This window comes from Anomaloglossus baeobatrachus, unplaced genomic scaffold (assembly GCF_048569485.1).
Source record: "Anomaloglossus baeobatrachus isolate aAnoBae1 unplaced genomic scaffold, aAnoBae1.hap1 Scaffold_165, whole genome shotgun sequence".
Lineage (NCBI taxonomy): Eukaryota > Metazoa > Chordata > Amphibia > Anura > Aromobatidae > Anomaloglossus > Anomaloglossus baeobatrachus.
Window position 1 is genome coordinate 188569 of NW_027441935.1, and position 139872 is coordinate 328440.

The 139872-nt window shown below is 50.7% G+C and overlaps 1 long non-coding RNA gene and 3 other non-coding genes across 4 annotated transcripts; all 4 read right to left on the reverse strand.

Annotated features, from left to right (window-relative positions):
* Positions 1–21842: 21842 nt before the first annotated feature.
* LOC142260691 (uncharacterized) lies at positions 21843–91613 on the reverse strand. The gene is made up of 5 exons (XR_012728682.1): positions 91456–91613; positions 54116–54165; positions 46446–46495; positions 30479–30529; positions 21843–23421 (listed from the first exon to the last, which is right to left on the reverse strand). It is a non-coding gene; the product is annotated as an uncharacterized LOC142260691 (long non-coding RNA).
* Positions 36033–36186, reverse strand: LOC142260694 (5.8S ribosomal RNA). Its single transcript, XR_012728685.1, has one exon. It is a non-coding gene; the product is annotated as a 5.8S ribosomal RNA (ribosomal RNA).
* Positions 51987–52140, reverse strand: LOC142260693 (5.8S ribosomal RNA). Its single transcript, XR_012728684.1, has one exon. It is a non-coding gene; the product is annotated as a 5.8S ribosomal RNA (ribosomal RNA).
* Positions 59618–59771, reverse strand: LOC142260695 (5.8S ribosomal RNA). The gene has a single exon (XR_012728686.1). It is a non-coding gene; the product is annotated as a 5.8S ribosomal RNA (ribosomal RNA).
* Positions 91614–139872: the final 48259 nt, after the last annotated feature.

Below are 139872 nucleotides of genomic sequence, written 5' to 3' on the forward strand. Positions count from 1 at the left end.
GCTGCTGTCTTCCCCGGACGGGTGGTGATGGCTGTCTTTCCCTGCACCTTCTGTGTGTTCGGCTCCAATGGCTTCCCACCGGTAGCCCGCTCCCCGGCGTATGAGTGCCGGAGGAGCCCCTTTGCCCGCAGGCTCTGGCCCTAAGAGCTCTAGCTCTGGCGGTAGCTGTATCTCCCTTGTCGGTTCGGACGGTTGCCTTCACTCGGGTCTTAGTTGTTAGGAAACCCCTGGGGTTCCGGTCACTAACGGATTTGACCAGTTTAACGGCGACTCCAAGCCTGGTCGGGGTCCGAAGGCCCTGCCGGTTGGTGCTGGCTTCTCTTCGCTCCCCGGTTCGGTACCGGTGGGCCACCGCCCAGCCCCGGTCCTACGGTTCTGCGTTGATCGGCCTCTCCTGCAGACGGCCACCACCGTCTGCCAATCTTGCTGTATGTGCCCGGGCCACATACCCGGACACGGTCAGTCTGCTCCTCTACTACCACTTTCCTCCTTTCCAAACTAGACTCCAAACTCAACTGAACTCCTTTTCCCGCCTCCAGGACTGTGAACTCCTTGATGGGTGGGGCCAACCGCCTGGCTCCACCCCACCTGGTGTGGACATCAGCCCCTGGAGGGAGGCAACAAGGATTTGTGTGTGACTGGTGTGCCTATCTCGGGGTGTGGGGTGTGTTGTTGTAGTACCTGTGACGACATGGCTTGTCCAGGGCGCCACACTGTTAACCTGCGATTTCTGAGGCTGGTCACTCGGATAAACTTATCCTCCGCAGCAGAGGTGACTCTTGGTCTTCCTTTCCTAAGGCGGTCCTCATGTGAGCTAGTTTCTTTGTAGCGTTTGATGGTTTTTGCCACTGCACTTGGGGACACTTTCAAAGGTTTCCTAATTTTTCTGACTGACCTTCATTTCTTAACCCCTGCAGCCCTGGGGTACTTTCCGTTTTTGTTTTTTGCTCCCCTTCTTCCGAGAGCCATAACTTTTTTATTTTTCCGGCAATCTTGCCATATGAGGGCTTGTTTTTTGCGTGTGTGGGTATGATGCCTCAGGTCGGCGCGAGTTTGTAGACACCAAACAAGTATAGGTTTACTTGTATCTAAGGGGTTAAAAAAAATTCTGAAGTTTGTCCAATAAAAATGGCGTACGTTTTGCGCCATTTTCCGAAACCCGTAGAGTTCTCACTTTTTGGGATCTATGGCTCAGTGATGGCTTATATTTTGCGTCTCGAGCTGACGTTTCTAATGGTACCATTTTTGTGCAGATGCTACGTTTTGATTGCCTGGTATTTCATTTTGCGTAAAACTTGCGCTGACAAAAAAACGTAATTTTGGCGTTTGGAATTTTTTTGCCACTACGCCGTTTACCAATCAGATTAATTGATTTTATATTTTGATAGATCGGGCATTTCTGAACGCGGCGATACCAAATATGTGTATATTTATTTTTTTTTAACCCTTTAATTTTCAATGGGGGGAAAGGAAGGTGATTTTAACTTTTTTTTTTTTAAACTTTTTTTTTACTTTTTTTTTTTATTTTACTAGTCCCCCTACGGGGCTATAGTGATCAGCAATCCGATCGCTCTTATCTATCTGCTGATCACAGCTATACAGCTGTAACCAGCAGATACAGTCACTTTCTGTTTCACCCTGCTCCCGGCCGGGTGAAAACGAAAGTGAAACGTCATAGCTGCAGGCGTCATCACATGACTCTGTGCTACGATGGCAACCACCGAAAGTCACGTGATCACTCACGTGACTTCCGGTGGGGGCGGCGGTAAGTAAAAAACATGGCCGCGCGCATATACATCTCGCTGCCAGACTTTGGCAGCGAGATGTAAGGGGTCAATATTCCGGGTGGAATGCGATTCCACTCGGAACATGCAGGCACACATGTCAGCTGTTGAAAACAGCTGATATGTGCGCTGATCCCCGCCGCCTGCCCGCGGCAGGGGGCGGGGCTTAACGGGACACACTCCATGACGGATATATCCGTCCATGGTCGTGAAGGGGTTAAAGTAATGATGGCCACTCGTTTTTCTTTACTTAGAATTTGTAAAAAGTCTCTAACAGTCTATTCAGTAGGACTATCAGCTGTGTATCCACCAGACTTCTGCACAACACAACTGATGGTCCCAACCCCATTTATAAGGCAAGAAATCCCACTTATTAAACCTGACAGGGCACACCTGTGAAGTGAAAACTAATTCCAGTGACTACCTCTTAAGGATCAAGAGAATGCCAAGAGTGTGCAAAACAGGTGTGTCCAAAACCTTTGGTCTGTACTGTATATTTTGCCGGTCACTCCTCAGGATCGAACTTGTATTTACCTTGATAGGCGAACCTCTTCCTCTTGGTGCCTGTAGGGAAATAGAAGCCGTTAAATTATAATTATCAATTTATTGAGATAATAGAAAATAATGTCGAAAAATGCAGATTTATATCATCTATAACAGGGGCCAATAATAATGCGTGATGTTGGGGAGAGACTATGTACTTACAGCCATTCTGTTCCTTCCTCCCTCAGCCGATCACTATAATCAGAGAATGAAGGACAGGACGGCAATGCTGTCACATGACGGCAGCTCTATTCTGTGCAGCATGATAAGCGCGCATGTTAAAGGGGTGGCCGGGGGCCATGGTATATGCAGCAGAGAATGCTGTTTGGCAGTAGCACGACCCAGTAGAAGTTGTCTGCCCCCGAACGCCGCTTTAGGCCTTGTGCGCACTAGGCGTTTTTGCCGCGTTTTTAGCGGCGTTTTTAGCGGCGTTTTTTACCGCGTTTTTGTGCTGAAAACGCAGTGACATTGCTTCCCCAGCAATGTCAATGGGTTTTCATAAGTGCTGTCCGCACACAGCGTTTTTTTTTAGCTGCGTTTTTGTGGTGACCACAAAAACGCAGCATGTCAATTATTTCTGCGTTTTTCACTGCGTTTTTCACCCATTGAATTCAATGAGATGTTAAAAACGCAATGAAAAATGCATATAGCCGCGTTTCTATGACTAAAAACGCAGCTATAAACGCAAGGGGTGGGTACTACAGTGACGTGTACAGGAAGAGGATTCCTTCTGTTGGTAAACACAGAAGCGTGAATCCTCCCGGTACCGTCACCGCTGCTTCCACCTCCCGTCCTGTGCATGTCAGCTCCGTGCGGCGCCATGTCTGGGCGGGAGGTGGAGGCAGCGGCGAAAATCAAAGTGAACAGTAGAAAAAAAAAAAATGTCATATATACTCACCTGTCCGCAGGGTCCCGGTGCCATGCCCGCTCCCAGCTCCTCCCGGTCCCGCCGCTCTGGCTGTGTGCAGTCTCCCCGGGGCAGGACCTTGCTTGCAGGACCTGGCGGAGGATCACCTGATGCAGTCACCTGACGCATCAGCTGATCGCGGTGACGCGGGCGCCCGGCCGGCTATCAGCTGATCCTGCCGTCAGGGGACTTCATCAGCTGATTACCGGCAGCTCTTGCAGCGATCGTATAGGATCAGACTCCTGTCCAATCGATCGCTCCAGGAGCTGCCGGTCATCAGCACAGCACATAAGTGAGTATTATTTTTTTTTTTTTTTTTCTACTGATGCATCAGCTGATTGTATAATCGGCTTTTATACAATCAGCTGATGTGTGATGTGATTCACATCCTTGAACCTGACAGATCATCTGATCGGTATGCCTTCCAGCAAACCGATCAGATGATATTGGATCCGGATTGGACGGCGCGTGACCCTAACCCAGGATTACTGTGGAGGGGGGTTCTTTATTTCAATAAAGATGGAGTCACTAATTGTGTTGTGTTTTATTTCTAATAAAAATATTTTTCTGTGTGTTGTGGTTTTTTTTTATCTGTACTAGAAATTCATGGTGGCCATGTCTAATATTGGCGTGACACCATGAATTTCGGGCTTAGGGCCAGCTGATAATATACAGCTAGCCCTAACTCCATTATTACCCGGCTAGCCACCCGGCTTCAGGGCAGCTGGAAGAGTTGGATACAGCGCCAGAAGATGGCGCTTCTATGAAAGCGCCATTTTCTGGGGTGGCTGCGGACTGCAATTCGCAGTGGGGGTGCCCAGAAAGCATGGGCACCCTGCACTGTGGATTCCAATCCCCAGCTGCCTAGTTGTACCCGGCTGGACTCAAAAATTAGGCGAAGCCCACGTCATTTTTTTTTTTTTAATTATTTCATGAAATAATTAAAAAAAAGGGCTTCTCTATATTTTTGGTTCCCAGCCGGGTACAAATAGGCAGCTGGGGGTTGGGGGCAGCCCGTACCTGCCTGCTGTACCCGGCTAGCATACAAAAATATGGCGAAGCCCATGTCATTTTTTTTTTCTTTTTGGGCAAAAAACTGCATACAGTCCTGGATGGAGGATGCTGAGCCTTGTAGTTCTGCAGCTTCTGTCTGCTCTCCTGCATACACTAGTGAATGGAGGATGCTGAGACTTGTAGTTCTGCAGCTGCTGTCTGCTCTCCTGCATACACTAGTGAATGGAGGATGCTGAGACTTGTAGTTCTGCAGCTGCTGTCTGCTCTCCTGCATACACTAGTGAATGGAGGATGCTGAGACTTGTAGTTCTGCAGCTGCTGTCTGCTCTCCTGCATACACTAGTGAATGGAGGATGCTGAGACTTGTAGTTCTGCAGCTGCTGTCTGCTCTCCTGCATACACTAGTGAATGGAGGATGCTGAGACTTGTAGTTCTGCAGCTGCTGTCTGCTCTCCTGCATACACTAGTTCTGCAGCTGTCTGCTCTCCTGCATACAATGAACATTTTGAAGAAGGAAATGACATCAGACCTTTTTTTTTTTTTTTTTTTCATCAACAATCTTTAATGGCATTGTTCACTGAATAAAAACGCAGTGAGCAAAAACGCAGCAAAAAACGCACCAAATCGCGGCAAAAACGCATGCGTTTTTGCCGCGGTTTTTTAGCCGCGGGTGCGTTTTTTAGACAAAAACGCACATAAAAACGCAGCGTGAAAAAAACGCCTAGTGCGCACATACCCTTAGGACGCAACTCTAGTCACACCCAGATCTGGTCTGGAGGTGTAGCGCACACTGCGCATGTGCGGTGTGCGTTCCACCTCCTTACTTCCTGCGTTCCACACGCAGGAAGTGATCTGTATAGTCCCACCCACACCTCCTTCAAGAACCCTCGCACGCCGGACATAGTTCACTGCACAGGAGCGCGCTAGTACTGAACGCACGTCCACCAGCGGCGAGGTGAGTAATGGCAATCGACCTTCTGTCTCTCTCTTTGTCACATGGCTTTAACCCTTATCCTCTGTTTGTTATCTACACTCCTCTTTTTTCTCTCACCATATTAGGACCTTGGCCAGAGACCCTTCCGGTGCTACCGGCAGCATTAACACTTGGCCTTCCACTTAGGTAAATACCTTGCTCCCAACCATATTTTAGTGCACTTCGTTAATATGATCATGGGCCTTTTATGACTTTTTTGTACTTCCCTAGAGGTACCTATATCTCATAGCAAGCTTTCCATAAGGCATAATCTGTGGATAACATCCCAGCAATCCTATACAGCTCCTGTGACAGTGCTATACTAGCAAGGCTGACATACAGGTACATAAGGGCGTTATATACACCTTACCTATCAGCAGAGATTTACTTAAAGACGTCTGATGTTCACTTGTCTATCACATGTTTGTTTCATTATAGCTTGATCCGTATTAGACGCTACTACTGTGTCTTCCCCAGCACTCCTAGGCTGAGTAGCTATAGCACCTGACAGGTGCCTCTTGGTACCGTATTTTTCGGACTATAAGACGCACCTGACCATAAGACGCACCCTGGTTTTTGAGGAGGAAAATAGGAAAATAAAATTTCAACCAAAAAATATGGTCATGACACACTGTTATGGGGCGAGGATCTGCTGCTGACACTGTTATGGGGGTAATGTCCCCAAATTCTCTACTAAGGTACCCCATTCTGATAAGGATCCTCCTGCCTTGTATATGATCCTGCTCATATACCCCCCATCCTGCTAATAATATACCCCCCATCCATCCTGCTCATGATATACCCCCATCCATCCTGCTCATGATATACCCCCATCCATCCTGCTCATGATATGCCCCCATCCATCCTGCTTATGATATGCCCCATCCATCCTGCTCATGATATGCCCCCATCCATCCTGCTCATGATATGCCCCCATCCATCCTGCTCATGATATGCCCCCATCCATCCTGCTTATGATATGCCCCATCCATCCTGCTCATGATATGCCCCCATCCATCCTGCTCATGATATGCCCCCATCCATCCTGCTCATGATATGCCCCCATCCATCCTGCTCATGATATGCCCCCCATCCATCCTGCTCATGATATGCCCCCATCCATCCTGCTTATGATATGCCCCATCCATCCTGCTCATGATATGCCCCCCATCCATCCTGCTCATGATATGCCCCCATCCATCCTGCTCATGATATGCCCCCATCCATCCTGCTCATGATATGCCCCCATCCATCCTGCTCATGATATGCCCCCCATCCATCCTGCTCATGATATGCCCCCATCCATCCTGCTCATGATATGCCCCCATCCATCCTGCTCATGATATGCCCCCATCCATCCTGCTCATGATATGCCCCATCCATCCTGCTCATGATATGCCCCATCCATCCTGCTTATGATATGCCCCATCCATCCTGCTTATGATATGCCCCATCCATCCTGCTCATGATATGCCCCCATCCATCCTGCTCATGATATGCCCCATCCATCCTGCTCATGATATGCCCCATCCATCCTGCTCATGATATGCCCCATCCATCCTGCTCATGATATGCCCCCATCCATCCTGCTCATGATATGCCCCCATCCATCCTGCTCATGATATGCCCCCATCCATCATGCTCAAGATCTGCCCCCATCCATCCTGCTCATGAAATGCCCCCATCCATCCTGCTCATGAAATGCCCCCATCCATCCTGCTCATGAAATGCCCCCATCCATCCTGCTCATGATATACCCCCATCCATCCTGCTCATGAAATGCCCCCATCCATCCTGCTCATGATATGCCCCCATCCATCATGCTCAAGATAAGCCCCCATCCATCCTGCTCATGAAATGCCCCCATCCATCCTGCTCATGAAATGCCCCCATCCATCCTGCTCATGAAATGCCCCCATCCATCCTGCTCATGAAATGCCCCCATCCATCCTGCTCATGAAATGCCCCCATCCATCCTGCTCATGAAATGCCCCCATCCATCCTGCTCATGAAATGACCCCATCCATCCTGCTCATGAAATGCCCCCATCCTGGTAAATGGCGTGTATCCTGTGGCACAGGAAAAAAAAAATAAACGTTTATACTTACCCTTCCTCACTCGCTGAAGCACCGATCTCTGTCTCAGCTGCAGCGCCGCTGTGTGGAGCCGTCACCGGTGTCTGCAGCATCGCGTCTTCCTGTCTGTGCCGGCGGTAAGCTGATCGATTCTGGTGGATACTAGCGTCGCGCACGGCGATGACGTCATCGCGGTGCGCGCAGCTAGTGTCCAGATCAGCTGACCGCCGGCACAGACAGGAAGACGCGATGCTGCAGGGGGGCGGCTCCACACACGGTGACGGGTGAGTGTACTGATTCACTGCACCCCGCGCTGATAATGATGCACGGGGGGCAGTGAATACAGCCGCACATGATCACTCCAGGCTGTAGTTGCCAGGGGTGATCACGGCCGGCTGCTAATTATGCACGCATTCCCCCCCCCCGCCCATCACCCCGCCCACCTGTCAGTGCCGGTTTCGCTGAGAGATGATGGGCGGGAGGATGGGCGTGCATATGTAATGAGCGGGCCCACGTGGTCACGGCAGGCTGTTACAGCCTGCTCGTGCCGCCGATGACCCGCTGCACCGCGGCACCCTCATTCCCCGCAGCCTTATAGTCAGACCATAAGACGCACCCCCCACTTTCCCCCAACATTTGGGGGGAAAAAAGTGCGTCTTATGGTCCGAAAAATACGGTATATGTTACCCTATAACGGTTTCTAAGCAACAGGTATTATACATTGTACAACACAATTATTTACTCACCATCATTAATTACCTGTATATTAGTTCCATATGATCCTTACTTTAACGTATATGCCTTTCTTTATAGTGATACACACAACAGTATAAAGTCCCTTACATTGTCCGGTCCTCTTGTTTGACGTAACTGTCACGACTATGTGTGTTCCCGGTGAGTCATGTACTACTTACGCAATTCTCATAGCCGCTTCTCCTTCTTCCTCTCCCCCCCTCTTCCACCCCCTCCTTTTTCTTCTTTTTCTCCACTTTTTCTCCTTCTTCCCTGTTCTCTATGGTCGGTCTCCCATCAGCTCTACCATGCATAGTGCCATTTTCACCTACTACACATGATTTTTATGTATGACAATCTTTCGCACCAGTGTTGTCTAATTTACTCTGACCCCCAATATGAGACATTACTGTAATTTCTTTTTTCTGTATTACAGCATTTTGTGTTCCACTTTGTGCCATTGTTACACCCAGATTGTATCCCTATGTTGCTTAAATTCTGTACTATTGTCCCTCACTCTTGTATGATATTGATTATTGTTATACTTTTACACACAGATAAGTCCAATCTGACGAAGGCTCAGGCCGAAACGTCAAATTAGCTACTTATTTTGGACAGAAGCATATATGCCTTAAAAAAATTCCTCAAAAAACAGACCAATAAAGAGTGTTTTTGCATTACTATTCATTGTGAGTTTCTGACTCAGTGTGGGAGGTTTAGTGTGCCGAGGTTATCCTCTACTATTGTCTATTATTTACCTCTGAGCACCTATATACCAGTGTAGCAGAGCTTCCTCTACAGTCCGGATGTAGAGCTGGAGGAGGCGTATGAGGAAGGCGACCTCAACTAAAGGCAGCGGATCTCCGTTGCGGCAGAACTGTTGTCCCCCATTGGGACCTACTCCATGCTTTTATGTTTTCTTCAGGAAGCGCTGAGCAGTGAAGCGCTGTTTTTGCCCTTTTTGGCACCGATACCCCAAAAGCCCTTTCCACATGAGTAATCATGAACATGGCCGAGAACTTGCAGGCCACCCACAAACTGGTGGGTTTGTAAATAATTCCGGGCTGGAGTTCCGTTAACCGCCTCCGGAGAGGCAGGTTGGAGGAAGGGCCTGCAGCAGAGCAGGCTGGGGTCCGGTCACCACCAGGACCAGTGACCATCCTCCGGGGTCAGGGGTCCCCCTGGGCGTGGGGCCCCCTGAATGACAACCGGGTGCGAGACACCGTACCCGTTCCCGCTTGGGCGACCTGAACCGTGTTCCTGTTTCTGGACTGGGGAAAAGGGGTGCTGCCCGTTTCTTAGGGGCAGCATCAAGGTTTAGGTTGTTTGGGTGGGAAAGCGGAAGAACTGGGACCCGTCCGTTGTTATTAAAAATGTTTTTTATTACCGTTAGCAACGTTTGAAGTGAAGAGCCTCCCGTAAGGGAACAATTAAAGTATGCTTAATGTTATATGTTTTTCCCATGTTAATTTATATTTTTCAGAAAAAAAATAAAAATCAGTGATGGGCGGCCCGCGGACGGTCTGAATTTAACCAAGGGGGAGTGTGACGCCCTGGACCCCCAGGGGTCACAGAATACTAACACCACACACACACCCCCTTCCCTGGGGAGGTGACACCAGTCAATCAAACCCTTGTTGCCACCCTCCAGGCTTGATGTCCACACCAGGTTGGGTGGAGCCAGGCAGTTGACCCCGCCCACCGAGGAGTTCACAGGTCTGGAGGCGGGAAAAGTAAGCAGAACAGTTCTGACAGTGAAAGTGAGAGGAGCAAAACTGTTGGTGTCTGGGTTGGAGCCCAGGCACGTTCAGCAAGGTCGGCAGACGGTGGTGGCCGTCTGCAGGAGTTGGCATAGGTCAGCGGAACCGTAAGACCAGGGTCGGGCGGTGGCCCACCGGTACCGAACCGGGGAGCAGATTGAAGCCAAGCACCAAGGCAGGGTACTCAGACCCCGACTAGGCTAGGAGCCGCCGTAAAGGTCAAATTATCTGATTGCAGTCTGGACCTCAGCGGTTCATCCCCAACCAAGTCCCGTCAGAAGGCAACAGCCCAACCCGTCCGGATAAGAGCCACCGCCATAGGCCAGAGATCCAAGGGCCAGCGCCTGCGGGCAAAACGGGCTCTCCAGACACGTACACGCTGGGGAGTGGACTACCCGTGGGAATCCATAGGAGTCAAATACACTTACACAGGTGCAGGAAAACGACAGCCACCATCAACCCGTCCGGGGAGAGTGAGAACACCGCAGCCGGCTGTGGGCCCCGTCCATCCAGCCGTTTGGTTTACCAGAGACTCTGTCCTTCTGTGTCTGAGTGAGTACAACAGTGCCATCCGGCACCGCACCTCACCGCTGCACCCGCGACCACGCTGCCTCCCTGCCTCTGCACCTGCACCTATACCTCCTCCCTACTCCCAACCGGGCCCCGGGACCAACCGCCCCTACCCACGGAGGGGTCAACACCTTAGCTGCTCTCCGCCATCGCTCCCGGGATCCCCCGTCACCAGCAGCGGTGGTGCCCACCATCACCACAACCTGTGGGTGGCGTCACGACCGACATCCCAAAAACCTCCCCCTTTTCAATCGTGGGCGAGGAGCGCTGCTCGAGTCCCGGGTCCGGCCCCGTGCTTGAGCCACCGAGGAGCAGAAGCACCGGACCCGAACGCCAGCGATCTCACCGAGCGGCCTTCCCACCCCTCTGCCCGCGACATAATCACCACATTCTCTCTCTACATACATCACCACGATTTTCTTTTTTTCCGTTCTTTTTTTTCTCTATCTTTTCTTCTGCCTTCTCCACCTTGATCTCCTCCTCCACCTTAATCCACTCCATCTGAATCTCCTCCGCCTTAATCTCTTCTACCTCTTCCTCTTCCTCACTATTACAGACATAACATAGAACACTTCAAACATAACTATATTTTTCTCTCATTGCCCTATGTGCTATGATCCGGAACCATGGAAGACCACCACAAATCATTGGCAAAAGGTGACAAGAGCATTGGCAACTAATCTGGCCGCCATCCCCTTACTAACCATCACAACTAGAAGTAGCCGAGGGGTGAACTAACATCCTGTGCACCGCGAACCCAGCCAGAGAACTAACTATCCTAAAAGGTAGGAAAGATGAATAACTCTCTGCCTCAGAAAATAGATAAGAATAGCTAGCCCCCCACATTCAAAGACTGCGGTGATATAGGAAGAACACAATACACAGATAGATGACAGGATTAGCAAAAGGTGAGGCCCCCACTGACTAAAATAGGAAAGGACAGGAAAGGGACTGATGGTGGCCAGAGAAAAACCCTGCAAAATACCAACTTCCTGATAGTACAAAAAGGCCCTCAGATCGCACGATCTGAACTCCTTCCTATACCAGGTGCCCTTGTCATACCAATGAACAGAAAACAAGAATCATAACAAAGTCAACAAGCCACAAACACATGGACCCAAAGGAGCTATACTCCACACAGAACTGCAGGGAGTTCCCCAACAATCCACTGAGGGGGAAAATCCCTGCAAGCAAATAAACTGAAACCAACCACAGCAAATGACAAACCCAGATAAACAAAAGAACCAGACAATAAATAAAGAGCAAGCACTTATCTGGGGAAGATGTGGTGTAGAGCAGGATTAAGCAGGCTGGAGATACAAAGAACAACTGATATCCGGCAACAGCCTGCAATCAGACCAGGATTTAAATAAGGAGAGATTTAGCAAAGGAAACACCCACTGCACAACACACCTGGTCCAAGTCCAAACCATTCCTGGCCACCAGAGGGAGCCTCCCAGCAGCCAAAACATAACTAACATTCACAACAGTACCCCCCCCCCCTTGAGGAGGGGTCACCGAACCCTCACCCACGCCACCGGGTCGCTCGGGATGAGCATGATGGAAGGCGCGAACCAACCTGTCCGCATGAATCTGTCATGAATGAATCAGAAGCCACAACCCAAGAGTTATCCTCCTGCCCATAACCCTTCCATTTCACAAGGTACTGAAGCGGACGCCTACTGCGACGGGAATCCAGAATTTTTTTCAACCTCATACTCCAGATCCCCTTGTACCAAAACAGGGTCAGGAGGCGCTGCTGCAGGAACTGCTGGCTCCATATGTTTCTTCAACAAGGACTTATGGAAGACATTGTGAATCTTAAATGACACAGGCAGAGTCAAACAGAAAGATACAGGGTTAATAATCTCCGAAATCTTATAAGGTCCAATAAATCTGGGCTTAAATTTAGGAGATGGAACTCTCATAGGAATATTTTTAGAGGACAACCACACCATGTCCCCTACTTTAAACCGGGGACCAACAGTCTAACGCCGGTTTGCGAACTTTTGGGCAGTTTCTTGGGACTGAAACAATTTATCCACTACCTGCCCCCAAATCTGCTGCATTCTGTTGACCACCGAATCCACCCCCGGACAGTCAGATGCCTCAAGCTGCCCTGAGAGGAACCTGGAGTGATACCCAAAATTGCAGAAAAAGGGGGACACCAACGTGGTAAAGCTAGCTCTATTGTTAAGGGCAAATTCAGCCAAAGGCAAAAACGACACCCAGTCATCCTGATCCGCAGAAACAAAACACCGTAAATAGGTCTCCAGGGTCTGGTTAGCCCTTTCAGTCTGACCGTTGGTCTGAGGATGAAACGCCGAGGAGAAAGACAGCTGAACACCCAATTTGGAGCAAAAAATCCTCCAAAACCTGGATACAAACTGCACCCCTCTGTCAGAAACAATGTTTTCGGGAATACCATGCAAACGAACAACATGTTGGAAAAACAAAGGCACCAACTCTGATGAAGACGGCAACTTAGATAAGGGAAGCAAGTGGACCATCTTGGAGAATCTGTCACAGATCACCCAAATCACAGTCATTTTCTGAGAGACGGGAAGCTCTGAAATAAAATCCATAGAGATGTGCGTCCAAGGTTTCTTAGGTACAAGCAAAGGCAATAATAGCCCACTAGAACGTGAACAACAGGACTTGGACATAGAACAAACTCCACACGACTGCACAAAACGACGGACATCTCGGGACAGGGAAGGCCACCAAAAAGAGCGTCTCACAAGATCCCGAGTACCAAAAATGCCAGGATGACCCGCCAAAACAGAGCAATGAACCTCAGAGACAACTCGGTCTCTCCATTGGTCTGGGACAAACAGTTCCCCTGTAGGACATCTCTCAGGTTTATCCCCCTGTAATTCCGCCAGTGCCAACCGCAGATCAGGCAAAATAGCCGAGAAAACTACACCATCATTCAGGATAGTAGACGGTTCGACAACCTCCAAAGAGTCCGCGCAGAAACTCCTGGAAAGGGCATCGGCCTTAACATTCTTAGTGCCCGGCAAAAAAGAGACCACAAAATTAAACCGGGTAAAAAACAAAGCCCACCTGGCCTGCCGAGGATTCAACCTCTTGGCCGATTCCAGATAGATGAGATTCTTGTGGTCCGTAAGCACCACAACTTGATGCCTAGCCCCCTCCAACCAATGCCTCCACTCTTCAAATGCCCACTTCATAGCCAATAATTCCCGGTTCCCCACATCATAATTCCGTTCAGAAGGAGCAAACTTCCGAGAGAAAATGGCATAGGGCTTAAGTATCTGAAAAACATCCTATACCAGGTGCCCTTGTCATACCAATGAACAGAAAACAAGAATCATAACAAAGTCAACAAGCCACAAACACATGGACCCAAAGGAGGTATACTCCACACAGAACTGCAGGGAGTTCCCCAACAATCCACTGAGGGGGAAAATCCCTGCAAGCAAATAAACAAACCAACCACAGCAAATGACAAACCCAGATAAACAAAAGAACCAGACAATAAATAAAGAGCAAGCACTTATCTGGTGAAGATGTGGTGTAGAGCAGGATTAAGCAGGCTGGAGATACAAAGAACAACTGATATCCGGCAACAGCCTGCAATCAGACCAGGATTTAAATAAGCAGAGAGTTAGCAAAGGAAACACCCACTGCACAACACACCTGGTCCAAGTCCAAACCATTCCTGGCCACCAGAGGGAGCCTCCCAGCAGCCAAAACATAACTAACATTCACAACACCTATGTCCCCCCTTCATTATTTCGGGGTCTTCTGGAGTTGAGAAGAATTGTGTCAGAGGTAGATCTATATTATTTGTGCTAAAACTGGGAAAAGCTAAACACAACGTTCTGTGTAACGTTCTGGATTAACTCATCGCCTTTAAATGTCTCATTACATAAATCACTAGATCAGGGGTGGGTTAATTTTCCTACGGGGCCATGTGAGAAACTGAGTGTTGCGGAAGGCAGTATTCCCAGCTGGAATACTGGGTACAGTTCTGGCCTCCCCAATTTAAGAAAGACCTCGATATATTGGAGCAAGTCCAGTGAAGAGCAACCAAGATGGTAGATGGTCTGCAAATTGTGTGATATGAAGAACGGCTAAAAGAACTAGGAATGTTTAGTTTGAAAAAGAGAAAGCTGAGAGGAGACTTAATAGCGGTCTACAAATATCTGAAAGGAAGTCACAGTGCAGAGGGAACTACCCTATTCTCATTAGCTCAAAGAAGTACAAGAAGTAATGGGATGAAACTTAAAGGAAGAAGATTCAGATTAGACATTAGGAATAACTTTGACAGTGAGGGCAGTCAGGGAGTGGAAGAGGCGACCACGGGAGGTAGTGAGGGCAGTCAGGGAGTGGAATAGGCGACCACGGGAGGTGGTGAGGGCAGTCAGGGAGTGGAACAGGCTACCACGGGAGGTGGTGAGGGCAGTCAGGGAGTGGAACAGGCTACCACGGGAGGTAGTGAGCTCTCCAGCATTAGAAATCTTGAAAGGGAGTCACGGGACCCATAACCAAGAAGGATGTGAATATTGCACGGGAGGGCAGATTGTACAATACCCTGTGACGGTCCAGGTGTGACACACATAGATACAAGTGAATGGGTCTATGGAGGGTCTCCATGTGTATAGATGGCTAATCACTATAGTCTATGGCTGTGTTGAAAAGTGTTAAGTTTGAGTTTGCAGTGTCACTGTCAAAACTCGCCGATTGGTATGGCGGCATCAGACCATGTTCACACTACAGATTCTGACACTCCAACCGTTTCTCTGGGGTTTCTGAGCTACACAGACAGGCTGATAGCTGGGGGGTATTCATAGTGATTTCCGCCACCCTGCCTGTCCGTCCTTCCCCTATCTGTTATTTATGCTAATTCTTTTATAGAATCATTTTACTAACTGACTAGAAGGACCAGTGCTGATGTCAAACCCAGGTGACCAGAAGGGGCGGGGCCTCAGCCAACATAGCTGATACCGGGAAGCAACATTTTTTTCTTTTTGCTGAGGCCCCGCCCCTTCTGGTCACATGGGTATGACATCAGCACAGTACCTTCTAGTCAGTTAGTAAAACGATTCTATAATAGAATTAGGATAAATAACAGGGGGAGGATGGACAGGTAGGGGGAGGGGATATCTCTAAATACCCACCCCTGCTATCAGCTGATCGGCAGCTGCTGCCATTCAAAAATCTGCTGATTTTACAAACTTTATTTGCTTGTATTTCAAAACCTATACATCCGAGCTGACATCCAAAGGTATGTATGTATAGAATCAGCCTGATAGCACTGGCCTTAGGTTATATAGGAAAATCCTGGTGATTGGTGCGTTTTAAGATGGTTAACAATAACTTGTAAAAGACTCCACCAGTACTAAAAAACTATCTGGTTGACATCTGAGCTCACGGCCTATTAATCATAATTAAAAAAAAAAAATGATAATTTAAAGGGCAAAAAATGACTCATCCACACGCGCATGTAATAAAGCTGCGGGAGTTCCTCTTCACATAAATTATTGAATGTGGCTGTTTTAATATATAACAAACAATCAGAACGTAACGTATTATGTCAGAATAAGAGGCTCTTCATCACAAAAAGAAACTTCCAAACTTCCCAGAAAAATGGAGAACAGATATTATTAAACTGGAATGTATTATTAATGATTTACTTCCTACAGGCCGGGTTCTGATCACTGTGTATAACCAAACCTCAAATAAACAGCAAGTGTTTTTTCCTAGAAATGCGTAGGAACAAAGCAGAAAAGCAGAGTTTACCACAAAGTAAAAATAGCTGCACACTGCTGGAGTGGAATCCATAGGAAGACATTTTTTAACAATTTTTCAAGCATTTATTTGAGCGAACAAACTGTAAAAAAAAAAAAAGTCCTTAAAAAACTGTATGCACATACCCTTACTGGCAATGCACTTTAGAAAAAAAATATAGTGCAGGTGAAATCCCAGTGGCGTAACTTGAAACTCGTGGGCCCCAATGTAAAATCTCCAACATGGCTTCCTTGACAATTTCTTCATAGCCAAACTTTTATTTTTGTCATGCGTTATAATAAGGTGTCCGGGGATCGGGGCTCCTAGATTGGCCTTCAGGTTTAGGGGCTCTTGCTTTCCCTTAATCCAGAGATACTTTTGATGGTGAAGACGTCTGGGCTCCCAGCCTAGTCCTGCTCTAATACCCTCTCTCCTCCATCCTTGGAGTGATTAATCCCACACAAAGAGAGAGACTGGGGAAACCAAAACTCTGTCTGTGATTTTTCCTGAAGAAGGAGAATTTTGTCTAAGAAACGCGTAGAAATAAATCACCGTTCAAATCAACACGACTGGTTGGTGCTTTCACGGCAGCGCAGGTTTTAACCATTTCTTCTCCATCCTGAAAACAAACATTTGGCAGAAAAGTAATGTGAATATAGTCTCTGTACACATTAGACTAATGTTGGCTGAACCCGCCGATATTAACTCTTAAGGCTGCTTTACACACAATGATATCGCTAGCGATCTCGTTAGCGATGTGACATGCCCAGATCGTTGTTACGATTTGCCGAGATCGCTCACACGTCGTTTTGTAGAGGGCACACGTACACATCTCACAAACGACACTACATCGTTCAGCGATATATTGTTTCACCAAGGTAGTCGTGTGGATGTTGTTCGTCGTTGGCAAAGTGTCAAACGTAGCAATATGTCTGCTGCGTTCCAAACGACTAACAATATTTTGAAACTGAACGATGTGTCAACGAGTAACGATTTTCACCCTATTTGCGAGTCGCACGTAGGTGTCACACGCAACGACGTCGCTAACGATGACGGAAGTGCGTCACGAAAACCGTGACCCCGACGACATATCGTCAGATACATCGTAGTGTGTAAAGCGGCCTTTAGTCTAATGTGTATAAGGGTTCCGGCCACCTGATGGTCAAGAGAGATGTTGATCGTGTATGCTTGATTTCAGACTGACAATCACATTATTCTCCCAGAGTTAGGCCTCTGGCCGATGTGTCAATCGTCAGCTTTCTCAGAAAGAACACGAGAGCGGTCGGCCAAATGAGCTCTCCTCCTGTGTAAAGGAGAATTGGGTGAAATGAATGTCGGCCAAACAAGCACTCCTGTATATGAGAGAGTTGGGGGAGATGGCTGTCAGCCAAACAAGCACTCCTGTGTATGAGAGAGTTGGGGGAGATGGCTTTTGGTCAAACGAGCACTAATTTGTATGGGAGAGTCAGGTGAGATGGCTATTGGCCAAACGAGAACTCCAGTGTATGGGAGAGTCGGGTGTGATGGGTTGGCCAAACGAGCACTCCTGTGTATGGGAGAGTCGGGTGAGATGCCTGTTGGTCAAATGAACACTCCCATATATGGGAGAGTTGGGCGAGATGGCTGTCGGACAAACAAGTGCTCCTGTGTATGGGAGAGTCGGGTGAGATGGCTGTTGGCCAAATGAACACTCCTGTATATAGGAGAGTTGGGTGAGATGGCTGTCGGTCAAATAAGTGCTCCTGTGTATGGGAGAGTCAGGTAAGATGGCTGTCAGCCAAACAAGCACTCTTGTGTATGAGAGAGTTGGGGGAGATGGCTTTTGGTCAAACGAGCACTCATTTGTATGGGAGAGTCAGGTGAGATAGCTATTGGCCAAACAAGAACTCCAGTGTATGGGAGAGTCAGGTGTTATGGGTTGGCCAAATGAGCATTCCTGTGTATGGGAGAGTCGGGTGAGATGCCTGTTGGTCAAATGAACACTCTTGTATATGGGAGAGTTGGGCGAGATGGCTGTCGGCCAAACAAGTGCTCCTGTGTATGGGAGAGTCGGGTGAGATGGCTGTTGGCCAAATGAACACTCCTGTATAAAGGAGAGTTGGGTGAGATGGCTGTCGGCCAAATAAGTGCTCCTATGTATGAGAGAGACGGGGCAGATGGTTTTCGGCCAAATGAGCACTCTTGTGTATGGGAGAGTCTGGTGAATTGGGTGGGTAAAAGGAGCACTCCTGAGTATGGGAGAGTCGGGGAGATGGTTGTCAGCCAAAGCTTCTTTCTGCCCATAGCCATCTATTGTGAGAGGTCAACATAGGAAAAATTTTGCTAGAAAGCAGCACCAATATGCCCAATCAGAAACACCAATGTGTTCCAAAATTTTGACCAAAAAATCATAGTTTTTAAGTAAACCAACCCAGAAAAGGTGTAATCAAATATTCCATTGGCGTTTTAAATTAATATAAGGTGGGCAGTATGCGATGACTCTTATTTTGATCACCTATTTAGAGGAAATGCTATAAAACTGGGTCCCTGGGCAATGAAAAAGGTAGCATTCCATAAGTAGCCATTTTAGACAGATCTTGTACATTCAGACTGATAACATCCATATAAAGTAAACATAATCTCACCATACAGTGCCCAAATAATATGCAGGAAAAAAAATGTTTCCTTTGAGTGCACTTACACTAGAATCCCCTAGCTTGGTTCAATGTCCACCAATCAAATCTAATAAAAATTTTTATTTAGATAGCGCTAACGTATTCCGCAGCACTTTACAATTGCTAATTATTTCCAACTATAAAACAAATGCATTCATTTTATATATTTTTTTCTTATATTTTAGGTGTTCCATGTCTGTAATACATCAGGAAATTCTCCAAAATACACCCATTATGACCCGTAATGGGCACGTTACACGCTATGATATATCTAACGATATGTCGTCTGGGTCACGTCGATAGTGACGCACATCCGGCATCGTTTGACATATCGTAGCATGTGACAGCTACGAGTGACTGTGATCGTGCAAAAAACTCACCTTATCGTTGCTCGTTGACACGTCGTTCATTTTCATTATCTCGTTGTGGTGGCTGGAGCTGCTTCTCTTTGGTGCAGCTGTGATGTTCGGTGATATTGATCATCTTGTTTCTCACAGCTGCATTTCCAAGTTTGCCTCGTATGGAGATACTGGGGGCATATACATCGCAGGAGACGCTGGGGCACATAAATTGCAGGAGACGTTGGGGCGCATAAATTGCCGGAGACGCTGGGGCGCATATACATCGCAGGAGACGCTGGGGCGCATATACATCGCAGGAGACGCTGGGGCGCATATACATCGCAGGAGACGCTGGGGGCACACATCGCAGGAGACGCTGGGGGCACACATGGCAGGAGACGCTGGGAGCACACATCGCAGGAGACGCTGGGGGCACACATCGCAGGAGACTCTGGGGGCACACATCGCAGGAGACTCTGGGGCCACACATCACAGGAGAAGCTGGGGCCACACATCACAGGAGACGCTGGGGCCACACATCACAGGAGACGCTGGGGCGCATATACATCACAGGAGATGCTGGGAGCACACATCGCAGGAGACGCTGCGGCGCATATACATCGCAGGAGACGCTGGGGCGCATATACATCGCAGGAGACGCTAGGGCGCATATACATCGCAGGAGACGCTGGGGCGCATATACATCGCAGGAGACGCTGGGGGCACACATCGCAGGAGACGCTGGGGGCACACATGGCAGGAGACGCTGGGGGCACACATCGCAGGAGACGCTGGGGGCACACATCGCAGGAGACTCTGGGGGCACACATCGCAGGAGACTCTGGGGCCACACATCACAGGAGAAGCTGGGGCCACACATCACAGGAGACGCTGGGGCCACACATCACAGGAGACGCTGGGGCGCATATACATCACAGGAGATGCTGGGAGCACACATCGCAGGAGACGCTGCGGCGCATATACATCGCAGGAGACGCTGGGAGCACACATCACAGGAGACGCTGGGGGCGTATACATCACTAGGGGGCATGGACAGCCCTGACGGTGGCACAGACATGACTGGGGACAAGGACAACACTCGGAGGCATCACTAGGGAGACACAGACAGCACTGGTGGCAGCATAGCCCTGCACTAGGTGGGCACACACTGCACTGAGCGGGGCACACACTGCACTGAGCGGGTGGGGGGGTGTTCTGCAGCGATGGGTTGAGCACTCACAGTACTGGGGTGGGGGAGGAGTCAGACACACAGCACAGGTCCGGGAGGCCAGTAAATCTGCTGCAGCTCTTCTGTGACTTTATCGCAGCGTGCTGCTTACCCCGCCGACCAGAGCACACGAGCACACGTCGGGGTTAAGCCTAGAATGTATGGGCTGCAGTCAGGTCCTGGAAGTCAGAATCTGGATAGAGACCATACATTCTAGCATCTACAATCAGGTCATCAGCCAGTGGATTTAAAGGGCCAGCAGCCGGGAAAAGCGCGGCTGCCGCCAGAGCACAGCGGTCCCCGGGAATGTGTCTGGGGGACTGTCTATCTGGCTCCACCCCCTCTGCTTAGCCCCGCCTCTCCCATGTTGCTGCACCTTTTGCTGTGACGCTGTATGGGTTTCGGTCTCCGCTGCTCAGCTCTGGTCTCTGCTGCTGACTGTAGGCTGGGGCGAGTGCCAGCTTTAATATTGGATTGGAGCACTTCTTGTGCATAAATGCTATTTTCCTGTCCACTGGCGGGACACAAGGTATGCACACCAGTGACTATGTAAGGGGAATACATGAAATAGCAGAAACTGCTGTGTGAATACTGACTTGAAAAATCCAATAGCTACATGCAAGAGTGAATATGTGAAAAATGGAATCTGCATTACTGCCATGAACATATGAATCAAGAGAAATTTAGCTACTGAATTGATCAATGCAATAGAGCCCCAACACTACGCCAAAGTATTTCTCTACGTTGGGGTCCCTAGCTTGTGTGTGTCCTCTCATGCAGTTAAAAAACCTACCGTGTATGGGAAGCTGAGACCCAGGCTATATGCGTATGATATGGATACTCTTGCATATAGCTATTGGATTTTTCAAGTCAGTATTCACACAGCAGTTTCTGCTATTTCATGTATTCCCCTTACATAGTCACTGGTATGCATACCTTATCTCCTCATAGTGATGTTTTTTTAGGTTTTTGCACCCAGTTCGGACTTAGAATGGTGTTCCAAACGTTATTCCTAATTGTTAGTATTTTTTCGTTTGTGAACCCTCCCCAACCACACCTATTGCCAATCCATATCATACGCATATAGCCTGGGTCTCAGCTTCCCATACACGGTAGGTTTTTTAACTGCATGAGAGGACACACACAAGCTAGGGACCCCAACGTAGAGAAATACTTTGGCGTAGTGTTGGGGCTCTATTGCATTGATCAATTCAGTAGCTAAATTTCTCTTGATTCATATGTTCATGGCAGTAATGCAGATTCCATTTTTCACATATTCACTCTTGCATGTAGCTATTGAATTTTTCAAGTCAGTATTCACACAGCAGTTTCTGCTATTTCATGTATTCCCCTTACATAGTCACTGGTGTTACACACAACCATGAATGTCAATGGACACCCACATATACGAGTGACACGAAAGACAGTAAAAAAAGACACCTTTATTAATATTGATTAAAAAAGTTTAAAACAGACAAAAGGTACCGTGAACAGAGAGGGACACAGTCAGGAAAAGTTACCAAAGATTAATGGTTTTTCAGGTGACCAAAATTATACACCTACACCGGCATACCTGTTAGACTAAATGTTGAAAATTGCGATATCCTGCGCTGCTCATTGGTTATAGTAAATGACTACTAAATTGCTGTGCAGATGGAATTCCACCAACCTGCAGAGCATGTGTGTGAATGTTAATCAACAACCATGTGCAGAACACAGAGTGTAGCAATGAAGTATTCCACCTGCAGTGAAAATCCACTTACTGCCCCTCACCCATCCAGATCCACACATTGTCCGCGCATGGCATATACATGAATCATGCTAATATCAGTCACACCCCTAAGTGGGGCAACCTTCCAAGTTGGAACTATCTATGCGATATAGCGTTCACCAAAACAAGTAAGGTGAACAAAAGTACAGCTTAATGAAGCATAATACATGCCAGGCACATGCAACTGAGTAGATACCAAGAGGGGGAGGGGGAGTGGAAATGCAGGTAGACTTAAACAGGCAAGACGGTAAATGACAGGTACATTAAAAGTGCAAATAACGATTACATCACCTGAAAATATCCTGCCGCGGCCCTCACACTCCGACACGTGTTTCGCAGTTGCTTTCTCAAGGAGCGTGCCAGAGGTGAGGGGCAGGTTGGTTAAAAAGGCTGGAACAGCCAATGGAGATGAGCTTTAAGATCATGTGATCAGCTAAACGTAAATGAAACCACCTAAGGATGTGGCGCATGACAACTGTTACCACCACCGCTAATGGAATACGCTTCCCATATACCGCGATCACGTGCCCCGTGACGTCACGGCCCATGTGATAATGGAACCATGGAAACCACGGGACGCTTTCAGACGCGGTTTTGGAAGCGAGCGAGCAGTTCAGCAGGCATGCGCACTAGGTGGATTCACACACATAGAAACAAACAGGAAGTGTTCTAAATCTAAATGGGCTTTCAACAAACCACCTTATGTTACACGGGGTCCGTATATATTACAACATTATGAATAGCACACAGTCATGGCAAGGAATAAGAGCAAACACTGCATCAGTAAGCATGTTCTAAAAAACATAATGCAATTTTAGGAAGATATAAATTTTATAGGCAGCGTCCAACCATCCTCATCATGTCATAACATCACTATATCCATGGATACCCACGGAGGGCACTCGGCTACCTCCGCCACTTTGTAGTGCATACATAGATATGTAGGTATATAAATTTTATAGGCAGTGTTCAACCATCCTCGCCATGTTATAACATCCTTATCAGAAAATTGACAGAATTTATATCAAAAGACATTTATTGCTATATACAGTACAGATTACAAAGGACTCTCCCCGTTTGCCCACAAAAAGCATTCGACCACCTCCACCACTTTTTGGTGCATACTCAGATATATAGTAACACCATTACGTCCTATGAGACATAAGAGCCCAAATCAGTAGTTATAGTCCATAAAAACAGGATCCTCTTCATTTCTTTAGATGGACGCCATAGCCCATTGAACTCCAAGGCGCTGATGTAGAAGAATATGCTCCAAAAATAGACAGAAGCCAGACATAGGTAACCTAATGAACTAAAAAAACAGACAATTAAAATTACATAAAACACCCACCACATACACCTAACTAAAACCAGGTATAGCCATTGATACGCATCAAAAGGTCATAATGACAAAACCAAAAGCAGACCCAAATGCATTGAAAGGCCACCTAATCACCTTACAGGAACGCTGAGAATCCCATATTCTCGTTCAAACCATTGGGGGCCAGGGTTCCCAATCTATAAATCCATTTGCTTTCGACCTGGGCAAGAAGCCTGCCCAGGTCCCCCCCTCTTGTTCCCATAGAGATCATATCTATACCCTTGACTTTCAACATGGTAGGATTGCAAGAATGAAAGTTCTTAAAATGCCTAGGGATAGTTTTCAAAAGACTTACATCATCAATGCCTTTAGCCTTCTCTATGTCTAGACAATGCTCGCGAACCCTAATCTTTAACTCCCTCGTGGTCAGACCAATGTATACTTTTTTGCAAGGACATTCAGCCCTGTAAATGACCCCCCTTGATGAACACGTGATTCTTTGTCTGATCTCGAACTCACGAGATCCATCAAAGTTATGGAATCTTTTTGCCTTCACAAGGTTGGCACACACCTTGCATAGGCCACAAGGGAAGAAACCAAACAGCGGTTGACCAAGCGTGCTTACCCGAGATGGTTCATAGTGGCTGTGAACCAACATGTCTCTCAGATTTTTAGCACGCTTAGCCACCAAAGACGGCCGCGATGGGAGAATTGATCTTAAACTTGGATCCGTCATAAGGATATTCCAATGTTTATGAACAATCTTTTTCAACTCATCCCATCTACTGTTATAAGTTGTAATGAGACGCACCGTTGGTTCATTCTTGTTGCTGTCCTTTACAACATTAGAAAAGAGAAGGGAGTTTCTGGTCGATTTCATTGCCCTTTTAAACCCATGTCTGATGACTCTCCGACTATAACCTCTAGTCTCAAATCTATGTGCCAGTTCCTCCGAATGAGTCATGAAGCTGGCATCATCCGAACAAATCCTCCTTATTCTAAGGAACTGGCTACTGGGAATCCCCTGGATGGTACTTTTAGGGTGAGCAGAGGATGCCAACAACAATGAATTGGTAGCCGTAGTCTTACGATACACTTGTGTAGACAACAAGCCATTAGACGATGCAACAATCCTTAGATCTAAAAAATTTATGGTGCGCCCATATTCAAAGGTAAGTTTAATGTTCAAATCGTTCTGATTTAAACATTGCATAAATTCCTGGAGACCACTGAGATGACCCTCCCAGATGAACAGAACGTCATCAATATACCTGACCCAATTTTGGACCTGATGTGTACATAAGTTGTTGTCATCCACAAAAATTTGCCGCTCCCATGCCCCCAAGAAAAGATTGGCATAGGAGGGCGCACAGCAAGCCCCCATGGCAGTTCCCTGCGTCTGTAAAAAAATCATACCGTTAAACGTAAAAATATTATGCGTCAAAATAAATTCTAACAAAATGAGTATTAAATCAACCGTTGGTCGCGAGATGTTACTAGCCTTCAGGTACCATGAAACCGCCCTGAGACCATCCTGGTGTCTAATGGAAGTATATAGAGACTCTATATCTGCCGACACCAACAGCATGTTATCTTCAAGGTGAATACCATCTAATCGTCTCAGGGCGGCAGTGGTATCCTGAATATAAGATGGTAATTCACAGACCAACGGTTTCAAATAAAAATCAATAACCTGACAGACCAATTCTATCAGGCTACCATTGCCCGATATAATGGGTCTGCCAGGGGGGTTTGCTGGGTCCTTGTGTATTTTTGGGATCAGGTAAAGTGCTAGGAGTCGTGGATGAAGTCCCTTTATAGTATCCAGGAATTTTTTCGGTATTATGCCCTTATCATATGCTTGCTCCAAAATCAAAATCTCAGACTTCTTAGGGCTCTCAGGTGGGCCCTGTAACATGCAGTGGGGAGGGATGGCAGTCATTTATAGCTTTCTTCGTCCCCTATGTCATTAGTGTGAAAGTTGGAATGCGTACTCCATAACACTTTACAGTACTATTGCCAATGTGGCTATTTGAGTGTTGGCCTGACCCACCCCCTCCACCAACACCACTGGCTCCAGCGGCCCTCTATTCAAATTCTATTAACATTTTTCAGTAATGTCTGTTTTATGGACAAATAAACGCCACGCTGGGACATCGAAGCTGATGTCAATGATGATGATTGCATCTGGCCAAAATCAGGTTGGCAGAAGGAGGCATCATCGCCTGCTTCCTAGACCGCAGTTTGTAAAGCATGCAGCACTGTGGAAGTGACAGTTCTTCACTCTGGAACTCAGGCTTTATTCCACTAGCTAACACCGAGGATTTAAAATAATTCAGTTTCCCCAGGGGGGAAAGGTTCAGACACTATGGAGCACAGCATCAGAAGGTACTCCCAACAGCTATTATTTTTTTTTTTTAAATTGGAAGGATTTGCAACAGTGCATAACATGCCAAGGAGTTAAAAAAAAATTCTGATTCCGCAGGGGGGCTATGTGTAACACACCGTGGAGCACAACATCAATAATAGATAGAAGAAAAAAATATCTGTGGTGGGTGCACGGAAAAAAGCCTTTAGCATATATATTGAAGCAAGAAACTCCAGTACTCCGCTATTATAGCAGTCCAGAAATCAGCACACACCTGATCCTGCACGGAACATCTAATGCAATGGTTTCAATTGTAGAAAGAAGAAAAAAATCCAGCGGATCACAGGCTTTTTTATATAAAATGAACTTACGTCTTTATTGCTTCATTTAAAAAGTTTCCACAACGCAGGTGGGATCCACAGACAAGGTATCTATATCATCAGTTTATCCAACATGTTTCGACCCAGAGAGTGGTCATATAGTCTTATTCATGGATGTTTTAGAGTAGGTACTGATACCTCTATATAGCTTACTAGAACTCCCATCATGCAAGTGGTTTCTAATTAGGATAATTATCCTACACATGTAACAAAGACTTGTGCACAGATAGGAAATTCTAGTGCTATAATTCACAGATACATAAAACACATAAAAAAACAATATTATTCATATTGTCATAAACATTAAAACCATTTTTACATGAATAATTTAATTATAATGGACAATCATGTCCTGCCTTATATTCATACCATGTGGAATGCGAGTATTTAACTTAAATATCCAAAAGGATTCTCTATTTAGAACTTTACGTTGGAAGTCTCCCCCTCTGGCCATTTGTTGAACTTTTTCTATCGCTCTAAATTTAAGACCAGAGGTATTACCGCCATGCCACAAAGTAAAATGCCTAGAGACCGCTGAAGAACCGCATAAGTGTGTTTTACCTATATCTGAGATATGGCGTCTGATGCGGTTCTTCAGCGGTCCGACCGTACAGCCTACATACTGTTTAAGGCATATTGTGCAGTCAATTAAATATATTACACCTTCGGTTGTACAATTTAAATGTCTCTGAATTTTATATTGTATTCCTGTTGAAAAAGAGGTAAATGTATCTCCCCTATCCACAAAATTGCAAACTTTACAAAGAATATGGCCACATTTGTAAAAACCTTTATATAATAGCCATGTGCATTCATTATTTATTGTTTTTCGTGAAAAAAAACTTGGAGATAAAATATTAGCCAAAGTTACTGCTCTTTTAGATACAAACCTAATTGACTGTGTATTTATTAATTTAGAAAAAGTAGAATTCTGATGAAGAATTGGCAAATACTATTTTATTATCTGAGTGATTCTAAAAAATTGCGGACTATATCTAGTTGAGAAGGTCACTGCTACATTATTAAACTGACTGCCTGTATACTTTTGATTCCTTTTATTTTTATTTTTCAATAATTCCTGTAGCTATTTTATCCACTCTGTCTATAGCTCTAATGAGTGTCCAATCTGGATATCCACTTTCATATAGCCATTTCCATACCATATTTTTTTCTTTTTCAAATTTATACAGATTGCTACAGTTACGTTTGGTTCGTATCATCTCTCCTATTGGAATATTATTTTTTATATGGTGAGGATGACATGAGCTTGCATGCAGAATATCATTATTATTGGAAGGTTTTCTATACGGACTTATTTCAATAGACCCATTTTCTATGTGTCCAGTGAAAATAACATCCAAAAAACATATTTCTTTTTTTGTAGATTATATCTAAATTTTAGATTAAATTGATTTTTATTGATGTATTCTATAAACTGGTTACAAGAACAGGAATCTCCATCCCAAATAATAACTATATCATCTATATAGCGTCCATAAAGGATTATATTATTTTTAAAAGGATTATCAATATTAATGATGTTCTGCTCTTCCCAAATAGCAGCCACTATATTTGCTAATGAGGGGGACAATTTCCCCCCCATGCTAACGCCCAGTTTCTGTATACAAAATTTATCATCAAAAAGAAAATAGTTATGCGTTAGTAAATATTTTATAGATAGAAACAAGAACTCGTTAATTTGAATGGTATACGGGTTATATTTTTCAGCGGTCTCTAGGCATTTTACTTTGTGTCATGGCGGTAATACCACTGGTCTTAAATTTAGAGCGATAAAAAAAGTTCAACAAATGGCCAGAGGGGGAGACTTCCAACGTAAAGTTCTAAATAGAGAATCCTTTTGGATATTTAAGTTAAATATTCGCATTCCACATGGTATGAATATAAGGTAGGACATGATTGTCCATTATAATTAAATTATTCATGTAAAAATGGTTTTAATGTTTATGACAATATGAATAATATTGTTTGTGTTTTATGTATCTGTGAATTATAGCACTAGAATTTCCTATCTGTGCACAAGTCTTTGTTAAATGTGTGGGATGATTATCCTAATTAGAAACCACTTGCATGATGGGAGTTCTAGTAAGCTATATAGAGGTATCAGTACCTACTCTAAAACATCCATGAATAAGACTATATGACCACTCTCTGGGTCGAAACATGTTGGATAAACTGATGATATAGATACCTTGTCTGTGGATCCTACCTGCGCTGTGGAAATTTTTTTTAAATGAAGCAATAAAGACGTAAGTTCCTTGTACTAAAAAGCCTGTGATCCGCTGGATTTTTTTTCTTCTTTCTACAATTGAAACCATTGCCTTGGACATTCCGTGCAGGATCAGGTGTGTGCTGATTTCTGGACTGCTGTAATAGCGGAGTGCTGGAGTTTCTTATTTCAATATATTAGTTTGGAAAATTATAAATCTCTTTCTTTAAAGTCATGACTTAAGCTCCAGAGCTGAATTCAAAATTCTGCCAGATCCTGAACAGTTATATATAACACACCTGTCACTTGATGTAAATATGCAACTTCTTTACCTGCTGTTAAAGCCGCCGTTCTCCTGAATCCGGCGATGTTTTTCCCTTGTTCCCAGCCCTCTCCGTTCCGGAGATATGGCCTCTTCATTGCTATATGTACTTCTAGTCTTTTTCATACAAGTGGGTGTGGTGATCGAGGAGACGCCCACAGAAGAGCAGAGGACCACGCCATGAGGATCAAAAGACTAGAAGAGGAGACCATATCTTAGGAACATAGAGGAGCAGGAACTAAAGAAAAATAATGCTGGATTCAGGAGAACAGCGGCATTTACACCATGTAGAAAAAAATTACATATAAATGAAAAGTGACAAGTTCAATTTAAAGTAGTGTTAGTTCTTAGCTTGCAGCGAAGTGAAGATAAACTGAAGTAAAGATGACAAATCATAGTATTTTCACTTTTGGGAAAGTCCTACTAAAAGTGGGGTTTTACCATCACTCTAGGGGTCCTAGCCTTACACTGAAATGCTCATAATCAAATATTTTATCTTGGTATCAAATACGTAATAGACCCTGATGATAAGTGAATGGCTCCACAGTGATGGGTTCACCTCAAAGTTTGATCAGATCCCAGGCTCATGGGCCCGGGTGTCACACTAGGTACGGGAAGTACCAAGCGAATGGTGAAAGGGAAGGGAAACCCTGTGTCTAGGGAGGGAGGAGATGGTGACCCCTGACCAAGCCTACCACTGGTCTCCAAGTTCCCTCACCACCCTAGATAGGATCCGCACCTATGCGCTGAGCAGGATACCTGACTCTAGGCTGACCCTGTATCTGGGCCCTAGGTAGGGAGCGGGTGGGATGAGGTCTTTCAACCCCACTAGGCGCTAAAGAAAACACAGGAATACCAAATAAGGTAAAAACCACAAACTACTTATCTGTAGACGACTCAGTAAGACATTCAGTAAAGAGCAGCAATGATCCTACAGATCACTGCCAGCCGCCTGCTTGCATCCAGAGCTTGTGAAGGAACTGAATATCACCAGCACAAGTCCAGGGAAAATTTGAGTATGTAAATCCAAGGGGAAATACAGATGATTAGCAGCTGAAGGGAAGAGGAGATCCGCAGGGTCCTAAAGGGAAAAGGATAAAAACCCAGCAAAGGGGATGCCTAGTACACTGAATACGGACAGACAGCATAATAGCAAATCGGAGAGCATTTTGCACAGCCAAACGCTCTAACCTTCTATTGACGGACACCACAGGACTGTCTGCCACTCGTGACACTGGGCCATTGCTTTGTTCCTCTGATCGTTCAAGTATGAGATCTCTTTTACTCATGGTGAGTTGTGAGATGAAGTAAGCCAGGATAACCATGACCAAACCTTGACGAGAAGTCCCAGCTCACTGGAGATGCAAACAATCGATGGAAACTCCCAAAAAATCATAAAGACCCCAAATATTTAGTTTTCTCATGAGGCCACGTACACCCACACAACAGATTTTTTTTTTTTTTTTTACTTTCCCTATGACACGAAAATGAAAAAAGAAAAAGTTTACCGTTTTTTTTAACTACAGATCCTAGGCAAAACTGTGTCACCATGGTAACAGACCACAATTAGACCCTGAGCAGTCTGACCCCACAGACTTATTTCTATCATTGACTGTTTATTATCATCACTACAGGATTGGACTATTCAGGGTTTAACAATCCGTTACTATTAAAATGTAAAAAGTCAATGTTTACATATGGGAATACCCAGAAGATTCATACACCCCATACATCATAGTGGGGGACATTACCTTATTAAGCCCCTCACTCTGAAAATTCCGCTTTTGCATACTGATGCTGGTCTGAAAGACACAAAGGAAATCAGATGAGCCGGTTACATCACTCTTGTTGTTATAGAATTTTTATTTGAGATTGCTTGCTCGTCAGTTCAAGGTACACAATTTGAAGGGGGAAGGGGTTGTAAATAAATGTGTTTTTCCTAGTTGGCCTCCATGGACCTTAATGTAATCAGGCTTGAAGTAGGATTCATTGTCTGGGGGGCTTGCGTGTCTATTGTTCCCTTGCAAGGGGCCTCCCTAATACACAATCCTGCAAACTGGCCAGAGACTGTCCTCCTTCATACTTGAAGGTACAGGAAAAACAAATGTCTAAGGGGGCAGGTATGAGCACTTCTGCCCATCAATTGGTCTGAACCCAGGAGAGGGAGGACAATAAGCCACACGTTTGGTCAGTGAGTTGGTGCTGTGAAGTAAAGGGAGAAGATCCGTTTCTGCAGCCGGGTCCTGGTGCCTATGAATGGACTGTAGAGATTGGTGCTGGATACACATGTTACGGTTGTGATATCCATCATCTGGATTTGAGAAACTACCCTACGTTGCATTTTTCATGCTTTTTCCTTGCTTGTTTTAATTAATAAAAGCAAATAAAATCATCCCAGCAAAGTCTATGAGAATCCTGACTTGCTGTGCACATGTTGCTTCTTATTTCCTTGCCGTTTTTGATGCTGAAAAAAGAAGCAGCATGTCAATTGTTTCTGCGTTTTTTCCTACTTTTTATCACCAATTGACTTCAATGGAGTCAGTGAAAAATGTAGGAAAAAACGCATGCTTTTTTGTGCGTTTTTGTGTGCTTTTTTGACGCCACTGCGGTTCCCTACAGCCATTTCCTCTTCTCCCGGTCTTTACTGTAGGACCTTGTTCCAGGGAAGTCCGGTAAAGTCACAAGGTGAATCGAGTTCATGCCAGCGTATCACTGGGATTTCCTGCAAATCCAATGGCATGAACTTGGGTCACCATGTGATGTCACCAGGGTCCCTGCATCTAGTCCACAGAGCCAGTGTTAGCAGACATTTTCTCATCTTGCGGTCTTTACGGCGGGACTTTGCTTCAGGGAACTCCGTTGACATAGGTAGCCTGGTCTGTGAGGCGATCCATACCTCGGTAACCCGGGGTCATCATGGTGACAACCCAGGGTTACCATGGCAGCGATTGGGTTCCTGTGATCGCATTACAGGGACCTGATCGCCAGGGAGAGTTAAGCGATTCCTCTCCCTGCCTCCTGAATGCTGCGATCATACTGCTGTGAGCGGCGCAGGCATTGCTCCTGGCAGCGAGAGTCGGGTCCCAGCTGTAAAATCACTCGGAGACCTGGCGGCGATCGCGAGTGCCTGAACCCCTGCAGTCGCTATGACTAAATAACGCATGGAAAAAAGCATGTGAAAAAACGTGCAAATGCAATAAAAAGAGTGTTTTTTTTCAGCTACTTTTTTCCTGCCAAAACATGTGTTTTTCTGTGCAGATTTTGTGCAGTAATTTGGTGTATAAATTTCAGCACCAAATCTGCATCTCCTGCCAAACTAATGGCAAGCGTTATGTCAGGGACTCTCAGCCATCACCAATGTCACCATATAATTGGAGGTCCTAGGTTTTGCCCAATGTGCGGTCTTCTGCAAATTACCATACTTATTTTGTAATTTGCATCTTTTTTGCATTTTTTGAGAGATTTGTTGACAATTTACTACTTTTGTGGCATTGGTCACATCCAAAATGAGCATCAACTGCCAGAGAAAGCGCACTGGCATCTGAATAGGACCTTGATGGATGGGAGCCATTTTGGCGGCACCTGTGGGTCACCGATATTTCTGTGCCGCTGTATCCCTCACATCAGTAAGGTAATATGTCGGGGACTGTCTCAGTCATCACCGATATCACCACATAACAAGAGGCGGGATGTTTTTGCCCAATTTGGAACACGTTTTTGCAATTTTTGATTTTTTTTCGCCAGTATGGGTGACCCTTAAGAGCTTCTGCTACAGGAGCAAAAGAGGGTTACAAAATGAGTGTGCCCGACTCCAATGGACGGCGGGGTGAGGTGACGACTTCTAGAAGAAGCGATGGCTATGGCAGCTGTGACGGGTCGGAGGCCTGTGTGTGTGACGTTCATAAGATATAAGGTAAACAAGAGAGGGGGTTTGGAGGGGCCCAGCTCCAGCGGGATAGTTCTGAATTTGGGGTGCAGTGGTCTCTGGGGTTGGTCCCGACTCTGTGTGCGCCCTTACGATATCATGGTGGAGCAGGTCTCTCCTCTTTCCATCTATAATAGAGAATATGGAGGAAGGTACCATGGCAACCGATCAGATTTCAACTGCCTTAACTACAGGGCTGGTGAGAAAGTGAAAGCAGTGAGGTGATTGGTCGCTGAGGATAACGTGTTCACTGACCATCTGCGCTGGTTTGTTTACAAGACGACCAATGGACCCTAGATACCACTCAGATTCCCATAGCAACCAGTAAAGCCTGCTTTACACGCTACAATATATCTTACAATGTGTCGGCAGGGTCAGAGTCGTCACCGCCGCCCGCCTGGACCCCCCCGCCCGACTGTGCCTAGCCGGCCGCCCGTCCCCGCTCGACGCCCCACGCGTGGGCCCTCGCAGGCCCAGCACGGAGGACGGGGAGCGGGCGGCTGAGGGCAGGCCGGAGGTCGCGTGGAGGGAGCGGACGGGCCCGACCGGCCCAGCCCTTAGAGCCAATCCTTATCCCGAAGTTACAGATCTGACTTGCCGACTTCCCTTACCTACATTGTTCCAACATGCCAGAGGTTCTTCACCTTGGAGACCTGCTGCGGATATGGGTACGGCCCAGGGCGAGATTTACACCAACTCCCCCGGATTTTCAAGGGCCAGCGAGAGCTCACCAGACGCCGCCGGAACCGCGACGCTTTCCAAGGCTTGGACCCCTCTCTCGGGGCGAACCCGTTCCAGGGCGCCCTGCCTCTCACAAAGGAAAGAGAACTCTTCCCGGGGCTCCCGCCGGCTTCTCCGGGATCGTTTGTGTTGCTGCTCTGGGCGCCCATGCCACCCCCTCCCCCTTTGTTTCGGGGGGAGGGGGAAGGCGGCGGGGCGCCCGTCTCCGCCGCTCTGGGTTGAGGGATCTGAACCAGACTCCCTTTCGATCGGCCGAGGGCGACGGAGGCCATCGCCCGTCCCTTCGGAACGGCGCTCGCCGATCGCTTAGGACCGACTGACCCATGTTCAACTGCAGTTCACATGGAACCCTTCTCCACTTCGGCCTTCAAAGTTCTCATTTGAATATTTGCTACTACCACCAAGATCTGCACCCGCGGCGGCTCCGTCCGGGCCCTCGCCCGGGACTTCAGTGCTCACCGCAACGGCCCTCCTACTCGTCGCAGCCTAGCCTCCTCGGGCGTCGACTGCCGGCGACGGCCGGGTATGGGCCCGACGCTCCAGCGCCATCCATTTTCAGGGCTAGTTGATTCGGCAGGTGAGCTGTTACACACTCCTTAGCGGATTCCGACTTCCATGGCCACCGTCCTACTGTCTATATCAACCAACACCTTTTCTGGAGTCTGATGAGCGTCGGCATCGGGCGCCTTAACCCGGCGTTCGGTTCATCCTGAATCGCCAGTTCTGCTTACCAAAAGTGGCCCACTGGGCGCGCGCATTCCACGCCCGGCTCCAGGCCAGTGAGCCGGGCTTCTTATCCATTTAAAGTTTGAGAATAGGTTGAGATCGTTTCGGCCCCAAGACCTCTAATCATTCGCTTTACCGGATAAAACTGGGTCTCTGGAGTGTGCCAGCTATCCTGAGGGAAACTTCGGAGGGAACCAGCTACTAGATGGTTCGATTAGTCTTTTGCCCCTATACCCAGGTTAGACGACCGATTTGCACGTCAGGACCGCTGCGGAACTCCACCAGAGTTTCCTCTGGCTTCGTCCTGCCCGGGCATAGTTCACCATCTTTCGGGTCCTATCGCGCGCGCTCGTGCTCCACCTCCCCGACGGAGCGGGCGAAGCGGGCTGGTGGTGCGCCCGCCTTAGTAAACCCCCGGAGCGAGCGGCGGGATCCCACCTCGGCCGGGGCGCCCCGGCCTTCACCTTCATTGCGCCACGGGGTTTCGCGTCGAGCCCTCGGACTCGCGAGTGCGTTAGACTCCTTGGTCCGTGTTTCAAGACAGGCCGGGTGGGTCGCCGACATCGCCGCGGACACCTGGCGACCGCCTCCCCCCCTAAGGGGGGGAGTCGGCAAGCCCTCCTGCAGCGACGGCACGGCGCCGGGAGCGGGGGGCCCCCTTCCTCCGTCGCCGAGCCCCGCTTCCCCCCCGCGGAACCACTGCCTCCGACCGACAGCCTCCCCCCAGAGAGGGAGACGCGCCGTCCGGGCGACGGGGGGATGGGGAGGGCAGAGCGGTTCCGGAAGAGGTCGCCGAGGCGGTCGTCTCCCTCAGCCCCGGGCGACTACTTCTGCCGAGAGGGGGATGTAACGCCGGGAGGGCGTGAGCCCCGTGCCCGAGAGCACAAGCGCAACCGCTCGGCCACCTTCCGCCCCTGAGGCCTTCACAGCCGACCCGGAGCCGGTCGCGGTGCACCGTCGCGGAGGAAATGCACTCTGCGGGGACCGGAGCCGCCCGGGCCTAGTCCGCCCCCTTCGCCTGTGGCCGGCGGCACCCACCCCGCCCCCCCGAGAGGGGACGGGTGAAGGTGGCCCGCCAGGCGAGCCGGGGTGGGAAGTAGCGCGGGAACCCGGGACAGCCGACCAGAGCCCGCCTGGCTGAATCCTCCGGGCGGACCGCACGGACCCCACCCGTTTACGTCTTAGTGGTTTCACGCCCTCTTGAACTCTCTCTTCAATGTTCTTTTCAACTTTCCCTCACGGTACTTGTCCGCTATCGGTCTCGCGCCGGTATTTAGCCTTAGATGGAGTTTACCACCCGCTTTGGGCTGCATTCATAACCCGACTCCGGGGAAACCTGGTCCCGCCGTGCCAGGGGCCGCTACCGGCCTACCACCGTCCGCGGGCTAGGGCCAGTATTAGAAGGACTCGGGCTCTTGAGCGACGCCGGCGTGGTCCGGTCTCCCGTACGCCACATTTCCCGCCGGGCAGACGGGGATTCGGCGCTGGGCTCTTCCCTCTTCACTCGCCGTTACTGAGGGAATCCTGGTTAGTTTCTTTTCCTCCGCTTAGTAATATGCTTAAATTCAGCGGGTCGCCACGTCTGATCTGAGGTCTTTAGTCGAGTCAGAGTCCCGGAGATGGCGGAGGCCGGGCGGGAAAGAGAAACGACGCGTCACGTCGGGCGGTCGTTTTCTATCCCTTCAGCCTCTTTTCTCCACGGATCACGCCGTTCCGCCCTCGCCGTCTTACGGGGGGGAGTGACCGGAGGCAGCCCTGTGTTGCCACAGACAGCCTCGCCGCGCTCTCCCGATTCCCGGGGCGGGGGCAGGTCTGGCTTTAGCGGGACGCAAGGAGACGGGGGAGAGGTCTGGGACCCCCCTTCCTCTTCCTTCTGAATCCCAGCAGCGCCGCGGAGGCGATCGACGGAGGGGCGACCCTCATACAGGCGTAGCCCCGGGAGCAACCCGGGGCCGCAAGGTGCGTTCGAAGTGTCGATGATCAATGTGTCCTGCAATTCACACTAATTCTCGCAGCTAGCTGCGTTCTTCATCGACACACGAGCCGAGTGATCCACCGTTAAGAGTCTCGCTTGTTTTTTTTTTCTCTGGATAACGTTGGTCGGCCGCAAAGGCGTAAAAAAACAGACATGGGACGGGGGGTGTTCCGCTCAGGAAGGGGGCTCTGTTGTCCCGGGCGCTCGGCCTCCGCCGTCCCTACCTCTGACGGGGAGGGTAACAGAGAAGGGCTCGAGGCTTCTCGACCTACCGCCCGGTCCCGACCCCGGAGCGGGGTGCGGGCTCACGCGGGCGAGCGGTACCCGGGACGGACTTCAACGCGCAGGTTGTTTCGTTTCCTGCGGCGGGTGGGCGACGGGAGGGAAGGGACCCCCTCCGCGTGCCGTCCCCTGCCGCGCAGGGAGCGCCAGCGGGGCGGAAGTCGGGTTCCCTCCGCTCCCGCATCAGGGGACGAGAGGAGAACCGTGAGCTTCCGGCCCCACACCTCCTTGGAGTGGGGGGTCGCTGGGCGAGACGGTGCGGGCCGCTCCTCGCTCTCTCGTTAATGATCCTTCTGCAGGTTCACCTATGGAAACCTTGTTACGACTTTTACGGAGGACCGTCCCGACGCCACGCCCGGGACCCCGGCTTGGTTTTGGTCTGATAAATGCACGCATCTCTGGCGGTCAGTGCTCGTTTATACGTATTAGCTATAGAATTACCACAGTTGTCCGAGTCAATGGTTTGGAGCGATCAAAGGAACCATAACTGATTTTAATGAGCCATTCGCAGTTTCACTGTACCGTCCGTGTGTACTTTACACATGCTTAATCTTTGAGACAAGCATATGCTACTGGCAGTATCAACCAGGTAGCCCGTCGGCGACCGAGCGATGCTCCAGAGAGGCGAAGAGGTGGACGCGTCGAGGTCGGGGAGACGACAGAGAGAGGGAGACGCGGGGGAGCACCCAGAAAATGCGCGGTGGGTTCGGGGAGGTGGCAAGGAGGACGCGAGGTCGGCGGAAGGCCGACCCGCTCAGCAGAGGGAGGGCACCGCAGAAGGGAGCCCATACGGAAAAGCCGCACGGACGACCAGAAGCCCCCGGGGCGGAACGTGAAGGCGAGGAGACTGTCCTCAGGGGGACGCCACGGGCAACACCCCACCAAAAGCCCGCCGCTCCCGGGGCGACCCGCGAGGGTGCCGCTTGGGGAACGGGCGGGGCTGAGGCAATGACGACCTGGTGCGGCTCCTCCATCTGGCTTAGTCCCACCTCCACACGCGCAAGGGGTCGTCGGTCCACAGGCAGGCCCGGAGCGGAAGGGCATCCGGAAGCCACCCGGCGAGACGCAGAAGCGAGGAGACTGGCCACCGGGGTCGCCTGATGCGGCTCCTCCATCTGGCTTAGTCCCGTCTCCGCCGCGGGGGTCCTCAACCCGACCTGCGTAAGGGCGCGGGGTTGACGGGAGAGGGGGCTGGCTTTCAGGGTCCACCGCGACCAGGCGACTCAGAGGTCTCCCAGATGCTTGGCCTGGCCGTGTCGGCGTCGCCCTACCAGCTGCCGACGGGATGGGGAAGGGGGCGCGGAGCGCGAGGGGGCCTCCCCTTTTTCCTCCGTCATGGGTTTCTCGCGCCATCTCTCCCTTTTATTTTTAAACCAGCTTTCTCTGTCGGACCCTCGGTTCCCTTCTCGTTCCGACTCTCGCTTCTGCCCCTTTTCCGAGCCGCCTCGGGGAGGACGTTCAGGTAGCGTGGAAGGTGTACGTGTCGCGGGCGGGGAGGAGGGTGTCAGCACACCGCGCTCACCCCTTCTGCTCGGGTCCGGCTGCTCAGTGGTGGCTCGAGCCGTGGGCCGGATCCCGGGGGTTTCTCGAGCGGCGCTCCTCGCCCGTGAGTGAAACGGGGGTTTGGGGTGTTGGGATAATGTCCGTGACGCCACCCACGGTTGTGGTGATTGGTAGCACCACCGCTGCTTAATACGGGGATCCCGGGGATGGTGATGTGGAGCAGCCAGGTGTTGTGTTGCCCCTCCGTGGGTAGGGGTTGGTGATCCCGGGGCCCGGTGATGGCTTGTGAGGTGCAGGGCCTGGTGGGCGCAGGGACGCGGGGGCAGCGCTGTGCCTTGCGGCACGGTGGTACTCACTCAGCCTGAGACACGGACACAGTTTGTACGGTAAACCAAACGGCTGGTAGGACGGTCCCACAGACGGCTGCTTTGCTTCCCAGATAGGTGACGGTGATGTCCCTTTTCCTTGCACCTGTATGTACGGTTGGTTGCGATGGGTCCCCACCGGTAACCCGCTCCCCGGCTTCAAGCTGGGCCGGAAGAGCACTACACTTTGCCCGCAGGCGCTGGCCCTCGGAGACTGGTGCCCTGGCGGTGGCGGTGTCTCCGTTGTACGGGTTGGGCTGTTGCCTTCTGTCGGGTCTTGGTTGTTGGGAGAGCTACGTCCCCGTCACTGACGGATTCGGCAAATTTGGCGACTCCTAGCCTTGCCGGGGTCCGAGAGGCCCCTGCCCTGGTGCTGAGTGTCCTTCGGAACACTGCTCCAGACCACCGGGCACACAGCCAACGGGGTCCTTCCAGGAACTTCCGAACTGTCCCTCTCCAGACAGTCACCGCCGTTGCTGACCTTGCTGTTCTGGCCCTACACAAAGCTGGACCTCAGGCTTCTCTCTCTGTCACACACTTGCTTTCCTCCTTTGCCACTTTCCTTTCTTTACTTTCACTTCGTTGTTTACACTTGCCCTCCCTGGGCTAATCTTGTTTGCACAAGCTCGCCCTGAGCTCAACTGCCTGGTACTTCCTGCCTCCAGAGCTGTGATCTCCTTGGTGGGCGGAGCCAACCGCCTGGCCCACCCCCTGGTGTGAATCATCAGCCTCTGGAGGAAGGCAACAAGGATTTGTGGTTCAGCTTAGGTGTGCCTACCTGGGATGTGGGGTGTGGTGGTGCGTGACCTGTGTCCCCTGGCTTGCCCAGGGCGACACATTCCCCCTTAGCAAAACGCAGACCGTCCGTGGGCTGCCGTCCTACACCGGTTTTATTTTTCTGTAAAAGGGGTAACAGGGTTAAACATAACATTTTCAACAATCTTCCCTTACGGGAGGCACATTTTACTTTAACGTTTCAACGGTTTACGGTTACGGTTTCCGCTCTCTCCCACCCAAGTAACCTGGCCCTGATGCTGCCCCTAAAGCCCAGGCAGCACCCCTTGACCCACAGTCCAGCACACGGTACCCGAGCGGGATCTGTCCTTGCCCTCCAGAGGGTAGCCACCGGTTCCTTTGGTGGCTGGGCCCTGGCCTGCTCTGCTCAGGGCCCTCCCTCCAACCTGCCTCTCCGGAGGCGGCCTGCGGAAAACGGTAACGGTAACCAACATATTTACAAGCCACTAACGTCTGTGGTTGCCCTGCAAGTTCACGGGCTTGTCCATGGATAGTCCTCCATGCAAAACAACTTTTTAAACGGTCCCCACGGGGACAACGGTGCCGGCTCCAGCCGGTTGCTAATCACAAAAGCAAATCAGGTTACTGTTCGGTAATCATTTTTCTTCTTATCATTCAACTTTTAAACTTTTCAAACTTTTCCACTCAAACAAGCACTCTTTACATTCCCTGACCCCTTTTTCTTACAGAACGGTCTCCCTGTACCTAAGTGGAGGTCTACCTAGGTTGGAACGGGTGGACCTTCGGGGCCCGGTGTCAGTGGTGCTAGACAGTGGGGTAGAGGGAACAATCGATTCCTCCTCCCGGCTATAGTGTGGAGCAGGCGGGGGCGTAGGAGAGCTGGGTACAGGTTCATCCCTGGGCACTGGCACTGGTTCTGGCTCACGGTTAACCACTTCCACTACTCCTTCATCCACGGGTTGTGGGAACAGTATCACTGGAAGAATCACCGCGCCGTTCTGTGTAGGCCAGTTTGCTGGGAAGTCACCCATTACCGTGTGGATTACCTCTGCTGCCTTCTCCGCTGGTGGAGGAACCGGTACTTCAGCCTCTGCCCTCAACGCTGGAGGGCACCTTTTGAGATGGTCCCGGGAAACTGTGGCCAGGGTGCCCCCTTGGTCACGACTGATCTGGTAGGCCTTCCCATCTTCCCATTCTGTGGGTTGTATGACATAAGGGACTTGCTCCCACTGATCATCCAGCTTGTGTGTTTTCCTCTTCCGTTTCAGCACTACATCCCCTGGCTGGAAAGGATCCGCGGACGCCTTCTGATTGAACCGGTGCTCCTGCTGTTCTCGACTTCGACTGAGGTTTTTCTCCACATACTCCTGGATTTGCCGGTATTGTGCTCTCCTCCGGCTTTCCCACTCCACCGTCGAAGGGAGTGCTTCGGGGGCCTCCAATCCCATCTCCAGATCCACCGGCAGGCGGCCGGGCCGAGCCCTCATCAGATACGCTGGGGTGCACTTCGTCGAGCTAGAGGGGATATTATTGTACATATCGACCAGGTTGGGTAGCTTTTCCGGCCACAGGTTCCGTTCTTCCAGTGGTAGCGTCTTGAGAAGCCCCAGGACCAGGTGGTTCATTTTCTCGCACATGCCGTTGGTCTGGGCGTGGTAAGGAGTGGTCCGGATCTTCTTGCAGCCATACAACTGGCAGAATTCGTGGAACACCTCTGCTTCAAAGGCCGGGCCTTGGTCAGTCAGCACCTTTTCTGGGTATCCATGGGGCCGGCAGAAATAAGCCTGGAACGCCCGAGCAGCAGTTCGACCAGTTAGGTCCTTAACGGGGACTACCACCATAAATCTTGAGTAGTGGTCTACCATGGTCAATGCATAGGTGTACCCACTTCGGCTAGGGGTGAGCTTGACATGGTCTACGGCGACCAATTCCAGCGGCTGATGGGTGACTATTGGATGTAAGGGTGCCCTCTGGCTAGTCTCGTCCTTTCTCCTTAGCGTACAAGGACCGCACTCCCGGCACCAGGCTTCCACCGATTCACGCATCCCACTCCAATAGAACCGCTCCCTCAACAGCATCTCCAGCTTCTTCCACCCGAAGTGGCCAGCACCATCATGGTATGCCCGCAGGACAGTGGCAACGTCAGCTTGAGGAATGACCAACTGGCATATTTTCTCATGGGTCTTCGGGTTGATCAGCTCACGGTACAGCTTCCCCTGGTGTAGGTAAAGCCGTTTACGTTCCTTCCACAAGCGTTGGGCTTCGGCTGGGGCGGCAGGGTCTATTCCCGTAGCACCTTGTTCCACCAGAGTCTTGACAAGGCGAACAGCCGGCGCTTGATCCTGAGCTTCTTGCCACTCTTGATTGGGCCGTGGGTCCAGATCCACTCGTTGCTGATGTACTTGTACCCTCTCGGTAGGCGGCTGGTGAAACGCAGGCAACTCAATCTCCTCGAGGTCGTCATCCTCGCACCCCTCTTCTGACAGATGGGGCATCCGGGAGAGTGCATCCGCATTGATGTTGACGCGCCCGGCCCGGTACTTAATGGTGAAATCATAATTGGCTAGCCGGGCTACCCACCGCTGCTCCAGCGCGCCCAACTTGGCCGTGTTCAGGTGCGTCAGCGGATTGTTGTCCGTAAACGCGGTGAATGTTGCTGCCGCCAGGTAGTGGCGGAACCGCTCCGTGATAGCCCACACCAATGCCAATAGCTCGAGCTTGAAGGAGCTATAGTTCTCAGGGTTCCTTTCGGTCGGCCGGAGTTTTCGGCTAGCATAGGCGATCACCTTCTCCTTTCCATCCTGGACCTGGGATAGGACCGCTCCTAGCCCCACGTTACTGGCATCCGTGTGGAGGATGAACGGGCGCCCATAATCAGGGTATGCCAGGACCTCTTCTCCGGTCAAGGCCGCCTTCAGCTGGCAAAAGGACTCCTCATGCTTGTCCTCCCACGACAGTGGGGCTCCAACGGGTCTACCACCTTTGGTCTGTCCCACGAGGAGGTCTTGCATGGGGGCCGCCATCTTCGTGTATCCCTTGATAAAGCGCCGGTAGTACCCCACCAGGCCCAGGAACTGCCTTACTTCCCTCACCGTAGTTGGCCTCGGCCAGCTCTGGATGGCAGTAATCTTCTCAGGGTCAGGGGCAACACCATCTGCACTCACCACGTGCCCCAGGTACTGCACTCTGGGTTTCAGCAGGTGACACTTAGAGGGCTTCAATTTCATCCCATACTTGGCAAAGGACGCGAAAACCTCGGCCAGGTGCTCCAGATGGGCTTCGTACGTCTGGGAATAAACAATCACATCATCCAAGTACAACAGGACGGTCTCGAAGTTTAGATGTCCCAGACAGCACTCCATCAGCCGTTGGAAGGTTCCTGGGGCGTTACACAGCCCGAACGGCATACTATTGAATTCGCATAGCCCCATCGGGGTGGTGAAAGCGGTTTTCTCCCGATCTTCTGGGGCCACAGCCACTTGCCAGTATCCGCTGGTGAGGTCAAGGGTCGAGAAGTAGTTTGCAGTTCTCAGCGCAGCCAAAGACTCTTCAATCCGAGGTAATGGATAGGCATCTTTATGGGTTATCTGGTTGATCTTCCGGTAGTACACACACATCCGCATGGTACCATCCTTCTTGACCAGCACCAACGGAGCGGCCCAGGGACTACAGCTGTCCCGAATAACCCCTGCCTCCTTCATATTCCTCAACATATCCTTGGCACACTGGTAATATGCAGGGGGAATAGGTCTATACCTCTCTTTGATAGGGGGATGTTCACCGGTGGGGATGTGATGTTGGACCCCCTTAATCTGCCCAAAGTCTAGGGGGTGCTTACTAAAAACCTGTTCATACTCCTGCACCACCCTGTATACCCCTGCCCTGTGATGTGTGGGGGTGTCATCAGTGCCTACATGTAGCTGTTGATGCCACTCCTTTGTCTCCCCCTGGTGTGGGGAAGTGCTGGTGGTAGGTGGGGGTGTAGATGGACTGGTTTCCTGGATAGTGTGAGGGTCCAAGGTGAGCAGCTTGGCAATGGTGGCATACCGGGAAAGCCTGACTTCTTCCTCTCCACAGTTCAGCACTCTCACAGGCACTCTCCCTTTCTTCACATCCACCACCCCTCGGGCGGCCATTACAGTGGGCCAGTGCTCGGAAGGCAGGGGCTCCATCATTGCAGGGTAGTCACGCCCCTGAGACCCTACTGCTGCCCTACACCAGATCATCATCTCGCTCCCAGGGGGCACAGTCAATAGAGCAACATCCATCACTCTCACTCCACCAATCTCCCCTCCTGTTGAGCTTACATGCTGGCGGTACATCAGGGCCCGGATCTCACGCTGCACAGCCCTCTGCCGGCTCCCTGCCGCCGTGGCGGCCAACTGTTGTAATAGGGTTAACACATCATCCATGCAGTGCTCCATCACATTGGTTCCCAGCACTATTTTCGGGTTATGATCACTGGGTTCATTCATGATCACAATCATACCCTGGTGTTGCAGTTCGGCTTGCCCCACTGTCATAGCTACTTGTTTATACCCCACCTGGGTCAATGGAAGTCCATTAGCAGCAATCAATGTTATACTATTGTCTGGGGGCGCCAGTTCATCTACGGCCCAATACCGCTGGTACAACGTGTACGGTATGGTAGTTACCTGTGATCCAGTGTCCAAGAGAGCCATCACTGGTATGCCGTCCACAGCCACGGGGATGATAGGGCGGGCCCCGATATATCGGTCCCGCCAGTCCGGGGGGCCACGATGTTCTACTCCTGAGGATTGGCCCGGGGCCCCAGGGGTTGCTCGTTTAACGGGCACTGTCGGTAGTAATGTCCCGGCTTACGGCACTTGTAGCAGATTGGGGGTCTGCTCCGCGGGTTGTTAGCACTTTTCCGCTGCATCCAGGGAACATCCTCGGGACTGTCAACAAGCTGGATCTGTGCTGGAGGCTGAGGTCTGGTCAGAGGTTGCAGTGCAGCCAGGATTTTGGCAAGGTCTCCGTCCATGCGACGGACCTGGGCTGCCAGTTCTTCCACTGTGCTGCTCGGGGCTGCAGATGTTGGAGCGGTTGATTTGGCTGAGGCCGCCACAACGGGAGCCGTCTCAACGGGCCACGGGGCGGGTTCCAGACCTTCGGTTGCTGGGGGCTGTAGTGCTTTAATGGCCCGCTCCTTTAACACAGCAAAGTCCACATCAGGGTGTTCCAGGGCCCACAGCCGGAGTTGCTTACGGTCCTCAGGGGACCTCATCCCCTGTGCAAATTGCTCCACTAACATCTTGTTGCTATCCGCCTCATTAATAGGATTCGCCCGCTTCAGCGTGCGGAGGGCGGTCTGCAGACGTAGAGCATAGTCCCGAATGCTATCCCCAGCTCGTTGCCGGCACTGGTAAAACTGCATCCTCAGCTCAGCTTCAGTCCGGGTCTCGAAGGCAGTCTGTAGCTTCTCAAAGATGGTGGCTACAGAGAGCCCAGGTCTCCGCTTCCTGCTCCGCCGCTCCGGTTAACTGGCCTAGCACTATCGCTGCACGTTGCTTATCAGTCAGGGGGTACAGCTCTAGCAACGGGTTAAGCTTTTTCCGGAAGGCCTGTAGGGCATCCGGTTTCCCGTCATACTGCGGTAGCCAGGCAGCTCCGGGCGCATAGGGCAAGGAAAACGGCATGACCTGAGCGAGCGTGGGGGCCGCGGCACCTCCCGCCGGTACGGCCGGGACCTGGGCAGGTCCATTCCCATCCACGGGTGCCGCTGCGGCTGCGGCCACCGCTCCTCCAGCGGCTCCGTCGGGCGCAGACATCTTGTTTCCGTCCCCCTTAGCTCTTTCCGGCCCCTCCTCTCTCGGGGCGGGGTTTTGGCCTTCGCGCCTCTACTGCTCGAGAAGACGCTCGAGCGGGAACTTTTCGCGCCAAAGATGGCGGCTTCTGAAATGTTCCTGCCGGATACCTCCGGCGGTAACAAGGCGCACCTCTACCAGACGGCAGAGCGGTAAGATCCTGTTCGTGACGCCAAGTTGTCGCGGGCGGGGAGGAGGGTGTCAGCACACCGCGCTCACCCCTTCTGCTCGGGTCCGGCTGCTCAGTGGTGGCTCGAGCCGTGGACCGGATCCCGGGGGTTTCTCGAGCGGCGCTCCTCGCCCGTGAGTTAAAGGGGGGTTTGGGGTGTTGGGATAATGTCCGTGACGCCACCCACGGTTGTGGTGATTGGTAGCACCACCGCTGCTTAATACGGGGATCCCGGGGATGGTGATGTGGAGCAGCCAGGTGTTGTGTTGCCCCTCCGTGGGTAGGGGTTGGTGATCCCGGGGCCCGGTGATGGCTTGTGAGGTGCAGGGCCTGGTGGGCGCAGGGACGCGGGGGCAGCGCTGTGCCTTGCGGCACGGTGGTACTCACTCAGCCTGAGACACGGACACAGTTTGTACGGTAAACCAAACGGCTGGTAGGACGGTCCCACAGACGGCTGCTTTGCTTCCCAGATAGGTGACGGTGATGTCCCTTTTCCTTGCACCTGTATGTACGGTTGGTTGCGATGGGTCCCCACCGGTAACCCGCTCCCCGGCTTCAAGCTGGGCCGGAGGAGCACTACACTTTGCCCGCAGGCGCTGGCCCTCGGAGACTGGTGCCCTGGCGGTGGCGGTGTCTCCGTTGTACGGGTTGGGCTGTTGCCTTCTGTCGGGTCTTGGTTGTTGGGAGAGCTACGTCCCCGTCACTGACGGATTCGGCAAATTTGGCGACTCCTAGCCTTGCCGGGGTCCGAGAGGCCCCTGCCCTGGTGCTGACTGTCCTTCGGAACACTGCTCCAGACCACCGGGCACACAGCCAACGGGGTCCTTCCAGGAACTTCCGAACTGTCCCTCTCCAGACAGTCACCGCCGTTGCTGACCTTGCTGTTCTGGCCCTACACAAAGCTGGACCTCAGGCTTCTCTCTCTGTCACACACTTGCTTTCCTCCTTTGCCACTTTCCTTTCTTTACTTTCACTTCGTTGTTTACACTTGCCCTCCCTGGGCTAATCTTGTTTACACAAGCTCGCCCTGAGCTCAACTGCCTGGTACTTCCTGCCTCCAGAGCTGTGATCTCCTTGGTGGGCGGAGCCAACCGCCTGGCCCACCCCCTGGTGTGAATCATCAGCCTCTGGAGGAAGGCAACAAGGATTTGTGGTTCAGCTTAGGTGTGCCTACCTGGGATGGGGGGTGTGGTGGTGCGTGACCTGTGTCCCCTGGCTTGCCCAGGGCGACACAGACGCAGGCCCGGTGGGGACGCTTCCCCACACCCTGCTTCACGAGGGACCCGCACCGCACCCTCCGCACCTCCGTCGTCTCCCTACAATCACTACAGGATTGGACTATTCAGGGTTTAACAATCCGTTACTATTAAAATGTAAAAAGTCAATGTTTACATATGGGAATACCCAGAAGATTCATACACCCCATACATCATAGTGGGGGACATTACCTTATTAAGCCCCTCACTCTGAAATTCCGCTTTTGCATACTGATGCTGGTCTGAAAGACACAAAGGAAATCAGATGAGCCGGTTACATCACTCTTGTTGTTATAGAATTTTTATTTGAGATTGCTTGCTCGTCAGTTCAAGGTACACAATTTGAAGGGGGAAGGGGTTGTAAATAAATGTGTTTTTCCTAGTTGGCCTCCATGGACCTTAATGTAATCAGGCTTGAAGAAGGATTCATTGTCTGGGGGGCTTGCGTGTCTATTGTTCCTTTGCAAGGGGCCTCCCTAATACACAATCCTGCAAACTGGCCAGAGACTGTCCTCCTTCATACTTGAAGGTACAGGAAAAACAAATGTCTAAGGGGGCAGGTATGAGCACTTCTGCCCATCAATTGGTCTGAACCCAGGAGAGGGAGGACAATAAGCCACACGTTTGGTCAGTGAGTTGGTGCTGTGAAGTAAAGGGAGTAGTTCCGTTTCTGCAGCCGGGTCCTGGTGCCTATGAATGGATTGTAGAGATTGGTGCTGGATACACATGTTACGGTTGTGATATCCATCATCTGGATTTGAGAAACTACCCTACATTGCATTTTTCATGCTTTTTCCTTGCTTGTTTTAATTAATAAAAGCAAATAAAATCATCCCAGCAAAGTCTATGAGAATCCTGACTTGCTGTGCACATGTTGCTTCTTATTTCCTTGCCGTTTTTGATGCTGAAAAAAGAAGCAGCATGTCAATTGTTTCTGCGTTTTTTCCTACTTTTTATCACCAATTGAGTTCAATGGAGTCAGTGAAAAATGTAGGAAAAAACGCATGCTTTTTTGTGCGTTTTTGTGTGCTTTTTTGACGCCACTGCGGTTCCCTACAGCCATTTCCTCATCTCCCGGTCTTTACTGTAGGACCTTGTTCCAGGGAAGTCCGGTAAGGTCACAAGGTGAATCGAGTTCATGCCAGCGTATCACTGGGATTTCCTGCAAATCCAATGGCATGAACTTGGGTCACCATGTTATGTCACCAGGGTCCCTGCATCTAGTCCACAGAGCCAGTGTTAGCAGACATTTTCTCATCTTGCGGTCTTTACGGCGGGACTTTGCTTCAGGGAACTCCGGTGACATAGGTAGCCTGGTCTGTGAGGCGATCCATGCCTCAGTAACCCGGGGTCATCATGGTGACAACCCAGGGTTACCATGGCAGCAATTGGGTTCCTGTGATCGCATTACAGGGACCTGATCGCCAGGGAGAGTTAAGCGATTCCGCCCCCTGCCTCCTGAATGCTGCGATCATACTGCTGTGAGCGGCGCAAGCATTGCTCCTGGCAGCGAGAGTCGGGTCCCAGCTGTAAAATCACTCGGAGACCTGGCGGCGATCGCGAGTGCCTGAACCCCTGCAATCTCTATGACTAAATAACGCATGGAAAAAAGCATGTGAAAAAACGTGCAAATACAATAAAAAGAGTGGTTTTTTTCAGCTACTTTTTTCCTGCCAAAACATGTGTTTTTCTGTGCAGATTTTGTGCAGTAATTTGGTGTATAAATTTCAGCACCAAATCTGCATCTCCTGCCAAACTAATGGCAAGCGTTATGTCAGGGACTCTCAGCCATCACCAATGTCACCATATAATTGGAGGTCCTAGGTTTTGCCCAATGTGCGGTCTTCTGCAAATTACCATACTTATTTTGTAATTTGCATCTTTTTTGCATGCTTTGAGAGATTTTTTGACAATTTACTACTTTTGTGGCATTGGTTACATCCAAAATGAGCATCAACTGCCAGAGAAAGCGCATTGGCATCTGAATAGGACCTTGATGGATGGGAGCCATTTTGGCGGCACCTGTGGGTCACCGATATTTCTGTGCCGCTGTATCCCTCACATCAGTAAGGTAATATGTCGGGGACTGTCTCAGTCATCACCGATATCACCACATAACAAGAGGCGGGATGTTTTTGCCCAATTTGGAACACATTTTTGCAATTTTTGATTTGTTTTCGCCAGTATGGGTGACCCTTAAGAGCTTCTGCTACAGGAGCAAAAGAGGGTTACAAAATGAGCGTGCCCGACTCCAATGGACGGCGGGGTGAGGTGACGACTTCTAGAAGAAGCGATGGCTATGGCAGCTGTGACGGGTCGGAGGCCTGTGTGTGTGACGTTCATAAGATATAAGGTAAACAAGAGAGGGGGTTTGGAGGGGCCCAGCTCCAGCGGGATAGTCCTGAATTTGGGGTGCAGTGGTCTCTGGGGTAGGTCCCGACTCTGTGTGCACCCTTACGATATCATGGTGGAGCAGGTCTCTCCTCTTTCCATCTATAATAGAGAATATGGAGGAAGGTACCATGGCAACCGATCAGATTTCAACTGCCTTAACTACAGGGCTGGTGAGAAAGTGAAAGCAGTGAGGTGATTGGTCGCTGAGGATAACGTGTTCACTGACCATCTGCGCTGGTTTGTTTACAAGACGACCAATGGACCCTAGATACCACTCAGATTCCCATAGCAACCAGTAAAGCCTGCTTTACACGCTACAATATATCTTACAATGTGTCGGCGGGGTCAGAGTCGTCACCGCCGCCCGCCTGGACCCCCCCGCCCGACTGTGCCTAGCCGGCCGCCCGTCCCCGCTCGACGCCCCACGCGTGGACCCTCGCAGGCCCAGCGCGGAGGACGGGGAGCGGGCGGCTGAGGGCAGGCCGGAGGTCGCGCGGAGGGAGCGGACGGGCCCGACCGGCCCAGCCCTTAGAGCTAATCCTTATCCCGAAGTTACAGATCTGACTTGCCGACTTCCCTTACCTACATTGTTCCAACATGCCAGAGGTTGTTCACCTTGGAGACCTGCTGCGGATATGGGTACGGCCCAGGGCGAGATTTACACCAACTCCCCCGGATTTTCAAGGGCCAGCGAGAGCTCACCAGACGCCGCCGGACCCGCGACGCTTTCCAAGGCTCGGACCCCTCTCTCGGGGCGAACCCGTTCCAGGGCGCCCTGCCTCTCACAAAGGAAAGAGAACTCTCCCCGGGGCTCCCGCCGGCTTCTCCGGGATCGTTTGTGTTGCCGCTCTGGGCGCCCATGCCACCCCCTCCCCCTTTGTTTAGGGGGGAGGGGGAAGGCGGCGGGGCGCCCGTCTCCGCCGCTCTGGGTTCAGGGATCTGAACCAGACTCCCTTTCGATCGGCCGAGGGCGACGGAGGCCATCACCCGTCCCTTCGGAACGGCGCTCGCCGATCGCTTAGGACCGACTGACCCATGTTCAACTGCAGTTCACATGGAACCCTTCTCCACTTCGGCCTTCAAAGTTCTCATTTGAATATTTGCTACTACCACCAAGATCTGCACCCGCGGTGGCTCCGTCTGGGCCCTCGCCCGGGACTTCAGCGCTCACCGCGACGGCCCTCCTACTCATCGCAGCCTAGCCTCCTCGGGCGTCGACTGCCGGCGACGGGAGGGTATGGGCCCGACGCTCCAGCGCCATCCATTTTCAGGGCTAGTTGATTCGGCAGGTGAGCTGTTACACACTCCTTAGCGGATTCCGACTTCCATGGCCACCGTCCTACTGTCTATATCAACCAACACCTTTTCTGGGGTCTGATGAGCGTCGGCATCGGGCGCCTTAACCCGGCGTTCGGTTCATCCCGCAGTGCCAGTTCTGCTTACCAAAAGTGGCCCACTGGGCGCGCGCATTCCACGCCTGGCTCCAGGCCAGCGAGCCGGGCTTCTTAACCATTTAAAGTTTGAGAATAGGTTGAGATCGTTTCGGCCCCAAGACCTCTAATCATTCGCATTACCGGATAAAACTGGGTCTCTGGAGCGTGCCAGCTATCCTGAGGGAAACTTCGGAGGGAACCAGCTACTAGATGGTTCGATTAGTCTTTCGCCCCTATACCCAGGTTAGACGACCGATTTGCACGTCAGGACCACTGTGGAACTCCACCAGTTTCCTCTGGCTTCGTCCTGCCCGGGCATAGTTCACCATCTTTCGGGTCCTATCGCGCGCGCTCGTGCTCCACCTCCCCGACGGAGAGGGCGAAGCGGGCTGGTGGTGCGCCCGCCTTAGTAAACCCCCCGGAGCGGGCGGCGGGATCCCACCTCGGCCGGGGCGCCCCGGCCTTCACCTTCATTGCGCCACGGGGTTTCGCGTCGAGCCCTCGGACTCGCGCGTGCGTTAGACTCCTTGGTCCGTGTTTCAAGACAGGCCGGGTGGGTCACCGACATCGCCGCGGACCCCTGGCGACCGCCTCCCCTCCTAAGGGGGGGAGTTGGCAAGCCCTCCCGCAGCGGCGGCACGGCGGCGGGGGCCTCCTTCCTCCGTCGCCGAGCCCCGCTTCTCCCCCGCGGAACCACTGCCTCCGACCGACAGCCTCCCCCCAGAGAGGGAGATGCGCCGTCCGGGCGACGGGGGGATGGGGAGGGCAGGGCGGTTCCGAAAGAGGTCGCCGAGGAGGTCGTCTCCCTCGGCCCCGGGCGACTGCTTCTGCCGAGAGGGGTATATAACACCGGGAGGGCGTGAGCCCCGTGCCCGAGAGCGCAAGCGCAACCGCTCGGCCACCTTCTGCCCCTGAGGCCTTCACAGCCAGCCCGGAGCCGGTCGCGGTGCACCGTCGCGGAGGAAATGCACTCTGCGGGGACCGGAGCCGCCCGGGCCTAGTCCACCCCCTTCGCCTGTGGCCGGCGGCGCCCACCCCGCCCCCCGAGAGGGGACGGGTGAAGGCAGCCCGCCAGGCGAGCCGGGGTGGGAATTAGCGCGGGAACCCGTGACGGCCGACCAGAGCCCGCCTGGCTGAATCCCCCGGGCGGACCGCACGGACCCCACCCGTTTACGTCTTAGTGGTTTCACGCCCTCTTGAACTCTCTCTTCAATGTTCTTTTCAACTTTCCCTCACGGTACTTGTCCGCTATCGGTCTCGCGCCGGTATTTAGCCTTAGATGGAGTTTACCACCCGCTTTGGGCTGCATTCATAAACAACCCGACTCCGGGGAAACCTGGTCCCGCCGTGCCAGGGGCCGCTACCGGCCTACCACCGTCCGCGGGCTGGGGCCAGTATTAGAAGGACTCGGGCTCTTTAGCGACGCCGGGGTGGTCCGGTCTCCCGTACGCCACATTTCCCGCCGGGCAGACGGGGATTCGGCGCTGGGCTCTTCCCTCTTCACTCGCCGTTACTGAGGGAATCCTGGTTAGTTTCTTTTCCTCCGCTTAGTAATATGCTTAAATTCAGCGGGTCGCCACGTCTGATCTGAGGTCGAGTCAGAGTCCCGGAGAGGGCGGCGGCCGGGCGGGAAAGAGAAACGACGCGTCACGTCGGGCGGTCGTTTTCTATCCCTTCAGCCTCTTTTCTCCACGGACCACGCCGTTCCGCCCTCGCCGTCTTACGGGGGGGAGTGACCGGAGGCAGCCCTGTGTTGCCACAGACAGCCTCGCCGCGCTCTCCCGATTCCCGGGGCGGGGGCAGGTCTGGCTTTAGCGGGACGCAAGGAGACGGGGGAGAGGTCTGGGAACTCCCTTCCTCTTCCTTCTGAATCCCAGCAGCGCCGCGGAGGCAATCGACGGAGGGGCGACCCTCAGACAGGCGTAGCCCCGGGAGCAACCCGGGGCCGCAAGGTGCGTTCGAAGTGTCGATGATCAATGTGTCCTGCAATTCACACTAATTCTCGCAGCTAGCTGCGTTCTTCATCGACGCACGAGCCGAGTGATCCACCGTTAAGAGTCTCGCTCGTTTTTTTTTTCTCTGGATAACGTTGGTCGGCCGCAAAGGCGTAAAAAAACACGTGGGACGGGGGGTGTTCCGCTCAGGAAGGGGGCTCTGTTGTCCCGGGCGCTCGGCCTCTGCCGTCCCTACCTCTGACGGGGAGGGTAACAGAGAAGGGCTCGAGGCTTCTCGACCTACCGCCCGGTCCCGACCCCGGAGCGGGGTGCGGGCTCACGCGGGCGAGCGGTACCCGGGACGGCCTTCGACGCGCAGGTTGTTTCGTTTCCTGCGGCGGTTGGGCGACGGGAGGGAAGGGACCCCCTCCGCGTGCCGTCCCCTGCCGCGCAGGGAGCGCCAGCGGGGCGGAAGTCGGGGTCCCTCCGCTCCCGCATCAGGGGACGAGAGGAAAACCGTGAGCTTCCGGCCCTACACCTCCTTGGAGTGGGGGGTCGCTGGGCGAGACGGCGCGGGCCGCTCCTCGCTCTCTCGTTAATGATCCTTCCGCAGGTTCACCTACGGAAACCTTGTTACGACTTTTACGGAGGACCGTCCCGACGCCACGCCCGGGACCCCGGCTTGGTTTTGGTCTGATAAATGCACGCATCTCTGGCGGTCAGTGCTCGTTTATACGTATTAGCTATAGAATTACCACAGTTGTCCGAGTCAATGGTTTGGAGCGATCAAAGGAACCATAACTGATTTAATGAGCCATTCGCAGTTTCACTGTACCGTCCGTGTGTACTTACACATGCATGGCTTAATCTTTGAGACAAGCATATGCTACTGGCAGTATCAACCAGGTAGCCCGTCGGCGACCGAGCGACGCTCCAGAGAGGCGAAGAGGTGGACGCGTCGAGGTCGGGGAGACGGCAGAGAGACAGAGAGAGGGAGACGCGGGGGTGCACCCAGAGAATGCGCGGTGGGTTCGGGGAGGTGGCAAGGAGGACGCGAGGTCGGCGGAAGGCCGACCCTCTCAGCAGAGGGAGGACACCGCAGAAGGGAGCCCATACGGAAAAGCCGCACGGACGACCAGAAGCCCCCCGGGCGGAACGCGATGGCGAGGAGACTGGCCTCAGGGGGACGCCACGGGCAACACCCCACCAAAAGCCCGGGGCGACCCGCGAGGGGCCGCTTGGGGAACGGGCGGGGCTGAGGCAATGACGACCTGGTGCGGCTCCTCCATCTGGCTTAGTCCCACCTCCACACGCGCAAGGGGTCGTCGGTCCACAGGCAGGCCCGGAGCGGAAGGGCATCCGGAAGCCACCCGGCGAGACGCAGAAGCGAGGAGACTGGCCACCGGGGTCACCTGATGCGGCTCCTCCATCTGGCTTAGTCCCGCCTCCGCCGCGGGGGTCCTCAACCCGACCGGCGGAAGGGCGCGGGGTTGACGGGAGAGGGGGCTGGCTTTCAGGGTCCACCGCGACCAGGCGACTCAGAGGTCTCCCAGATGCTTGGCCTGGCCGTGTCGGCGTCGCCCTACCAGCGTAGTCCTCCCCCCACCCTCGCGCCCATACCTCAACGGCCTTTTTTTTTCTACTTTTCTTTTCGCCTCCCGTGGCTTTTCCAGCGGTGGGCCCAGCTGCCGACGGGATGGGGAAGGGGGCGCGGAGCGCGAGGGGGCCTCCCCTTTTTCCTCCGTCATGGGTTTCTCGCGCCATCTCTCCCTTTTATTTTTAACCAGCTTTCTCTGTCGGACCCTCGGTTCCCTTCTCGTTCCGACTCTCGCTTCTGCCCCTTTTCCGAGCCGCCTCGGGGAGGACGTTCAGGTACCGTGGAAGGTGTACGCAGGCCCGGTGGGGACGCTTCCCCACACCCTGCTTCACGAGGGACCCGCACCGCACCCTCCGCACCTCCGTCGTCTCCCTACAATCACTACAGGATTGGACTATTCAGGGTTTAACAATCCGTTACTATTAAAATGTAAAAAGTCAATGTTTACATATGGGAATACCCAGAAGATTCATACACCCCATACATTATAGTGGGGGACATTACCTTATTAAGCCCCTCACTCTGAAATTCCGCTTTTGCATACTGATGCTGGTCTGAAAGACACAAAGGAAATCAGATGAGCCGGTTACATCACTCTTGTTGTTATAGAATTTTTATTTGAGATTGCTTGCTCGTCAGTTCAAGGTACACAATTTGAAGGGGGAAGGGGTTGTAAATAAATGTGTTTTTCCTAGTTGGCCTCCATGGACCTTAATGTAATCAGGCTTGAAGTAGGATTCATTGTCTGGGGGGCTTGCGTGTCTATTGTTCCTTTGCAAGGGGCCTCCCTAATACACAATCCTGCAAACTGGCCAGAGACTGTCCTCCTTCATACTTGAAGGTACAGGAAAAACAAATGTCTAAGGGGGCAGGTATAAGCACTTCTGCCCATCAATTGGTCTGAACCCAGGAGAGGGAGGACAATAAGCCACACGTTTGGTCAGTGAGTTGGTGCTGTGAAGTAAAGGGAGAAGATCCGTTTCTGCAGCCGGGTCCTGGTGCCTATGAATGTACTGTAGAGATTGGTGCTGGATACACATGTTACGGTTGTGATATCCATCATCTGGATTTGAGAAACTACCCTACGTTGCATTTTTCATGCTTTTTCCTTGCTTGTTTTAATTAATAAAAGCAAATAAAATCATCCCAGCAAAGTCTATGAGAATCCTGACTTGCTGTGCACATGTTGCTTTTTATTTCCTTGCCGTTTTTGATGTTGAAAAAAGAAGCAGCATGTCAATTGTTTCTGCGTTTTTTCCTACTTTTTATCACCAATTGACTTCAATGGAGTCAGTGAAAAATGTAGGAAAAAACGCATGCTTTTTTGTGCGTTTTTGTGTGCTTTTTTGACGCCACTGCGGTTCCCTACAGCCATTTCCTCATCTCCCGGTCTTTACTGTAGGACCTTGTTCCAAGGAAGTCCGGTAAGGTCACAAGGTGAATCGAGTTCATGCCAGCGTATCACTGGGATTTCCTGCAAATCCAATGGCATGAACTTGGGTCACCATGTGATGTCACCAGGGTCCCTGCATCTAGTCCACAGAGCCAGTGTTAGCAGACATTTTCTCATCTTGCGGTCTTTACGGCGGGACTTTGCTTCAGGGAACTCCGGTGACATAGGTAGCCTGGTCTGTGAGGCGATCCATACCTCAGTAACCCGGGGTCATCATGGTGACAACCCAGGGTTACCATGGCAGCGATTGGGTTCCTGTGATCGCATTACAGGGACCTGATCGCCAGGGAGAGTTAAGCAATTCCTCCCCCTGCCTCCTGAATGCTGCGATCATACTGCTGTGAGCGGCGCAGGCATTGCTCCTGGCAGCGAGAGTCGGGTCCCAGCTGTAAACTCACTCGGAGACCTGGCGGCGATCACGAGTGCCTGAACCACTGCAGTCGCTATGACTAAATAACGCATGGAAAAAAGCATGTGAAAAAACGTGCAAATGCAATAAAAAGAGTGTTTTTTTTCAGCTACTTTTTTCCTGCCAAAACATGTTTTTCTGTGCAGATTTTGTGCAGTAATTTGGTGTATAAATTTCAGCACCAAATCTGCATCTCCTGCCAAACTAATGGCAAGCGTTATGTCAGGGACTCTCAGCCATCACCAATGTCACCATATAATTGGAGGTCCTAGGTTTTGCCAAATGTGCGGTCTTCTGCAAATTACCATACTTATTTTGTAATTTGCATCTTTTTTGCATTTTTTGAGAGATTTTTTGACAATTTACTACTTTTGTGGCATTGGTTACATCCAAAATGAGCATCAACTGCCAGAGAAAGCGCACTGGCATCTGAATAGGACCTTGATGGATGGGAGCCATTTTGGCGGCACCTGTGGGTCACCGATATTTCTGTGCCACTGTATCCCTCACATCAGTAAGGTAATATGTCGGGGACTGTCTCAGTCATCACCGATATCACCACATAACAAGAGGCGGGATGTTTTTGCCCAATTTGGAACACGTTTTTGCAATTTTTGATTTTATTTCGCCAGTATGGGTGACCCTTAAGAGCTTCTGCTACAGGAGCAAAAGAGGGTTACAAAATGAGCGTGCCCGACTCCAGTGGACGGCGGGGTGAGGTGACGACTTCTAGAAGAAGCGATGGCTATGGCAACTGTGACGGGTCGGAGGCCTGTGTGTTTGATGTTCATAAGATATAAGGTAAACAAGAGAGGGGGTTTGGAAGGGCCCAGCTCCAGCGGGATAGTCCTGAATTTGGGGTGCAGTGGTCTCTGGGGTAGGTCCCGACTCTGTGTGCACCCTTACGATATCATGGTGGAGCAGGTCTCTCCTCTTTCCATCTATAATAGAGAATATGGAGGAAGGTACCATGGCAACCGATCAGATTTCAACTGCCTTAACTACAGGGCTGGTGAGAAAGTGAAAGCAGTGAGGTGATTGGTCGCTGAGGATAACGTGTTCACTGACCATCTGCGCTGGTTTGTTTACAAGACGACCAATGGACCCTAGATACCACTCAGATTCCCATAGCAACCAGTAAAGCCTGCTTTACACGCTACAATATATCTTACAATGTGTCGGCGGGGTCAGAGTCATCACCGCCGCCCGCCTGGACCCCCCCGCCCGACTGTGCCTAGCCGGCCGCCCGTCCCCGCTCGACGCCCCACGCGTGGGCCCTCGCAGGCCCAGCACGGAGGACGGGGAGCGGGCGGCTGAGGGCAGGCCGGAGGTCGCGCGGACGGGCCCGACCGGCCCAGCCCTTAGAGCCAATCCTTATCCCGAAGTTACGGATCTGACTTGCCGACTTCCCTTACCTACATTGTTCCAACATCGAGAGGTATTTCACCTTGAAGACCTGCTGCGGATATGGGTACGGCCCAGGGCGAGATTTACACCAACTCCCCCGGATTTTCAAGGGCCAGCGAGAGCTCACCAGACGCCGCCGGAACCGCGACGCTTTCCAAGGCTCAGACCCCTCTCTCGGGGCGAACCCGTTCCAGGGCGCCCTGCCTCTCACAAAGGAAAGAGAACTCTCCCCGGGGCTCCCGCCGGCTTCTCCGGGATCGTTTGTGTTGCCGCTCTGGGCGCCCATGCTACCCCCTCCCCCTTTGTTTAGTGGGGAGGGGGAAGGCGGCGGGGCGCCCGTCTCCGCCGCTCTGGGTTCAGGGATCTGAACCAGACTCCCTTTCGATCGGCCGAGGGCGACGGAGGCCATCGCCCGTCCCTTCGGAACGGCGCTCGCCGATCGCTTAGGACCGACTGACCCATGTTCAACTGCAGTTCACATGGAACCCTTCTCCACTTCGGCCTTCAAAGTTCTCATTTGAATATTTGCTACTACCACCAAGATCTGCACCCGCGGCGGCTCCATCCGGGCCCTCGCCCGGGACTTCAGCGCTCACCACGCTGGCCCTCCTACTCGTCGCAGCCTAGCCTCCTCGGGCGTCGACTGCCGGCGACGGCCGGGTATGGGCCCGACGCTCCAGCCCCATCCATTTTCAGGGCTAGTTGATTCGGCAGGTGAGCTGTTACACACTCCTTAGCGGATTCCGACTTCCATGGCCACCGTCCTACTGTCTATATCAACCAACACCTTTTCTGGGGTCTGATGAGCGTCGGCATCGGGCGCCTTAACCCGGCGTTCGGTTCATCCCGCAGCGCCAGTTCTGCTTACCAAAAGTGGCCCACTGGGCGCGCGCATTCCACGCCCGGCTCCAGGCCAGCGAGCCGGGCTTCTTATCCATTTAAAGTTTGAGAATAGGTTGAGATCGTTTCGGCCCCAAGACCTCTAATCATTCGCTTTACCGGATAAAACTGGGTCTCTGGAGCGTGCCAGCTATCCTGAGGGAAACTTCGGAAGGAACCAGCTACTAGATGGTTCGATTAGTCTTTCGCCCCTATACCCAGGTTAGATGACCGATTTGCACGTCAGGGCCGCTGCGGAACTCCACCAGAGTTTCCTCTGGCTTCGTCCTGCCCGGGCGTGCCTGCGACGGAGCGGGCGAAGTGGGCTGGTGGTGCGCCCGCCTTTGTAAACCCCCCGGAGCGGGCAGCGGGATCCCACCTCGGCCTAGGCGTCCCGGCCTTCACTTTCATTGCGCCACGGGGTTTCGTGTCGAGCCCTCGGACTCGCGCGTGTGTTAATCTCCTTGGTCCGTGTTTCAAGACAGGCCGGGTGGGTCGCCGACATCGCCGCGGACCCCTGGCGACCGCCTCCCCCCCTAAGGGGGGGAGTCGGCAAGCCCTCCCGCAGCGGCGGCACTGCGCCGGAAGCGGGGGGCCCCCTTCCTCCGTCGCCGAGACCCACTTCCCCCCCGCGGAACCACTGCCTCCGACCGACAGCCTCCCCCCAGAGAGGGAGACGCGCCGTCCGGGCGACGGGGGGATGGGGAGGGCAGAGCGGTTCCGGAAGAGGTCGCCGAGGCGGTCGTCTCCCTCAGCCCCGGGCGACTGCTTCTGCCGAGAGGGGGATGTAACGCCGGGAGGGCGTGAGCCCCGTGCCCGAGAGCGCAAGCGCAACCTTTCGGCCTCCTTCCGCCCCTGAGGCCTTCACAGCCGGCCCGGAGCCGGTCGCGGTGCACCGTCGCGGAGGAAATGCACTCTGCGGGGACCGGAGCCGCCCGGGCCTAGTCCGCCCCCTTCGCCTGTGGCCGGCGGCGCCCACCCCGCCCCCCCAAGAGGGGACGGGTGAAGGCGGCCCGCCAGGCGAGCCGGGGTGGGAAGTAGCGCGGGAACCCGGGGCGGCCGACCAGAGCCCGCCTGGCTGAATCCTCCGGGCGGAACGCACGGACCCCACCCGTTTACGTCTTAGTGGTTTCACGCCCTCTTGAACTCTCTCTTCAATGTTCTTTTCAACTTTCCCTCACGGTACTTGTCCGCTATCGGTCTCGCGCCGGTATTTAGCCTTAGATGAAGTTTACCACCCGCTTTGGGCTGCATTCATAAACAACCCGACTCCGGGGAAACCTGGTCCCGCCGTGCCAGGGGCCGCTACCGGCCTACCACCGTCCGCGGGCTGGGGCCAGTATTAGAAGGACTCGGGCTCTTGAGCGACGCCGGGGTGGTCCGGTCTCCCGTACGCCACATTTCCCGCCGGGCAGACGGGGATTCGGCGCTGGGCTCTTCCCTCTTCACTCGCCGTTACTGAGGGAATCCTGGTTAGTTTCTTTTCCTCCGCTTAGTAATATGCTTAAATTCAGCGGGTCGCCACGTCTGATCTGAGGTCTTTAGTCGAGTCAGAGTCCCGGAGAGGGCGGAGGCCGGGCGGGAAAGAGAAACGACGCGTCACGTCGGGCGGTCGTTTTCTATCCCTTCAGCCTCTTTTCTCCACGGACCACGCCATTCCGCCCTCGCCGTCTTACGGGGGGGAGTGACCGGAGGTAGCCCTGTGTTGCCACAGACAGCCTCGCCGCGCTCTCCCGATTCCCGGGGCGGGGGCAGGTCTGGCTTTAGCGGGACGCAAGGAGACGGGGGAGAGGTCTGGGACCCCCCTTCCTCTTCCTTCTGAATCCCAGCAGCGCCGTGGAGGCGATCGACGGAGGGGCGACCCTCAGACAGGCGTAGCCCCGGGAGCAACCCAGGGCCGCAAGGTGCGTTCGAAGTGTCGATGATCAATGTGTCCTGCAATTCACACTAATTCTCGCAGCTAGCTGCGTTCTTCATCGACGCACGAGCCGAGTGATCCACCGTTAAGAGTCTCGCTCGTTTTTTTTTTCTCTGGATAACGTTGGTCGGCCGCAAAGGCGTAAAAAAACAGACGTGGGACGGGGGGTGTTCCGCTCAGGAAGGGGGCTCTGTTGTCCCGGGCGCTCGGCCTCCGCCGCCCCTACCTCTGACGGGGAGGGTAACAGAGAAGGGCTCGTGGCTTCTCGACCTACCGCCCGGTCCCGACCCCGGAGCGGGGTGCGGGCTCACGCGGGCGAGCGGTACCCGGGACGGCCTTCGACGCGCAGGTTGTTTCGTTTCCTGCGGCGGGTGGGCGACGGGAGGGAAGGGACCCCCTCCGCGTGCCGTCCCCTGCCGCGCAGGGAGCGCCAGCGGGGCGGAAGTCGGGTTCCCTCCGCTCCCGCATCAGGGGACGAGAGGAGAACCGTGAGCTTCCGGCCCCACACCTCCTTGGAGTGGGGGGTCGCTGGGCGAGACGGCGCGGGCCGCTCCTCGCTCTCTCGTTAATGATCGTTCCGCAGGTTCACCTACGGAAACCTTGTTACGACTTTTACGGAGGACCGTCCCGACGCCACGCCCGGGACCCCGGCTTGGTTTTGGTCTGATAAATGCACGCATCTCTGGCGGTCAGTGCTCGTTTATACGTATTAGCTATAGAATTACCACAGTTGTCCGAGTCAATGGCTTGGAGCGATCAAAGGAACCATAACTGATTTAATGAGCCATTCGCAGTTTCACTGTACCGTCCGTGTGTACTTACACATGCATGGCTTAATCTTTGAGACAAGCATATGCTACTGGCAGTATCAACCAGGTAGCCCGTCGGCGCCTGAGCGACGCTCCAGAGAGGCGAAGAGGTGGACGCGTCGAGGTCGGGGAGACGGCAGAGAGACCGTGACAGAGAGAGGGAGACGCGGGGGAGCACCCAGAGAATGCGCGGTGTGTTCGGGGAGGTGGCAAGGAGGACGCGAGGTCGGCGGAAGGCCGACCCGCTCAGCAGAAGGGAGGGCACCGCAGAAGGGAGCCCATACGGAAAAGCCGCACGGACGACCAGAAGCTCCCCGGGCGGAACGCGAAGGCGAGGAGACTGGCCTCAGGGGGACGCCACGGGCAACACCCCACCAAAAGCCCGCCGCTCCCGGGGCGACCCGCGATGGGCCGCTTGGGGAACGGGCGGGGCTGAGGCAATGACGACCTGGTGCGGCTCCTCCATCTGGCTTAGTCCCACCTCCACACGCGCAAGGGGTCGTCGGTCCACAGGCAGGCCCGGAGCGGAAGGGCATCCAGAAGCCACCCGGCGAGACGCAGAAGCGAGGAGACTGGCCACCGGGGTCGCCTGATGCGGCTCTTCCATCTGGCTTAGTCCCGCCTCCGCCGCGGGGGTCCTCAACCCGACCGGCGGAAGGGCGCGGGGTTGACGGGAGAGGGGGCTGGCTTTCAGGGTCCACCGCGACCAGGCGACTCAGAGGTCTCCCAGATGCTTGGCCTGGCCGTGTCGGCGTCGCCCTACCAGCGTAGTCCTCCCCCCGCCCTCGCGCCCATACCTCAACGGACTTTTTTTCTGCTTTTCTTTTCGCCTCCCGTGGCTTTTGCAGCGGTGGGCCCAGCTGCCGACGGGATGGGGAAAGGGGCGCAGAGCGCGAGGGGGCCTCCCCTTTTTCCTCCGTCATGGGTTTCTCGCGCCATCTCTCCCTTTTATTTTTAAACCAGCTTTCTCTGTCGGACCCTCGGTTCCCTTCTCGTTCCGACTCTCGCTTCTGCCCCTTTTCCGAGCCGCCTCGGGGAGGACGTTCAGGTAGCGTGGAAGGTGTACGCAGGCCCGGTGGGGACGCTTCCCCACACCCTGCTTCACGAGGGACCCGCACCGCACTCTCCGCACCTCCGTCGTCTCCTCCCCATATGGGTAGGGGCTTAGGATAGATCAGGGGTAAGAAAAAGGATAGCCCGGCGGCAGAGTGGAAACGCCAACCGCCGCCACCACTTTCCCGCTGGGAGGTCGCAAAAGGCCGCCCTTGGAGAAGATTGTTGTGCTTCCCGGCACGGGGAGCGATTTGGACGACGGGCCCCCTCGCGCGACCTCCGCCGGAAGCTGGCCGGAAAGTCACGGGGTAGGTCCCCGCCGTTCGCCCATGCGGGTCTTCGGACCGCTTTCGAGGCTCAGGTCATTTCAAACTTGCCACTGCGAGGCCGCCCACCTCCGCAGGAGGGGGCGGCCAGCGCATTCACGCCACCGTAAGGAAGGTGAAATCCCAGGGGTGGAGGAGGAAGGGGCCGCTCGCCTGTGACCGGCGCTGGCTCCAGAGCCCGGGCCGAGCGAGCAGTGCCACCTCCTCGCCCGGGAGCGCTTCACCAAATCGATCGGAAGAGGATGAGCCTCCGCACCTCTGTCATCTCCTCCCCATAGGGGTAAGGGGCTCGGGACAGACCGGGGGTAAGAAAAAGGATAGCCCGGCAGCAGAGTGGAAACGCTAACCGCCGCCGCTGGGAGCTCGCAAAAGGCCGCCCTTGGAGAAGATCCCTGTGCTAACCAGCACGGGGAGCGTTCGAACGATGGGCCCCCTCGCGCAACCTCCGCCGGAAGCTGGCCGGGAAGTCGCAGGGTAGGTCCCCGCCGTTCGCCTGTGCAGGTCATCAGACCGCTTTCGAGGCTCTGGTCATTTCAAACTCACCACCGCGAGGCCACCTGCCTCAAGATGGGGGCAGCCAGCGCATTCGCGCCACCGTAAGGAAGGGGAAACCACAGGGGTGGAGGAGGAAGCGGCCGCTTGCCTGTGACCGGCGTGGGCTCCAGAGCCCGGGCCGAGCAAGCAGCGCCACCTCCCCACCCGGGTGCGCTTCGTCAAATCGATCAGAAGAGGACAACCCAGGGGTGGAAGAGAGAAGGGGTCTCTCGGACCGGAACCTTCACCCGGACCCGCTGGATGTCTGCGTACATCGGAGGCGCTCTGACTCCAGGCCCCACGTCTGGCAAATTCCCCTCCAGGAGCTGCAAGAGAGGCCAGAGCGCAAACCTGCTACCGGAAGGGGTCCCCGAACCGCACTTCGCAAATTAATCGGAGTACCGGTTCTCCGACCAGACCGTTCAAAGTCTGGAGAGGCGCTCTTCTCTCACATATATCTCCTGGAGGCATGGGACGAGGTGTCTTCGGGTGGTTGGGAGACGCCCCCGCATAATCCGGGTCGGTACCGCAAACTACCCGCCCACCTTGAACTGCCAGGCGTACGCGGCAGGAAAATTCAACCTCATCCCGGTTCTACTGATTTTTTTGCTCCTTTGGCTCCCTCTCTGGCCGCTTTGGGGTACTGCAACCGAGTATCTGCCAAAACGCATGGAACTGCCCGTCGAATTCGAGTTAAGAGGTGTAAACCATGGAAGTCTGAAAATTCAGAAACATTTTCAAAGTCCCAATGACTCTCCCGTGTGATTCTCTGGAGCCCTTTTCGGCTTCCGAGGCTGTCCAACTCCCCCCCGGATGACGGAAGTATAATAGTATTTTTTTTTTCTCCCATTTTTTCCCAACTGCCGAGGAAGATTGGGCGAAATTGTCTGGAGCCCTGCTCGGGTCCCCGAGGACCCGGACACCCCTTGAAAGTCATGTAAGTATGACAATTCTGAACAAATCTTTTTTTTCTCCCATTTTTTCCCAACTGCCGGGGAAGATTGGGCAAGATTGTCTGGAGCCCCGCTCGGGCCCCCGAGGGCCCGGACACCCCTTGAAAGCAATGGAAGTATGAAAATTCTGAACGGATCTTTTTTTTTCTCCCATTTTTTCCCAACTGCCGGGGAAGATTGGGCAAGATTGTCTGGAGCCCCGCTTGGGCCACCGGGGGTCCCGCCACCGCTCCGAGGCCACGGAGGTCCGAAAATTCTCAGTCTTTATCCAAGCGCCGAGGGCAGTCAGGCGAGAGTGCTCGGGGCCCCGCTCGGGCCCCCGGCACCTCTCCAAGGCTACGGAGGTCCGAAAATTTTCAGTCTTTATCCAAGCGCCGAGGGCAGTCAGGCGAGAGTGCCCGGGGCCAGATTGCCTGGAGCCCTTTTTGGATGCCGGGGGCTGCCGACGCCGGTCAGATCTCGGAAGTCTGAAAAATTAGTCTTTTTTTTCTAAGTCCCGTGTCATTGGTGCACTCAGTCTGCAAAGGGATAGGATTAGATACACCGCTCAGCAGACAGTATCACACAGGATAGGATTAGATACACAGCTCAGCAGACAGTATCACACAGGATAAGATTAGATACACAGCTCAGCAGACAGTATCACACAGGAGAGGATTAGATACACTGCTCAGCAGACAGTATCATACAGGACAGGATTAGATACACAGCTCAGCAGACAGTATGACAGGATAGGATTAGATATACAGCTCAGCAGACAATATGACAGGATAGGATTAGATACACAGCTCAGCAGACAGTGTCACACAGAATAGGATTAGATACACGGCTCAGCAGACAGTGTCACACAGAATAGGATTAGATACATGGCTCAGCAGACAGTGTCACACAGAATAGGATTAGATACACGGCTCAGCAGACAGCATCACACAGGATAGGAATAGATACACAGCTCAGCCGACAGTATCACAGAGGAGAGGATTAGATACACGGCTCAGCAGACAGTATCACACAGGAGAGGATTAGGTACACAGCTCAGCAGACAGTATTACACAGGATAAGATTTGCTACACCGCTCAGTAGACAGTATTACAAAGGATAGGATTAGATACACAGCTCAGCAGACAGTATCACACAGGAGAGGATTAGATACTCAGCTCATAAGACAGTATCACACAGGAGAGGATTAGATACACAGCTCAGCAGACAGTATCACACAGAATAGGATTAGATACACGGCTCAGCAGATAGTATCACATAGGACAGGATTAGATACACCGCTCAGCAGACAGCATCACACAGGACAGGATTAGATACATATCTCAGCAGACAGCATCACACAGGACAGGATTAGATACACAGCTCAGCAGACAGTATCACACAGGACAGGATTAGATACACAGCTCAGCAGACAGTATCACACAGGACAGGATTAGATACACGGCTTAGCAGACAGTATCACACAGGACAGGATTAGATACACGGCTCAGCAGACAGTATCACACAGGACAGGATTAGATACACGGCTCAGCAGACAGCATCACACAGGACAGGATTAGATACACGGCTCAGCAGACAGCATCACACAGGACAGGATTAGATACATAGCTCAGCAGACAGTATCACACAGGACAGGATTAGATACACGGCTCAGCAGACAGTATCACACAGGACAGGATTAGATACATAGCTCAGCAGACAGCATCAAACAGGACAGGATTAGATACACAGCTCAGCAGACAGCAACACACAGGACAGGATTAGAAACACAGCAGACAGTATCACACAGGACAGGATTAGATACACGGCTCAGCAGACAGTATCACACAGGACAGGATTAGATACACAGCTCAGCAGACAGTATCACACAGGACAGGATTAGATACACGGCTCAGCAGACAGTATCAACACAGGACAGGATTAGATACACGGCTCAGCAGACAGTATCACACAGGACAGGATTAGATACGTAGCTCAGCAGACAGTATCACACAGGAGAGGATTAGATACACAGCTCAGCAGACAGTATCACACAGGACAGGATTAGATACACGGCTCAGCAGAAAGTATCACACAGGAGAAGATTAGATACACAGCTCAGCAGATAGTATCACACAGAAGAAGAATAGATACACGGATCAGCAGACAGGATCACACAAGCTCAGCAGACAGTATCACCCAGGAAAAGATTAGATACACAGCTCAGCAGACAGTATTACCCAGGAGAGGATTAGATACACAGCTCAGCAGACAGTATCACACAGGACAGGATTAGATACACAGCTCAGCAGACAGTATCACCCAGGAGAGGATTAGATACACAGCTCAGCAGACAGTATCATACAGGATAGGATTAGATACACGGCTCAGCAGACAGGATCACACAGGAGAGGATTAGATACACAGCTCAGCAGACAGTATTGCACAGGATAAGATTTGCTACACCGCTCAGCAGACAGTATCACACAGGATAGGATTAGATACACAGCTCATCAGACAGTATCACACAGGTTAGGATTAGATACACAGCTCATCAGAAAGTATCACACAGGATAGGATTAGATACACAGCTCAGACAGACAGTATAACACAGGCGAAACCTCCACTGTGCAGCCTATCATCATCCCAGCCTCCACTGTGCAGCGTATCATCATCATCATCATCCCAACCTCCACTGTGCAGCCTATCATCATCATCCCAGCCTCCACTGTGCAGCCTATCATCATCATCATCATCCCAGGCTCCACTGTGCAGCCTATCATCATCATCCCAGCCTCCAGTGTGCAGCCTATCATCATCATCATCCCAGCCTCCACTGTGCAGCCTATCATCATCATCATCATCCCAGCCTCCACTGTGCAGCCTATCATCATCCCAGCCTCCACTGTGGAGCCTATCATCATCATCATCCCAGCCTCCACTGTGGAGCCTATCATCATCATCATCCCAGCCTCCACTGTGCAGCCTATCATCATCATCATCATCCCAGGCTCCACTGTGCAGCCTATCATCATCATCCCAGCCTCCAGTGTGCAGCCTATCATCATCATCATCCCAGCCTCCACTGTGCAGCCTATCATCATCATCCCAGCCTCCACTGTGCAGCCTATCATCATCCCAGCCTCCACTGTGGAGCCTATCATCATCATCATCCCAGCCTCCACTGTGCAGCCTATCATCATCATCCCAGCCTCCACTGTGCAGCCTATCATCATCATCATCATTCCAGCCTCCACTGTGCAGCCTATCATCATCCCAGCCTCCACTGTGCAGCCTATCATCATCATCATCATCATTCCAGCCTCCACTGTGCAGCCTATCATCATCCCAGCCTCCACTGTGCAGCCTATCATCATCCCAGCCTCCACTGTGCAGCCTATCATCATCATCTCAGCCTCCACTGTGCAGCCTATCATCATCATCATCATCCCAGCCTCCACTATGCAGCCTTTCATCATCATCCCAGCCTCCACTTTGCAGCCTATTATCATCAATCCAGCCTCCACTGTGCAGCCTATCATCATCAACCCAGCCTCCACTGTGCAGCCTATCATTATCATCATCCCAGCCTCCACTGTGCAGCCTATCATTATCATCATCCCAGCCTCCACTGTGCAGCCTATCATCATCATCATCATCATCACAGCCTCCACTGTGCAGCCTATCATCATCATCATCATCCCAGCCTCCACTGTGCAGCCTGTCATCATCATCAACCCAGCCTCCACTGTGCAGCCTATCATCATCATCATCCCAGCCTCCACTGTGCAGCCTATCATCATCATTATCCCAGCCTCCACTGTGCAGCCTATCATCATCATCATCATCCCAGCCTCCACTGTGCAGCCTGTCATCATCATCATCCCAGCCTCCACTGTGCAGCCTATCATCATCATCATCATCATCCCAGCCTCCACTGTGTAGCCTATCATCATCCCAGCCTCCACTGTGCAGCCCATCATCATCATCATCATCCAAGCCTCCACTGTGCAGCCTAGCAGCCTATCATCATCATCATCCCAGCCTCCACTGTGCAGCCTATCATCATCATCCCAGCCTCCACTGTGCAGCCTATCATCATCAGCATCATCCCAGCCTCCACTGTGCAGCCTATCATCATCATCATCCCAGCCTCCACTGTGCAGCCTATCATCATCATCCCAGCCTCCACTGTGCAGCCTATCATCATCATCCCAGCCTCCACTGTGCAGCCTATCATCATCATCATCATTCCAGCCTCCACTGTGCAGCCTATCATCATCCCAGCCTCCACTGTGCAGCCTATCATCATCATCATCATTCCAGCCTCCACTGTGCAGCCTATCATCATCCCAGCCTCCACTGTGCAGCCTATCATCATCATCCCAGCCTCCACTGTGCAGCCTATCATCATCATCCCAGCCTCCACTGTGCAGCCTTTCATCGTCATCCCAGCCTCCACTTTGCAGCCTATTATCATCAATCCAGCCTCCACTGTGCAGCCTATCATCATCAACCCAGCCTCCACTGTGCAGCCTATCATTATCATCATCCCAGCCTCCACTGTGCAGCCTATCATCATCATCATCCCAGCCTCCACTGTGCAGCCTATCATCAGCATCATCCCAGCCTCCACTGTGCAGCCTATCATCATCATCATCATCCCAGCCTCCACTGTGCAGCCTGTCATCGTCATCATCCCAGCCTCCACTGTGCAGCCTATCATCATCATCATCATCATCATCCCAGCCTCCACTGTGTAGCCTATCATCATCCCAGCCTCCACTGTGCAGCCTATCATCATCATCATCATCCCAGGCTCCACTGTGCAGCCTATCATCATCATCCCAGCCTCCAGTGTGCAGCCTATCATCATCATCATCCCAGCCTCCACTGTGCAGCCTATCATCATCATCCCAGCCTCCACTGTGCAGCCTATCATCATCATCATCATCATCATCATTCCAGCCTCCACTGTGCAGCCTATCATCATCCCAGCCTCCACTGTGCAGCCTATCATCATCATCATCATTCCAGCCTCCACTGTGCAGCCTATCATCATCCCAGCCTCCACTGTGCAGCCTATCATCATCCCAGCCTCCACTGTGCAGCCTATCATCATCATCCCAGCCTCCACTGTGCAGCCTATCATCATCATCCCAGCCTCCACTGTGCAGCCTTTCATCGTCATCCCAGCCTCCACTTTGCAGCCTAGTATCATCAATCCAGCCTCCACTGTGCAGCCTATCATCATCAACCCAGCCTCCACTGTGCAGCCTATCATTATCATCATCCCAACCTCCACTGTGCAGCCTATCATCATCATCATCCCAGCCTCCACTGTGCAGCCTATCATCATCATCATCCCAGCCTCCACTGTGCAGCCTATCATCATCATCATCATCCCAGCCTCCACTGTGCAGCCTGTCATCATCATCATCCCAGCCTCCACTGTGCAGCCTATCATCATCATCCCAGCCTCCACTGTGCAGCCTTTCATCGTCATCCCAGCCTCCACTTTGCAGCCTATTATCATCAATCCAGCCTCCACTGTGCAGCCTATCATCATCAACCCAGCCTCCACTGTGCAGCCTATCATTATCATCATCCCAGCCTCCACTGTGCAGCCTATCATCATCATCATCCCAGCCTCCACTGTGCAGCCTATCATCATCATCATCCCAGCCTCCACTGTGCAGCCTATCATCATCATCATCATCCCAGCCTCCACTGTGTAGCCTATCATCATCCCAGCCTCCACTGTGCAGCCCATCATCATCATCCCAGCCTCCACTGTGCAGCCTAGCAGCCTATCATCATCATCATCCCAGCCTCCACTGTGCAGCCTATCATCATCATCCCAGCCTCCACTGTGCAGCCTATCATCATCAGCATCATCCCAGCCTCCACTGTGCAGCCTATCATCATCATCATCCCAGCCTCCACTGTGTAGCCTATCATCATCATCATCCCAGCCTCCACTGTGCAGCCTATCATCATCATCATTCCAGCCTCCACTGTGCAGCCTATCATCATCATCCCAGCCTCCACTGTGCAGCCTATCATCATCATCATTCCAGCCTCCACTGTGCAGCCTGTCCTCATCATCATCCCAGCCTCCACTGTGCAGCTTATCATTATCATCCCATCCACTGTGCAGCCTATCATCATCATCCCAGCCTCCACTGTGCAGCCTATCATCATCATCATCTCAGCCTCCACTGTGCAGCCTATCATCTTACCAGCCTCCACTGTGCAGCCTATCATCATCATCTCAGCCTCCACTGTGCAGCCTATCATCATCATCATCCCAGCCTCCACTGTGCAGCCTATCATCATCATCATCCCAGCCTCCACTGTGCAGCCTATCATCATCCCAGCCTCCACTGTGCAGCCTATCATCATCATCCCAGCCTCCACTGTGCAGCCTATCATCATCATCATCATCATCCCAGCCTCTACAGTGCAGCCTATCATCATCATCATCCCAGCCTCTACTGTGCTGCCTATCATCATCATCCCAGCCTCCACTGTGCAACCTATCATCATCATCATCCCAGCCTCCACTGTGCAGCCTATCATCATCATCATCCCAGCCTCCACTGTGCAGCCTATCATCATCATAATCCCAGCCTCTACTGTGCAGCCTACCATCAGCATCATTCCAGCCTCCACTGTTCAGCCTATCATCATCATCATCCCAGCCTCCACTGTGCAGCCTATCATCATCATCATCCCAGCCTCCACTGTGCAGCCTATTATCATCATCATCATCATCCCAGCCTCCACTGTGCAGCCTATCATCATCATCATCCCAGCCTCCACTGTGCAGCCTATCATCATCATCATCCCAGCCTCCACTGTGTAGCCTATCATCATCATCATCCCAGCCTCCACTGTGCAGCCTATCATCATCATCATCATCCCAGCCTCCACTGTGCAGCCTGTCATCATCATCATCCCAGCCTCCACTGTGCAGCCTATCATCATCATCATCATCATCCCAGCCTCCACTGTGTAGCCTATCATCATCCCAGCCTCCACTGTGCAGCCCATCATCATCATCATCATCATCCCAGCCTCCACTGTGCAGCCTAGCAGCCTATCATCATCATCATCCCAGCCTCCACTGTGCAGCCTATCATCATCATCATCCCAGCCTCCACTGTGCAGCCTATTATCATCATCATCATCATCCCAGCCTCCACTGTGCAGCCTATCATCATCATCATCCCAGCCTCCACTGTGCAGCCTATCATTATCAGCATCATCCCAGCCTCCACTGTGCAGCCTATCATCATCATCATCCCAGCCTCCACTGTGTAGCCTATCATCATCATCATCCCAGCCTCCACTGTGCAGCCTATCATCATCATCATTCCAACCTCCACTGTGCAGCCTATCATCATCATCCCAGCCTCCACTGTGCAGCCTATCATCATCATCATTCCAGCCTCCACTGTGCAGCCTGTCCTCATCATCATCCCAGCCTCCACTGTGCAGCTTATCATTATCATCCCATCCACTGTGCAGCCTATCATCATCATCCCAGCCTCCACTGTGCAGCCTATCATCATCATCATCTCAGCCTCCACTGTGCAGCCTATCATCTTACCAGCCTCCACTGTGCAGCCTATCATCATCATCATCTCAGCCTCCACTGTGCAGCCTATCATCATCATCATCCCAGCCTCCACTGTGCAGCCTATCATCATCATCATCCCAGCCTCCACTGTGCAGCCTATCATCATCCCAGCCTCCACTGTGCAGCCTATCATCATCATCATCATCATCATCCCAGCCTCCACTGTGCAGCCTATCATCATCATCCCAGCCTCTACAGTGCAGCCTATCATCATCATCATCCCAGCCTCTACTGTGCTGCCTATCATCATCATCCCAGCCTCCACTGTGCAACCTATCATCATCATCATCCCAGCCTCCACTGTGCAGCCTTTCATCATCATCATCATCATCATCATCATCATCATCATCCCAGCCTCCACTGTGCAGCCTATCATCATCATTCCAGCCTCCACTTTGCAGCCTATCATCATCATCATCATACCAGCCTCCACTGTGCAGCCTATCATCATCATCATCATCCCAGCCTCCACTGTGCAGCCTATCATCATCATCATCCCAGCCTCCACTGTGCAGCCTATCATCATCATCATCCCAGCCTCCACTGTGCAGCCTATCATCATCATCCCAGCCTCCACTGTGCAGCCTATCATCATCATCATCCCAGCCTCCACTGTGCAGCCTATCATCATCATCATCCCAGCCTCCACTGTGCAGCCTATCATCATCATCATCCCAGCCTCCACTGTGCAGCCTATCATCATCATAATCCCAGCCTCTACTGTGCAGCCTACCATCAGCATCATTCCAGCCTCCACTGTTCAGCCTATCATCATCATCATCCCAGCCTCCACTGTGCAGCCTATCATCATCATCCCAGCCTCCACTGTGCAGCCTATTATCATCATCATCATCCCAGCCTCCACTGTGCAGCCTATCATCATCATCATCATCCCAGCCTCCACTGTGCAGCCTATCATCATCATCATCCCAGCCTCCACTGTGCAGCCTATTATCATCATCATCATCCCAGCCTCCACTGTGCAGCCTATCATCATCATCATCATCCCAGCCTCCACTGTGCAGCCTATCATCATCATCATCCCAGCCTCCACTGTGCAGCCTATCATCATCATCATCCCAGCCTCCACTGTGCAGCCTATCATCATCATCATCCCAGCCTCCACTGTGCAGCCTATCATCATCATCATCCCAGCCTCCACTGTGTAGCCTATCATCATCATCATCCCAGCCTCCACTGTGCAGCCTATCATCATCATCATCCCAGCCTCCAGTGTGAAGCCTATCATCATCATCCCAGCCTCCACTGTGCAGCCTATCATCATCATCATCATCCCAGCCTCCACTGTGAAGCCTATCATCATCATCATCTTAGCCTCAACTGTGCAGCCTATCATCATCATCATCCCAGCCTCCACTGTGCAGCCTATCATCATCATCATCCCAGCCTCCAATGTGCAGCCTATCATCATCATCATCATCATCCCAGCCTCCACTTTGAAGCCTATCATCATCATCTTAGCCTCAACTGTGCAGCCTATCATCATTATCATCCCAGCCTCCAGTGTGCAGCCTATCATCATCATCATCATCCCCGCCTCCACTGTGTAGCCTATCATCATCATCATCCCAGCCTCCACTGTGCAGCCTATCATCATCATCCCAGCCTCCACTGTGCAGCCTATCATCATCATCATCTCAGCCTCCACTGTGCAGCCTATCATCTTACCAGCCTCCACTGTGCAGCCTATCATCATCATCATCTCAGCCTCCACTGTGCAGCCTATCATCATCATCATCCCAGCCTCCACTGTGCAGCCTATCATCATCATCATCCCAGCCTCCACTGTGCAGCCTATCATCATCCCAGCCTCCACTGTGCAGCCTATCATCATCATCATCCTCCCAGCCTCTACAGTGCAGCCTATCATCATCATCATCCCAGCCTCTACTGTGCTGCCTATCATCATCATCCCAGCCTCCACTGTGCAACCTATCATCATCCCAGCCTCCACTGTGCAGCCTTTCATCATCATCATCCCAGCCTCCACTGTGCAGCCTATCATCATCATTCCAGCCTCCACTTTGCAGCCTATCATCATCATAATCCCAGCCTCTACTGTGCAGCCTACCATCAGCATCATTCCAGCCTCCACTGTTCAGCCTATCATCATCATCATCCCAGCCTCCACTGTGCAGCCTATCATCATCATCATCCCAGCCTCCACTGTGCAGCCTATTATCATCATCATCATCCCAGCCTCCACTGTGCAGCCTATCATCATCATCATCATCCCAGCCTCCACTGTGCAGCCTATCATCATCATCATCCCAGCCTCCACTGTGCAGCCTATCATCATCATCATCCCAGCCTCCACTGTGTAGCCTATCATCATCATCATCCCAGCCTCCACTGTGCAGCCTATCATCATCATCATCCCAGCCTCCAGTGTGAAGCCTATCATCATCATCCCAGCCTCCACTGTGCAGCCTATCATCATCATCATCATCCCAGCCTCCACTGTGAAGCCTATCATCATCATCATCTTAGCCTCAACTGTGCAGCCTATCATCATCATCATCCCAGCCTCCACTGTGCAGCCTATCATCATCATCATCACAGCCTCCACTGTGCAGCCTATCATCATCATCATCATCATCCCAGCCTCCACTTTGAAGCCTATCATCATCATCTTAGCCTCAACTGTGCAGCCTATCATCATTATCATCCCAGCCTCCAGTGTGCAGCCTATCATCATCATCATCATCCCCGCCTCCACTGTGTAGCCTATCATCATCATCATCCCAGCCTCCACTGTGCAGCCTATTATCATCATCATCATCCCAGCCTCCACTGTGCAGCCTATTATCATCATCATCATCCCAGCCTCCACTGTGCAGCCTATCATCATCATCATCATCCCAGCCTCCACTGTGCAGCCTATCATCATCATCATCCCAGCCTCCACTGTGCAGCCTATCATCATCATCATCCCAGCCTCCACTGTGTAGCCTATCATCATCATCATCCCAGCCTCCACTGTGCAGCCTATCATCATCATCATCCCAGCCTCCAGTGTGAAGCCTATCATCATCATCCCAGCCTCCACTGTGCAGCCTATCATCATCATCATCATCCCAGCCTCCACTGTGAAGCCTATCATCATCATCATCTTAGCCTCAACTGTGCAGCCTATCATCATCATCATCCCAGCCTCCACTGTGCAGCCTATCATCATCATCATCCCAGCCTCCACTGTGCAGCCTATCATCATCATCATCCCAGCCTCCACTTTGAAGCCTATCATCATCATCTTAGCCTCAACTGTGCAGCCTATCATCATTATCATCCCAGCCTCCAGTGTGCAGCCTATCATCATCATCGTCATCCCCGCCTCCACTGTGTAGCCTATCATCATCATCATCCCAGCCTCCACTGTGCAGCCTATCATCATCATCATCCCAGCCTCCACTGTGCAGCCTATCATCATCATCATCCCAGCCTCCACTGTGTAGCCTATCATCATCATCATCATCCCAGCCTCCACTGTGCAACCTATCATCATCATCCCAGCCTCCACTGTGCAGCCTATCATCATCATCATCCCAGCCTCCACTGTGCAGCCTATCATCATCATCATCCCAGCCTCCACTGTGCAGCCTATCATCATCCCAGCCTCCACTGTGCAGCCTATCATCATCATCCCAGTCTCCACTGTGCAGCCTCCCATCATCCCAGCCTCCACTGTGCAGCCTCCCATCATCCCAGCCTTCCCTGTGCAGCTTCCCATCATACCAGCCTCCACTGTGCAGCCTCCCATCATCCCAGCCTCCATTGTGCAGCCTCCCATTATCCCAGCCTCCACTGTGCAGTCTCCCATCATCCCAGCCTCCACTGTGCAGCCTCCCATCATCCCAGCCTCCACTGTGCAGCCTCCCATCATCCTAGCCTCCACTGTGCAGCCTCCCATCATCCCAGCCTCCACTGTGCAGCCTCCCATCATCCCAGCCTTCCCTGTGCAGCCTCCCATCATCCCAGCCTCCACTGTGCAGCCTCCCATCATCCCAGCCTCCACTGTGCAGCCTCCCATCATCCTAGCCTCCACTGTGCAGCCTCCCATCTTTATCATCATCATCCGAGCCTCCCAAACCCTCTAGCGTGCAGCTTCACATCATCATCATCCTCATCACACAACTGCATGCCTGCAACCTGCTAACCTCACTAACCTGTATCTGTATCAATGAGGCCTGTGTCTCCGGTGCTTAGGTCTCCGGTGCCTAAATCACTGGTGTCTGCTGTCTATGGGGCCTGGGTGTCCTGTGCCTGGTTCTGTGTCCATGGAGCTTGGGTCTCCGGTGCCTAGGTTTCGGTTGACCATGCGCCACAGTGCTTTGCGTGCCAATGGTGCGTGGCTGCTTCTCTGGCGCGCTGAATAAAGGACACGCCCCTAACAGTAGATGGATACGCCCCGGAAGTGACGTCATAACCTGCAAGCAGCCTGTATTCTCTAGCATCTACCCAGATCATTTACCCGCTAGTCCACTGTTGAGCTAGAATGTACGGGCTCCTGTCCGGGTAGTAGGCGGCTGTATGGTTGGCGTGGCAATGTTTCTTCCTGTCCACTATATTCCTACACCCCCCATCTCACCCGTCCCCCCGCTTCTATGATAATCACCTCTATGCCCACGTGACTTAGAGAAAGAATGTTTTTTCCCTCTGGAAACGTCTCGCTAGAAACACCAGACGGCAGTTTGAACACGCCCCATCACATGACAAGTGACGTCATACCAGGCAGAAGCTAGTACACTCTAGCATCTACATCCTCCCACCACTAGGTGTCGCTAGTGATCGCAGTGTCGGCGCTCTGTCCACCGATGTTATAAAAGGAGCGCGGCGAGGAAGACGGCGCCATTATGATCACACGAGTAACGCAGAAAGCACTGACAATGATCTGTGCGGTGTCTATAGCGCTGCCACAACCAGTCTATGGGGAAATTACACAGGAAAAGAGGCTAGTTATAGGGCAGACGGCGCCATTATTATCGCACAGTGCAGGGGAGAGCTGTGACAATGAGCTGTGCTGTCTCTATAGTGCGGCCACAACCAGTCTATGGAGCAATTATACAGGGAAAAGAGGCTAGATATAGATATAGGGCAGACGGCGCAGCTCAGTGTAAAGGCGCCAGTGTGAATATGGGGCAGGGTTTAGTGATTTCATGAGGTAAAATCACCTCACAAAAGATGGTTCCTGCAGAGACGATCACTCAGAGAAGCGGATGAGGCCTCTATAGATAGTAATGTTGGCAGTATTGGTAGATTACGACGAGCATGGCGGCAATGCTCAGAATCACCATTAATGTTACACAATCCCTAAATATTACATGTGCCATTATAAATAGGAAGGTAAAAAAGAGAAAATGCCGCACAGAGGGCAAAAAAATTCCGAAAATAAACCCAAAATCGGAAAATGCAGGAAAAAAGTGACCGAACCTCAGAAATAGAGAAATCATCAGAGAGAAAATACTGAGGAAAATGTGCAAAATAATCCAAAAATCAGCAAATCCTGTGTAATTACATCAAAGGGGGAAAATCTGATGGAACGGAAGCGCAAAAGTGACGAAACCGAACTCGAAAAATACAGCAATAATTATACATAACAGCAATAATAGGGATGAGAGAAAAATACCGCACAGAGCGCAAAAGAGGGTCCGAAAATCATCAGAATCCGTATAAATGAGGTCAAAAGACGAGAAAATCATTTTACAGCATCAAAACCCAGAAAAAAGCGTAATAGTGATAATAGGAAATAGTGCGAAAAATTCACATTTTAACCCCCTCATGGCCACAATATATACGTCCTTGGCCAGGTCTGTCCCTTTAATGCAGGCTCCCTTTTGCCGCCTCCATTTACTCTCCTGTGACATAAACGCCGGCACTCAGGAGATCAGCGTTTCTGCTGTACAGAGCGGTGCTGATGAGGCTGAAGCTTCGCTCTCATCAGAAGTGATCGAACACTGCAGGCAAAAAAAGTCTTTTAAGGGGACTAGTAAAATCATTAAAAAATATAAATAAAAAAATGAAAAAACCTACAAGTTAAAATCATCTCCATTTTGCTCCATTGAAAATACGTAAAAAAAAATTACACATTTGTTATCGCCGTGTTCAGAAATGCCCAATCTATCAAAACATAAAATCAATTAATCTGATTGGCACACGATGCAGCTAGAAAAAAAAGCAAAACGCCAGAATTACGTTTTATTGGTCACTGCAACATTGCATAAAAATGTAATAGCGGGCGATCAAAACATCATATCTACCCAAAAATTGTATCATTAAAAACACCAGCTCAAGACGTAAGAAAATAAGATGTCACTGAGCCCCAGATCCGAGAAATGAGAACGGAGCGGGTGACGGAACCTGGCGACAAAAGAACAGTTTTATATTTATGTTTTACCAACTTCTGAATATTTTTCACCCCTTAGATAACAGTAAATCTATATGGGTTTGGTGTCTACAAACTCGTATTGATTTGGAGACTGATACTGCCAGGTCAGATTTAGCATAGCGTGAGCATGGTAAAGAAAGAAGCCCCCAAAACAATCGTGAATTGCACTTTTTTTTCGCAATTTCATCGCACTTTAATTTTTTTCCCATTTTCCAGTTGAATATGTGGCAAAATGAATAGTGTCATTAAAAAGTGCAACTCTTCCTGCAAAAATCAAGTCTTCATATGGAAAAGTAACAAAGTTATGGCTTTTGGAAGAAGGGGCGGAAAAAACCCAGAAGATTGCCCCAGGGGAAAAGGGGTTAAGATGGAAAAAGAAAACAAAAATTCTTATAGGTATTTTTGCCTTCTCCGATTGACTTAAAAAAATTGCAGAATAGAAAACTGAGAGAAACTGAACATAATAAAATCTTTTTGACCTCCACTGATATCATGAAGATGATCCTCCAGAAACCGCAGCCAATCGTGTATCATTGGCACTTGATACTAGATATATATGTGTATATATATATATATATATATATATATATATATATATATATATATTTACACACACACGCACACACACGCACACGTCCCGGGTGTATGTACTGGATATCAGGCAATCTGGCAGCTCTGTGCTGATCCTAAATCCTTCGGCCTCATTCATTCCTCATTTTTTCTCGGATGAGTGAGATCCATGTTTCTCACGGATCACTCTCAGAGCTGCGATAGTGAATATGGCTTTTCACAAGTCCATGGTTTTTCGTGGACTGATTGCACAGAAACGTAGAGCCGTCCGATAATGATCCATGCGTCAGACCTATATCAGCAGTGCAGGTCTATGGGTCCAGGAACAATCTCTCGGCACTCTGCCACCATCTGTAACATCTGTTTCACTAATGGGAAACATAGTCAAACTTGTTTTCTTTGTCGCTCCATTGGGAGACCCAGACAATTGGGTGTATAGGCTATGCCTCCGGAGGCCGCACAAAGTATTACACTAAAAGTGTAAAGCCCCTCCCCTTCTGCCTATACACCCCCCGTGGTCACACGGGCTGCTCAGTTAGTTTTTTGCTTTGTGCGAAGGAGGCAGACATGCACGCACAGCTCCACAGATTAGTCAGCAGCAGCTGCTGACTATGTCGGATGGAAGAAAAGTGGGCTCATATAGAGCCCCCAGCATGCTCCCTTCTCACCCCACTTTTGTCGGCGGTGTTGTTAAGGTTGAGGTATCCATTGCGGGTACGGAGGCTGGAGCCCACATGCTGTTTTCCTTCCCCATCCCCCTCAGGGCTCTGGGTGAAGTGGGATCCTATCGGTCTCCAGGCACAGGAGACCGTGCTTCATCCACATCTCCTGTGGAGCCTGCTGGATATGAGCCGGGTACCGTTCAGGGATATGGCCCTGCTTCTGTAAGGTACTCTGTATCCCTGTGGGGTCCGCGCACAGCAACACTGCAGCTTTGCTGGGTGTGCTAGTACGCCGGGGACCGCGGCGCTGACAGGGTTTAATGTGCCATTACACACTCAGCGTTACTGAGTGTGTTTATGTTTAGGGACCGCCGCGCTAACCGCCGCTGCCACAGAACACTGTGGCGCGGCTGGGACTTGTAGTGCGCCGGGGACTTCCGCGCTGGCCGCGCTTATACGGCGGCAGCGCTTATTACTATAGTCCCCGGCTTGACTTGCGGCCTGGTCTCCTTTTCCTCCCGCCCTCACCCCTGACAGGCAGGAGAAAGGCGGGACGCTGCACAGCACGAGCAGCACGGAGGGCTGGAGCATGCTTTGCATACTCCATCCCTCTCACTGTGCACAGTGCAGGCACCAGTTCCCGCACTTTCTAGGCCACGCCCACGACTCCCCTCTCTCCTCAGGACGCCGGCAGCCATTCCTGTCAGCTCCTCGGACGCAGCAGAGGGGGACAAGGTCTGGGGGACCCAGGCAGGGACTTCGGTGGCCTCACAACCGCTTTTAAGCGGGTGGTAAGCAGCACCTGTGGTGCCAGCCCCATTGTGCAGTAGTGTAACTATACAATTTACACTGTATGGTGCACAGTTCATTCTGGCTATATACCCTATTGTGTTGCTTAGGGAAGATAATAGCATGGCGCCCACAAAAGGCAGGGGTGCCAAAACACAGGCTTATTATGCTGCCTGCGCCGCATGTACGACCCCGCTACCGGCAGGTTCCACTGACCCTCATTGTGTACAGTGCTCGGGCCCTGTGACACTTGCTCAGCCAGAGCCTCTGCTAAGAGGGGCCCAGGGGGAGCCACCTGCTGACAATGTCCAGGTGACAGGGACAGAGTTTGCAAAACTCTCTGACACTATGGCTAAGATACTAGAAGCCTTGCAGTCCAGGCCGATATCTCAGCACAGGGACTCTGTTGAATCTGTGTTCCCTGGGCCCCCTCAGTTGGACCAACAATGTCCTCCCGGGGTATCTCATAGATCCCGGGCTGAGGGTTCTGACACAGACCCCAGCCCCAGACCGACTAAGCGAGCTCGCTTAGATTTTCCCTCAACATCATCATATTGTTCAGGGTCTCAGCGAGGGGAATCTCGGATTGATGAAGCGGAAACAGTTGATCAGGATTCTGATCCTGAGGGCGCTCTCAATCTTAATACTGCAGACGGGGACGCCATAGTGAATGATCTTATTGCGTCCATCAATCAAATGCTGGATATTTCTCCCTCAGCTCCTCCGGCAGAGGAGGCGGCTTCTCAACAGGAGAAATTCCGTTTCAGGTTCCCCAAGCGTACACCGAGCATGTTTCTGGACCACTCTGATTTCAGAGAGGCAGTCCAGAATCACCATGCTTGTCCAGATAAGCGTTTTTCTAAGCGTCTTAAGGATACACGTTATCCTTTTCCCCCTGACGTGGTTAAAAGTTGGACTCAATGTCCCAAAGTGGATCCTCCAATCTCCAGACTGGCGGCTAGATCCATACTTGCAGTGGAAGATGGGGCTTCACTCAAAGATGCCACTGACAGGCAGATGGAGCTCTGGTTGAAATCCATCTATGAAGCTATAGGCGCTTTCTTTTGCCCCAGCATTCGCAGCTGTTTGGGCGCTGCAAGCTATCTCAGCAGGTCAAGCGCAAATTGAAGCAGCCACACGCACGTCCGCACCACAAGTGGCGTCCATTACCACTCAGACCTCGGCATTTGCGTCTTACGCTATTAATGCTGTCCTGGACTCTGCGAGCCGGACGGCGGTTGCAGCCGACAATTCGGTGGTACTCCGCAGGGCCTTGTGGCTACGGGAATGGAAGGCAGATTCTGCTTCCAAAAAGCGATTAACCAGTTTGCCAATTTCTGGCGACAGATTGTTTGGCGAGCGTTTGGATGAAATCATCAAACAATCCAAGGGAAAGGATACATCCTTGCCCCAGCCCAAACCGAACAGACCCCCACAGAGGAAAGGACAGTCGAGGTTTCGGTCCTTTCGGGGCGCGGACAAGTCTCAATTCTCCTCGTCCAAAAGGCCTCAGAAAAATCAGAGGAACTCCGACTCATGGCGGTCTAACTCACGTCCTAAACAGACCGCCGGAGGTGCCGCTACCAAGGCGGCTTCCTCATGACTTGCAGCCACTTCACACCGCATCCTCGGTCGGTGGCAGGCTCTCCCGCTTTTGCGACATCTGGCTGCCACAGGTACAAGACCGGTGGGTGAGAGACATTCTGTCTTACGGTTACAGGATAGAGTTCAGCTCTCGTCCTCCGGCTCGATTCTTCAAAACTTCTCCGCCTCCCGAGCGAGCCGATGCTCTTTTGCAGGCGGTAGGCACTCTAAAGGCGGAAGGAGTGGTGGTCCCTGTGCCGCTTCAGCAACAGGGTCACGGTTTTTACTCCAACCTGTTTGTGGTTCCAAAGAAGGACGGGTCTTTCCGTCCTGTCCTGGACCTGAAACTACTCAACAAACACGTGAAGACCAGGCGGTTCCGGATGGAATCCCTCCGCTCCGTCATCGCCTCAATGTCCCAAGGAGATTTCCTCGCATCGATCGATATCAAAGATGCTTATCTCCACGTACCGATTGCTGCAGAGCATCAGCGCTTCCTACGCTTTGCCGTAGGACACGAGCACCTGCAGTTCGTGGCACTGCCGTTCGGCCTGGCGACAGCCCCACGGGTCTTCACCAAGGTCATGGCTTCAGTAGTAGCGGTACTCCACTCTCAGGGACACTCAGTGATTCCTTACTTGGACGATCTGCTGGTCAAGGCACCCTCTCAAGAGGCATGCCAACACAGCCTCAACGCTACTCTAGAAACTCTCCAGAGTTTCGGGTGGATTATCAAGTTTCCAAAGTCAAATCTGACACCGGCCCAATCGATAACATATCTTGGCATGGAGTTTCATACTCTAGCAGCGATAGTGAAACTCCCGCTGACCAAACAGCGTTCACTACAGACAGGAGTGCAATCTCTCCTGCAGGGCCAGTCGCACTCCCTGAGACGCCTCATGCACTTCCTAGGGAAGATGGTAGCGGCGATGGAGGCAGTTCCTTTTGCGCAGTTTCATCTGCGTCCTCTTCAATGGGACATCCTACGCAAATGGGACAGGAATCCGACGTCTCTCGACAGAAACGTCTCTCTTTCTCAAGCAACCAAAGCTTCTCTTCGGTGGTGGCTTCTTCCCACTTCACTATCGAAGGGGAAATCTTTTCTACCTCCATCCTGGGCAGTGGTCACGACGGACGCGAGTCTGTCAGGGTGGGGAGCAGTTTTTCTCCACCACAGGGCCCAGGGTACGTGGACTCAGCAAGAGTCCTCACTCCAGATCAATGTCCTGGAAATCAGAGCAGTGTATCTTGCCCTGAAGGCTTTCCAGCAGTGGCTGGAAGGCAAGCAGATCCGAATTCAATCGGACAACTCCACAGCGGTGGCTTACATCAACCACCAAGGCGGGACACGCAGTCGGCAAGCCTTCCAGGAAGTCCGACGGATTTTGATGTGGGTGGAAGCCACGGCCTCCACCATCTCCGCAGTTCACATCCCAGGCGTGGAAAACTGGGAAGCAGACTTTCTCAGTCGCCAGGGCATGGACGCAGGAGAATGGTCTCTTCACCCGGACGTGTTTCAGGAGATCTGTTGCCGCTGGGGGATGCCGGACGTCGACCTAATGGCATCCCGGCACAACAACAAAGTCACGGCATTCATGGCGCGATCTCACGATCACAGAGCTCTGGCGGCAGACGCCTTAGTTCAGGATTGGTCGCAGTTTCAACTCCCTTATGTGTTTCCTCCTCTGGCACTGTTGCCCAGAGTGTTACGCAAGATCAGGGCCGACTGCCGCCGCGCCATCCTCGTCGCTCCAGACTGGCCGAGGAGGTCGTGGTACCCGGATCTGTGGCATCTCACGGTCGGCCAACCGTGGGCACTACCAGACCGTCCAGACTTACTGTCTCAAGGGCCGTTTTTCCATCAGAATTCTGCGGCCCTGAACCTGACTGTGTGGCCATTGAGTCCTGGATCTTAGCGTCCTCAGGATTGTCTCAGGAGGTCATTGCCACTATGAGACAGGCTAGGAAACCAACGTCCGCCAGGATCTACCACAGGACGTGGAAAATATTCCTGTCATGGTGCTCTGCTGGGAGTTTTTCTCCCTGGCCATTTGCCTTGCCCATTTTCCTGTCTTTTCTTCAGTCCGGATTAGAAAAGGGTTTGTCACTCGGCTCCCTTAAGGGACAAGTCTCTGCGCTCTCTGTGTTTTTTCAGAAGCGCCTAGCCAAGCTTCCTCAAGTACGGACGTTCCTGCAGGGGGTTTGTCACATCGTGCCTCCTTACAAACGTCCGTTGGAACCCTGGGATCTGAACAGGGTACTGCTGGTTCTTCAGAAACCACCGTTTGAGCCAATGAAAGATATTTCTCTCGCACGCCTTTCACAGAAAGTGGTTTTCCTAGTAGCAATCACTTCACTTCGGAGAGTGTCGGAGCTCGCAGCTCTGTCATGCAAAGCCCCCTTCCTGGTGTTTCACCAAGATAAGGTGGTTCTGCGTCCGGTTCCGGAATTTCTCCCTAAAGTAGTATCCCCCTTTCATCTGAATCAGGATATCTCCTTACCTTCTTTTTATCCTCATCCAGTTCACCAATGTGAAAAGGATTTGCACTTGTTAGATCTAGTGAGAGCACTCAGGTACTACATTTCTCGTACGGCGCCGCTGCGCCGCTCGGATGCACTCTTTGTCCTTATCGCTGGCCAGCGTAAAGGGTCACAGGCTTCCAAATCAACCCTAGCTAGGTGGATCAAGGAACCAATTCTCGAAGCTTACCGTTCTGCAGGGCTTCCGGTTCCTTCACGGCTGAAAGCCCATTCTACCAGAGCCGTGGGTGCATCCTGGGCTTTGAGGCACCAGGCTACGGCTCAGCAGGTGTGTCAGGCTGCTACCTGGTCGAGCCTGCACACTTTCACAAAACACTATCAGGTGCATACCTATGCTTCGGCAGATGCCAGCCTAGGTAGGCGAGTCCTTCAGGCGGCGGTTAGCCACCTGTAGGCCAGAGCCGTTACGGCTCTATTATGAGGTATTATTTACCCACCCAGGGACTGCTTTTAGACGTCCCAATTGTCTGGGTCTCCCAATGGAGCGACAAAGAAGAAGGGAATTTTGTTTACTTACCGTAAATTCCTTTTCTTCTAGCTCCAATTGGGAGACCCAGCACCCGCCCCTGTTTTTTTGTGTACACATGTTGTTCATGTTGAATGGTTTCAGTTCTCCGTTATTCCTTCGGATTGAGCATACTTTAACCAGTTTATAATTGTTTTTTCCTCCTTCTTGCTTTTGCACCAAAACTGAGCAGCCCGTGTGACCACGGGGGGTGTATAGGCAGAAGGGGAGGGGCTTTACACTTTTAGTGTAATACTTTGTGCGGCCTCCGGAGGCATAGCCTATACACCCAATTGTCTGGGTCTCCCAATTGGAGCTAGAAGAAAAGGAATTTACGGTAAGTAAACAAAATTCCCTTCTTTTTTGCTTTTTCATCCAAGAAAAAAATGAAAAAAATCGGACAAACTTTGATTATAAAATCTGACTGAACAAACTGACAAAAAAAACCCACTGCTGAAACTCAGACCAATTTTTTTGTTAAAAAAATCGCTGAAGTCTGAATGAGGCTGACACCAGGGCTGAGCCGTTAGAAATGTACTGACTCCATCTTTACAAAAACAAGTCACCATTAACCAGTTCATGACTAGAACATATACCCCCATTTCTACCAGTTCCTGACTAGAGCATATACCACTATTTTTTCACTAAGGCTATTTTGGGGTTTTATACTACATGTGCTCTTTAACTTTACTTGTTAAGATATTTAAGTATTTTTTTTTCTCACTTTTTAATTTACAACCACAAAGGCCTGGTAAAAATATTTCAAGTGACCCTGCGGATATCTGCAGGTTAATATGGTTTAGGCCCTGTCACACACAGAGCTAAATCTGCGGCAGATCTGTGGTTGCAGTGAAATTGTGGACAATCAGTGCCAGGTTTGTGGCTTTGTACAAATGGAACAATATGTCCATGATTTCACTGCAACCACAGATCTGCCAAAGATTTATCTGTGTGTGTGACGGGGCCTTTTGGATGATGCCAGCTGCAGTACTGAAAATGAAAATAAACTTTTCCCCCAGTAGGCTTTTAGTCATACAGGCGTGTCCGGAGAAATTGTTGCCACCGCTCTGGCACCTTCACTTCTTGCGGTGCAGTGTATTAGTGCAGAGCAGGCTGTCCACGTGTTGTGAGCGGTGTTAGCACCGGGGGCTACTGAGAGAAGTAACGTAAACGTTTTCCTCGAAGCCGCATTTCCAGTACATCGGCCAGGACCTTTCAAACAGTATTAAACTGCTGATTAACCCGATAGATGCAGGTTAAGAGCGTTATCAGACCTGACAGGAGCCTTATAATTGCTAAATTCAAATTGTCCGTATATTGATAGTCCCAACCCACAGTGTGGGCAGTGATGGATATACTGTATATACAGTATATTCTGGCCATATATTTATTCAGCGCTTCACATTTTTGCAAGTTTTTCACATTCATTTCTAGTAGAATTTTTTTCATGAATAATTTTGTCACTTCATTGGTGTATCATAGTCATGGGCAGTCCAACTCTTTTTGGTGATCCGGTTCCCATGGCCTCGTTTACCAAAAAGAGCCGACTCTTTTGGCTCGTTCCTGGCTCCCTATTAATTATGTGTTCACCACAGGTAAACACACATTTAATCTTTTGTTGACGATGCTGAAACCCCGCCTACCCGCTGCTAAACCCTGCCCACTCCCAACTGACCAATTACTTTGCTAAGTGGGCGGGGTTTTGCCCACCAAACACCCATTTTTTTTACGCCCACTGAGAGCCGTTTAGAGAATTTAGTGGCTCTCACTGAGGATCCAGCTCCTGTCAGTCACAGCAAGGAGCCGGATCTTTGGATCGGATTGTTCCCGACCGACACATCACTAGTGTAACAGCCTTTTTAGCATTTTTTTTTCACTTTACACATTTGGTCATCTTCATATATTTATTGCTGTGTTTGATACTTTTATATTCGGTATTTTCATTTTTTTTTTAATGGATGGCCAAGAATGCAAAAGTACAGTAAAATCCAGAATATATAACACAAGTTCTGAATGATATCAGGATGTCAGTTCTATCATCCTCCGCCTGCTGCTGAGATTGATCATTACAGGTTACTGATCACAGAACTCTGGATCTTTATATTAAAATACTTTTATTTTAGGGACTAAAAGACACTATTTTTTCTTTGTTTTGTCATTATCCATAGGAGAGATAGGGTTTTGGAGTTAATGGGTTCCACTTGTGTGGTGCATTGGAGAAGAAGACCAGGATGCAGAAAATACAGCATGTGACACCGCTGTGCCGTAACATATGCAGGCATTAGAGGAAACTGCGCCATATATGGCCAGGATTAATATCGCTTCTGGAGTGTAGAAAGTGACGTTATAGGCGGTGGATCACATCTTGGGCTTCACTGAGTACAGCGTACCTGATGTGACCTGATGGGCAATGGAATGCATCGTGGGATTCCACTTAGTGCAGCACGCCGGATGTGACGTAATAACAGAAGCCGAATTAAACGTCTATCATATAGTAGGGATGAGAAATCACGCACCCTAGAGAGTGGTGGGATGCAAATGCGTTTCAACAACTGCCTGCTAGCTGCGCATGCACGCTGTATGGAAAAACCGTATGTAAACGCATAATACTACAGATATAGCAGATGTAGAAATACCCCTATGAGTTATGGGCACAAATAGGCAGCATGATATTTGATGTGGACAAGAAGCACTGTAGATCTGGACTATAGATAGCGCAATAATAAGGGACAGACATGATTATACTCTTCATTAGTTGGGGATATTATCAAAAAATGTACAGGACAATAATACAATCTTGATCCCAATAAGTGCACGAACAATTTAAAAAAAATATATACAAGACCAAATGATCATCAATTTATAAAAAATACCAGTGGTCACTAGGGCCTATACCAGAAATGGAGGTTGTATGTAAAAGGTATGCTAAAGTGTAAATACCACTAGAGCTGGACAGACTTAATAAATCTAACAAAGCTTAATTGCTGGTTAAGGTCCTTGGGGCTGAGTATAAAGGCCCCGTCACACACACAGAGATAAATCTTTGGCAGATCTGTGGTTGCAGTGAAATCATGGACATATTGTTCCATTTGTACACAGCCACAAACCTGGCACTGATTGTCCACAATTTCACTGCAACCACAGATCTTTCGCAGATTTATCTCTGTGTGTGACAGGGCCTTAACTCAAGCCAAAAAATCCACCTGCTTTCCCTTAGCAATATCCTTTCATCCCAATCACTTTGTGGGATAGTTTACTTTGAAATGAAACAGTATATCGCTACCATCTACGGCATTAACATGATGTGCCAAAGGGGTCTCCCTGCCATGTCTAAAATCCCCAAGGTTTTCGCTAATATGAACCTGAAGTTGTCGTGTCGTTTTTCCTACTTAATCTTTGGGGCAAGTGTAGGTGCACAGCTACACTACACCAGTGGTTTTACAATTGGCAAAGTCGTTTTTATAGACCCAATTTGTAACAACACTTCTAAAAGTATTAGGAGTGACATGTTGGCAAAACTAAAGTTATCAAACCTGAAGGCACCCAGTGATATGTTGTCCAACCAGGTAACGGCTTTTTTATTTTTTATATAGAGAGATGGTTGTGTACCACATGACCTTGATAGATCTCCCCTTCCTTAAGATGACAGGGGGATACAAATATGAAACCAGAAGTATCGGGATCTGCCCTGAGAATCCCCCAATATTTTCTGAGGATACTTGTAATGCAATCAGTTTGGTCATCATAAGTACCTTTTAGCCGTGTGATAGGTTCAGATGTTGGTTTAGGTGTAAGGATCCAATCTTAGTGCGTGTTTATTTAAATCCTGATTGAATGAATTCCCTAAAGTGGCCCCAATTGTGGAACCTTCTCTTGAAATTGGCAACCGTATTCTGACACTTCACCAAAGAGGAGCAGTTCCTTTGCTATCTAAGCGACTGCCTCTTTAGTAAAGGAAAGTTTTGTTTCCTTGAAAATGTGAGGTGATTATAATAAACCCATTTGAGCTAAGAAGTATAAATTCCGATAATCTGTATCATGTAGAAATTTAAGAAACATGAGATTAGGTTTTACTGATTATTTAGCTTTTAAATGTTACAGCAGCATTACTTCAACTGAATCAAACGTGTTTTGCTGCTATAACGTGGTCAGATCGTGCCTGTATTTATCTATAAAAGAGCTATTCAAACCTTTTCCCAACCCAATTTGGTGTTCAAACAACTACATTTTAAATCATCCGCTCTCTTCCCCATACTTTCAACAATCCATCCTGGATTATTTTGAACTAAATGATAATAGTGAAGTCTTGGATACGACTCTCTTGTGTGCGCACAAAGATACTTAAGAGGTCAATTTATCAAACAATCATTCCACAATAATGATAAGCAGTTACTTTATACAGATATACAAAATAAACTTTGTACCCTCCATAATCTCAATAAATTATAATTTTCCAATGATCGAGCATTAGAGATATCCCAGCTTTAAAACCAACTGCATGCACATTTTTACCAACATTATTATTATTATTATTATTATTTATAGAGCACCATTGATTCCATGGTGCTGTACATGAGAAGGGGGGTTACATACAGAAAACATATACAAGTTTCAATAAACAGACTAGTACAGAGGGAAGAGGGCCCTGCCCTTTCGGGCTTACATTCTAAAGGGTTTTGGGGAGGAGACAGTAGGCGGGGTGTAGGTTGGGCGGCAGCTCCGCACGGTGGTGGGGCGGCAGCTCCGCATGGGGGTGGTCCGGCAGCTCCGCATGGTGGTGGGGCGGCAGCCCCGCACGGGGGTGGTCCGGCAGCTCCGCACGGTAGTGGGGCAGTGGGGTCATTGAAGGTTATAGGCATTTCTGAACAGATGAGTTTTCAGGTTCCGTTTAAAGTTTGCAAGTGTAGTATATAGTCTGACGTGTTGAGGCAGCGAGTTCCAGGAGACTGGGGATGCTCGGGAGAAGTCTTGGAGTCGGTTGCATGAGGAGCGAATGAGAGACGGAGATCTTGGGAGGACCGAAGATTACGTTTTGGAGTGTAGCGAGAGATTAGTTCAGAGATATACGGAGGAGACAGATTATTGATGGCTTTGTAGGTCAGTGTTAGTAGTTTGAATTGGATGCGATGGAAGATTAAGAGCCAATGGAGGGATTTGCAGAGATGAGAAGCGGGGTGGTATTGAGGAAAGAGGTGGATCATTCGGGCAGCAGAATTAAGGATGGACTGGAGAGGGGCGAGCGTGTAAGCAGGGAGACCACAGGAGGATGTTGCAGTAGTCGAGGCGGGAGATTGAGAGCATGCACTAGCATTTTTGTAGATTAAGAATTGAGGAAAGGACGGATTCTGGAAATATTTTTGAGTTGAAGACGGCAGGAGGCGGTGAGGGATTGGATGTGTGGTATGAAGGACAAGGCAGAGTCCAAGGTCACTCCGAGGCACCGAACTTTGGGTGCTGGGAAAGGCGTGATGTTATTTATTGTAATAGCTAGATCAGGTAGGGAGTGTAGGTGAGACGGAGGAAAGATGATCAGTTCAGTTTTGGCCACATTGAGCTTTAGGAAGCGAGAGGAAAAGAAGGAAGATATAGCCGATAGGCACTCTGGGATTCTGGACAGCAGAGAAGTGACATCTGGACCAGAGAGGTAGATTTGAGTGTCGTCGGCATATAGGTGGTACTGGAAGCCATGGGACTTTATGAGTTGTCCCAGTCCAAACGTATAGATGGAAAAGAGTAAGGGTCCCAGGACAGAGCCTTGAGGGACACCAACAGAGAGATGGCGGGATGAAGAGGTTGTGTGGGAGTGGGAGACACTAAAAGTGCGGTTGGAAAGGTATGAAGAGATCCAGGATAGGGCGAGGTCTCTGACACCAAGGGAAGAGAGGATCTGTAGTAGCAGGGAGTAGTCGACAGTGTCAAAGGCTGAGGATAGGTCTAGAAGTAGGAGTATAGAGAAGTGGTTGTTAGCTTTGGCAGTAAGTAAGTCATTTGTAATTTTAGTCAGGGCAGTTTCAGTGGAATGATGTGGACGGAAGGCGGACTGGAGGTTGTCGAAGAGAGAGTTAGAGGAGAGGTGGGAGGAAAGTTCACCAACATGAACAAACGCTAAAAAAGTACTGTCATTATTGGCACAGTAAGAAGCTCCCTTTTTAGCAAACAAAATCTTAAACCGCTCCATCCCGTATATCTTTCTTCTACTCATCTGACAAATGTAAATTAATAGATCCTCAGAACATTACCAATGAGTTTCCTAATTATCACAAATTATACATCTTGGAAACAGATACCAAAACTCTCCATCCGGATTACAAGAGCTTCCTTTCTGAATAAAATAAAGGTAACTCAATTGAATCCTGAACATACAAACTGTCTCCCAACCATTTACCTTTCAAGAAATAAAAGCTGTAGAGTTATTAAAGCTTAACAAAGCCCCAGGACTGGATGGTGTCACAAACGAATATGATAAGAAATATTAATTGCTGCAAGCTCCTTATTTAGTGAGACTTTAATAAAGCCGCTAAGACTAAATTGTATCCTAAAAAAATGCTTGTGGCTTTCATTATTACACTACCTAAGCCAGCCAACGTTAAAGACAATAACCCTTTAAAATTCAGATCTAAACTATACACTAAAGCCATATCTCTTAATCTTAATATTTTATCACTTACAGAACAGGATCAGGTGGGTTTTGTAAAAAGTCAAACTGCTGAAGGTACAGGTCACGTTACCAACATTATTTCTAAGGTGGGGTTTCGTGGAATGCCTTATTTGCTTCTGTCCTTGGATGCGGTGAAAGCATTCAATCGATTACACTGGGGTTACCTCCAAGAAGTGCTCATAAAATTTGGCATCTCTGGTCCTATCTCGTCCTCAATTATGGTACTTAACACATTGACCACTGCACAAATTTACTCATCAATTGTACTTTCTAACCCGTCCCTACTACAAATAGGTCACGCCAGGTTGCCCATTATCCCCTTTAATTTTCGCTTTATTAATGGAGCCCTTTGCCAAGTCAATTTGTTTCTCCAAATATTTCTGGCATGAAAATAGGCAAGGCTGATCAGCTGCAAACTAAAAAACAATGGAGATTTTACATGTATAATTAATGAATTTTTATTAAACAATTACAAAAATATTTATTAAAACAATACAAGATTTAATACAAGACAGGAATTGGACACAGTGCCCAAGCTAAACCTACAGAATATTATATATAATAGATTCAATCATCTGCTCAAATTGGTAAAGACATAAAGTACAGTGGTAAAGGGAAAATACATTTAATTCCCACAAGAGGTCGCCTGTGTAGCAACATCTAATCACAGCGTTAGTAATGAATATAAAGATTGTGCTCATGTAGAGAATATCATGGTAACTTGCACTCTTAATTATAATGTGTTTGCAACAAAGTTGTCTTACCCAGTAGTCTCAGGGGTATAAGCAGGGCATGTGGACTGAAGGGAAGAGCCTGACAGCCGTTTCTCAGGCGGATTGTCCGCTTCTTCTCAGAGGTTTGTGATAGTCTCCATAGCCTTGCAAGACCTTATAAAAGGACCTGTGAGTGACCACGTGATCAATTACGTAACACACGTCACCGAGCATGCGCTCACCACTCTAATAATATCAGAGGATGCTGTTGTAGAGGCCTGGCTTCACAGCGTTGGCGTCATAGCAGTGTAGGTCACATGAGAATCACATGGTCACATGGTTTATTACCACTGTGATCGCACATCATCGAGATTGCTCCTGATAACAGGAGGAACGCGTCACCTCCGCACACAGGGGCAACCTCAAGAAGGAAAGTGCTCATAGTGGTGTCGCGGGGACTAAATGTGCTTAATACATTGCCACAGCCAAATCAGCACACACATATACAATATAAGAATCAATCTAAATAGATGCACATATTCCTCAAAATGTAAAGATAAGTAATAGTAATAATACTATAAATATGTATGTCATAATTACAGTATAGGCAGTATGTGCATGTATGTAAAACAGCATCATACTAAAAATACATCCATTGTGCTGATAGGTTGTCGAAATTCCTAAAAACCATTCATCGTTTGGACCAAAAAGACGCACATTAAAGGACCAGGAGGAATGATTTCATGAGGTCTTAATAGAAAGGAAGGTGCACATCAATACAGGCAAGACACCCCAATATAGGGTAATAAAAAGGAGGTAAGAAAAACATATAATGAAAAGAACACACGTGAAGAGGATATTTCAGATATTTAACTCAGATGGTCAATCATAAAAATGAGGAGAAACTAAAGGATTTGTTTAGTCCATCCGGAGACATAGTCCCCAGGGTAACAATCCACCTGGTAAGCGTTGGGCCAGGCGTTTCTTGAGATTGCCCCCTCTGAAGACTCCATGTATAACAGGTCTGAGGGAACTAGGGTTGAAGTTATGAGTTGTCCTAAAATGTCGCTGCAAAGTTTTGTGTCGAGACATCTTACACCATTTTTGTCGCAACTATGTCCCTGACGTGTGGTCCCTTGTTCTGATCCGTAACTCCCAAGATATTACGATATACACCTGCGGACACCCATACGTCGCATGGTATATCACATGTGTTGTACCGCATGTGATATACTCCCTGATGTTAGTGTCGCCTGCCATCTGCCAAGGAAAAAGTAGTACCTCTGTCGATGTTATTGCAAGCCACACAGTATCCGCATATGTAACAGCCTTTACATGGATTAATGGATCCAAACAAATTGGGAGTCGCAGGGATATAGTGACTAAAAACCAATAGGTCCCTCAAGTTCCTGGAACGCCTCAAGGTCATAGATGAGGCATTAGTGAGGCAATTCCTAAGTGAAGTTTTAAGGCCACTTTACACACAGAGATAAATCTTTGGCAGATCTGTGGTTGCAGTGAAATTGTGGACAATCAGTGCCAGGTTTGTGGCTGTGTACAAATGGAACAATATGTCCATGATTTCACTGCAACCACAGATCTGCCAAAGATTTATCTCTGTGTGTGAAGTGGCCTTTAGAGATCAAAATTGGCCAATGTCTCCCTAATATTGACCACATTTGACCCCATTGCTGGTTATGGGTAGAGATTAACCTGATTTTGGTGGATTAATTCACCTTGGGAAGTAAAGGTTGTAATAATTGATCACATTTAGTATTTTTAGCCCTATTAAAGCCCCTCTTAACCCCTTCACGACCGCGGGCAGTAAAATTACGTCCTATTTTAACGTGACTTAACGACCAGGGACGTAATTTTACTGCCTAAACTTCATTTGATTGCCATGGCCATAGCAACGGCTTTCAAATGATGTCCCCTGCTGTTTCTTACAGCAGGGGACCTTTGCTTGACCCCAGGGGGGGTGGCATCGCCACCCCCTATCGACGATCGATGTGATTGGCTGTTCAAATCTGAACCGCCAACCACATCGATCGCACTAATTTCGGCAAAAATAATGCCCGAATTAGTGCGATCCTGTGAGATCCAGCTATGAGATGCCGCAGCTGCTGCAGCATATCATAGGTGGACCTCAAACATGCCGCCCCCAGCCCCTGCAGCACTGATTGGAGCGATCGTGCTATGACGCGCAATCGCTCCAATCAGTGTGCAGTGGGGCGGTCTGATCTGCCGGTGGCCGCCCTCCCCAGGCCTGTACTGCTCTGGGGACCCTCCCCCAACATGGCTGCAGCGTGGAGTGGCTGGTACTTTTGGTACCACGCCACCGCTGCTGCCGCCGCAGACGCCGCCTCTGCTGTCACCGCGCCAGCTCCAAAGGTAAGTATTGCGCTCCGGCGATGGCCCCTGCGCGCTCCCGTGAAGGCCCCTGCGCGCTCCCGTGAAGGCCCCTGCCCGTGCCCCCCCAGATCTGCCCCCCTACGCCCCGATCTGCCCCCCTACGCCCCGATCTGCCCCCCGGCATCCCGATCTGCTCCCCACGCGATCTGCCTGCCTCCTCTGTCATCTCTATTCTGCTTCCAAGGTTCCTTCCTTCTGCCTTTGCTTCTCCGCCCCCTCTGCTCTCCCTCTAACCCCCCCCCATCTGCCCCCCCCTCTCCCCATCCCCCCCTGCCCCCCCCCGACGTCCTCTTACCTGCCTTCACGGGTCGTCCGAGGTCTTCACTGGCCCGATCACATCTGCCTCCATCGCTGGGTCCTTCTGCTGATCTGTCCAACGTCCTGCCTGCTGCTGGTGTAAAGCTGTCTATCTCACTGCCTTCTTGTTCCTCTGCAACTCTTCTGGTCAGTGATCCTCTTGGTACTGTGAGTATAACTTTTTTTTTTTTTTTTTCTTGTATCCTGTCCATTTTTACACTTCATCTGTCCGTGCGTCCCGCCAAGCGCTGATCAGGGATGCAGATAACGGATCTGCATCCGTGGTCAGTTTTTGGCATGACTTTTTTCCGTATTCGCGACGCTTTTTGTATCGCGTCCGTCCGTGCGTCCCGCCGAGCGCTGATCAGGGATGCAGATAACGGATCGGCATCCCTGCTCAATTTTTGGCGTGACTTTTTTCCGTATTCGCGACGCTTTTTGTATCGCGTCCGACCGTGCGTCCCGCCGAGCGCTGATCAGGGATGCAGATAACGGATCGGCATCCCTGCTCAATTTTTGGCGTGACTTTTTTCCGTATTCGCGACGCTTTTTGTATCGCATCCGTCCGTGCGTCCCGCCGAGCGCTGATCAGGGATGCAGATAACGGATCGGCATCCCTGCTCAATTTTTGGCGTGACTTTTTTCCGTATTCGCGACAATTTTTGTATGGCATCCGTCTGTGCGTCCCGCCGAGCGCTGATCAGGGATGCACATAACATATCTGCATCCATGGTCAATTTTTGGCGTGACTTTTTTTTTTTACGTATCCCAGACGCTTTTTTTATCGCATCCGACCGTGCGTCCTGCAGCGGCCGATCAGTGCACTGCGTCTGTGCGTTTGAAAAGTCAAATGGCGCTCCTTCTCTTCTGAGCCCCGCCATGCGCCCAAACAATTACTTTCCACCACATATGATGTATCTGCGTACTCAGGAGAAAATGCACAATACATTTTATGGTGCATTTTTTCCTGTTACCCTTGTGAAAAAAAAAGCTACCTAATTGAAGCAACCGTTTTGTGGTAAAAAAAAAATTTTTCTTTTCACGGCTCAACGCTATAAACTTCTGTGAAGCCCCCAGGTGTTCAAAGTGCTCACCAAACATCTAGAAAAATTATTTGAGGGCTCTAGTTTCCAAAATGGGGTCACTTGTGGGGGAGCTCCATTGTTTAGGCACCTCAGGGGGTCTTCAAACCTGACATGGCGTCCGCTAATGAGTGCAGCTAATTTTGCATTTAAATGGCGCTCCTTGCCTTCCGAGCACTGCCGTGTGTCCAAACATTTGATTTCCACCACATATGAGGTATCTGCGTACTCAGGAGAAAATGGACAATACATTTTATGTTGCATTTTTTCCCAATACCCTTGTGAAAAAAAAAGCTACCTAGTTGAAGCAACAGTTTTGTGGTAAAAAAAAAAATTTTTCTTTTCACGGCTCAACGTTATAAACTTCTGTGAAGCCCCCAGGTGTTCAAAGTGCTCATCAAACATCTAGAAAAAATATTTGAGGGCTCTAGTTTCCAAAATGGGGTCACTTGTGGGGGAGCTCCATTGTTTAGGCACCTCAGGGGGTCTTCAAACCCGACATGGCGTCCGCTAATTAGTGCAGCTAATTTTGCATTTAAATGGCGCTCCTTGCCTTCCGAGCACTGCCGTGTGTCCAAACATTTGATTTCCACCACATATGAGGTATCTGCGTACTCAGGAGAAAATGGACAATACATTTTATGTTGCATTTTTTCCCGATACCCTTGTGAAAAAAAAAGCTACCTAGTTGAAGCAACAGTTTTGTGGTAAAAAAAAAAATTTTTTCTTTTCACGGCTCAACGTTATAAACTTCTGTGAAGCCCCCAGGTGTTCAAAGTGCTCATCAAACATCTAGAAAAAATATTTGAGGGCTCTAGTTTCCAAAATGGGGTCACTTGTGGGGGAGCTCCATTGTTTAGGCACCTCAGGGGGTCTTCAAACCCGACATGGCGTCCGCTAATTAGTGCAGCTAATTTTGCGTTCAAAAATTCAAATGGCGCTCCTTGCATTCCGAGCACTGCCGTGTGTCCAAACATTTGATTTCCACCACATATGAGGTATCTGCGTACTCAGGAGAAAATGGACAATATATTTTATGTTGCATTTTTTCCCAATACCCTTGTGAAAAAAAAAGCTACCTAGTTGAAGCAACAGTTTTGTGGTAAAAAAAAAATTTTTTCTTTTCACGGCTCAACGTTATAAACTTCTGTGAAGCCCCCAGGTGTTCAAAGTGCTCACCAAACATCTAGAAAAAATATTTGAGGGCTCTAGTTTCCAAAATGGGGTCACTTGTGGGGGAGCTCCATTGTTTAGGCACCTCAGGGGGTCTTCAAACCCGACATGGCGTCCGCTAATGAGTGCAGCTAATTTTGCGTTCAAAAATTCAAATGGCGCTCCTTCCCTTCCGAGCTCCGCTGTGCACCCAAACAATTGATTTTTACCACATATGGGGTATCGGCGTACTCAGGAGAAAATGCACAATAAATTGTAGGGTGCACTTTCTCTTTTCTCCCTTGTGAAAATGAAAATTTTATGGCTAAAGTAACATTTTTGTGTTAAAAAGTAAAATTTTCATTTTTTCCTTCCACATTGCTTTGGTTCCTGTGAAGCACCTAAAGGGTTAATAAACTTTTTGGATGTGGTTTTGAGCAGAGTGAGGGGTGCAGTTTTTAGAATGGGGTCACTTTTGGGTATTTTCTGTCACCTCGGTCTCTCAAAGTCACCTCAAATGTGATGTGGTCCCTAAAAAAAATGATTTTCTAAATTTTGTTGGAAAAATGAGAAATTGCTGATGAACTTTGACCCCTTCTAACTTCCTAACGAAAAAAAAATTTGTTTCGAAAATTGCGCTGATGTAAAGTAGACAAGTGGGAAATGTTATTTAGTAACTATTTTGTGTGACATATTTCTCAGATTTATGGGCATAAATTTTCAAAGTTTGAAAATTGCGAAATTTTCAAAATTTTCGCCAAATTTCCTAAATTTTCACAAATAAACGCAAAAAATATCGGCCTAAATTTACCACTGACATGAAGTACAATATGTCACGAAAAAACAATCTCAGAATCGCCAGGATCCGTTGAAGCGTCCCAGAGTTATAACCCGTCAAAGTGACACTGGTCAGAATTGCAAAAAATGGCCCGGTCATTAGGGTGTTTTAGTGGCCGGGGGTGAAGGGGTTAATGGACCTCCTGCTGTATTCCGTTTCTTTGAATCTATTCTTTAAATCATCAGCCTGCTTTGTAAACTTGTCTTCAGTAGAGCAAATCCTCCTCATCCGGAGGAATTGGCCAATCGGGATCACTTGAAGAGTAGAATGATTATGCGCTGACGTGAAATGTAACAAGGAGTTATCTGCTGTTGACTTCCTGCAGACGTCAGTCTCTAAGGGGTGCTTCACACACAGCGAGCTCGCTGCCGAGATCGCTGCTGAGTCACGCTTTTTGTGACGCAGCAGTGACCTCATTAGCGATCTCGCTGTGTGTGACACTGAGCAGCGATCTGGCCCCTGCTGCGAGATCGCTGCTCGTTACACACAGCCCTGGTTCGTTTTCTTCAAAGGCGCTCTCCCGCTGTGACACACAGATCGCTGAGTGTGACAGCGAGAGAGCGACAAATGAAGCAAGCAGGGAGCAGGAGCCGGCGTCTGGCAGCTGCGGAGGCTGGTATCTAAGATAAACATCGGGTAACCAAGGTGGTTACCCGATATTTACCTTAGTTACCAGCCTCCGCAGCTCTCACGCTGCCTGTGCTGCCGGCTCCGGCTCTCTGCACATGTAGCTGCTGTACAAATCGGGTTAATTAACCCGATGTGTACAGCAGCTAGGAGAGCTTAGAGCCAGCGCTAAGCAGTGTGCGCGGCTCCCTGCTCTCTGCACATGTAGCTGCATTACACATCGGGTTAATTAACCCGATGTGTACTGTAGCTAGGAGAGCAAGGAGCCAGCGCTCAGTGTGCGCGGCTCCCTGCTCCCTGCACACACAGCTGTGCGCTGGTAACTAATGTAAACATCGGGTAACCATACCCGATGTTTACCTTAGTTACCAGTCTCCGCAGCTTCCAGACGGCGGCTCCGTGCAAGCGCAGCGTCGCTTGCACGTCGCTGCTGGCTGGGGGCTGTTCACTGGTCGCTGGTGAGATCTGCCTGTTTGACAGCTCACCAGCGACCATGTAGCGATGCAGCAGCGATCCTGACCAGGTCAGATCGCTGGTCGGATCGCTGCTGCATCGCTAAGTGTGAAGGTACCCTAATGCCCGAGAAGTATCAATCTCAAGGTTGACTTCTAAAAAGTCAACCTTCAACGAATCACATCTGTAAGTAAGTTTGACATTAATATTATTTGTATTCATTGCCAACAGACTGATCAGCGTATTGGCCTACTTGCGGATAATGTAATTCTATGTGTTACCAATCCTCATGAGTCCGTAACCCAAATCTCTCAAGTTATTACTACTTTTGTCTCTTCTAGTTACTATAACGTACATACGTCCAAATCAATAATTCTAAATATTGCTATTTCTCTTAATATCCAATTCTTGATACAAAGGGATTCTCCCTTTACTTAGTGAATATAAAGCAATTCCATATTTCAGTATATCGTTAACCTTTCCCATTAAGAACTTAGAAGCAATTCATTTTTTCGACTGTACTACTCTCAATGATATTCAGAAATACAGTACAGTCATGGCCAAAAGTTTTGAGAATGACACCAAAATTATATTTTCACATGATCTGTTGCCCTCTGGTTTTTATTTGTGTTTGTGTGATGTTTACATCACATACAGAAATATAATTGCAATCATATTATGAGTACCAAAAGGTTATATTGACAGTTAGAATGAGTTAATGCAGTAAGTCAATATTTGCAGTGTTGACCCTTCTTCTTCAAGACCTCAGCAATTCTCCCTGGCATGCTCTCAATCAACTTCTGGACCAAATCCTGACTGCTAGCTGTCCATTCTTGCATATGCAATGCTTGCATTTTGCCAGAATTTGTTGGTTTTTGTTTGTCCACCCGTCTCTTGATGATTGCCCACAAATTCTCAATGGGATTAAGATCTGGGGAGTTTCCAGGCCATGGACCCAAAATCTCTGTTTTGTTCCATGAGCCATTTAGTGATCACCTTTGCTTTATGGCAAGGTGCTCCATCATGCTGGAAAAGGCATTGTTGGGCGCCAAACTGCTCTTGGATGGTTGGGAGAAGTTGCTCTTGGAGGACATTCAGGTACCATTCTTTTTCATGGCTGTGTTTTTAGGCAAGACTGTGAGTGAGCCGATTTCCCTTGGCTGAGAAGCAACCCCACACATGAATCGTTTCAGGATGCTTAACAGTTGGCATGAGACAAGACTGGTGGTAGCGCTCACCTCTTCTTCTCCTAATAAGCTGTTTTCCAGATGTCCCAAACAATCGAAAAGGGGATTCATCTGAGAAAATGACTTGACCCCAGTCCTCAGCAGTCCACTTCCTGTACCTTTTGCAGAATATCAGTCGGTCCCTGATGTTTTTTCTGGAGAGAAGTGGCTTCTTTGCTGCCCTCCTTGAAACCAAGCCTTGCTCAAAGAGTCTCCACCTCACAGTGCGTGCAGAAGCACTCACACCAGCCTGCTACCATTGCTGAGCTAGCTCGGCACTGCTGGCAGTCCGATCCCGCAGCTGAAACAGTTTTAAGATACGGTCCTGGCGTTTGCTGGTCCTTCTTGGGCGCCCTGGAGCCTTTTTGGCAATAATGGAAGCTCTCTCCTTGAAGTTCTTGATGATGCGATAGATTGTTGACTGAGGTGCAATCTTTGTAGTTGCGATACTCTTCCCTGTTAGGCCATTTTTTGTGCAGAGCAATGATGGTTGCACGTGTTTCTTTAGAGATAACCATGGTTAACTGAAGAGAAACAATGATACCAAGCACCAGCCTCCTTTTAAAGTGTCCAGTGGTGTCATTCTTACTTAATCATGACTGATTGATCGCCAGCCCTGTCCTCATCAACACCCACACCTGTGTTAATGGAAAAATCACTAAAACAATGTTAGCTGCTCCTTTTTAGGCTGGAATGCAATGATGTTGAAATGTGTTTTGGGGGTTAAAGTTCATTTTCTTAGCCAATATTGACTTTGCAAGTAATTGCTGTTAAGCTGATCACTCTTTATGACATTCTGGAGTATATGCAAATTGCCATTAGAAAAACTGAAGCAGTAGACTTTGTAAAAATTAATATTTGTAGCATTCTCAAAACTTTTGGCCATGACTGTATATCAAATTCCCCATCTCATGAATAGATCATATATCTGTAGCCAATATAATGCTCCTTCCCAAAATATTATATTACATTGGTATCCTGCCCATTCCTCTACCTACACAAAAATGTAAAAAACTCCAATCGCTCCTGACTAGTTTATTTGGAATCACCAAAAAGCTAGGGTGTCAAAAAATCTCTTTTTTTTCTTCCCATTACTTAAGGTGGCCTGAGTTGTCCAAATATCTGCAGCTATTCGTAAGGCTCTCTTCTGGATCAACTAAGATATCGGTGAACTAATGATTAGAGATGAGCGAGTACCAAAATATACGCAGTCGCTATACTTGTAACGAGTACTTTGTAAGACTCACATATATAGCGAATACAATACAAGTCAATGGAAAATGCAGGTAATTTTCTGCCTGATCCAAGAGACCTTAGAAAAAGGCTGAAATGGATTGGAAAGTGATGAAACTGAATGGGGAGAGCCTGGAGAATACGACTGCATGCATTTCTGACTCACATATGGTTTCTGGGAATAAGGATATCACAGTATCAGTACAGATGTACAAGAACACCTTCCACACCTAACCTAAATAGCATTTTACAGGCCAAAAAGGTTAAGAAACAGTTTTTCCTGCATTATTACTTGTATATAAGGCTAAATAAACCAGAAAAAAAAAAATTATCCCATTTAGCGTTTGTTCACACGTAGTGTTTTTTTTTTTTTTTATTTTACAATTGGGAGGGCCCTGACATACATTTTGTAGGTCCCTCTGTCATACATTTTTTTCAGAAAATATGTATAAGCAATAGGTAAGGATTAGCAAATATTGTGACAGAAATTACCTACTTATTAAAAAATTCTTTTTATTCATATGCATTTAAAAACCAAAACAAAAACAAACCCAATGTGGACTAAAAATCTTAAAGTAGCATAAACAGTACCATGAACCTCTTTTTATAATAATTCCTGAGACCCAAGTCAAAACAGATGTCTCGTCAGACTAGGAGGTATAGATGGAAGGGGCGGGGTTTAGTATATTCCCTTTCCTCTCGCCCTACTTCAATATATCACTGCCTGTCAATGGAGTACATCCTAATGTGAGCGATGCCCCCATTCCTCGGCGGCTCTCCCTTCTCTGACCCTCACTAAATACGTGTTATGTCACCGGGGTCACACATAAAAATTATCACTTAGGGTTCATAGACAACAATATATAACCACCACCACTTATCAATTTGATATACTTAGAAACCTCCTAATCTAAATAGCAGACATTTGTATAAACACATAAATCATGTCTCATAGAGAAGGAACTGCATACATTGATAAAGATCCCTTTCTGATTTGCTGCTGTTATAGGAAGCACTAAGTAAATGAATCAGATCAAAAAATCGTATTAACAAATTTTTCTCTCCCAACCTAGAGACAGATACTCCAATGGTGATAATAAACCATATCTTGTATAGTACAGGGGGTATAATAAATATCCCTAATAAGCTTTCCTCTACCTGGCAATGGAGCACACCCTCAGTTTTTTGGTGCCCCCATTCCTCGGCGGCTATCCCTTCTGTACCCTAAAACTCCCTCTCAATTCATCTGGGATAGTAATATCAAAATATGGAATAAATAGTTCCAAATCACTTATCTGTCATTCTAGAATTTGCTCTGGGAACATGTCAATTTCATGTCGGCATTAATTCTTATTCTATCTCGACGCGTTTCTCTCCGCCCTGATTATGGATGGAGTTCATCAGGAGATTTTTGTCAAACAGCATAATGGCTTCCTTAGATGTATCACCTTCAAGGATCAAAGTGGTATAATACCTCTTATATATATACCCCTCTGTCATACATAATTTCTAGGTAGAAAAAACAAAACAGCCAGCTCAACTAAAAAATGGCATGTATTAGAAGATGTGCACTACACTAAAAATTCCAAACTGTAGTATTTTAAAAAAAAAATTGAGATTTTTGGCAAAAAATTGCAAGTTCTTGAGCTACCCACCACGTCACGGCAAATCTCTTTGGGGCAGTCCTACTCTAAAATATTTTTATTTAAAATGTGCCATACGGCCTCACATGAAAAAGTAGAACTGCTTATGTCGCACCCCAGGGCTATTAGGTACCTGTTCCCAGGCCTGGTTTCAGTGGGAAGTGTCACGGGTGTAATGGACGGTGCCCGGTTCCGTGACTCTGGGGGTACTGTTTTAAAAAAGGGCTTTTTACAGGGATAATAATAAGGTTTTTCTCGTGACGCCACTTGCGGGCAGCGGCTATATGGATGCACCTGCCACTGCACAGTCCTTCAAGGCTGGGGCCGCTGTTAATGGCAGCTTGGATATTGCGGCCCTCCGCAAGTAGGGCTAGACCCCAGGGATGGATGATGGTGGTTGTTGTTTATGTCCGTTGGTAACACTGGGGTGTGGAAAGAAAACAGGTCACACAGGGGTATCCAGTGCAACTGGTTCTTTACTCACGAATATGTTGGTTGCAACCCGAAGGAGGGTGGTCCTCACCACTGGTCCCCTTAGTTCCAGTGGCAGAATAGTGACCTGGTGGCTTACTTCCCCTGCACCTGTCTCTGGATGGTGGTCACCGTGGCTTGGAGCGTCTGGGGGTCCCCTCTTGGTTGTCTTTCAGTCTTAGTCCGTACGACAGGTAGCTTGAACCCTGTTGGGTCGGTTCTCTGTGTCCATTCCCCGGTTCTCCCGTCGCTACTGTGTCCTGGACTCTATGGTCGGTGAGCTCCTGGCTAGTCCCCTCAACGTGCAGATTTTATCAGGTCTGCCTGGAGCGTTTCCCTGACTTAGGGCTCTGCACCCCGCCGGTGCTATGGTTCCGCCAGTACTCCTCCCTACTCCCTCGGCAACCCTACGCCTGAGCTGACAGGTCACTGCTACACCCCCCCCGGTCAGTACCGTGTGTCCGTCCCCTTTCAACTCCACTTACTGACTGACCCCTCCTCCCTGGTTGTCGTCAGGTGGAAAAACAAACCAAATTGAGGTGCACGGTAAGGTGGAGGTCAGCCACCAACCAATTCAGTGAAGAAAAACAAAATAGCCAGCTCAACTCAAAAATGGCATGTATTATAAGATGTGCATTGCACTAAAAATTCCAAACTGTACTATTTTAAATTTTTTTAAATATAAATATAGAGTATAGTTAGCTATTCCCCAGCACTTTACAAGGCCAGCTAGAACGTGCCTGTTGGTATGTTGATCTTTGACCAGAGGGGCCTCAAGTGGTCCTGTAACATATGTATTGGAGAGACTGCTGTTACTTGTACATTTGGGCGGTCCCTCCCTCATTGAGACCCAGATAGTGAAATACATATTGCATAGCAGTTTACAATGTGCCCATTGTAGCGTTGGGCTTTACCCTCCTCCTCCTCCATGTCATTCTGCAGCCTTCAATTCAAGTTTCAGAGGGCTTGCAGGTGTCAAGAAACCTGACTGGTAAGAGCCCTCAGCTGGCCCTCCAACATATGTTTGGAAGGGTCCTCCTCTATAAATTTTGCAGGGCCCTCTTCTGTACATTTGAGAGTGCCCTCGCTTATTCATATCATAGGGCCTTCACTCGCTCATTTGAATCATTTAAGGACATAGACTACAGAGAAGAAGGGGAAGCAACAAAGGGAGCAGTGACTGCAGCTTGCGAGCCTCAGGTTTGCCTGAACTCTGCCAACAGAAAAAATAAAGCAGCACTAGTCAACTGGATGATTAGCTCAAATATATCAATTGTGCAAGTGAATAAACAAAGGATATATGGTGCCCCACTTCCAGTTGGGTTGGAGAAGCTCCTTCAAATGTGTCAGAGATATTTATTGGCAATATTCTCCAGATTATAGAGGAAGAGAAGATTGGTTGATACTCTAGTACTTGGTCCAGTGCAGAATGTGCATTTGATTTCTAAAAATTTCTCTGGGGGGGCTGTCATAGCTGCAGGAAGACATCATGACAAAGGCCTCCCATGACAAACATCTACGTAGGACTACTGTCGTAGTTGTAGCCCTCAATTCAAGTTTTCAGAGGGCCATCAGTGGTTCATCAACAGTCATTGTAAATTGGTATCGAATCACAGCACAACAATGTTTTTGCTACTGAGGGTAAAACATGTGTTCTTTACTAATTTGAACATGCTGATTCCAAATATGAACTCAGAATTTGCACAGCACGTCCAGATTTTGAGTTGTACTTAGAAAAGGCCATACGCCTATTCAGGCAAAATGGTGTCTGCTTCTGTACTGATGTGAATGGGCTTATGCTAGAGTTGGGTTGTAGACATTTTCCAGATCAATGGAGACTGTTCATAGACTCTAGTAAAGCAAGCTTGAAAGCTGTTCTGTTGCACAATGGCAATGAAAAGCCATCTGTCCCCATTGCACATGCGGTTGGAATGAAAGAGACCTATGCTTCTATGCAAATCATTCTGAAATTGATTAAATATTCAGAACATCAATGGAACATTTGTGCTGACCTCAAAGTTGTTGCACTAGTCCTTGGTTTGCAGTTAGGTTACACTAAGCATATGTGCTTTCTGTGCCTATGGAACAGTCGAGATGACAACAACCATTATAAAATTAAACGGTGGCCCAATAGAGATGAACATAAGATTGGTAAGCACAATGTTCAACACGAATCACTTGTCGATCCACTTAAAGTTTATCTTCCACCTCTTCACATTAAACTAGGACTAATGAAAAATTTTGTAGTAGCAATGGATCGTCAAGGGAATGGATTTAAGTATCTGAAGGAAAAGTTTAGTGCATTGAAAACTGAGGCCAAACTCAAAGCAGGAATCTTTATTGGTCCTGAAATCCACCAACTAATCCATGATGAAATCTTCAAGAAAGAACTCACCCCACTTGAACTAACTGCATGGGATGCATTTATATTAGTAGTTCAAAACTTCCTTGGAAACGAAAGAGCAGAAAACTATGCTGAACTAATAGACAATATGCTTCAAGCATACGAAATGCATGGTGCCCGAATGTCATTGAAAATGCATTTCCTACATTCACATCTTGACTTCTTTCCTCCAAATATGGGTAATGTCAGTGACGAACATGGTGAGAGATTCCACCAGGACATTTCTACTATGGAAAAAAGATACCCAGGTCGCTTTAACCCCAACATGATGGGCGACTACTGCTGGTTTTTGCAACGGGCCACTAGGACCACTCACAAGCGCAAAAGCAAGTGCCTGAAGCACTTTTAAAAGTACTCTGCTGAGTTCAAAGCGATTTCTTAAGCTACTATAAGTGATTTTTAAGTTTTTTGGTTTATTTACCTATACTTCTTTTTCAATAAAAATGATAATACATGTTGTGAAACTGTGGGACATAACGATTCTGTATCTTTATTAATTGCTTATTTTAATTTTCACAAAAATTGGAATAACTTAATATCCTGACGTGCTACAAAAAAACTAACTTCAGATTTGGATTCAGCGCATTCGATTTAGTATAGCGCACATGGTTTTTGCCAAGTAGCAGACAAAAAGTGTTTATTTGTTGTGCTGTGATATGTATCCCCTATCGCAGTCACAATGTGGGACAACCCAGGGATGTTTTTTTCCCAGCTATGGTGAGTGACAGTACATTTCTATCAAATATAATCCAAGGCCAAAATTATATTAAAAGTTCCTGTTTATTGAAAAATTCTTAAAAACTTGCAGGTTCTACATAATAAAAACCATGCTTAAGAACAATCAAAGAAAATTCAACAACAACAGTTAGTTTCTTATCCACCGATATGGAGTCATCGGATCCTAATACAGACTTCTCGTATTCTGAAGGGGCTGTTTCAACAGTTGCCATTCAATCCCATTAAAATATATATATATATATATATATATATATATATGTGTATATATATATATATATATATATATATACAATTTTATCTATAATATATATATATATATATATATATATATATATATAATTTTATATATATTATTTTATCTATGATATATCTATATTTATATTATTTTATATATATATATATATATATATATATATATATATATATATATATATATATATTCTAATATATAATTTATTTTTTTTTACCATTTGGCATAAGTAGTCTCCCCTGCTCAGATTTTCCTGGGTGATGACCGGTAATTCTTAGTTACTGCCATGTTAAGCCTTAAAACCTGAAAATAATTGGTATCCACTCTGTCAGGATAGATTATTGATTGGGTCCCTCGGGTTGTCATGTCCGCCTTCTATTGATCCCTATGACGCCCTTTCTTCCCCCGTGGTATTATCCTGTCATTTCATTTCCAAGGGGAACATTTACCTGAAGTTAAACCGCTGTCGCTGCATCTGTAAAGTCATTGCTTTTTCAGTTTTTTTTGTTTTTCTTCCCCCTTCTTGGCTCATTTATCACTTGCATTATTCCTAGTTGGATCCATTGTCATATTTAATGGTCAAATTAATCTAATATATAAAGCTGAATGTGTGTGTGTATGTGTGTGTGTGTATGTGTGTGTGTATGTCCGGGATTGGCATCCGCACTGTCGCAGCTACAGCCACAAAATTTGGACACTCACACTTCTGGACCCCAAGAGCGTCATAGGCTATGTTTCGAGGGGAAATTTTAACCCCGCTCTTTACAGTTATTCGCCAAAAAACCTGCCTCCATTAAAGCAAATGGAGCTGGGAGCTACAGTGCAGCCAGAACTTCAGAAGAATGCGCAGCCACGCCCTTATATGGAATGTTGGCGTGTCACAATGCAGCCAGGGAAAGACACAGAAAAAGAGACAGACAGACAAAGAGACAGACAAAGAGACAGACACAGACAAAGAGACAGACACAGAGACAGGGAAAGAGGGAAAGTGACAGACCGGGAAAGTGACAGACAGACAGGGAAAGAGATAGATAGGCAGGGAAAGAGATAGATAGACCTGGAAAGAGATAGACAGGGAACGAGATAGATAGACAGGGAAAGAGATAGATAGACAGGGAAAGAGATAGCAATGAAAAGTGTGAAAAATACATATTAGTTAATACCTAATTAGGATATTCATGGATATATTATTTTATTAAGGACATTCGCTAAAGCAAGAAGTAAAAAGAAGAAAGAAGAGGCGAACAACGTCCAACCATCAAAGAATAATTTATTAAGTAATATTTTATATGTCCGAAATAGATTTCAAACGGAACAGTGAATGGATACACATAGTATAGAAAAAATAGCGGTGAATAATAAATATATCCAGCTGAACACTGCACGTAATACCTGGCACAAGATAGAGGTACATAATTTGCATGTAAAAAGACCAAAGTTAAATTACATCCTCAATTTACAAAAATACTGGCCCAGTGGTATCACAGTCACAAAAACATCATATGGCTCACCTTCAGTATATCAATAGTTGCAAGAGAAGAGGGGGTTACATGGATACATCAGAGGTTCCCATGATCACAGACGATGGAATATATATACATATATCTCACAATTTTATGTGATCAAAGTAGTTTAATTAATCTGATAAACAAACTATTAAGGCCACAGCGGCATAACAATTCTAGAAACCTCATATATAACTCATCTTCAATATGCAAATGATGACATAGGGTCACATAGGTATAGGGAAAATCCCATAGCCACCAATATGGGGTATATATATCTCACAATTAATGTAATTCAATGAATAAATCAGACCTGATAGTCACCTACCCCACCTGGTGTATTAGCCAATAAGGACAGCCACCCAAGGTTGATCACAGCTACAGTAGCTAAGTTGCATTAGTAGGTAATCCCCAACTGTAACCAATTTGTAAGCCAAGAAAAGCTATGTACTAAGGGACTTAAAAGACTAAGGGGTATTAGATCACTTAATCCCATAGATCCTATTGTTATATACACTCAGACTAAGGGGTGCTTCACACACAGCGAGCTCGCTGCCGAGATCGCTGCTGAGTCACGCTTTTTGTGACGCAGCAGTGACCTCATTAGCGATCTCGCTGTGTGTGACAATGAGCAGCGATCTGGCCCCTGCTGCGAGATCGCTGCTCGTTACACACAGCCCTGGTTCGTTTTCTTCAAAGCCGCTCTCCCGCTGTGACACACAGATCGCTGTGTGTGACAGCGAGAGAGCGACAAATGAAGCGAGCAGGAGCCGGCATCTCACAGCTGAGGTAAGCTGTATCCAAGATAAACATCGGGTAACCAAGGTGGTTACCCGATATTTACCTTAGTTACGAGCCTCTGCAGCTCTCACGCTGCCTGTGCTGCCGGCTCCGGCTCTCTGCACATGTAGCTGCTGTACACATCGGGTTAATTAACCCGATGTGTACAGCAGCTAGGAGAGCAAGGAGCCAGCGCTAAGCAGTGTGCGCGGCTCCCTGCTCTCTGAACATGTAGCTGCATTACACATCGGGTTAATTAACCCGATGTGTACTGTAGCTATGGTAGGAGAGCAAGGAGCCAGCGCTCAGTGTGCGCGGCTCCCTGCTCCCTGCACACACAGCTGTGCGCTGGTAACTAATGTAAACATCGGGTAACCATACCCGATGTTTACCTTAGTTACCAGTCTCCGCAGCTTCCAGACGGCAGCTCCGTGCAAGCGCAGCGTCGCTTGCACGTCGCTGCTGGCTGGGGGCTGTTCACTGGTCGCTGGTGAGATCTGCCTGTTTGACAGCTCACCAGCGACCATGTAGCGATGCAGCAGCGATCCTGACCAGGTCAGATCGCTGGTCGGATCGCTGCTGCATCGCTAAGTGTGAAGGTACCCTAAAAATAATCGCCATATCAGATAACCAGCTGAATAAACGCATGTAAATAAACAAGCCACAGCAGTCAAACATATGGCAGGGGTAAACACATGATGATTATCATACCTGATAATTAGCTGAGTAACGTGGCATGAAGGCGCGAGCGTACAGCAGTCGCCTCAACATAGGCGCCGTCATCCTGCCATATACTGGTCTGGTAGATCAATTATGCAAGAATATATAATGAAAATATATAAGAATATATAAGAAGCTACATGTGGAGTGGTTAGATTCCTAAGAGCAATAGGTGTATATGTCATCAAGATATAGCATCATAGTACATGGCATATAATAATGTACATATCATCAAAACATAACATACACACCAGTACAATTGCACTAATAGTATTTATGATAATATACAATACAGAACAAATATGGGAAATATACATATAGTTGGGGGAAGCGGTCCGAGCGGAGGGGTAACAGCAACCGGTACGGATGGCGGGGGAGGCAGGAGCGTGAGCGGGCGCAGGCCGGGCCCCTCTGCCGCAGCGGCCGGTCCTTCCCCGTCACAGGGGCGTGGGTCGCTCCTCCAACACTGCCTCCACCTCGCGTCTCTGCTCGGCCGCCGCCACTTCCTCCATCTCGGCCACCCAGCACTCCATCAAGAACCGAACTTGGGTTTGAAGGCGGCAGCACATTTGTGCGGTCCGGGCTTCCACCCAAGCCGCTGTTCCTAGCGTGGGCTCTGGAATTTCAGCGGTGCCGGACGGACGGGACATCGTGCGCAGCAGTATTCCAGGAACCAAATGTTGCAGAGTCCTGGCGTCCCCGCTTTTTATGCCCTCAGCTACATCAGGCAGACACACACCCGCCCCCCCTTGGTTCTCTTCAGCACTTCCGCTTGTTGGGGGCGGGGCTTTGCTTTCGCGCCTTCCCTGCTCGGAGAAGACACTCGAGCGGGAGATTTTCGCGCCAAAGATGGCGGCGCTTCAAAATTTTCGGCCGGACACCGCTGGCGGGGACTACAAGCCGCACTTCTACTGGTAAGTAGATGGGTCCAAATCCTGTTCGCAGAAGGCAAGTTGTCGCGGGCGGGGAGGACGCCGCTGCTGCTCACTCGCTAACGCTCGGGTCCGGCGCTGCTGCGGCTGCTGCTTGGTGGCTCGAGCGGTGGGCCGGATCCGGGGACTCGAGCGGCGCTCCTCTCCCGTGAGTGAAAGGGGGTGGTTGGTTTGGGGGGTTTAGTCCGTGACGCCACCCACGGGTTGTGGTGAAGGTGGGCACCACCGCTGCTGGTGACGGGGATCCCGGGAGCGATGGCGGGGAGCAGCTGGGATGTTGTGTTCCCCCTCCGTGGGTAGGGGTCGGTGGTCCCGGGGCCCGATGGTGAGACGGGGAGGCAGGGTCGGTGAGGTGCAGGGTTGCAGGGGCAGCGTGGCGCAGTGCTGAATGGCACGGGCATACTCATTCAGCAAGAGATGCACAAAGTCCTCGGTAAGCCAAACGGCTGGATGGACGGGTCCCGCAGCAGGCTGCAGTGTCTCTCCCCGGACAAGTGATGGCGGCTGTCTTTCCCTGCACCTTTGTGTACTTGTTTGACTACGACGGATCCCCAACGGTAGTCCGCTCCCCGCTGTATGTGTGGTGGAGGAGCCCGTTTGCCCTTAGGCGCTGGCCCTTGGGTCTCTAGCCTTAAGCGGTAGCTGTATACCCTCACGGTGTGGGCGGTTGCCTTCTAACGGGTCTTTGGCTGTTAGGAAACCCCTTGGGTTCCTGTCACACTCGGATTTGACTGTTGACGGCGACTCCAAGCCTAGTCAGGGTCCGATGGCCCTGCCTGTGTGTGCTGGCTTCACTTCGCTCCCCGGTCGGAACCGGCGGGCCGTCGCCCGTCCCCGGTCCTACGGTTCCGCGTCGATTCACCACTCCTGCAGATGGCCAAGACCGTCTGCCAACCTTGTTGTCAGTGCCTGGGCCACACACCCAGACACTCTCCCCTTTACTCCTCTCACTTCCACCTCCAAGACTAAACTCTAACTGTCTCTTTTCCCGCCTCCAGGCCTGTGAACTCCTCGGTGGGTGGGGCCAACCGCTTGGCTCCGCCCCACCTGGTGTGGACATAAGACACTGGAGGGAGGCAACAAGGGTTTTGTGTTTGGCTAATGTTACTGTCTAATGGGGGTGGGGGTGTTTGTGTGTTACCTGTGACGACCTGGCTAGTCCAGGGCGCCACACTGGCATATTTTTGAATGTGCTTGATGCAAATCTACCTGTGAAGTGTACAACTGGGGCACAAGTGCTGCCACTGAAGGAGGTGTCTGTGATTCCCAATTTTTGGAAAAAAGGGAGACTCTGCTTGGAGTCCCCTAGCGGTGTTATACATGATTTTAGAAGGGCATGCCATGCCTATATCTGTGTCGTCCTCTTTTTCCTTGTCAAGCTGCTTTGTTTTCGCATGAGAATTTGTTCTTGTCACTTTCCCATGTGTTTGTGTTGTGAGTTGTTTGTCACCTTTTGGACACCTTTGAGGGTGTTTTCTAGTTGTTTTTATGTATTTGTGATTGCCTCCCATTATTTCCTATGGGCTTCGAGAGGCTCGTCGAACGGCTCGACGAACCGAACTCGAACGCGACCTCTGTTCGGCGAACCTACCTTGAGTCGAACTGCGACCGGTTCGCTCATCTCTACTGATAAAGTTACACAGCAAAGACCAGCAGGCTAAGGCAGCCGGTATTGGAGCCTTGTTGCATTGTCTTCCTTACGTCGGATGTAACAATGTAGAAGAGCTGTTAAGTCCTAATAGAGAAAAATGCTGCAAGATATATGAACAACTCGGGCAAAAAGAACCGGCTTATCTGAAGATGATGATCTATTGTACTAAATTACTGTTTATGGTTGATGAGGTGGACGCTGTCCTGGAGCACTTCACTATGATAAGAGACGCTTTACCCTATGAAGAACTCTATCCGACGGCATTATGTGGTGTGTTTAGAGGGTTGAGGAACCTCATTACTAAAAACTATCCTCTGAACGTGAAGGAGGCAACTAACCGTGCCATAGACATCCAGGCTAAGAAGTGGAAAAGCCTTGGAACTATTACAATGGTTAAAGTTGGTACAAGAATATAGAATTACAAGAGTAGAAATAATATTTCACGAGACTTCCGTGTAAAATAACTATCACTATGGGCAGCACAGTGGAGTTTGTATGCTCTGCCCGTGTCTGCATGGGTTTTCCCCGGGTGCTCCGGTTTCCTCCCACAATCCAAAGACATATTTGAAATACCCTAAATTTATATAACTTTAAATAAAGATTATTAAAAAAAACCTCTTACTGTATTTTTTTTTTGCTGATAGTAACTGGTGGTACATTTGTCGCGGGCGGAGGAGATGACGCTGCGCTCTCCCACTGCTCGGGTCCGGCCGCTGCTGCTGCGGCGGCTGCTGCTGCTCGGTGGTGGCTCGAGTGGTGGGCCGGATCCCGGGAACTCGAGCGGCGCTCCTCGCCCGTGAGTGAAAGGGGGTGGTTGGTTTGAGGGGTTTAGTCCGTGACGCCACCCACGGGTTGTGGTGAAGGTGGGCACCACCGCTGCTGGTGACGGGGATCCCGGGAGCGATGGCGGGGAGCAGCTGGGATGTTGTGTTCCCCCTCCGTGGGTAGGGGTCGGTGGTCCCGGGGCCCGATGGTGAGACGGGGAGGCAGGGTCGGTGAGGTGCAGGGTTGCAGGGGCAGCGTGGCGCAGTGCTGGATGGCACAGGCATACTCATTCAGCAAGAGATGCACAAAGTCCTCGGTAAACCAAACGGCTGGATGGACGGGTCCCGCAGCAGGCTGCAGTGTCTCTCCCCGGACAGGTGATGGCGGCTGTCTTTTCCTGCACCTTTGTGTACTTGTTTGACTACGATGGATCCCCAACGGTAGTCCGCTCCCCGCTGTATGTGTGCCGGAGGAGCCCGTTTGCCCGCAGGCGCTGGCCCTTGGGTCTCTAGCCTTAGGCGGTAGCTGTATACCCTCACGGTGTGGGCGGTTGCCTTCTAACGGGTCTTTGGCTGTTAGGAAACCCCTTGGGTTCCTGTCACACTCAGATTTGACTGTTGACGGCGACTCCAAGCCTAGTCGGGGTCCAATGGCCCTGCCTGTGTGTGCTGGCTTCACTTCGCTCCCCAGTTGGTACCGGCGGGCCGTCGCCCGTCCCCGGTCCTACGGTTCCGCGTCGATTCACCACTCCTGAGTGAAAAGGGGGTATTGATTGTGTGGATTTTAGATATTGTCCGTGACGCCACCCACGGTTGTGGTGATATTGGTGACACCACCGCTGCTCTGGACGGGGATCCCGGGAGCAGTGACAGGGAGCAGCCTTGATGTTAGTTCTCCCCTCCGTGGTTAGGGGGATTGGTTGTCCCGGGGCCCGGTGATGGGGTAGGGATGATGGATGGCAGGCGGGTTGCGGGGCCTGGTGAGGTGCAGGGTTGCAGGGGCAGCGCTGTGCCGCACGGCACGGTGGTACTCACTCAGCCAATGATGAAGACACAGTTCTCGGTAAAACACACGGCTGGATGGACGGGTCCCACAGACGGCTGCGGTTGTTTCCCCCGGCAGGTTGATGGTGACTGCCTTTCCCTGCACCTGTGTAGTGTTTAGTTCCGATGAGTTCCCACCGGTAACCCGCTCCCCGACTTGGATATGGGCCGGAGGAGCCCCTTTTGCCCGCAGGCTCTGGCCCTGGAAACGGTAGGCCTTGGCGGTGGCTGTTTCCCTCTCTTGGTCGGACGGTTGCCTTCTGTCGGGACTTGGCTGCTGGGAAACCCAGGAGGTTCCCTTCGCTAACGGATTTGGCAAATTTACGGCGACTCCTATCCTTGCCGGGGTCCGTAAGCCCTGCCGGTTGGTGCTGGCTTCTCTTTGCATACCGGTCCGGTACCGCCGGGCCACCGCCCATCCACGGTCCTTGCGGTAAACTCCGATAGGCCACTCCTGATGACGGTCACCACCGTCTGCCAACCTTGCTGCTCCGTCCGGGCCACACACCCGGACCAACTTCAGACAGCTCGACTGCTACTTTCCTCCTTCCACTTCCACCTCCAAACTCTGACTGTTTTCCCTCCTCCAGGACTGTGAACTCCTCGGTGGGCGGAGACCAACCGCCTGGCTCCACCCCCTGGTGTGGACATCAGCCCCTGGAGGAAGGCAACAAGGGTTTCTTGTTTGACTTCGATGTGCCTGACCGGGAGTGTGGGGTGTGTTGGTGTTGTTCTTTGTGGCCCCTGGTTGTCCAGGGCGCCACATTCCCCCTTAGTAAAATGCAGACCGTCCGCGGGCTGCCCGTGCATCACCAGTTTTATTTTCACAAACTGAAAAATAGAAAAACGGTAAAATAGTGATTAAAAGTAAAATAACATCTTCCCACATCGGGAGGTACTCTTACTTAAACGTTGCCAACGGTACGGCTTCCGCTCTCTCCCACCCAAGCAACCTGGCCCTGATGCTGCCCCTAAGCAAACAGGCAGCACCCCTTGGCCCCAGTCTTGCACAAGTTGCCCGAGCGGGTTCTGTCCTTTTCAGGGGACCCACGTCCATGGGGAACCCCTGAAACCCCCAGAGGATTGCCACCGGTTCCGGTGGTGGCTGGGCCCCAGCCTACTCCACTGCGGGCCCTTCCTCCAATCTGCCTCTCCGGAGGCGGTCACGGTTAAAGCCAAAAACATTTTTATTTACACGCCACAAGTTTGTTGTTGCCCTGCTAGTTCTCGGGCCTGTTCATAAGGAGTTCCTTATGCAAAACTTGTAAAGGGGGTCCCAACGGGGACCAGTTGCCGGCAACGACCGGTGCAAATCAGGCAGCAAATCAGGTAACTTCATGGTAATCATTCTTTTCTTTTTCAAAACTTGCAAACGGTACTTTTAACACACACACACACACACAATTTTTCCCCCTTTTAAAGAGTAGTTTCCCTGTACCTAAGTGGGGGTCTACCTAGGTTGGGACGAGTGGACCTCTGGGGTCCAGTGTCAGTGGGGACAGGCAGTGGGGCAGAGGGAACAATCAGTTCCTCTTCCCTGCTATCGTGTGGGGCAGGCGGAGGCATAGGGGAGCTGGGTACAGGTTCATCCCTGGGCACTGGCTCATGGTCGACCACTTCCATCACTTCCTCATCCACGGGTTGTGGGAACAGTATCACTTGAAGAATCACCACGCCATTCTGTGTAGGCCAGTCCGCTGGGAAGTCACCCATCACGGTGTGGATTACCTCTTTTGCCTTCTCCGCCGGTTTAGGAACCGGAACTTCAGCCGCTGCCCTCAATGCTGGTGGGCACCTCTTTAGATGGTCCCGGGAAACCGTGGCCAAAGTGCCCCCTTGGTCACGACTGATCTGGTAGGCCTTCCCATCTTCCCATCCTGTGGGCTGTATGACATATGGGGTTTGCTCCCATTGATCATCCAGCTTGTGGGTCCTCCTCTTTCGCTTCAGCACTACATCTCCAGGCTGGAAAGGGCCAGCAGACGCATTCTGGTTGAAGCGCTGCTCCTGTTGTTCCCGACTCCGACTCAAGTTCTTCTCAACATATTCCTGGATCTGTCGGTACTGCACCCTCCGCCGAGTGTCCCATTCAGCTGTCGAAGGGAGTGCTTCTGGGTTTTCCAATCCCATGTCCAGATCCACCGGTAGACGGCCGGGGCGAGCCCTCATCAGGTATGCTGGGGTGCATTTCGTTGAGCTGGAAGGGATATTGTTGTACATATCGACCAAGTCAGGTAGCTTCTCCGGCCACAGGTTCCGCTCTTCTAGCGGCAACGTCTTGAGGAGGCCCAGGACCAGGTGGTTCATCTTCTCACACATGCCGTTGGTTTGGGCATGGTAAGGCGTGGTTCGGATCTTCTTGCAGCCGTACAACTGACAAAATTCATGGAACACCTCTGCTTCAAAGGCCGGGCCTTGGTCAGTAAGCACCTTCTCAGGGTATCCATGTGGTCAGCAGAAATAAGCCTGGAACGCTCTAGCGGCGGTACGGCCAGTTAGGTCTTTGACTGGGACAACCACCATGAATCTTGAAAAGTGGTCTACAATGGTTAGAGCGTAGGTGTACCCACTTCGGCTGGGGGTGAGCTTTACATGGTCCAGGGCAACCAGCTCCAGCGGTTGATGTGTAACGATCGGGTGTAGGGGCGCCTTCTGGCTGGCCTCGTCCTTCCTTCTCAGCGTGCAAGGGCCACACTCTCGGCACCAGGCCTCTACAGATTCCCGCATTCCACTCCAATAGAACCGCTCTCTCAACAGCATCTCTAGTTTCTTCCATCCGAAGTGTCCAGCACCGTCATGGTATGCTTGCAGTACGGTGGGCACGTTAGCTTGGGGAATCACCAACTGGCGGATCTTCTCATGGGTCTTCGGGTTAATCAGCTCGTGGTACAACTTCCCCTGGTGTAGATACAGCCGGGTCCGTTCTCGCCACAGGCGTTGGGCTTCAGCTGGGGCGGCAGGGTCTATTCCAGCAGCTCCTTGTTCCACCAAGATCTTGACTAAGCGGACAGCGGGTGCCTGGTCCTGAGCTTCTTGCCACTCCTGGCTGGGCAGCGGGTCCAGGTTTACCCGTTGTTGATAGACATGTACCTTCTCAGTCGGTGGCTGATGAAATGCGGGCAGCTCAATCTCTTCGAGGTCGTCATCCTCAGGCCCTTCGTCCAACAAGTGGGGCATCCGAGAGAGCGCATCGGCATTAACATTGGCACGGCCGGCCCGGTACTTGATGATGAAATCGTAGTTGGCTAGCCTAGCCACCCACCGCTGTTCCAACGCGCCCAGCTTGGCGGTGTCCAGGTGGGTCAGCGGGTTATTATCCGTGAAAGCAGTGAACTTAGCCGCTGCCAGGTAATGGCGGAACCGCTCGGTGATAGCCCACACCAGTGCCAGGAGTTCAAGCTTGAAAGAGCTGTAGTTCTCGGGGTTCCTCTCAGTCGGTCGAAGCCTTCGGCTAGCATAAGCAATCACTTTTTCTTTTCCGTCTTGGACCTGGGATAGGACAGCTCCTAAGCCTACATTGCTGGCATCTGTGTAAAGGATGAAGGGGTGGTTGTAATCAGGATATGCTAGGATTTCTTCTCCGGTCAGGGCCGCTCTCAGCTGACGGAAGGATTCCTCATGCCTTTCTTCCCACACCAATGGGGCTCCTAGGGGTCTACCACCTTTGGTCTGTCCCATGATTAGGTCTTGCATGGGGGCAGCCATTTTCGTATACCCCTTGATGAAGCGACGGTAATACCCCACCAGGCCCAGGAACTGCCTCACCATCCTTCACCGTGGTCGGCCTCGGCCAGTCCTGAATGGCGGTGATTTTATCAGGGTCAGGGGCGACACCCTCTGCACCGACCACATGCCCTAGGTACTGCACTTTGTGTTTCAGCAGATGACACTTTGAGGGCTTCAACTTCATCCCATATTTGGCAAGGGCGCGAACACCTCGGCTAGGTGCTCCAGGTGGGCTTCATATTTCTGGGAGTACACAATCACATCATCCAGGTACAGCAGGATGGTCTCAAAGTTTAGATGCCCCAGACAGCATTCCATCAGCCGTTGGAAGGTTCCAGGGGCATTGCACAGCCCGAACGGCATGCTATTAAACTCACAGAGTCCCATAGGGGTAGCAAATGCAGTCTTCTCTCGGTCTTCTGGTGCCACAGCCACCTGCCATTACCCACTGGTGAGGTTAAGGGTGGAAAAGTAATTAGCGGTTCTCAGCGCAGCCAGAGATTCCTCAATGTGGGGCAGAGGGTAAGCGTCCTTATGTGTTATCTGGTTAATTTTTCGGTAATCCACACACATCCGCATGGTGCCATCTTTCTTCTTAACCAGTACCAACGGGGCGGCCCAGGGACTACAGCTGTCCCTAATAACCCCTGCCTCCTTCATGTTCCTCAACATGTCCTTGGCACATTGGTAGTGTGCAGGGGGAATAGGCCTGTACCTCTCTTTGATAGGGGGATGCTCACCGGTGGGGATATGGTGTTGGACCCTTTTAATCTGCCCAAAGTCTAGGGGATGTTTGCTAAAAACCCGCTCATACTCCCGTACCACCCGGTATACCCCTTCTTTGTGATGTGTAGGGGTATCGTCAGTGCCTACGTGTAGCTGTCGACACCACTCGTCTAACTCCCCTTGGGATGGGTGAGTGTTGGCAGTAGGTGGCGAGGTTGGGGGAATGGCCTCGTGGATGGTGTGGGGATCCAAGGTGAACAACTTGGCAAGGGTAGCGTACCGGAGAAGCCTGACTTCTTCCTCCCCGCAGTTCAGCACCCTCACGGGCACTCTCCCCTTCTTTACATCTACCACCCCTCAGACGGCCATTACTGTAGGCCAGTGTTCAGAGGGCATGGGCTCTATCATGGCGGGGTAGTCACGCCCCTGGGGCCTTACCGCTGCCCTACACCAAATCATCATCTCGCTCCTGGGAGGCACAATCAAAGGGGCAACATCCATCACTCTCACCCCACCAATCTCTCCTCCTGTCGAGTTCACATGTTGGCGGTACATTAAGGCTCGGATCTCACACTGCACAGCTTTCTGTCGGCTCCCTGCCGCCGTGGCAGCCAGCTACTGCAGTAGGGTCAGCACGTCACTCATACAGTGCTCCATCACATTGGTCCCTAGCACTACCTTCGGGTTATGATCACTGGGTTCATTCATTATCACAATCATACCCTGGTGTTGCAGTTCAGCTCGCCCCACAGTCATGGCCACTTGTTTGTATCCCACTTGGGTCAATGGGAGTCCATCAGCAGCAATCAGTGTTATACTGGCATTTGGGGGAGCCAGCTCGTCTTTTCCCCAATACGGTTGATACAGTGTGTATGGTATGGTGGTTACCTGTGATCCAGTGTCCAGGAGAGCCATCACCGGTATGCCGTCCACAGCCATGGGGATGATGGGCCGGGCCCCGATGTACCGGTCCCGCCAGTCTGGGGGGCCATGGGGTTCTACTCCTGAGGATTGGCCCGTGGCCCCAGGGGTTGCTCGTTTAACGGACACTGTCGGGAGTAGTGGCCGGGTTTGCTGCACCTGTAACAGATTGGGGGCCCATTCCGTGAGTCATTGGCCCTTCTCCGCTGCATCCAGGGGACGTCCTCAGGGCTGTCGGCGAGCTGCATCTTCACCGGGGCCTGGGATCTGGTCGGAGGCTGGAGTGCGGCGAGAATCTTAGCGAGTTCCCCATCCATGCGGCGAACTTGAGCATCGAGCTCTTCCATCGTTCCGCTTGAGGCTGCAGGCACTGGAGGTGCGGGTGGGGTAGGGGCCACCACGATGGGAGCAGTCTCAACCGGCCACGGGGTTGGCTCAGGAGCTTCAAATGCGGGGGGTTGCAGAGCTTTGATGGCCCGTTCCTTTAATACGGCAAAGTCCACGTCAGGGTGTTCTAGGGCCCACAGCCGAAGCTGTTTGCGGTCCTCTGAGGACCTCATCCCCTGCACAAACTGCTCACTTAACATTTTGTTACTGTCCACACTGTTGATGGTGTCCACCCGCTTCAGTGTGCGGAGTGCGGTTTGCAGGCGCAGGGCATAGTCCCGAATGCTATCTGCGGGCCGTTGTCGGCATTGACAGAACTGCATCCGCAACTCTGCCTCGGTACGAGTCTCAAAGGCAGTCTGCAGCTTTTCAAAGATGGTGGCTACAGAGGACCGGTCCCCCTCGGCCCAGGTCTCCGCCTTTTGCTCAGCCACGCCAGTTAGCTGCCCCAGCACTAGCGCTGCACGTTGCTTATCAGTCAGGGGGTACAGTTCTAGTAGCGGACTAAGTGTTTTCTGGAAAACCTGCAAGGCATCAGGTTTCCCATCGTACTGCGGTAGCCAGGCAGCTCCGGGCACATAGGGCAAAGAGAACGGCATCACCTGAGCGAGAGCTGGGGCCGCGGCACCCCCCGCCAGCGCGGCCATGACCTGGGCAGGCCCATTCCCATCTGCGGGTGCTCCCACGGCTGCGTCCGCCGCTCTTCCAGCGGCTCCGTCGGGCGCAGACATCTTGTTTCCGTCCCCCTTAGTCTCTTTCCGGCTCCTCCTCTACAGGGGCGGGGTTTTGGCCTTCGCGCCTCTACTACTCGAGGAGACGCTCGAGCGGGAATTTTTCACGCCAAAGATGGCGGCTTTACAAATTTTTCGTCCGGACACCTCCGGCGGTCACACAAGGCACACTTCTACCAGTTGGTAGAACGGTAGGATCCTGTTCGTGACGCCAAGTTGTCGTGGGCGTAGGAGGTGACGCTGCGCTCTCCCACTGCTCGGGTCCGGCCGCTGCTGCTGCGGCTGCTGCTGCTCGGTGGTGGCTCGAGCGGTGGGCCGGATCCCGGGGACTCAAGCGGCGTTCCTCGCCCGTGAGTGAAAAGGGGGTATTGATTGTGGGGATTTTAGATATTGTCCGTGACGCCACCCATGGTTATGGTGATATTGGTGACACCACCGCTGCTCTGGACGGGGATCCCGGGAGCGGTGACAGGGAGCAGCCTTGATGTTAGTTCTCCCCTCCGTGGGTAGGGGGATTGGTTGTCCCTGGGCCCGGTGATGTGGTAGGGATGATGAATGGCAGGCGGGTTGCGGGGCCTGGTGAGGTGCAGGGTTGCAGGGGCAGCGCTGTGCCGCACGGCACGGTGGTACTCACTCAGCCAATGATGAACACTCAGTTCTCGGTAAAACACACGGCTGGATGGACGGGTCCCACAGACGGCTGCGGTTGTTTCCCCCGGCAGGTTGATGGTGACTGCCTTTCCCTGCACCTGTGTAGTGTTTAGTTCCGATGGGTTCCCACCGGTAACCCGTTCCCCGGCTTGGATATGGGCCGGAGGAGCCCCTTTTGCCCGCAGGCTCTGGCCCTTGAAACGGCAGCCTTGGCGGTGGCTGTGTTTCCCTCTCTTGGTCGGACGGTTGCCTTCTGTCGGGACTTGGCTGCTGGGAAACCCAGGAGGTTCCCTTCGCTAACGGATTTGGCAAATTTACGGCGACTCCTAGCCTTGCCGGGGTCCGTAAGTCCTGCCGGTTGGTGCTGGCTTCTCTTTGCGTACCGGTCCGGTACCGCCGGGCCACCGCCCGTCCACGGTCCTTGCGGTAAACTCCGATAGGCCACTCCTGCAGACGGTCACCACCGTCTGCCAACCTTGCTGCTCCGTCCGGGCCACACACCCGGACCAACTTCAGACAGCTCGACTGCTACTTTCCTCCTTCCACTTCCACCTCCAAACTCTATCTGACTGTTTTCCCTCCTCCAGGACTGTGAACTCCTCGGTGGGCAGAGACCAACCGCCTGGCTCCACCCCCTGGTGTGGACATCAGCCCCTGGAGGAAGGCAACAAGGGTTTCTTGTTTGACTTCAGTGTGCCTGACCGGGAGTGTGGGGTGTGTTGGTGGTGTTCTTTGTGGCCCCTGGTTGTCCAGGGCGCCACACATTTTTCACATTTCTAGACACTTCCCATATACTGAGAAAAAAAGGGAACCAGCACGATCTGAAATTGGCATGCATCATATAAAAAGTGAAAATTCACAAATTTATTCCAACTGTACTATAATAAAAAAATGAGATTTTTAGCAAATAATTGATCAATTTTTTGAGCCACCCCTGCCAACGTCACGGCAAATCTCAATAGGGGGGTCCTACTCTACATTCTGTATTTCATGTGCCATGCGGCCTCCTAGATAAAGTTAAAAGCAGAACCATAATGGAGCACACATACCTGCAACCTGTATATAGCCGCTTCCATGTTGCAAAAAAGGCACTTGTGGATAGAGACCAGCCCAGGTCCCAGCATGTGGAGCAAGCCCTACACATACCAGGACTATATCAGAACTGATCCTCCCAGTGTCAAAAAGCAACCATTGATAAAGGCGGACCAGATCCAAGAATGGTGCTTAATTAGCATTGCCTGTGGAAAGGGGTGAGGTAACTGAGTCTGAACAGCTACCAACAGGAGGAATATATTGCAAGCCAAAATCAGGCGTGCATGGTATGGTGTTGGTCAGACACCAGATTTGTAGCATAACTACGGTCAAAACAGAGAAAAAAAGGGAACCAGCACGATCTGAAATTGGCATGCATCATATAAAAAGTGAAAATTCACAAATTTATTCCAACTGTACTATAATAAAAAAATGAGATTTTTAGCAAATAATTGATCAATTTTTTGAGCCACCCCTGCCAACGTCACGGCAAATCTCAATAGGGGGGTCCTACTCTACATTCTGTATTTCATGTGCCATGCGGCCTCCTAGATAAAGTTAAAAGCAGAACCATAATGGAGCACACATACCTGCAACCTGTATATAGCCGCTTCCATGTTGCAAAAAAGGCACTTGTGGATAGAGACCAGCCCAGGTCCCAGCATGTGGAGCAAGCCCTACACATACCAGGACTATATCAGAACTGATCCTCCCAGTGCCAGACAGCAACCATTGATAAAGGCGGACCAGATCCAAGAATGGTGCTTAATTAGCATTGCCTGTGGAAAGGGTGAGGCAACTGAATGTATACAGCTACCAACAGGAGGAATATATTGCAAGCCAAAATCAGGCGTGCATGGTATGGTGTTGGTCAGACACCAGATTTGTAGCATAACTACGGTCAAAACAGAGAAAAAAAGGAAACCAGCACGATCTGAAATTGGCATGCATCATATAAAAAGTGAAAATTCACAAATTTATTCCAACTGTACTATAATAAAAAAATGAGATTTTTAGCAAATAATTGATCAATTTTTTGAGCCACCCCTGCCAACGTCACGGCAAATCTCAATAGGGGGGTCCTACTCTACATTCTGTATTTCATGTGCCATGCGGCCTCCTAGATAAAGTTAAAAGCAGAACCATAATGGAGCACACATACCTGCAACCTGTATATAGCCGCTTCCATGTTGCAAAAAAGGCACTTGTGGATAGAGACCAGCCCAGGTCCCAGCATGTGGAGCAAGCCCTACACATACCAGGACTATATCAGAACTGATCCTCCCAGTGTCAAAAAGCAACCATTGATAAAGGCGGACCAGATCCAAGAATGGTGCTTAATTAGCATTGCCTGTGGAAAGGGGTGAGGTAACTGAGTCTGAACAGCTACCAACAGGAGGAATATATTGCAAGCCAAAATCAGGCGTGCATGGTATGGTGTTGGTCAGACACCAGATTTGTAGCATAACTACGGTCAAAACAGAGAAAAAAAAAAAGGGAACCAGCACGATCTGAAATTGGCATGCATCATATAAAAAGTGAAAATTCACAAATTTATTCCAACTGTACTATAATAAAAAAATGAGATTTTTAGCAAATAATTGATCAATTTTTTGAGCCACCCCTGCCAACGTCACGGCAAATCTCAATAGGGGGGTCCTACTCTACATTCTGTATTTCATGTGCCATGCGGCCTCCTAGATAAAGTTAAAAGCAGAACCATAATGGAGCACACATACCTGCAACCTGTATATAGCCGCTTCCATGTTGCAAAAAAGGCACTTGTGGATAGAGACCAGCCCAGGTCCCAGCATGTGGAGCAAGCCCTACACATACCAGGACTATATCAGAACTGATCCTCCCAGTGTCAAAAAGCAACCATTGATAAAGGCGGACCAGATCCAAGAATGGTGCTTAATTAGCATTGCCTGTGGAAAGGGGTGAGGTAACTGAGTCTGAACAGCTACCAACAGGAGGAATATATTGCAAGCCAAAATCAGGCGTGCATGGTATGGTGTTGGTCAGACACCAGATTTGTAGCATAACTACGGTCAAAACAGAGAAAAAAAGGGAACCAGCACGATCTGAAATTGGCATGCATCATATAAAAAGTGAAAATTCACAAATTTATTCCAACTGTACTATAATAAAAAAATGAGATTTTTAGCAAATAATTGATCAATTTTTTGAGCCACCCCTGCCAACGTCACGGCAAATCTCAATAGGGGGGTCCTACTCTACATTCTGTATTTCATGTGCCATGCGGCCTCCTAGATAAAGTTAAAAGCAGAACCATAATGGAGCACACATACCTGCAACCTGTATATAGCCGCTTCCATGTTGCAAAAAAGGCACTTGTGGATAGAGACCAGCCCAGGTCCCAGCATGTGGAGCAAGCCCTACACATACCAGGACTATATCAGAACTGATCCTCCCAGTGTCAAAAAGCAACCATTGATAAAGGCGGACCAGATCCAAGAATGGTGCTTAATTAGCATTGCCTGTGGAAAGGGGTGAGGTAACTGAGTCTGAACAGCTACCAACAGGAGGAATATATTGCAAGCCAAAATCAGGCGTGCATGGTATGGTGTTGGTCAGACACCAGATTTGTAGCATAACTACGGTCAAAACAGAGAAAAAAAGGGAACCAGCACGATCTGAAATTGGCATGCATCATATAAAAAGTGAAAATTCACCATGCCATGCACGCCTGATTTTGGTTTGCTTTGTATTCCTCCTGTTGGTAGCTGTTCAGATTCAGTTACCTCACCCCTTTCCACAGGCAATGCTAATTAAGCACCATCTTGGATCTGGTCCGCCTTTATCAATGGTTGCTGTTTGGCACTGGGAGGATCAGTTCTGATATAGTCCTGGTATGGTGCAGAGCTTGCTCCACATGCTGGGACCTGGGCTGGTCTCTATCCACAAGTGCCTTTTTTGCAACATAGAAGCGGTTATATACAGGTTACAGGTATGTGTGCTCTATTATGGTTCTGCTTTTAACTTTATCTAGGAGGCCGCATGGCACATGAAATACAGAATGTAGAGTAGGACCCCCCTATTGAGATTTGCCGTGACGTTGGCAGGGGTGGCTCAAAAAATTGATCAATTATTTGCTAAAAATCTCATTTTTTTATTGTAGTACAGTTGGAATAAATCTGTGAATTTTCACTTTTTATATGATGCATGCCAATTTCAGATCGTGCTGGCTCCCCTCTCTCTCTGTTTGGTCGTAGTTATGCTACAAATTCTGGTGGCCGGTCACCACCATGCCATGCACGCCTGATTTTGGTTTGCTTTGTATTCCTCCTGTTGGTAGCTGTTCAGATTCAGTTACCTCACCCCTTTCCACAGGCAATGCTAATTAAGCACCATCTTGGATCTGGTCCGCCTTTATCAATGGTTGCTGTTTGGCACTGGGAGGATCAGTTCTGATATAGTCCTGGTATGGTGCAGAGCTTGCTCCACATGCTGGGACCTGGGCTGGTCTCTATCCACAAGTGCCTTTTTTGCAACATAGAAGCGGTTATATACAGGTTACAGGTATGTGTGCTCTATTATGGTTCTGCTTTTAACTTTATCTAGGAGGCCGCATGGCACATGAAATACAGAATGTAGAGTAGGACCCCCCTATTGAGATTTGCCGTGACGTTGGCAGGGGTGGCTCAAAAAATTGATCAATTATTTGCTAAAAATCTCATTTTTTTATTGTAGTACAGTTGGAATAAATCTGTGAATTTTCACTTTTTATATGATGCATGCCAATTTCAGATCGTGCTGGCTCCCCTCTCTCTCTGTTTGGTCGTAGTTATGCTACAAATTCTGGTGGCCGGTCACCACCATGCCATGCACGCCTGATTTTGGTTTGCTTTGTATTCCTCCTGTTGGTAGCTGTTCAGATTCAGTTACCTCACCCCTTTCCACAGGCAATGCTAATTAAGCACCATCTTGGATCTGGTCCGCCTTTATCAATGGTTGCTGTTTGGCACTGGGAGGATCAGTTCTGATATAGTCCTGGTATGGTGCAGAGCTTGCTCCACATGCTGGGACCTGGGCTGGTCTCTATCCACAAGTGCCTTTTTTGCAACATAGAAGCGGTTATATACAGGTTACAGGTATGTGTGCTCTATTATGGTTCTGCTTTTAACTTTATCTAGGAGGCCGCATGGCACATGAAATACAGAATGTAGAGTAGGACCCCCCTATTGAGATTTGCCGTGACGTTGGCAGGGGTGGCTCAAAAAATTGATCAATTATTTGCTAAAAATCTCATTTTTTTATTGTAGTACAGTTGGAATAAATCTGTGAATTTTCACTTTTTATATGATGCATGCCAATTTCAGATCGTGCTGGCTCCCCTCTCACTTCCCATATACTGAAGCTGAGCGAATCCATTCAAATGGAATTCTACTGGAGTTCGCCAAAAATTTACATTCACCAGAATTCAGAATATTTGTATTACACTTCCACACGGATTAAGCAAAATGTCCATAAAAATGCTAAAATAAAAATCCTTATACTCACGTTATCGCTCACATCTCCAGCTCCTCCACTCCTCACAATCACTCTTCCAGTCCTCGTCTCATCTTCAGATCAGCAACTCTTGCAATGAATTCCCAGGAGTCTTCAGTGCATAAATTCGAGATCTTGGCATATACCATGACCTCATGACACATGCTTGCGAATAACCTTCCAAGGACTCATTAGACCACGAAGTCCTGGCCCAGCACGAGAAACCAAAGGAATTCAACACAAATGGTGGCAATCTGAAGATGCAACGAGGAACAGACGGATGATGGTAAGGAGGTAGGGGCCGGAGAGGTGAGAGGTGAGGCAATTGTAAGGAGGCAGGGGTGCAGGGGTGGCTCAAAGAATTGATCAATTATTTGCTAAAAATCTCATTTATATTACAGTACAGTTGGAATAAATCTGTGAATTTGCACTTTTTATATGATGCATGCCATTTTCAGATCGTGCTGGCTCCCCTCTCTCTCTGTTTGGTTGTAGTTATGCTACAAATGTCTGGTGGCTGGTCACCACCATGCTATGCACGCCTGATCTTGGTTTGCAATATATTCCTCCTGTTGGTAGCTGTACACATTCAGTTGCCTCACCCTTTCCACAGGCATTGCTAATTAAGCACCATACTTGGATCTGGTCCGCCTTTATCAATGGTTGCTGTCTGGCACTGGGAGGGTCAGTTCTGATATAGTCCTGGTATGTGTAGAGCTTGCTCCACATGCTGGGACCTGGGCTGGCCTCTATCCTCAATTGCCTCTTTTGCAACATAGAAGCGGTTATATTTACAGGTATGTGTGCTCCCTTATGGTTCTGCTTTTAACTTTATCTAGGAGGCCGCATGGCACATGAAATACAGAATATAGAGTAGGACCCCCCTATTGAGATTTGCCGTGACATTGGCAGGGGTGGCTCAAAGAATTGATCAATTATTTGCTAAAAATCTCATTTATATTACAGTACAGTTGGAATAAATCTGTGAATTTGCACTTTTTATATGATGCATGCCATTTTCAGATCGTGCTGGCTCCCCTCTCTCTCAATTGTAAGGAGGTGTAAGGCTCTGCCACCCCAGACCTGCAAATCCCCTGTCTGTAAATGTACTGTTTAATGTTGATATACTGTGTGTGAAGTGGCCGCGGGTAAGACCGCGGCTGAGTTCCCATAATCTGCGCCAACAAAATCCCCACGCTCAGATTTTATGCAAGGGTACATTTCTTTACTGGTAAACATCTCAATGACAAACGCAGTTGGCTTAGCAGCACACATAACCAGAGTTTGCTATCCGGATCTTTAACTTCAGACACACGGTGCAGAACACAAAAAAAAACAGCAATGATAAACAAGAATTCTGTCCCTGACTTGCCCTATGTGTTATATTACCAGTCCAAAACACAAGGAGGGAGGGCTCCCACGTAGCAGGCCTGCACTCCGGGTAAACGACGGTGACGCCAAAGAGCAGAGATGGGGAAATCTTCAGCCCTCTCACCAGAGGACTAGCTTACAGTCTCTTGGAATGGAGGAAGGAGATGGTCCGGAGGTCCCTTGAGTCCAGTATCACGTCTGCAGCAGTTCTGGCAATCCCTCACACTTCAGCGATGAGGGCAGTCCGAGGCAGGTCTGTTCAGGTGCAGCTCCAGTTGCTCAGTGTTTTTTTTCCCGCGCTTTTTTCCTGTACAACCCGTGCCTGTGGGAGAGGATCAGATTTTACAGCGTCCGCCCCTTGAGCAATTTCAGCACTTGTCCACAAGGTGGCAGCACCATCCTGTGTAATGTCAGTCTCCATGTCTTTTTCAGTCATAAAACAGTCAGAGCTGCTCGCCTCATTACATATCCCCCCACTTAAAGGTTGGCAGTCCCTGTCAACATTCACAGGTTCCAGGGCAGCGATGACTGAGGCTGTGGCAGGGGGAGGCGGAGAAGCGGGCCATACATACTGGTCCCTATAAGACTGCCCAGGAGGAACCCCGGCAGTGGTGCGGGTAGTACGCCGCAGAGGTTGATTTCCCTCCACTCTATCACCGGTTACACTCTCTACCTCCGTCAGTTCCCTAGAGGGAGGGCCAGTCTGCGCAGGCGGGTAACCAGTCCCAGAGTCAACAAGGTCACTATGCTGAGTAATGTCAATGGTGTCAGTCATGTCAGCAGTGTCGTCCTCACCGGGTACTGTGGTCAGGGAGTCAGGCTGGGATGGGCAGGGGCATAACATATTCCGGTGAAAGGTGCGAGAGTTGCCGCTATCTTCGCCCCGGACTCTGTACACATGACCATCAGGGTAGGGGCACTCAACTACCCGATAGACTTCAGCTTCCCACTTAGCTCGGAGTTTTCCTTGAGGCTTCTTAATACGAACCAGGACTAGCTGTCCTACTTCTAAGGGTTCTTCCTGTACGGGGAGCGGGTCAGCATGTCTCTGGCCCCGGATTTGTTGGCCTACCAGTCGGTATACAGTTTCCATCTTCTGACGATGAGTGTGTAGCCAGGATGGATAGGTACCGTCGGTATCTTTTTCAGGACTGGTCAGGTTTAGGTCATGGACCCCTTGTCCTGGGCGGCCAAAGAGAAGGGTGTGTGGGGTAAAACCCGTAACGGAGTGGACTTGATTGTTGTAGGCCCACACTAGATCCGGGAGGAATTGGGGCCATTGGTCTTTCTTGTCATCGGCTAAGGTGCGGATCAACTGGAGTAGAGTCCGGTTAAAGCGCTCACACGCACCATTCCCCTGTGGGTGGTAAGGGGTGGTTCTGGACTTCTGGATCCCATACATCCGATGCAGCTCCTCGATAATTTGACCTTCAAAACAAGTCCCCTGATCAGAGTGCAACCTCTCCGGACACCCATAGACCTGGATGAACTGTCGACAGATGGTCCGCGCAGCTGACTCGGCAGTCTGATCTTTGGTAGCAACAGCAACTGCGAATTTTGTGAAATGGTCTACCATAACCAGACAGTATTGGTAGCCACCACTCACCGTCCCAATCGACAGGTAGTCCACCATCAACAGCTCAAGGGGCTGGGATGTCTCAACTGTTTGGACAGGTGCACGCTGTTCAGCGGACTTGTAAAGCTCACAGGTGCGACAGGCTTGGCAGACATCTTCAACCAGCTTGCGGAGTCCCGGACAGTAGATGGACTGTTGGACCCACCAGAAGGTCTTGTCTATTCCAAAGTGGCCGTTCCTCTTGTGTGCTTCTCCCATCATCTCACGGGCCATTTGGGCTGGCACTACAAGCTGTAGGCACTCCTCCAGCATGTGGGATAGGAAGATCCTCCGGTATAGCACTCCTTCTCTCAGAATCAGATGATCCCATTGGCTGAGCAGGGTCAGGGTACTGGTGGACAGTCGTGACCGCGTGTCAGAGGACAGCTTCTGCTGCTGCTTCACCCATTGTTTGAGTAGGGCACATTCAGCATTCCAGTCCTGGATTCTGCACCATTCCTGTGGGGACAGTGGGGACCCTACTGAAGTGCCAGCCTCATCCACAGCATACTGGCGGCAATCCATCATCTGCCGGGCTAATCTTGCGAAGTCAGGCATCTCGTCTCCTTCCAGCTCTTCGTCCTGGTCCTTAGTGGGCGAGGGGGATGTCTTTCTGGACAGGCTGTCCGCATTCTGATTTTCAGCCCCAGCTCTATATTTAATCTTGTAGTTAAACTTGGAGAGCCGAGCCATCCCTCGCTGCTCCATAGCCCCAAGTTTCACATTTTCTAAATGGGCCAAAGGGTTGTTGTCCGTCAGGACTAGTACTTCTGTCCCCGTCAGATATCCGGCAAATTTCTCAGTCATTGCCCACATCAAGGCCAACAGCTCCATCCGGAATGAACTGTAATTGGTGGGATTCTTTTCACCTTCATGTAGGGACCTACTGGCATAGGCTACAACACGTTCCTTGCCTTCTTGTACCTGTGAGAGTACTGCCCCCAGACCCTGTAGGCTGGTGTCAGTATGTAATTGAAAGGGTAGGGTGTAATCTGCATATGCCAGGATGGGGGACGACGTCAAGGCACCCTTTAGAGCTTGGAAGGACTCTTCTTGGGTAGGCCTCCAATTGATGCGGCGTCCCCTGGGACTGTTGGTATTCCCTCGAAGCAGGTCGTGCACTGGTGCGGCAAGCCGGGCGAAGTTCTTGACGAACCGGCGGTAGTAGCCTGCCAGTCCCAAGAAAGCCCTGACCCCCTTGACAGTTGTGGGTTGGGGCCAGTCCCGTACGGCGGCTATTTTCTCCGGCGATGGTGGAACACCTTCGACCGAGATCCTGTGGCCCATGTAATCAATCTCCTGCTGTAGAAGACGGCACTTGCTGGGTTTCAACTTCAAGCCATGTTCCCTTAACCTCTGGAACACGCGGCCCAGCTTCTGTAGATGTTCTTCGAACGTGGCTGAATAGACCACAATGTCATCAAGGTAGATGACGGTGAAGTCTCCCAAGCAGCGCTCCATCTGCCTCTGGAAAGTTCTTGGCGCGTTGTTCAGGCCGAAGGGCATCCTGTCAAACTCGTACAGGCCCATGGGTAGGATGAAAGCGGTTTTTTCTCTGTCCTTTTTGCTCATGGGTACCTGCCAATAGCCGCTGGCCAGATCAAGGGAGGAAAAATACTTGGCTTTCTTCAGAGCCGTCAGGGATTCTTCGATCCTTAGCTAAGGGTATGAGTCCCGGGTGGTGCAAGCATTCAGGCTCCACACAGAACCTCAGGGATCCGTCTTTCTTTTTAACTATTACCACCGGTGCAGCCCAGGGGCTCTGGCTCTCTCGTACCACTCCGCATGGAGCATGGAATTCAGGAGGCTTTTCACTTCTTGGTATTGCTGGGGTGGTATCTGCCAGTATCTCTCACAGATAGGAGAAGCGTTACCCGTAGGGATCTCGTGTTCGATACTGGTGTTGCATCCAAAGTCGGTGTCATGCCGGGCAAAGGACGCCTGGTGTTCCTGTAGTAGTTTTTCCACCTGTGACACTTCCTGTTTAGAGTATTGGGGTGTATCCAGCTGACACTTCTCTAGCAGCTCTTTTCCAGCTTCAGTGTCATCTGTGGCGGTGGCCATGTCGGTGACAGTCACTGTCCAGTCTCCCTCTGTCGATGGGGCAAACTGGAGGGGGCCCCTGGGATTCACCTCTGTAGGTAGGGCGAGCTGTGTCCCCGCTTCTAGGTCGGCGCCTACACTTGCCGTATTGCTCAGATGGACAGGGATTCTTCCCCTCCTCACGACAGCCAGAGTGCGAGCGACTAATGGGTTCAGTTTTCCCTCCCTCGGGGTTCGCGGCTCAATCAGTACCTCCATGCCTTCAAGCGGCCTTGTGGTGCTAAGGGGTAGCGAGATAATTGTCTCCTTTTCAGCCGGTAAGGTGATCCTAGTGTGGCGAGGCACGGTGATAGTGTGGCGCCCTGGACAAGCCAGGTCGTCACAGAAACTACACCAACACACCCCACACCCCGGCTAGGCACACCGAAGTCAAACAAAAATCCTTGTTGCCTCCCTCCAGGGGCTGATGTCCACACCAGGGGGTGGGCCAGATCGAGGAGTTCACAGTCCTGGAGGCGGGAAAAGGAGTGAGAGGAGGTTAGTTTAGAGAGAGAGTTTGAAGTTGGAGGAAGTGAAGTGGTAGAGGAGCAGTCTGACGGCGTCCGGGTGTGTGGCCCGGACGGTACAGCAAGGTTGGCTGCAGGAGAGGCTAATTGGAGCGAACCGTAAGGACCGTGGATGGGCGGTGGCCCGATGGTACCGGATCGGAGAGCAAAGAGAAGCCAGCACCATTCGGCAGGGCTTACGGACCCCGACCAGGCTTGGAGTCGCCGTAAAACCGGTCAAATCCGTTAGCGAAGGGAACCTCCAGGGTTTCCCAGCAGTCAAGACCCGATTGAAGGCAACAGCTCAAAACCGTGAAGGGAAACACAGTCACCGCCAAGGCTACAGTTCCCAGGGCCAAAGCCTGCGGGCAAAAGGGGCTCCCTCAGCATCTATCCAAGCTGGGGAGCGGGTTACCGGTGGGAAGCTATCAGTACCAAAACATTCTACAGGTGCAGGGAAAGGCAGAAACCACCGCAGCCGTCAGTGGGCCCCGTCCATCCAGCCGTGTGTTTTACCAAGGACTTTGCCTTCGTCATTGGCTGAGTGAGTACTACCGTGCCGTGCGGCACAGCGCTGCCCCCGCGACCCTGCACCTCACCAGGCCCCGTAACCTGCCTGCCATCCCTAACCCTCACCGGGCCCGGGACAACCAACCCCCCTACCCACGGAGGGGAGAACCAACATCCGAGCTGCTCCCAGTCATCGCTCCTGGGATCCCCGTCCAGAACAGCGGTGGTGTCACAACCTCACCACAACCGGTGGTGTCACGGACAATCAAATCCCCAAAACCAATCCCCTTTTCACTCACGGGCGAGGAGCGCCGCTCGAGGCCCCGGTTCCGGCCCGCCGCTCGAGCCACCGAGCAGCGAGCAAACGAAGCAGTAGCCATGCCGGACCCGAGCAGTGGGTGAGCGCAGTGCCCTCCCCGCCTTCGACAATAGTGGCTATGGGCCATTGTTCCTCTGCCATTTGCTGTAGGCTGCAGGCCCGAACCACTCTTCGGAATGCTCGGCGGGTGGCCCCGTGTGTGGTAACTTCCTGCCAGTACTTGGGTCCCCGCTTGGTAAACAATACCAGGTCCAGGTCTTTCAGGATGTTCATCCCAATAATCATGGGCATTTCCGAACCGAAGCCTTCTTTGACCACGATTATCCCCCTCTTCCGGAGGTCCTGTCTACATATTTCGGTGTTCATCCAAGCTACTCCCGTTACTGGAATGGGTAGATTATTGGCCGCTTTGATTTTGATGACGGTATTCGGGTCATAGGCCGCCCGTGGTTGTAGATATTTCTCGTAAAACTGCTCTGAGATGGTGGACACCTGGGATCCAGTATCCATTAGTCCTTGGACAGCAACTCCCTCTAACATTACTTTCAGTGTAGGGCTGTTTGATGCAAGCTTGCTCCTTTGTTGGCTCCTTTTTCTTTGGCCTTCCCGGTCGGGTGAGCCTCCTCAGCCGGGGTGTCTAGTTTAAAGGTGGCTGCTGTTGAGAGGCACGGCTTGGCGGTTCTAGTGAATAGGCCTGGGGCTCCAACCGCTGTTTCGAGTGAAACTCCGCTTGCTGGGGTGTTTGAGAGTCCATTCGATGGAACGGCTGCGGATCGGGTTGGAAGGAGTTCTGGGGGAAACGGTTTGCTCTGTGACGGGGATCACCACATGTCCAGCACTTTCCCATAGGCCGGCTAGGTTGCCGTCTCACTTGCCCATCTGCCTGTCGGTTTAGTGTGAGCTGCAGCACCTGCTTCTGTAAGTCTGCTGTGGCGCCCTAGACAAGCCAGGTCGTCACAGGACTACACCAACACACCCCACACCCCGGTTAGGCACACCTAAGCCAAACACAAAAACCCTTGTTGCCTCCCTCCAGGGGCTGATGTCCACACCAGGGGGTGGGCCAGGCGGTTGGCCCCGCCCACCGAGGAGTTCACAGTCCTGAAGGCAGGAAAAAGGAGCAGTTTAGTTTTGGAGTTTGAGAAGTGAGGAGTGAAGTGGCAAGAGAGCAGCTGACTGACGGCGTCCGGGTGTGTGGCTCGGACGGTACAGCAAGGTTGGCAGACGGTGGTGACCGTCTGCAGGAGAGGCCGATTGGAGCGAACTGTAAGGACCGTGGACGGGCGGTAGCCTGACGGTACCGGACCGGCAAGCAAAGAGAAGCCAGCACCATCCGGCAGGGCTTACGGACCCCGACAAGGCTAGGAGTCGCCGTCAAATTTGTCAAATCCGTTAGCGAAGGGAACCTCCGGGGTTTCCCAGCAGTCAAGTCCCGATTGAAGGCGACAGCTCAAACCGCAAAGGGAAACACAGTCACCGCCAAGGCTACAGTTCCCAGGGCCAGAGCCTGCAGGCAAAAGGGGCTCCCTCAGCATCCATCCAAGCTGGGGAGCGGGTTACCGGTGGGAAGCCATTGGAACCGTAACACAACACAGGTGCAGTATTGGGACAGGGAGCCGACACCGCTGGGCCTGGAGATTGCTGAGAGGGAAAGAAGGAAGGCGGAGCTGGTGGCCCGCACCATTGAAGAAAAGGAGCGCCTCCGAAGAGCCACCTTCCGTGTGCGGGGCCCGAGATACGAGGGACAGGTCCGGCGATTTGATACCCGAAGGGGGTATGGCTTCATTTATGAACCGGGCCTGGAGGTCGAAGTTTTCGTGGCCCGGAGAGATGTGAATGATCAAATACCGGAAGACCATCCCAGCCGCAATCTGCTCCCCGGTGACCTCGTCAATTACACCCGACATTGTTGGGAGAGGGGATGGTACGCCCTGGGTGTCCGGTTGAGAGTAGGCCAGGGGCTTCAAGCGCCCGTTCAGCCCTCTACCCCGGTCGGCGAGCTGGATCTGAAGTGAAGTCGGCGGGTCCTCCGCCTAAAAGTTGTCCCCGTTGGGACCACCAGCAAAGCTGTGTGTTGAGAGTACCGTTTAGAAAGTTTTGAATGCTAAGATTGATTATCCGAAGATGTCACTTGATTGAGCTGTGATTGAACCGGTCATTGCCGGCAACTGTTGTCCCCGTGGGGACTGTTTACAACCATTGCATAGAAACTGCTACGGACAAGCCCGAGAACTAGCAGGGCAACCACGAACTTGTGGTATGTAAATAAATATTTGTTGGCTTGAAACCGTGACCGCCTCCGGAGAGGCAGATTGGAGGAAGGGCCCACAGTGGAGTAGGCTGGGGCCCAGCCACCACCGAAACCGGTGGCGATCCTCCGGGGGGTTCAGGGGTCCCCATGGACGTGGGTCCCCTGAAAGGGACAGAACCCGATCGGGCAACTTGGTGCTGGACTGGGGTGGTCAAGGGGTGCTGCCCATTTGCTTAGGGGCAGCATCAGGGCCAGGTTGTTTGGGTGGGAGAGAGCGGAAGCCATACTGTTTTAATAAAAATGTACCATTTTGCAACGTTTAAGAGATGCACCTCCCGATGTGGGAAGATTTGAAAATGCTTATGTTTACTGTTTTATCTTTTGCAGTTAACCAAAAATAAAACCGGTGATGGACGGGAAGCCCGCGGACGGTCTGCATTTTACTAAGGGGGAATGTGGCGCCCTGGACAAGCCAGGTTAGGCACACCTAAGCCAAACACAAAAACCCTTGTTGCCTCCCTCCAGGGGCTGATGTCCACACCAGGGGGTGGGCCAAGCGGTTGGCCCCGCCCACTGAGGAGTTCACAGTCCTGGAGGCGGGAAAAAGGAGCAGTTTAGTTTTGGAGTTTGAGAAGTGAGGAGTGAAGTGGCAAGAGAGCAGCTGACTGACGGCGTCCGGGTGTGTGGCCCGGACGGTACAGCAAGGTTGGCAGGCGGTGGTGACCGTCTGCAGGAGAGGCCGATTGGAGCGAACCATAAGGACCGTGGACGGGCGGTGGCCCGACGGTACCGGACCGAGCAAAGAGAAGCCAGCACCATCCGGCAGGGCTTATGGACCCCGACAAGGCTAGGAGTCTCCGTCAAATTTGTCATATCCATTAGCGAAGGGAACATCCGGGGTTTCCCAGCAGTCAAGTCCCGATTGAAGGCAACAGCTCAAACCGCGAAGGGAAACACAGTCATCGCCAAGGCTACAGTTCCCAGGGCCAGAGCCTGTGGGCAAAAGGGGCTCCCTCAGCATCCATCCAAGCTGGGAAGCGGTTTACCGGTGGGAAGCCATTGGAACCGTAACACAACACAGGTGTAGGGAAAGGCAGTCACCATCAACCTACCGGGAGCAGAAACCACCGCAGCCGTCAGTGGGCCCCGTCCATCCAGCTGTGTGTTTTACCAAGGACATTGGCTGACTGAGTACTACTGTGCCGTGCGGCACCGCGCTGCCCCCGCGACCCTGCACCTCACCAGGCCCCGTAACCCGCCTGCCATCCCTAACCCTCACCGGGTCCTGGGACCACAAAACCCCCTACCCACGGAGGGGAGAAATTAACAGCCAAGCTGCTCCCAGTCATTGCTCCCGGGATCCCCGTCCAGAGCAGCGGTGGTGTCATCAACCTCACCACAACCGTGGGTGGCGTCACGGACAATATCCCTAAACCCAAACCACCCCCTTTCACTCACGGGCGAGGAGCGCCGCTCGGGTCCCCGGGATCCGGCCCACCGCTCGAGCCACCACAGAGCAGCAGCAGCAGCCGGACCCGAGCGGTGGGTGAGCGCAGCGCCCTCCCCGCCCGCGACACCGCCACCATCTGCTTCAGTTCCTCCGTGTCGCTGTTCGGAGTATTTGTTTTGTACATGGATCTGCAAGTAGCGGTATAAGTCTCTGTTCCCGTAACAGGTCCCCTAGAATGTTCTATGGCTTCTTGTTTAACCTCAGCAAACATAAGGGCTGGATTCATCCTGAGTAAGTCCTGCAATGAGCGGTTGAGATACGGATCTCTCAGTCCTATTACAAATTGGTCCCTCAGCACAAGGTCGCGGGAGGATGTACCAGCTAGATTTTCTCCATTTTTGCAGGCTTGTTCCAGCAGTACTTGGAGGGCGTTCGCATATTGGGAAATGTCCTCCCACTCGAGCTGTGTACGCTGGAAGAACATGTAGCGCAGTTTTCCCAGGTATCTGGTCGGCCCATAGGTGTTCTCTAGCACCCGTATCAAGTCATCTAATGTACGTTGGCCCCTAACCGTCTCCAGTCTGATGGTCGTCCATGCCTCCCCCCCTAACGTCAGCATAGCCATTTCCACTAAGGTCTTAGGGTCAGCATTATACATTTCCCCCACTATCCTAAGTTGTTCCGCCCATTCAGGTACAGGGTAATTCCGTCCATTAAACTTTCTCACTTGATTTACAACAGACGCCGGAGGAGCTGTCTGACTATAAGCTACCACCAGGAGGGGATTTTGTTGGTCACAGATCCTGCCGACTACGCCAGATGAAGTGGCCTCGGGTAAGACCGCGGCTGAGTTCCCATAATCTGCGCCAACAAAATCCCCATGCTCAGATTTTATGCAAGGGTACATTTCTTTACTGGTAACCATCTCAATGTCACACGCAGTTGGCTTAGCAGCACACATAACCAGAGTTTGCTATCCGGATCTTTAACTTCAGACACACGGCGCAGAACACAAAAAAAACAGCAATGATAAACAAGAATTCTGTCCCCGACTTGCCCTATGGGTTATATTACCAGTCCAAAACACAAGGAGGGAGGGCTCCCACGTAGCAGGCCTGGACTCCAGGTAAACGACGGCGACTCCAAGGAGCAGAGATGGAGAAATCTTCAGCCCTCTCACCAGAGGACTAGCTTACAGTCTCTTGGAATGGAGGAAGGAGACGGTCCGGAGGTCCCTTGAGTCCAGTATCACGTCTGCAGCAGTTCTGGCAATCCCTCACACTTCAGCGATGAGGGCAGTCCGAGGCAGGTCTGTTCAGGTGCAGCTCCAGTAGCTCAGTGTCTTTTTTCCCGCACTTTTTTCCTGTACAACCCGTGCCTGGGGGAGGGGATCAGATTTTACAGCGTCCGCCCCTCGAGCAATTTCAGCACTTGTCCACAAGGTGGCAGCACCATCCTGTGTAATGTCAGTCTCCATGTCTTTTTCAGTCATAAAACAGTCAGAGCTGCTCGCCTCGTTACATGTGTATTGTAGATATGGTTTATGATATATTCTGTGTGCGGCCACTAGATGGCCACATGGGGTGAGCTACTTTCCTTGGTGCTCTCAGGCTAAGGAGAGCTAATGGCAGGGACGAGCTTGGTGAGTAAAAAGCCTAGGAAGGCAGGAAATGGGAGGAGAGTCCCAGAGAGCAGTGTAGAGAGACCCACACCTGTGGGAGGTGTGAGGAGAAGCCCCCAGGAGAAGTGATTTGACTTGTGTACCGCCCCGCGGCCTCGGCTGCGACCGCCTAGCCGCTCGGATCCGTGCTCACGTTCTGCGGGTGGTGGCTCGAGCCTCTCACGGACCCGGGAGTCACGTCGCTCTGCAAGGGAGGTTGGCGCTACGCGCGGGGGGATGCGGGTATTTGGTTTTAGGATGGTTATTCGTGACGCCACCCACGGGTTGTGGTGATGGTGGACACCACCGCTGCGGTGAAAGTACGGGACTCCCGGGCTTTGGTTCCTGTCGTACTTCCCAGGGCAACCGGTCTGATGCTTGCTGATCTTTGGGCCGTCCATGGCAAGCCTCCACGGGTCACTTCTCATAGGCATCTACAATGGGCTCCACCACCGATGTCGGGGGTAGGGATTCGGGTGGAGCGGTAGCAACGACCATTGCGGGCAATGGAGGAAGTGGTATGGTCGGCAGGAGCAGACTGGGTCCCTCAGCCGCAGCGGCCGGTCCCTCAGGGACATAGGGGCATGGGTCGCCTTCCCACCTTTCCAAAACCACCATCCTCTCGCGCGCCCGCACGGCGGCCGCTATCCCCTCCATCTCCACCGCCCAGTGCTCAAGCCAGAGGTGCACCTGTGTTTGGAGGCGGCAACACATCTCCGCGGTCCGGGCCTCCACCCACGCCGCTGTTACGGGCGCAGGCATCAGGGCTTCGGGTTGCTCGGACGGGGTGGACATGGTGCTGCACCTTCGGGTTCCATGAACAAAACGGGTCTAGAGTCCTGGCGTCCCTGCTTCTTATCCCCGGGATCACATGGGGCCAGCTCTTCACCCGGCCCCCTTGGTTTTCTTCGGCACTTCCTTCTTTAGGGGGCGGGGCTTCACTTTCGCACCTTCACTGCTCGGGGAAGACGACTCGAGCGGGAAACTTTCGCGCCCAATATGGCGGATCTTCAGATTTTTCAGCGGGACGCCACTGACGGGAACCACAAGGCGCACTTCTACTGGTAAGTAGACTGAGACGATACTGTTCGTGACACCAGAAGAGTCGATGTGTACCGCCCCGCGGCCTCGGCTGCGACCGCCGAGCCGCTCGGATCCGTGCTTGCGTTCTACGGGTGGTGACTCGAGCCTCTCACGGACCTGGGGGTCACGTCGCTCTGCAAGGGAGGTTGGCGCTACGTGCTGGGGGATGGGGGTATTTGGTTTTAGGATGGTTATTCGTGACGCCACCCACGGGTTGTGGTGATGGTGGACACCACCGCTGTGGTGAAGGTACGGGGACTCCCGGGAGTGGTGTACTGGTGCAGCTAGGTGTTGACCCCTCCGTGGGTAGGGGCAGTTGGTCCCGGGGCCCGTTTGGGGAGATGCAGGGCGTAGTGCTGTGGTGTGGCGCGGTGCCAGAGGGCACAAGTGTACTCACGATTGAATCACACAGAGTCACTGGTAAACCAAACGGAGTGATGGATGGGGCCCGCAGCCGGCTGCAGCTTCCTAGTCGGGTTGGCAATGTCCGCCTTTCTCCTGCACCTGTGTTTGTAGTTTGACCACTGTGCCTGAGCACTGGTAGTCCGCTCCCCGGCGTGTATATGTCATAGGAGCCCCTTTGCCCACAGACGCTGGCCCTTGGATCTCTGGCCTTTGGCGGTGGCTACTATCCGGACGGGTGGAGCTGTTGCCTTCAATCGGGACTTTGGTGGGAATGAACCCCTGAGGTCCAGACCGCAATCAGTTAATTC